This window comes from Manis javanica, chromosome 1, assembly GCF_040802235.1.
Source record: "Manis javanica isolate MJ-LG chromosome 1, MJ_LKY, whole genome shotgun sequence".
NCBI lineage: Eukaryota > Metazoa > Chordata > Mammalia > Pholidota > Manidae > Manis > Manis javanica.
Genome location: NC_133156.1, coordinates 5,494,606 through 5,628,047, shown reverse-complemented (window position 1 = coordinate 5,628,047; position 133,442 = coordinate 5,494,606). Strand labels below are relative to the sequence as shown.

General features: G+C 42.3%; 2 long non-coding RNA genes and 2 pseudogenes across 2 annotated transcripts; 1 reads left to right on the top strand and 3 right to left on the bottom strand.

Annotated features, from left to right (window-relative positions):
• Positions 1 to 17,491: 17,491 nt before the first annotated feature.
• On the bottom strand, positions 17,492 to 87,604 carry LOC140846179 (mRNA export factor GLE1 pseudogene; annotated as a pseudogene).
• LOC118967992 (PC4 and SFRS1-interacting protein pseudogene) lies at positions 42,284 to 52,585 on the bottom strand (annotated as a pseudogene).
• Positions 73,248 to 84,971, top strand: LOC140846203 (uncharacterized). Its single transcript, XR_012125151.1, has 3 exons — positions 73,248 to 77,277; positions 77,371 to 77,524; positions 83,091 to 84,971. It is a non-coding gene; the product is annotated as an uncharacterized lncRNA (long non-coding RNA).
• A 19,547-nt stretch (positions 87,605 to 107,151) lies between the features above and the next one.
• Positions 107,152 to 118,135, bottom strand: LOC140846197 (uncharacterized). Its single transcript, XR_012125140.1, has 4 exons — positions 117,597 to 118,135; positions 109,363 to 109,484; positions 109,152 to 109,290; positions 107,152 to 108,745 (listed from the first exon to the last, which is right to left on the bottom strand). It is a non-coding gene; the product is annotated as an uncharacterized lncRNA (long non-coding RNA).
• Positions 118,136 to 133,442: the final 15,307 nt, after the last annotated feature.

Here is a 133,442-nt window from a genome sequence, read left to right as displayed (position 1 = left end):
ACTAAAATATCAACTGGTTTAGAATAAGCACTCTGTAAATGTTTAATAAAAATGTGAAATATTTGTCAAATATTTTTTAGAAAGTGACTTCCTGATGGCCTAAGTAGGAATCACTACTATACAATGGGTAGCATAAGAAGCTAACTGTCAGCCTTGGTTTTCACTATGATATAAAGAGTTAGTTTTTTTGAATCATTAATTTCAAGGATTTTATTTCTAAAAATTCCATTTGGAAGAGAAAAAAATGGTCTTATTTCTGCTCACATAGCTTCTCATTTGCACTGATACTACATAGTCTTAGTATATGTAGCTTTCAGTGTTTGGACTTCATGCAGTTCTGTGGGTGCATTTAAGCAAACACATGAGAAAGACTTGCTATTTAAATAGCTGAAAAATGACATTTAGAATTAACTTTATCTCCAAACACTTGGTTTCAAAAACCTAGTCATGAAACACTGTCATTGGGGAAAAGAGAAATAGAGTGATTTATTTCCTTAACTAGATTTCATTAAATGTGACTGTTTACTCACCTTTTCCACTTCTAATGGACTGACTTTTTAGTTATCATTAATGGACTCATTTAGATGTTTTCCCCTATAGACCTTGTGCTGCAAATTTCTTTTTATCTCCAATTCATGGTAAAATATTCTTTTTGCAGAGATAAAATGGCTGGAAATGTACTTTATGAAATGAGATGTGAGGTCAAAAGTTAAATGGGAGGTCAAAAGGAACCACTGAATGGACCTGAAAAGAACACACGTACACACACGAATAAATCACATGTGTAGTATAGGCACGTATTGCCAAAAGAGAGAAATGTCTTATGTTGTTGCCATGGTTTATTCTTTCTAAGTACTTTTATACGTTATGGTATTCTGTCTTTATGCAAGCTCTGCAAGGAATGTAAGATGGGTGTTATTATCTCTTTTTTTAAATAGATGAGGAAAATGAGGAAAAAGGTCCAAAGTATGATGAGAGGATGTGGGTAGTTGAATCAAGACAAGTCAGGAATGGGAACAGAGTAACGCACAGATAATGGCGACTGAGGACACTGCATGCTGGGCAGACAAGGCCATTTCCAGGGAGGGCTGACAGCCACTCCACTGCTCTTCCACGGTCACCACAAAGTTGGTCCTCTTAAGGGTGCAGCGGAAACACTAATGACGGTAACTCACATCACATGATGCTGTACAAGCTATGGAATGCTGCTGTATACCTTGTCATGTTAGCTTAGTGATAGTGGAGAAAATGGAGCTTGGAAAGTGATAAGGAAGTTTTCTTCACAAAGCGGATGTGTACGCAAATCCCAAGCTCCTCAGCAAAGACGTATCACGACGTGTATAACTCTGGGGCTCCAGAGGGTGTCACGAGCCAAGGTGAAGCTGGAAGGGGGAGGAAGAGAGGATGCAGATGAAGTTCAAAACCAGAAGATCCCAGGACAGGCAGGACCAGGAGAAATAGGATGATCAGAGCCGAGGGGACTGGAACCTGGCACGTGTCACGGATCAAGATGCAGGCTGAGCTGAGAAGCTGGGATCAGCTGGGCTGGCATTTCCTGAGCCTCGGAGCCCGGGAGACACTAACCAAGTTGGTGGATCAGGTGGCTGACACGGAGGAAATTCTCACTTGAAGCCAATGGAAATGGGCTTGAGGTCAAACAAAACAAAAGATCCACTCCCTTTTTCAAAGAGAAGGGCAAGAAGGAGAGTCCAGCCCAAGCTCGGGGAGAAGTAGAACGTCCCCGTTGGTCTCTAGAGGAAAGGCTCTGGAACAGGAAGAGGGGGGAATACAGGGACATGCCTGGAAGGGCTTCAGCTCTGCTCACCCTGTGCTAAGTGGCCTGAATCTTGAACGTCTCTGTGCTTGAGATGAATGTCTGATTTCTAGTTCCTTCGCTGAAGTTTATGCCCCCAGCAGTTAAATGTTTAGTATGTGGCACCAAGGTGGACTTGACGGCCTTGCTAGAGCTGCACACCCAGTGCTGCCAGTCACAGGGGCTTTCTCAAACCTGATTAAAGTCAGATAAAATAAACTCCAGTTCCTCAGTCACCCTAGCCACATTTCAGGCACTCAATAGCCCCATGAAACCACCTATTGGACTTCCCATACATGGAACATTTTTATCATCACAGAAAATTCCTGTCAGACAGCAGTGCTCTAGGGAAAAAAGACAAACGGAGGCCCTGAATCTAACGTTATCATCCGAGAGGAGAAAATGTCTCCTGAGGATTTCTGGGTGGATTCCCAAGATGACAGAATCCTGCAGAAGCAAAGATCCCTCTCTCTACTCTAGAGCTGCCGCAGTTTGTCTAATGTCCAAGCCCCTCAAGTTCCCCTGTCCTCTTTCCTCTCCTCCCATTTTAATATTCTCTGTTGCAGAAAGCAACGGGACAAACAAAATAAACAGAGTAAGAAACTGTATGGTCGCATTATCAGGGCCCCTTTGAAGATGCATACAACCTCGTTCTTGAAGGTTTGTAAATATGTGCAGATCTTTTCATGCCTCCTTGGGGATCACTAACACTACTTTAAAGAATGTTAGGATTCTCCTAATATATGTCCCCGGTAACCACAAATAGGTCATGCCGTTACACATTCCAGTTTACTCTCCCAGTTATAATAATATAATCAACAGGCTGACTCATCACTTCTTATTGAAAAATGGGTGGGCCAGAGTTGTGGCAGCCGCCAGGATGGAGAAAACCCACACATGCCACGTGCAGGCCATTCTCTGGTGAGGGAAACAGGGACCGGAATAATTACCAGGGAAAAAAATATTTTCACTGACAGTTGAGGGCAGTTAGTTTCCCAGGGAGAATTCCTGGTGGCAAGGGCTTTACACAGGGAGGCCTTTGTCATTTTATGGATGCTCATCCATCAACTGTCTGCATGTTTCAAAGGGACTCAGGCCGTAATGTTTTCCTCTGCACCTTTCCCATCACGGTGGCCCAAATTTCCCTGCCTAACCATCCGTCTTCCTATTTGCCTAGTCTGGTTGCTCACAGTGAGCGGGGATGTAGTGGTGGTTCTGCAGCTGCAAAGAGAAGAAGATGGGCGGTTGTCCAGAGAGGAAGAGCTGGAAGGAGGGGGAGACTCAAAGACTTTGCTTAGCATATCTATGCAAGCACTTCTGCCCAGGGAGATTTTTTGTCTATACCGTTTTTCCTTAGGAAAAAAGGGTTGAGCTAAGTGTGAGGTTGGCAGGACAGAAGTAGGGGATGTAACAAGGTGCAGTAAATCATAACACTCCCCCCCCACACACACATCCCTTAGGGTTCTTAGGGCCCCAAACCAAGACTCACAGTCACCGCAGATGATCAGGTACTACGGTAGTACCTGATCATCTGCAGCGACTATGCATCATGTCACAGTTCTATTTGTCCTGCGGCAGTGTAAATATCATAAACATTTTTGGCAACTAAAATAGCGATAAACTATGAACATCAGTAGGCTCAAATTCTGAATTGTCCATGTTCTTGGTAGACCCTGGGTAAGCCCGTTCAGCTTTCTGAATGCTATAAAACAGGAATTGTACAACTATCTCCATTGTAGTTGTTTGAGGGTCAAATGAGATAATGTGAACATAGAGCCTCTTAAACCTTTGACTTTGTCTTGACCATTCTCCTTGGCAAGATTTTCCCCATGAATCTCATTCTTGCTCACTGTCATTTCTCTGGGACTTGACTTCCAAATTTGCCCATTTTTTCCATTCTCTCCTCATCTTGCATGGCAGGCTGAGCTCACAGCCACCTGCAGGCCTGGCTCTGCAGCCCCAGCAAGCTCTGCAAGCTCTCACGCACAGGATGGGACAGACAACTAGAAAGGCAAAACATTCCTTAGGTTCCTTTATTTCTCCTGGTAATTGTCCACTTATGCCTTTCAGACATTTTTTTAACAGGATGTTTTTCATACTGATTTTTGAGAAATTTTTATATGATCAGCCTATTAGACCTTTATTTGTCTTATGCCTAATTCCCCTTGCCCCCATTTACCTTATAATTTAGGGCCTTTTTACATAAAATTTTAAATTCCAGGCTGCATGTGCCAGTTTTTGTCTTTGCAGTTTCTCCTTCTATTCCATGTTTCTAAAGCCTTCATCATCCTAAGATCTGACAAATATTTCTTTTTTTTTCAACATATGATGTTTAACTGACTGCTATTAAATTTCAGCTTTCTATAATGTGGAATGTGCTACTGTGTGTTTTGGGAAGTCAAAAAGCAAGACACTTCCTTTCCCATTTGCAAGACAGTAAGCTGTGGGTACCAGGCTGCAACTTGGCTAGTTGGCATCTTCCAGCCAGGATCCTGGGGTTAGTAAAGTAAAAAACAGGAACAGCTTCAAGTTCACTTCAGGGGTTGTGACTCTATCTTGGGTCCAGAGCTAGTCAGCTGTGGCATTCAGTATTAAGGGTCAGAGGCCACAGGCCATCAGGTTAGTTCTGTGTGCAGGCTGTAACTAGCCTAGACAGTGCCCTTGCACGAATTAGAGAGAGGCATACCTCCAAGTGGGCAAAGGTCCTGGAGGCACAGCTTGTCAAATAGATGGAGCTTTTGTGTGAAGACATAGGCATCTTTTTCTCTGGGATAATGTTACACACAGCAGGATGCGTGGCTTGGTGAGCAGGAGGTGGGCTGGATTTCAGCCTCTAATCCTCTCAAACAAATGCCTTTGGGCAGGGCACAACCTGCTTAACCATAATAGGTGGCCCTAGATGTTTCCCAAGACAGTTTCAAGGGGTTTTCAGTAATTGTGTCATCTACCTATAAACCTTCCAATAAGTTTCTTTCAGCTTAAACTATAGAGTCAGTTTCCATTTTTAACAACCAAGAACCTGGATTGGTACAATGGTCATCTAGCTGTATGTATGTATATTATTTTTACTTACTCACATATAACAAATTGTTAGCCAGTAGACCTAGCAACATCTAGTTAATATATCTATTTCTCCTAGTAATTTGATATGCCACCTTTATAGCACACTATTTTGTTATATGCTAAGGAATTTTATATGCTTGTAGATTTTCTTCCCGCCCCATTTATCTGTTCATTCTTGTTGCAGCAGGTCCTCCTTCCTCAGCCCACCATGTAGATGCCCACTTCCAGAGCCCATCCCTAAGAAGACTGGAAGGCCAGGAACTGCAGACAGATTCATGCATTGGAGAAAGGAAACCGAGACAGTTCTTGCCTGACAATCTTCTTTTCCATGAGCAATAGGAAGGCAGGTCAAGGAGACCCAGCAACCGGCCTTGAAGCACGAGCAGACCTTTCTGGAAACAGCTTTGGGAGGCACACAGAGGGTGCAGGTTCCTATCTGAATGCAAACCCCTAGAGCACAGGGGTATACCTCTCTTTCTTTACAGTCTGGCATAAAATCTACTGGAGTTTAATACACCAACAAGAGAAATGGTTCCCTATGACAACGTCTGAGTGGTTTGCTGTGATGCTTAAATAAAATAAATTTTGAAATAGAAATATCATTAAGGTTCCTACCAATGTGATTCATATTAAATGTCAGCAGATTTAATGGCAGAAAAGAATTCACAAAAAAGAGTGCATCACATCCCAGGCCCCATTTTCCTTGGCAAGTTGTGGCAATAAGAGAGAGAGAAAAAAGGTGAATAGGAAATGCTGCTACATAGCTCCGTCTAAATCAGTTGACCGTTTCTTGCACCTGCAAGCCTGATGGGCTGATGAGAGCATTTGAGAGCACAGATGCCAGAGAAGACGGCCTAACTCAGTCCTGGCTCCATGACTTCCTGGCTCTGTGACCTTGGACACATCCTAGCTGTGTGTCTTGCTTTTCTCACTTGTAAAGTAAGTTGGTTTTGAAGCTAGGTGAAGCTCTTATAAGAGTGCCTTACACATAATGTGCATAAATGTTAGCCATTGCTCTCTCGTGTGGCCCAGGCAGGGCTATAGATACTGGCAATGCTGTGACCTCTGTTTCTGTGTGCAGGGCCCAGGTGTGTTCTGAGTTCTAGGAGCTCCATGAGGATGGCTGACGATTGTTATGAATATCCTGCTCTGTGATACACTGAGAATGGCAATCTTCCCAGTGTTGAGATGGGACTGGACTCTATCAGCCCGCTTTTAAACCACTGTCATAAGATCCAAATGGATGCCCTAGAGACTACTGCAGGCTGTAAGGATAAGCAGTTTTCATGTGATGGAAAATGGCAGCTTGTGATGACACAATTTCAGCATTCCAAATGAGATATACTCTTAACTGACAGCTAACCTTGTTATCCAGTTGTTGCAGGAAAGAAGGGAGGATTAACCCCTCCAAAATCAAAGTCATTGTTGGCAAACTCATGTCTGCTTCAATCTGATCATCCTTCGTAACAACTCACTTCACTTAGAAGAGTGAGAAAAATTGTCTTGCTTATTTTGTTGAAGGCACAAGAAGTAACACAAAAGTGCAACAGAAATTGCATGTCTCATGAGTGAGTGCTTTACTTAGGTTTTTAATGGTCAAAGTAGAAAGCTCTGTTATGCAAATTAAGATTCTCATCACTCACACTTGGCAGAGGACATCAGCTTCTACGTTATTGTTTCTATGCATTCAGGTAAATTTAAAGAATGACTTCCTTTAAATTGCCCCTGCCTTGGGCCTGTTTTGGGCCTGTCTACTCATCTTCAAGGGGAGATGAGATGGCCTCTAGCCAAGCTGCTTAGCTGTTATTAATTCTATCCCCAGTATAGCAGCTCTGTACTTAATTTACCACATAAAATAACTGCACTTCAAGGACGTGTTAGGAAATAGATTCTCAACCTCACTGTCAATCAATAGCAACTTTAAGTCTCTTGAAGGCCAAAATATTAGTGTTGTTGATTTGACCTCCAAGATATTTCTCAAACCCATTCTCCATTTCCACCTCAACACTGTAATATTAACCATCACAGTCTTTTGCATCACAAGGGCCTTCTGAGTCTTTGCTCCACGTTTATTCCTTTCCTATTCTTTCCGGACTCCAAACCTCATCCTGAGCTATTTAAAAAAAGAATGCAAATCTGCTTGGGCCAACCCCCATTTCAAAGCCATCAATGGCTTTCCGCTCTTCCTTGGCTAAAATCTAAAATCCTCACCCCGTTCTACAAGATGCAGTGTAGTCCAGCCTCTGTCTGTCTCCCCAGTTTTGTCTTAAAACTCAGAAATTTTCTCCTGCCCTCTAGCCACGCTGGCCTCCTCTCTCCCTCAAGTGTGCCCAGATGCTTTCACCTCATGGTCATCATGCCTGTTTGCTCTGCTGATCACTTTTTCTTAAACCCTTCCGCTCCCCTCCCCTGCCTTTGCCCTCTCTTTTCCCCTTAATACCACAGCCTCCACCCAGGACTAGATAAATCCCTCACCTTGTGTCAGGTTGTCACTGACTTTCTAGATGTTTCCATTAGCTTATCATTTATAGTGTTTATAACTATATTTTCATGTTTGAGATTATTTGACAAACCTCTGTCATCTTCCTCCCCAGTTACAGACAGTTGCTAAGACTGAACGGTTCTTTCCCCTCAATTTAACATTGTGCTTGCACATATCTGTGGATGTGAGGAAAGAAAATGGTTGCCACAAGGATATTCAGTTCTTCTAGACATTACAGAATCTATCCTTGGATAAAGTCAGTTAATAAGAATACATATTCCTCGATCCCTAAATCTTACCTCAGCATCCCCATCTCCCATATCATTAACTTACATGTGCCTTGGAATGATTTAATCAGTTTATAATAGGGGATGTTAATAAGGGCTAATCTTATGACACAAGTATTTGCTATAAAGCATACTATGGACATTAACCATTCCATCCACAAGGACCCATGGGACACATGTCTCTGTGAAACAGTCATGCTTCTTTCGAGGGACTGCTTGATTCTTACTTCACAAATACTATGAAAAGCAAAATTAATGGTATCTTTAAACAGACAAACTGGTGGCCCACTTTTCACAAATGTACACAATTTCATGACATACTTTTTACAAGCTAAACTGGTAACATCTTACTTTCCTACCTTTTTTATTTAGCCTTGACTTTCTCACCTCTTGTGAATTTATTCATGTTACCATATACATCTTTATAAGCCATCTTAAATCCTTTCTGGAATGAGGTGGGAGACAAATAAGAAATGTGTAATATATGCTTCACAGAAACACTTCTGTGCATTTCCCTGGAGGTACCAAAACAGTTGTGAAAATAAAGCCACTAAGTTCTTTTCAGCTTCCTCTCTGGTCACAGAGAGTCACTTAGGGCTCCCTGAAGTGTTCCCCAGCTGGAGTCAGGTTGCTTCTTCGGTAATTCCATTCATAAACACACACTGGCTGTCTAGTAGGACACTTGAAATCTTGATAATCAAAAGCTTATTGTATGTTTGAGAAGCTTGAAAAGGAAATTGAAGCTAATACCAAGAGAGAATAGAATAAAGTTTGCTGTTTTCCTTCAAACTCAGCAGGAGGTCATCTAAAGTATAATGTAATGCACAACTTTTTTTTCTACCATGTAAGTTTTTTTGATTAGTAAAGGACATCAAATTTTAACATACATATTCGCAATATCAGATGAGATAAACATATGATTTTGCTTCATTAACCTATTAATGAAATGAATTTCAGGAACAGATTTCATAACAACTGAACCAGCTGCACATTATTCTTTGAATAATACCTCTGGTTATGTTGGATTCTCCCAGAGGAGGACGCTGCCCCAAATCACTCACGAAAGACATCTCTTGATGCAACAAGCAAGAGGAATTTATTCAGGAACCAGCTAGCAGGGGTCCAAGTTAGCCCGACGCAGCGGGTCTCAACGAGGACCCTGAGCAGCTAAAGCCAGAGGTTTTTATAGCATAGCATTTTCAAAAAGACAGTATTTTCTTACACAGTGTTTCAGCAAGATAAGCTTGGTATGCATGACTATCCGACCAAGGTTAGCTGTCTGAAGGCCGCAGCTGCCCACCACCTGGTGTTCATGATGAACTGATTTGAGGTTAGCTAACTGAAGGTCACTACATTTAACACTGGCTGACTAATTTGTTTTTCAAGATTCTAATAATTTTCCTTCTCCTAGGTTAGAGGGTGGTGTTTAAGCTTTTAAGATGGCTGTACTTATGCACTTACGCTAACTTTTGATTTTTCAGATCCTACATTTCCCCACTTCTCTTTAGGGGCATTCCAATCATGGAATGTTTGTGTCTCCTTGTTGGGTGAGTGAGTGATACTGCTGTCTTAGCATTAGCACTTGAACAGCACTCACTTTTTCTCTAACAAAGTTATCAGCCGATTTAATATGCAGGGTCCTAAAGTGAGGAGCAACACAAGGATGAGTAGGGGCCCAGCCAGAGTGTATATCAGGGTTGTAAACCACGGGGATCTAGTGAACCAAGATTCAAATAGCCCTTGGCTGGCTTCTTGTTCTTTCTTTCTCTGGCCTAGCCTTTCCCTAAGCTTTGACATTGAATCTCTTACTATTCCGGAATGGTCTGCATAAAAGCAGCATTCTTCTTTTAAAGCTGCACACAGTCCTCCTTCTTTTAGGAACAACAGATCTAGCCCTCGTCTATTCTGCAAGACTACCTCAGAGAGGGAAGTCAGAGATTCTTCAAGTTTTGTAATGGATTGCTCTATGGTCCTTAGGTCTTCATCAATAGCTGTCCTTAGCCCTTCATAATGTTGGTTCCCTTGGACAATAGCGGCTGCTCCCGTTCCCACTCCGGCTGCGACACCTATCCCTAACAATACAGCTAAGGTCAGCGAGACCGGCTCTCTTCTATATCTACGCCTAGGTTCAAATTCAGCTACGAATGAGAGATCATCATGATACATCAACCTGGGTACCAGCTGGACCATGATACAGAAATCACGGGAAGAGTTGAAGGCAGAAGTAGAGACACATGGGGTCACTCCAGTGTTACAAGCCCACCATCCCTTGGGAGGAGGGATTAAATACCTGTTTTTACCAGGGAAGGCTATGGGTATGGTCTCATTCTTTCTTCTACAGATAGAGACTCTAGCTGCTGCTAGGGAAAAGGGGCGATGACTGCTCTGGCTGCTTCGTGCTGAGCAGGGGGCGCAGTAAAGGGTGCAGCTAGGTCTCCATCACTGGTCAGTTGAGAGGGCTTCAGAAGGCTGGCACTTTTATTCTGGGTTTCATTTTTATTACTATTTGCAGTTTTGTGGCTTCTAGGCAAGATAAAACAAATTGTGTTATTAGGTTATGTAGCAACATCTGGAGTTGGATTTTTTTTATTCTGGAAGGAGGCTGCATTATTGAAACAATACTTCTCTCTAAAATCACTCTCATTTTTACTAGAAGTAACCAGGTTAAGAAAATAATTAACAGCTGGCTTGATTATTTGCACAGGTGCAGCAAGAAGAGCAATTGATTACACAGGCTCTTTTAAATATGCTTTGCTGGAACTTTTTGTAAGGAATTTCAGATTGAACTTTTAAAGGCCTCTTGAGGCCAGACAGCCAAGCTAGACTTGCCATCAGGCTTTGCCTGCAGTACCTGTAGATTTGGATGAATTCTTCTCTTCTCGAGGTCTCTGCACCTGCCAGGAAGTGACCTTCTTTACTCACCTGGTAAGGCTGCTGGGAACTCTGTAAGCAAGGTACCAGGCCAGTTCTTCTAAGGGGCTTTGTTGGCTTTATAAAGTCAATCTTAGTTTCTTAAAGTTGTTCACATCTGAGTCTATGCACATGTCTCTCAGGTATGACATTCCAGTCAAAGCCCTGGTAGTATAACCAGTGTTCTTAAGTAGTCTTCTCACAAGGAAAGCAGATTCTTATTGAACTCGTGCAAATAAACATACTGCCATGGAATACAAAAACAGTCACTGAAAATTTTTAAACTCTGGAGGGATCAAGTAGAGAGAAGGACGTTTCAATTCTGCTTATAAAGATAGTCATTTACTAAACTGTTGTCAGTTTAAGAGAACAAGGTTAAAACACTTTATCAGCAACATTTGAAACAAAAAGACACAAAATCATTTTCTTTAGTTTATGTAAACTTATGTAACTAATACCTGTTCTGCTGAAATCCAGTTCTTTACCAGTTCAGGGATAATACTATAAATGACAAAAGACTTACAAATGACAATGGTTAAAGATCTGATGAGAGCTTACTGTAAAACAGTTGACATAAGGTAATTCAGATATTTCTGTAATACAAAACATTCAGTAACAAAGTTTAGCATCATTCTCTTTGACAGTGCTTTCCTGGTAAATATATATATATCAGATAAATAAGCCAAATTAGTCAAATACTTTCTCTAATGAGAAAAAATTCTTCTGACATGTTCCAGGGGCCCTCTGGAAAATACCAGAGTTAACTAGAGGTAAAAGCACCTTTTTGCATTTAATTTTTTTAGAACTATCATTACACATTTATTGTCTATATACTCAGCACAGTAAACGAGACATCTTAAAAAGGTGGGGCAGCAGGGGAGACTGCTGCTGTCAATTTTTAAAGACAATATACAGAAAGTCAAAATAATTCTAGGTTACTAAGCATTCTTGAGAGAATGGTAGCAGATGGTAGATTCTTCTGCTTTCATCTTCAGGAGGGGAAAAAAGCTATAATAAGAATTCATATTTAGCTGAAAGAACTGTCTAAACTCAAGGCAGAGTATAATATCACCAGGCATACAAAAGACCTGTTAGAGATACATACAAAGAATGAATATGGCTATAGTCAAATTCAACTTAAAAGTTTAAGCAGAATCTCAAATTTAAATGTCCCTTTCTTTCACACAGATATTCAGATCTGACCAGAAATATACTTTGAGATGAAAGAGATCAGGCATTTTACTTCTTCATTTAGGGACTGAGAAATGATGAATTTTGGCTTACAATCAATAGCTTACAAACAGTGAAAATAATAAGAACATAACTCAGCATAAGTGTCTAAGACCAGATACAAAAAAGCAGAGAAAGTGCTTAAGTCTACAGGTCTTCCCTGAAAGCTTCAAGAATGTTTTACTCTTTAATAGTAGATATAAGCTGCTATGCAAATTCTATTAAAAGCTCTAAGATCATTTGCATTAAAAAATATGGAGAGTCCCCCATGTTTTTTTTAAAACATACAGCATATAAATTAAACAAGAAGGCCTGGTGGTTCTCAAAAAATCTATTACAACTTTTCTCAAAAGTGGTCACACGTTCGTCTATCTAAACCTTTACAGTGAAACCTGTTTTTCTGGGAGAAACATAATCTTGTCCAGATTCTACAGTTTAATTTTTAAGAATAAATTTTGGTTTGTTAACTAAGTGCATTTAATCAGCTGAAAAAAAGCTTTGTTACCATTCTGCTTAGGATAAATTAAGAAAACAAATAATCAGTAACAACTTTAATCATTTGTTGGTTAGAGATTTTTCCACTTATAAAAATATATGGAATAATTCAATTTCTCATGCCATGCAATCGTTTTCAATAACAAAATATTTCAAAGGCAAATAAAGGTTACACAGTTGTTAACAAACTTTAGCTTTTAGTCCTTTTTAAAATTACGATTTCATGGCAACTCACTGAGACTTTAAGCATGAGAAACTGCTTTGATCTTTCAACATTAAGAGCAGACTAACAGTTAAAGAAAACTGTTTAACTGGAAACGAGATTCTAATTTTGCTGTGCACTTGATATCAAGACTCACTTGCTTTAATTTCACTAGGCACGACTATATCTGTAAGAATATAGTAATTTATTCTTCATTTGCCCCATGGTCCCAAGCACATAAGCTGGTGAGAATTATGCCTGAGCTTGCCTGCGGCTTGACTGGGTTTATCTCACTTTATCTCTAAACATCCTAACCCTCCCCCCAAAGCAACAGGCTGAGCGGATCTTCCACAATAAAAGGCACCGCTGTTTTCTCTCTTTGTCTCTCTTTAAATAAATAGCTGTACTTTAGAACAAAGTTACTTCTTTTATCACAAAACACATTCTTTAGCATGCAGAAGAGTTTTCATTCTTTATACTTTTTCTTATTAAAACATACATCCTTTAGCATAGAGAAATGTTTTCTTTATTACTTTAAGTGGTTCTAACCAGAACTCAAAACTATTAGAAACTTCAAGCTCCAGTGAACACTGAGAAGCAGGACACTGCAAACTGTCAAACCAACATTTCCTAGACTGACAAACTTACGAACACATTCTACAATTTCTGCAACCGTGAGCTACACAGCACAATCTCCCAGCAAACACAGAGCACATCTTCTCAACTTAACAAAACTCTAAGGCCTTAAGTTACTACAAAGATTCTCAGGCTGCAGGTAGGCATACACACTGCAACACACAATTAAAAAGGTGTTCACTTGCCACACCTATCTAGCTCACCTACCTGCAACAACTATGCTAGCCTACTCACAAGACCCCCACTGAACACTAGACAAAGCCAAGCTTCTAAGCATTCTATTCTTAAAAGATTTAGCAGATAACATGACTTAAATGACCTTAGGTAAACTTAGGCAGCTGATAACTACCAGGACATGCCCGCCTTAGGCAAACTCAAATTAGCATTAATGCTTAACACTTTTTTTATCAGGTTTTCTGGAAGTTTTAGAACACTCAATTTTCACAAGCGCTTGTCTTTAAATCAGTTTCATTAATACCATCCGGAGGTAGAAAGATATATTCATTTACACACTTAGGGGGTTGTCTGAGTCTGTCCCATTGTCAGTATAACAATTATTAGGCACGTGAAAGACACAAAAAACAGAGACACACACAGATTAGACACACAGCGGCCGCTTTTTGTTTTTCTCAGATTTTCAAACAGAAACCGAAAGGAATCAGAGGGTTGATATTCCTGGCGCCCAAAAATCAACCCTATCTCATCAGGTTCACTTTGCCGGAAAAACAGACGAGAGGCCACCAGGCGTCCCTGGCCCTCCAATCTCCCCGAGGCGTCCCCCAGGGTTGCAGCCTGCGGTGCTCCAAGTACGTCTACCGACCGCAGTCTCAACCCCTTTACGGGATCGGGACAGCTGCCAGACAGTGGGTACCCCCTTTCAGAATTCTGACCGGTCTCACTGAAAAACAAAACAGAACACAGACAAACCAAGGCGCCACTAATCTTACCTCTTCCTCCAAGAGCGACTTCGGGAGTGAAGCGGGGTGAGCGCATGATCCCGGACGAGCCCCCAAAATGTTGGATTCTCCCAGAGGAGGACGCCGCCCCAAATCACTCACGAAAGACGTCTCTTGATGCAACAAGCAAGAGGAATTTTTTCAGGAACCAGCTAGCAGGGGTCCAAGTTAGCCCGACGCAGCGGGTCTCAATGAGGACCCTGAGCAGCTAAAGCCAGAGGTTTTTATAGCATAGCATTTTCAAAAAGACAGTATTTTCTTACACAGTGTTTCAGCAAGATAAGCTTGGTATGCATAACTATCCGACCAAGGTTAGCTGTCTGAAGGCCGCAGCTGCCCACCACCTGGTGTTCATGATGAACTGATTTGAGGTTAGCTAACTGAAGGTCACTACATTTAACACTGGCTGACTAATTTGTTTTTCAAGATTCTAATAATTTTCCTTCTCCTAGGTTAGAGGGTGGTGTTTAAGCTTTTAAGATGGCTGTACTTATGCACTTATGCTAACTTTTGATTTTTCAGATCCTACAGTTACAATGCATTATTCTTAATGTGGCACTGATAAATTTAATTTACTTATCTTTTATTTAGAACTTCTGCTCATAAATGAGATTGCATATATCAGAACAAAATGCACATTTTTGTGTGTGTGCTATTGTGTTAGAATTTGACTATCAGGATTATAAAATGAATTGAGACATTCTACATTATTTTCTATGTTCTGTCCTATAAACACATTTCATGGTTTTGTCCAGTAAATCAATGATTCCTCTCATTTTAAACCAACTTATCCAAAGTAGTAGAACAAGAAAATTCTATAGGAAATTCATGTTAAGTTTTCCCTTTTTGATATGAAAATATATTATACATCTGTATTTAAAAGAGGGTGATTCTAGTATAAGAATAAAAACCTGTATTAAGGAAACAGAAAAGAATATTGCACAAGAGCTCCTGGGGTAGTATTGAGTTTGGTAAAAGAGATTTACAAATCAGGAGGGAAAAGCGGTGATAAAACAGTATGAATATTTTTAAATTAAGATCTTTACCTCCCACCAATCATCAAACAAATTTCAGGTGGGTTAAATGAAGAAAAAACTCCAGAATTTCTTTACATCAAAAATGGCATAAACTATGGTTGTACTACATACACCCACACAATAGAGTTCTTTGCAGTTATATAAAGAAATGAGGGAAACTCTACATGTTGCTAAGCAGTTATCTCCAGGATAAATTATGTGTAAAAAAGCAAAGTCTTCTGAACAGATCTCCTTGGGCAAGGGAAACAAAATAATGAACAATTAGGACTATATCACACTAAAAAGCTTCTATACAGCAAAGGATACCATCAGTAGAACAAAAATCCTTTCTACAGTATGGGTGAATTAATCATTCATAAATTACTTCTCTGATAAGGGGTTAACATCTAAAATATATAAAGAACTCACATGCCTCAACACGCAAAAAACAACCTGATTAAAAAATGGGCAGACTATATGCACAGACACTTCTCCAAAGAAATTCAGATGGCCAACAGGCACATGAAAAGAGGCTCCACATCACTTGTCTTCAGGGAAATGCAAATTAAAACTGCAATGAGATATCACCTCACACCAGTTAAGATGGCCAACATCCGAAAGACAAGAAACAATAAATGCTGGCGAGGATGCAGAGAAAGGTTAACACTCCTACACCGTTAGTGGGAATGTAAATTAGTTCTACCATTGTGGAAAGCAATTATCGAGGTTCCTCAAAACACTAAAAATAGAAATAACATTTGATCCAGTCATTCCACTCCTAGGAATTAACCTGAAGAAAACAAGATCCCAGATTCAAAAAGACATATACACCCCTATGTTTATTTCAGTACTATTTACAATAGTCAAGGTATGGAAGCAACCTGAGTGTCCATCAATAGATGAATGGATAAAGAAGATGTGGTACATATACACAATGGGATATTATTCATCCATAAGAAGAAAACAAATCCTACCATTTGCAACAGCATGGATGGAGCTAGAGGGTATTATGCTCAGTGAAATAAGCCAGGCGGAGAAAGACAAGTACCAAATGACTTCACTCATGTGGAGTATAAAAACAAAGAAAAACTGAAGGAACAAAACAGCAGCAGAATCACAGAACCCAAGAAAGGATTAACAGCTACCAAAGGGAAAGGGACTGGGGAGGATGGGTGGGAAGGGAGGGATAAGGGTGGAGAAAAAGAAAGGGGGCATTATGATTAGCACATATAATGTGGGAGGGGGTCACAGGGAGGGCTGTGCAACACAGAGAAGACAAATAGTGATTCTACAGCATCTTAATACACTGATGGACAGTGACTGTAATGGGGTTTGTGGGGGGAACTTGGTGAAGGGAAGAGCCTAGTAAACCTAATGTTCTTCATGTAATTGCAGATTAATGATACCAAAATAATAAAATAAAAAATATGGTATATCAATGACACTTAAATAAAAAATAATATGGGCAGGAGGTGGCAGCCTGAAAGCACTGGGCCAAACTCCTTAAACAACCCCTAAATTGAAAAAAAAAAAAAAAAAGCAAAGTCTAGAATAGTACCTCTAGTAAGCGATCTTCTATCTGGGAAAAGGAAGACACATATAAAGCAAACCAAAAGGTTGAACTCTGTGTCGATGTTATTTTTCTAACCAATTGTTAAAAAATTTTGAAACAATTACCGAAATTTGAACAATGACTAGATATCTGGTCATATTAAGGAAACTTTTTAGTTTTGTAGGTATAAGATTAGTATCTGATTATGTTAACAGAGAGTTTCATCTTTCAGAGGTACATATGAGGGCCATCCTTTTAGAGGTACAAACCTCTCTTAGAGGTACATACCAAAGTATTTTCCAGATAAACCAACATGTTTCTGTGTTTGCCATCTGGGGGAGGGGTGTGGGTGGAAGTATAGATGAAACAAGACTGCCCCGTGTTGAGTCTTGCTGAAGCTGGGGAATGGGTGCATGAGGCCCACTGGGCTGTTCTACTTCTGTATAGGTTTGAAATTTTACAAAATGAAAGGTAAGCAAAAGCCATGGAGAGAATTCAAAGGGAACAACAGGCTATAAAAATAAATTTCTTCCTCAGATATGATAAATGCTTAAAGTTCTTAATTTATAGGTCATATAAGTTGGTTTTTTAAATCATGAACTCTGGTAGACATGTGAACTAAGGGTGAGAACATACAATTTATAGAAGTGTGAATTGGTATAACTTTTGGATGTGAATCAAGAACCTTAAAATTCTTTGACTAATTCACTTCTATGAATTTATCTCAATCAGAAATATGGATAAGACATATAAGCTGCTGTGTTATGTGTGGTAGGGAGAATAAAGAGACTTAAATATTCAACAGGCATTTTTTTCAATAAATTTTAGTATGGCTATATATTTGAAGTATCCAATTTCATCTGTTTATCAAATATTTATTTCATATCTACTATGTGTCAAGGCAATACCTGCATTTCTTAACAGTACCTTAAAAACATCAAAATACTTTTAATGATTACAGTAGTTATGTGCTCAAAAAAAGCATTTCCCCATTTCTGTAAAGTTTCCATTTTTACTGTATTCACAGCAGGTAAATATTACTGAATGAATTAAAGTATTTTGCAATCAGAAGAAATATGTACTTTTTAAGTCACAATATGAAACTCGATCTTGATGAGTCCAGTTTGGGATGGGGAATCTCACAGTCAGGGAAGAAATGGAAAACGTCACAGTGGCTAACTCTAGGTTAGGAGATGACAATTGATGTTTGCCATTCTCTACAAAAAGCATGCACTAGTTTTGAATAAGAAAACAATTTTGTTTTTAAGGTTCTCCATTTCAAAGACTGAAGACAGAGTCCCTCTGAAGTCTCCTCATGTCACAAGTGGCCCGGATGATCCCCGAGATGAGGCCACACAGCTGGTTGCCTCAGATGCGGAAGGCAGAAAGGTCAGCCTTCAGGTCTCTGTGCTGCTCCGAGGCGTCCAGCTGCTGGCTGAGGTGCAGCACCTCCTCCTACAGGGCATAGCATCTCCGCAGGCGGATCGGCTTTTATTCCGCAGCCGCTCCTGTTCCACTTGCTTCAGGTGCTGTTGCTCTACCTCCTGCAGCTTCAGGTTGAGAATCTTTGCTCTGTGGCGATGCTCAGCTTTTAGCTTCTCTTGGTGGGCCAGGCTTCTCTGGAGCTCTTCTCCATCCATTCCCGTAGGTACTGGACCTCTTGATGCTTCAGCTCCATCCACTCATCAAACTGCTTCAGTTCTTCAGAAGCCATCTCAGAGAGGGCTCGCGACTTCTCCTGTGCCTGCTGCCGGTGCCTCAGCCTCTCCACTCCTTTCATTCTGTAAACCAGCTCATACACCCGGATGCAGCCTTCCACTGTGACCCCCGGGGGGACTGAAGTACCATAGATTCTGCATGCTGGGACTCATCTTTGCTCTTGGTTCCATTTGCTGTTGAGGAGGCTGGTGAGAAGCCAGGGCTTGTGACAGGAGATGAGGAAACAAATGGAGGCTGGTCTAGGTCTGAAGTAGATTTAGACGATGTTGAAGTTTTTGAAGGAAGTGGGCTCTCTTGCTGATGGGCTAAGACATGATCTAACACCCATCCACAGTAAGAAGACAGCTTGGGAGGAGACGTAATTTCTTCTAAAGTATCCTTGCCCCACAGCAGCCAGTCGCGGTCATAGCAGAGGCAACCTTTGTTAGAACTGTGCAGTGCCTCCAGGGTCTCCCAACAGCGACCCTGCGACAGCATGGCTAATGCTTCTGCAGGTTTTCCTAGACGCCAGTTGTGACAGCAGAAATGCTCGAATCAGCTGCGTGGAAATTGGCGCTCGCTTCTGCCTCCAGGGCACCCACGCGCAACCCCTCCCCCCTCCTCCACCACCCAGCCAGCCTTCCAGCGCACCTGCGCTCGGGATTTGGCCCTTTAAGACTCGTTTTCCTGCAGGTACTTGAGGCGGGGAGCTTCTGGAGGTTGTAGCCTCCAGATTGCAGAACACTGAGTATGTATTGCTGTGCACGTGGAGAAACTGGATCCTCATACACCACTGGTTGACTCTAAAATGGGGCAGCCCCTGTGGAAGACAGTCATAGATCATGTGACTGGCCATTTGCCTTTGGCATCCCCAGGGAATAATGAAACAGACCCATTGGCCTGGGTGCGCTGGCTAGAAAGAAAGCCTGCCTTTGATGTGTCCCAATGGCTACCACAACTTTTAACTTGATGAACCTTTTTTGCTTTTCTTCTCTTTTTGTTTTGCATTTACAGCAGTAGGGTTACTCTATCATATATAATTAAACTTGCCATCTATAGAAGGAGAAAAAAAATTCCAGGAATTTTACTGGTGTTTATAACAGAACAATAGACATGTTTGACATTGTACATTCCTCATTTGTATTGATATCAGAAATCAAAAAAAATTGAGGACTTAATATAATCATATATATGTCAGTTAATTATCTCTTCCCCAACACACATCTAAGACACAATTGTGAAATGGAAGCAGACTCACAGCAGTCAAAAATGTCCATTTCACAAAAGAGAGAATGGAGAACGTAATAGCCCCTAGCCCATGGCAACTGTGAGGTACCTCTGGGCAAGAATTTTAAGGAGTTTGGATAACTCACCTGCCTCTCCTTCTGGTCCCTGAGAAGTTCTCCTCTGACCTTTGTCCTCCATGTCCCTGGCTCTGCCCTTGAGATTCTTCTCTTCCACTTTCCTCCATGACACATATGAAGTGGGCACTGAAGTTATGCCTTTTGTGGAGGGATTTCACAGTTTTATATCCTGATCCCTGCTGGCACAGGTGTTAGAGCCCAGGGATTATTTTAGAGGCTAGACAGACTTTGGTAGACCAAGTCTGTGGTTTCTTTGGTTGTACAATCCCCTCAGAAATTTAGTAGGTTTCTGATCTGTTTGCCCCCCAATCTGTTCCATGTGTGTGTAACCCTAGCCAAAGATCTGGTCTTGATACAGTTTTTTAAAATAAAAACTCTTGACTTTTACTTTCCTCTGTGATTACTCTTTTCTCTTTCACCTAAAAGTGGCTGCCTTGCAGGTGTCTGAAGACAAGCTCCCTAAATTGATAGGTGCCTTCGGCAAGCTCACCTTGTCTGTCAGAGAACTGTTATGAGCAGGTGCTTGAGAACCATCTTGAGGCAAAATACTAGCTGTGGTGAGGCAGTCTTGCTTCTTACCAATGCATTAAGGATACAAATGTTAGGTTTTCCATCCCTGCAAGACCCCAAATCACCAGGCCATTGGTGATTTGCAGGCCACAAGCCAAAGAATGTTCTTTTCCACTTCTGTTTGCTGATGAGCAAGTTCCATTTGCTATACATCCCTACTAATGCAGAAAAATTTGAGGCACATTATTTTTGGAAATTTGTACCAAAAATAATAGGTACACATAAGTGATTAATAATTTGTGATGTTTTAATATTGGATTCTTTTCTACCACCCCTGCTGCTCTGATGGAGTACTGTGACATATTGCTACAGTACCCCTTCCTCCAGTGGGCATGTGCCTGCTTCCCTGGGCCTCTCTACTTAGACTCCCTGTCTCAGCTGGACACAATCGTGTCACCGCATGGTCCTCAGGACAGGAAGCGATTGATTGGTCTCTGGGCACAGAGATCTATCTGGAAGGCTTTGGTGCATCTGAAGTGGCCCGTCCGTGCTGAAGTTTCAGCCAGTCTGACAGATGCTAAAGGGGACTCAGGTGTACACTTAAGCAGATTGGTAACTTCTTCCCCTGCTGATTGTCACGTGACTTGATCCAAACGGAAAGAGGCTGAAACTGCTTTGTCTGGTGACTAAGTAGCAACCTGGACTTTGTGATCAGGAAGAAACTTTCAACTGATATAGAAAGTGACTGCAAAAACTCAGGTGATGATGGCATTTGAAGCAACTATGACTGACATTAATTAAGAGATGACAATGTGTCAGGTGTATGCATTATCCTGTTCAGCCTTCATACCTACCCTGGGAGACATGGGTATCATTGTTTTTCTCATTTTGCACAAAGATTCTGGGGCTAAACTTATTAAGTGACTTGTACAGTGACACAAGTAGTACAAGGCCAGGGATTGAACCCAGGTCCATCTGTCCCTCAAGCCCATTCTGCTGTCCCTCATGGCACTATTGTTAAACAGCTCCTTGTTAAAGTTACCATTTTCTTTTAATTGTTGTAATAGCTCATGCTTCTAGGGAAGTTCTTGCTCTTTGCCCAGTGTGGGAGTTGAAGTTGGTTGTTCTAGGAATTCAACTGTTTTCCCATATGGTTGTGAGAAAGAAAGGGGAGGCTCAGATATCAGTCTGTGTCTCAAAAGGTCAATCCTCCCTGCAGCTCACTTCATTCACATACGGGTCTCCTTGCTTCCAACCCAGTGCTCCAGCAACATCTGGGAACTCAATATTCCCTGAAGCCTCTCTAGTCTACTGGGAATAAACTATAACTGAAGACCTTAGTTAAAATCCCAGACCTTCAAGGCAATAAGTCTCATTTTTCTTATTAGCTGGGATATCCAGCTAGGTGGCCCTCGCATAGTGTTTGCAATGCAGTAAGTGTACAACTAAAATCAGTTGCAAGAATGAACATCTCTAGTAGGGATGTGATCTTGCAAATAGCATTGTATTTTTCTGGTCTTCAATTTTTCTATCTTTGAATTAGGTAGGTGTAGTCTAGATGTTTTGGGAGACCTTTTCATTTCAAAGTTTGTTTGATTCTAGAGCAGGAATTCTTTTCCTGAGGTGTGAAGATTGGCCAATGTACTTTCTGTAAACACATGCATAATATCCTTTAAATTCGATTTACTTTAGTATAATTTATATATACTAAAACTCACCCCTATTAGGTGAACAGTTCTGTGAGTTTTGACAAATGTATATAGTCATGTAACCATGACTATAGTCAAGATATAGAATATTTTAATTACTCCAGAAACTTCCCTTTGTAGGCAATTCCTGCCCAAACTGCAAACCAGCCAACTGCTGATCTTTTTGCTCTTCTGTTTTGCCTTTGCCACAGTGCCATGAAAATGGAGTCATGGAAATTGTAGCCTTTCCTGTCTGGCTTCTTTCACTTAGCATGATGCTTTTAAGATTCGTTAATGTTGTGTGTATTAATTTGATTCTTTTTATAGATGTGCAAATAGTCTATTGTGTAGATGTACCATGATTTGTTTATCCATTCCAGCTGATGGATATTTAGGTTATATTCAATTTGGAACATTTATGAATGAAGCTGTTATAAATATTCGTATATAAGTTTTTTACTTATATTTCTTAATTTCTCTTGTATAAGTATTGTGGATAGTGGTTCCATGAAGAATTATATGTTTTCAGCCTGGCTTAGTAAAATAGGCATTATATGTTTTCAGCCTGGCTTAGTAAAATAGGCATTGTGCTAGGGTCAATGTGCTGTTCTGCCATAGTCTATCCTTTCACTGTGTGAGATCACCAGTCCTCTTTCCCTTTCCAGGACCTCAGCAAATCTGTCCATTGATTGTGCATTTAATGGCTAAGCTCTGCTTCTCCATCCTGTGTTTCCCAGGCAACATACTGCAAGCTTCCTCCTTGGCCTCCCACCCCTTTTGGAGCTCTGGCTCAGATGCTAACCCCAGACCCTCCAAGGACCCATCATTCAGGCTTGCCCTGCTTCTTTCAGATGCACAAATACAGAGCATGAAGCTTTCTATCCACTTACTCTCATTTCTGCTCATTAATGTGTACCTGGGAGGATGATTGCAAGGAAAGAAGGGTATTTTTCAAGGCATAGCAAACTCAAATGGGGTCCCAGATTTCCCTTCCTGCTATTGCTACTGAAAGCTCACTGAATGCAGGCAGATTACTTCAACTTCCCTTGCTTAAAATCTTGAGTAGCTTTCCAAAGTCACTAGGATAGAGCTCCAAAGCCTTCTTGAGGCCAATAAGGGCATAAGTATGCTGGCCTTTGCCTGGCCCCACAGCCCCACTCCCACCTGGCCTCCCCTGCAGTGACCTCCAGGGACTTTCCCCAAAACCAGTGATTTGGAAGAGCCATGGGGTCTTTGGTTTTGAGGCTTTCCAACATTTAGCTGAGCAAATATGTACCACTAAGTGGAATTCTGAAGAAGCTCCCATGAAAATAATTAAGCCAGAGCAAAAGAACAATAAAGCCCTGCATGCATGGAAAGGATAGAGCAACAGGCCAATCTGCAGGCTGCAACATACTGAGAGAAGCAAGACGGGTGGACTGAAGACCAAAGAGCAGGGATTTCCTGGTTAGTTCCTGCACTTATGTAACTTCTTTCTCCTCAATTATTCAAGTTTCTCCATGACACGTCTGTCCGCGGACAGCCTTGAAATAGAAAAGCTTTCTTCAAATGGCCTCTATTTATTCACTTGGCATTTACTAAAAATGTGGGGTGAATATCCGGAGTCCACTGAGACTTCATATCTTAGTTCCAATGCAGCATTTTTAGTTAGGAGTCAAGATAGCTACCATTTCTCTAGTATCTTCTCTGTGTTCAGTGTCTTGCTCTGAGTTTTACATCCCTTATCTTATGTAATCATTACAACAAACAATACTGTCCATATTTTACAGAGAAGGAAAGCAAGTATTACACTGAGAGAGTTACTTGACAAATGCCTTGAAGCTAGTAGCTCATAGACCTGGACTCCAATCTCAAGTGCCTTTGCTGCCAAAGCCCATCCATGTCACTGCCTGTTACTATGTGGGAAATCAAGTCCATTCTTTAACCTTATTGGGCCTCAGTTTCCTCGTCTAATAAGATAAAACATTACCTTAGCTTACAATGTTTGTAAGAATTGAAAAGCTAGCTTATGTATTTATTTATCATAATACCTAGCATATTGTAAGTCTCAACATAGGCCAGCTGTTATCATCTTTATCACCATTATTGCTTGCCAAAACAGGGGTACATGATGTGGTGGGCGAAATTGGGAGAAGCCACTTTCACAAGAAGACAGTCAAGGGCAGTGTGAGCACAGGTGAATGGCTCATCAAAAATTGAACTTTACCTCAAAAGGATGATGTGTATGTGGGGATTTGGGGCCAAATGGCACTATAATAGAATAAATAAATAGTGTGAGTGAAAGCAAAGAGATAGGAGAACACTAATGATGACTACAGATGAGTAGGCCAGGGTGGCTGACTGATACATATGTTTGTAAAAGCATATGAGAGTGCACAGATGCCTTGAGGTAAGTTTTGAGGAATAAGTTGAGTAAAGGCTTAGTTTTATAGGAAGAGAGGAAATTCTGAATATCTGTGAGCAGGAGAATGACAGAGCAGAGCTATGCCCCAGGAAGATTTGGCCAGCCTCCTACACCCACTATGGCCGGGACACATGTGAGGGAGTTGCCAGTTGTGAGACTGCAGAGGGACCAGTTAATGACAAGTCTGATGCAGCACAATGCTGTGTCCAGTTAGTGAGATCTATTTTGCCTTTGAAAGGGAAAGAAGAATCTGTGTCAGCTTTGTGAAATGCCCAGGAGTTAATAGGTCTTGCAAGGTGCATTTTCAACCAGTCATAGGAATTTAATCACAGTCCCCTACTTGTCTGTATAAATCAAAATTCATGCATGTCTTTAAAGTCCACTGGATTCTCAGAACAACCCTGTGATGAGATGAATAGTCTGACTTGTGAGCTTATTGAAATGCAAGATGGTGTGATTGTGTGTGGTTCTTGATTGCTTAATTTTTGCATGCTCAACTAGTAAGTGAACAAGTGTGTGAATGTGTAAGTGTTTGAGTGAATTTCCACTCAACTCAGGTGACCCAGGTGAGGAGTAGATTGAAATTACCTCAAGGACTCAGGGTTGGTAACATGTAATACTGGGGCTTGAACACTGGGCTTTCCATTTCACTATTTTCACACTTCCCCATTTATACTTCTTTAAAAGGGTGTTCTCCAAAGCATACACAATTTGATTTTTTGAATCCCATCTGTTTTTGTTTGTTTGTTTGTTTGTTTGTTTTCCTCCTAAAAGCAGAGCTCTGCCTTTTCCCTTTCAAGTCAGTCATGGAGGGCACATTGGCTTAGCGCTCCCTGAGAGCTGATTCTCTGGGAGCCGCATGCTCTGCTCTGATTCTTCCGTGGGATAATGGAGCTTAGCCTTAGAGATATGAAACGTACCAACTGTTTTGTTCTCAAAGCATTTGGAGGCAGCTGTCGCTTATTTCTCCTTACAAGGCTTTTTTTCCTTACAGCAAGGAGGGGGAAAGTTGGAAAGTAGGAGGAGGAGTCAGGTTAGTCTATGTCTCAGAGGCCTTGAATAGTTTGGGGAGAAATGAAATAAGACAAAACTATAAGTTCTCACTGTTTTCTATTTCCACCTCTCACTGCCAGTCTGATCAATACTATACATCAAATATGTATGATATTGGTTGTGGAGCAGATCAAAAAATTCTTTTTTCTCCGGGATGTGCAGTTGAGTCCATCTTGAAGGAGGAGAGCATGGCGTCAGAGAAGGCTGTTGTCCTCCTTCCCGTTCCTGTCCTTCCTCTCCCCTTTAGGGGGAGCAAAACGCCTCGACGGCAAAAAGACTCCTTCATCTCAAATTGGTCTCTTTCCATTAGTGTCTTGACTCTCGGGAGCAAAAGGGGAGGAAGCATGTATTCTATAAATAGCATTGTTCAGGGCACTAAATGCTAATTAATAAGATTTTATATTTGTACAGTGCAGTTTACATTGCTTTTATAGATAGAAACTTAGGCTGCTGGTTTTTGAACTAAATTGAGGAGCTATTTTGTGTACATTGTATAAATCATGAGCACTTGTTGAAGAGTGTGCCGAGGACAAGGTGTAACCTCTGCATGGTTTAGAGTCCCCACCTTGGCCAGTCCTAGAGTCAGCCTTGCCAGTTCTTCAGAGATAATTAGGTTCGGGTGCCTGCATCATGGCAACTGAAGCTTGAGCTGCTGCCCTACCCACTGTTCTTGCAGTGGTGTCTGCTCACCAGTCATGTGGTGGGACCCCGAAGTCTTCAGATGGTGCAGCCATTCCTGCTAGGGAAGTCTCTGTGGGGAGCCCTACTCTGATTAGAAATATTTTTGTTTCGGTTTGGTTTTTTATCAACAGAGCATAGTGATTAGTAACATGGGTTCTGAAGTCAGATTTTGTGTATTAGTTAACTGGTGCTGTGTGACAAATCCCAAAACTTAGTGGCTTGTGACAATAATATTTATTGTCTCTTTGGTTCTTTGGGTCTGGGATTCAGACAGAGCACAGCATCTGAGCTCTCAGCTGGAAGACTTGAAAACAGGAGGCTGGAATCCTCTGAAAGCTCATCCCCTCTCACATGGGCTTTGCTGGATCTGTCAGCTGGAGCACCTACACTTGGCCTTTCCACAGGGCCTGCACTTCTCTGCAGCACGGTGTATGGGTTCCAAGGCTCAGCCGGGCTCAAATCACAACACAGACCAGGCCATCATGATGCCTCACGGAAAGTCACATCAACAATAAAAAGTAGAGTGTCAGAATGGGAAAAAAAGAGAAATGGGAATAAAGGAGACCAAGGGGAGCCATGTTTGTCTAACACTGCTTCAGAGAACCAAAAGAGACAGAAGTATAACCTCCTGCCCTTGTCATATCTGTGTATTGTGTAGAAATGAGTATATCAGGAAGTTGTAGTTTAATAACAAATTACCCAGCTGACAGCCTCTCCCTGAATCTGGGTTCGCCGCTACTACCAGACTAGAGTTTCCTGAGCTCAAACCCAAGCACCCCTTTGCCCAAGGAGTTTCGCAACAACCTGAGACGAGGAGCCCAATGGTGTCATTCCTGCTCCCTTTCTTCTAGATCAGAACCATGAGGATACCAACACTTCCCAGTCCCCCCTTTGTAAACCACTGTGAGATGATTCATTTTTAAAGATGAATAGTCATTTTTCATTCCCAGGCATTCACTCAGTTTGGTTTCAGGAGTACTTCCATGGTGGCCTTACCTCGTACTGGTGGCCGTATAACATACAAGAACATCTTTGGGCTGACTGGCTCAGATGTCCTCATCACAGGAACTAAGTTAACTTTTTTCCTCCTGCCGGAAGAACTTGCCTTTGATCTCTCACGTCATTATTCTTACAAAGTCACCCCCAAATAAAAATTTACACAAAATAAGGACAGGTGCTTAAATAGATCTGTATGTCTAACAAGTTGTCACCTCTCCCAAAGAGTAAAACAGAAAGTGTTCCTTTTAAATAGATATAAAATAAATTCTCTCAATTATTTCAGTTTTTATGGTTGTCTTCTTTTTCCTTTACAAGCCTTATTAAGATACAAGTCATATCCTGTACAATTTGCTCAAAGTGTTGAACTCAATGTATATTCATAGATATATATGCCCTTTGTCACAATATGATGTTAGAACATTTCCCGTCCAACAAAAAGAAGCCCTGTACCCAGTAGCTGTCACATTCCATTACCCCTCCACCCTCTCCAATTCTAAGGCAACACTAATCTACATTCTGTCCTATGGATTTGCCTATTCTGAACATTTCATATAAGTGAAATCATATGATATGTGCTCTTCTGTGACTGACTTTTTTTTAGTTAGGCTAATGTTTTCATGATCTATCCATGATGTAGCATGTATCAGTTCTTCATTCCTTTTGTGGCCAACCAATACATGCCAGATTTTGTTTATCCATTCCTCAGTTAATGGGCATTTGGGTTTCCACTTTTTGGCTATTACAACTAACGCTGCTACAAACATTCTTGTATAGGTTGTCATGTGAACACACATTTTCATTTTTCTTAGCTATGTATGTAGTAGTGGAATTGCTGTGTTATGTAGTTACTCTGTGTTTACCTTTTGGGGAATTGACACACCCAATGTGGCTACACTATTTTAAATTCCCACCAACAATATATAAGGGCTTCAATATCTCTACATCCTCACTAACATTTGTTATTGACTTATTTACCTAACTAATGGTGCTGAACAGATTACAGGCTTCTTAGCTATCTGTGTATCTTCTTGGGAGAAATGTCTATGTAAATCCCTTGCTTTTTATTTATTTATTTATTATTTTTTTTGAGAGGGCATCTCATATTTATTGATCAAATGGTTGTTAACAGTTAACAACAATAAAATTCTGTACAGGGGACTCAATGCACAATCATTAATCCACCCCAAGCCTAATTCTCATCAGTCTCCAATCTTCTGAAGCACAACGAACAAGTTCTTACATGGTGAACAAATTCTTACATAGTGAATAAGTTCTTACATGGTGAACAGTACAAGGGCAGTCATCACAGAAACTTTCGGTTTTGAACACGCATTATGAACTATAAACAATCAGGTCAGATATGAATATTCGTTTGATTTTTATACTTGATTTATATGTGAATCCCACATTTCTCCCTTATTATTATTAATATTTTTTGAAATAAAATGCTGACGTGGTAGGTAGATGCAAGATAAAGGTAGAAAACACAGTTTAGTGCTGTAAGAGAGCAAGTGTAGATGATCAGGTCTGTGCCTATAGACTAAGTATTAATCCAAGCTAGACAAGGGCAACAAAACATCCACGGATGCAGAAGATTTCTCTCAAAACGGGGTTGAGGTTTTAAGCCTCACCTCTGTTGATCCCCAATTTCTCACCTGATGGCCCCCTGCAACTGTGCCTGTCTTAGGTTGTTCCTCCCTTGAGGAATCTTACCCGTCTCTGGCTAACCAGTTATCTTCCGGGGCCATACAGGGAAATGTAAATTTGGTAAGTGAGAGAGAAGCAATATTTGAAAAGGTTAACTTTTTACTTCTTTGCAGATTTATGCCCTGTGGGTTTTATGCCCAGCATTTGTCTTGAGGTATCTTTACCACTTGGAAGAATTATGATACTTGGTAAATTCGATACGAGGCACAAATTCTATTTAAGGGTTGTAATTAGGAAGGAAGAAGAAAAGCTATAGAAGTAGCAGACGGAAGAAAACATGGGAAGATTGGTTATTTCTTTGACATATCTTATTGTAGAGTACCTTAAGCATGTATATGTTTTAAACTACTAATTAAATTGTGCACACACATTAACATAATAGGAATACAGTTACATAAACAAAGCAGACCTACAATTACCAGCCATCTCCAGTGAAACCAAGAAAACCAGTTAGGCACCCTAAGCATTTGTGAAATCTTATCTATGATATGATGGATATTGTCTAACTGAATTTGAATAGTTTGAGAAAAATCAGACAATTTAAAACACCACATTCCTGGGAACTATTCACATCCCATATGTTCTTTTAACAGTAGATAGTCTGTAAGTCTCAAGATTTTGGAGCGTTGCAACTTGCACTTCTCCTAATTCTTGGTTGAGTTCCAACAGTATAGATCCAGTCAAATTTGTTATTTTACTTTATGCACAGGCCAGCTTAGATATATCCTTCTTCATTCCAATGGTAATTCCAGGAACCAGTGGGATGAATGCAGCTACAACTGTAACAGTGCCAGGATCTTTGTTGACGTTTTTTGATGATCATCTTCTGGAATGACTCTTCCAGAGTATGTTGATGTTGGAACTTCTTCTTCATATCGTGTCTTAGTTCATTTCCTGGGTAGCCAAATTAGGCTTTGATCCTCTGTATAAACACAAAAAGACCCTTTGCCCACATTTTGATATGCCCTTTATACCATTGTGAAGAACTTATTGTAGGTCACCACACAGGAACTGCTGTTAGTCCATTCTTGGGTTCTGTGATTCTGCTGCTGTTTGGTTCCTTCAGTTTTTCCTTTGTTCTTATACTCCACAGATGAGTGAAATCATTTGGTATTTCTCTTTCTCCGCTTGGCTTATTTCACTGAGCATAATAGCCTCTAGCTCCATCCATGTTGTTGCAAATGGTAGGACTTGTTTTCTTCTTATGGCTGAGTAATATTCCATTGTGTATATGTGCCACATCTTCTTTATCCAATCATCTACTGATGGACACTTAGGTTGCTTCCAATTCTTGGCTATTGTAAATAGTGCTGCGATAAACATAGGGGTGCATCTGTCCTTTTTAAACTTGAGTGCTGTGTTCTTAGGGTAAATTCCTAAGAGTGGAATTCCTGGGTCAAATGGTAAGTTTATTTTGAGCATTTTGAGGAACCTCCATACTGCTTTCCACAGTGGTTGAACAACTTACATTCCCACCAGCAGTGTAGGAGGGTTCCCCTTTCTCCACAGCCTCGCCAACATTTGTTGTTGTTTGTCTTTTGGATGGTAGCCATCCTTACTGGTGTGAGGTGATATCTCATTGTAGTTTTAATTTGCATTTCTCTGATAATTAGCGATGTGGAACATCTTTTCATGTGTCTGTTGGCCATCTGTATTTCTTTTTTAGAGAACTGTCTGTTCAGTTCCTCTGCCCATTTTTTAAGTGGATTGTTTGTTTTTTGTTTCTTGAGGTGGGTGAGCTCTATATATTTTGGACGTCAAGCCTTTATCGGATCTGTCATTTTCAAATATATTCCCCTTGCTTTTTTAAATTGCGTTGTTTATCTTTTTGTTTTTGAATTATCTGAGTTATTTCTTAATCTAGATACAAATCCCTTGCCAGATACATGTTTGCAAACATTTCCTTCCATGCTGTGGCCTTGTCTTTTCAATTTCTTGATGGTGTCATTTGCAACATCGTCTTTAATTCTAATGTTCTTCAGTTGTGTAGCTCATTTATTTGTTTCATTCCATGTTCAATATTTACTTGTGTTTTCACTCATTCCTTCATCCCTTCAGTGCCTATTATGTGTCAGGCACTGTTCTAGGCACTGGGGGTACATCAGTGAACAAGAGAGGACAAGTCCCTGCTCTCATGAAACCAGTTGGGTGAGACAGGTAATAAACAATTAAATGCAACAAATATCTTTAGACAGTGGTGAATATTTCTAAGAAAATAAAGTAGATGCAAGGAGGTAGAAAGTTCTTATGGGGTAAGTGTCAGAGGGTGGGTGCAGTTTTAGGTAGATCAACACAATTGGCACGTGGGGCCAGGGGATTTGATGTGGGGCTGTCGGTGCATCATGAGATATTTAACAGCACCCCAGGACACGACCCACTAGATGCCAATAGCATGCCCTGGCCCAGCCGTGACAATCAAAAATATCTACAAACATTACCAAGTATTCCTTGGGGTCCAAATTGCCCTCAGTTAAGAACCACTGAGGTTGATGGTTGAGGAAGGCATCTCTGAATGGAGACCTAGGGGAGGTGCTAATTTTATGGAAACTATGGGGTAAAAGCGTTCAGGAAGGATGGTAAAATGAATGCAAAAGACTCAAGATGGGGATGTACTTGTATGTTTGAGAAATAGAAACCAGGCCTTTGAGTTAGAAGGTAGTGAATAAGGAGGGGGTTGTTAGGAGATGAAATTTGAGAGGGTGTCAGAGGCCAGACTATGAAGAACCTAATAGACAGTAATACAGAATTTGGGATTTATTCCAAGAATTAGAAGCCAGTAAGTTGGGGATGAATGGGTGCTGTCTTTGTCCACTTCAGATGCTGTAACAAAAATACCATACATTTAACACCAAACACTTATTTCTTATAGTAATGGAAGCTGGGAAGTCCAAAGCACTGGCAGATTCAGCCTGAGCCTGTTCCCTCAGTCACAGACGGCCATGCTATCTGCTTCCTCAGAAGGTGTGAGTGGGGAGGGAGCTCCCCAGAGCCTTGTAAGTAGGAGCCCTGATCTCATACATGAGGGTTCCACTCTCGTGACCTTATCACCTCCACAATGCCCCACCTCCAAATACCATTTCATTAGGGATTAGCTTTCAACATACAATTCAAATGTTTGTGGGGACACAGCATTCAGTCTGTAGCATTACACTTCTGCCCCCACAACCCCAGAATTCATTCCATTCCAACAGCCCCAAAAGTCGTAACTTGTTCCACCATCAACTCAAACGTCTAAAGTCCAGAGTCTCATCTGAATTCATAAATCAGATGCAGCTTCTTCCTCAGGCACATTCCCCTCCACCTGTGAACCTAATAGAATGGTGGGACAGGCACAGGATGGGCATTCCCATCCCAAAATGGAGAGAAAGGAGAGAGGACAGGAGGGACAGTAAATCCAAAACTGAACAGGATACATAACATTAAACCTTAAGGCTCCTGAGTAATCCTCCTGTCTCACCGCTAGACTTCCAGGCCCTCTGGGGTGTCAATGTGTATTGGACATCCAGGAAAAGCCCATGCCAAAGCTCTCTGCAATGGCCCCAACACTGATGCTCTCCACTGGGCACCCAGGCCCTCTGTAACCACTCTACACCCCTACCCGGCCCCAGCACCCAGACCAGTGCTGGGAGTAGTGGCCCTGATTTCTGAACAGCCTTCTCTTCTATTCTCTCATTGTCTTGGAGAATAATAGTTCCTGGCTGCTGTTGAGATGGTTGACCTATACTAATCTCCTTATCAAAGTGATGCTTGGCCCCACCTTCAGTGTTCTCATTTTTTTGTAATATAGATAGACTGAGAATTTTCCAAATCTTTAAGTTCTAGTTTCAATTCCCTCTCATATGTCATTCATCTCCCTTCAGATTTTACTATAAGCTGTCAGGCAGAGCCAAGCTGCGTCCTCACAGTTTGCTTACGAATTGCTTCAGCAAAATACCAGAGTTCTTTGCTTGCAAGTTCTACCTTCCACAAAACACTAGAAGGTAAACAGGGCTAATTTCTTTGCTACTTTATAACAAAATTCCTCCTCCTCCTGCTTCCAGTACATTCCTCATTTCCTCTTTCATCCTGAGACCTCATCAGCATGGCATTCACTGTAACAGCACCCCTGGACACCTACCAACATTCTGTCCAAGATTACTTAGGTATTCTGTAAGAAGATGGAGGCTTTCTCTGCAGCTTCTCTCTTTTCTTTCTGAGATCTTACCAGAATCACTTTAAAAGATCCATTTATGGCTTTCCTAGCATGCACCTCAAACTCTTCCAGCTTCTATCCATTACCCAGTCCCCAAGCCACTGCCATTTTTAGGTATTTGTTATAGGAGTGACCCCACTTCTCAGTACCAATTTCTGTCTTAGTCCCTTTGGGCTGCTATGACAAAAATACCCTAGACTGAATGGCTTCAACACAAAGCACTTGTTTCTCACAGTTCTGCAGGCTGGGCAGTCCCAGATGAAGCACTGGCGGAAGGGGTGTCTCCTGAAAACCCACCTCCTGGGTCACAGATGGCCATCATCCTGCTGTGCCCTCACATGGCAGAAGGGACTTGGGAGCTCTCTGGGGTCTCTTTCATAGGGGTACCAATCCTTAGTACCAATCGTGGCCTCATCACTCCCCCAAAGGCCCTACCTCCTGTACCATCACATTGAGGATAGGTTTCAAGGTAGGAATTTTGGAAGGACAAAAATACTCAGTCTTAGGCAGGTGCTCTGAAAGAAAGGAACTGGGCAGTGGACTTGGGTTCTTGTTCCATGTTTTCTCGCTCAAGGACCCACGGATAGTAGTAGAGCTAGGACTAATGCTCAGGTCTCCTGAGTCCTCACTTAGCACCCTCCTACTACATGAGGGAGACAAAGCAATCCACACCTGTTAACTGGGGATTGCGGGTGACCATTAGTATAACAGAACTTTCCCTCAGTCCACCTTATTTTAAAAGTCCTAATGTGGTTGTTGACATTATGCATAAAATCAAAGAAAAGAGACTAGTCTCTTGCTAAATAAAGTGTGGTTCACAGACGAACAACAGCTCCTGGAAACTTACTAGAAATGCAGAATCTCAGGCTCCACCTCAAACCTACTGAATTAAAATCTGTATTTTAATGAGGTCCCCAGGTTATTTGTATGCATATTAAAGCTTGAGAACTACTGATGTAGTTTATCAAAATATCATCAGAAGAAGCTGAATGATTCAGATAGCTTTTGACAGGCTGTTAACTGAATTAAAAGACTAACAATTACCATTACTAAGCTCTTATCATATCACCATCTTGATTCCTTTCTCTCCTTGGTGTCCTGTAAGTCTTCACTCACAAAGTTCTATGAAGTTTTTCTTAATTACAATGCACATCCTCTCCTTTCCATTTCTACAGGCACCACCTTTGTCTTGGTCCTCACTGTTCTGACCTGGACTATTGTAACTATATCCAATTTTACTCCCCCACACCATCATGCTCTTCCATTTGCCTAAAAGTCCCTCTCAAACCTTTCCTGACTTTTTCTTGCTATTAAGGTAAAATTCATGTCCCAACTCTGGCCTTGAAGACATTTGCATTCAAGCCCCAAAACACTTTTCCCAAAGAATCTGTTGCATGCCTGTTCTTAGGTCCATGCTTGTTCACACCCAGGAACGCCCTTTCCTATCCTCCCCACAGCCTTCAAGGCTCTGCTGAAATCCTACATCCAACATGAATGTCAGATTTACCTGGGTCATTTTTTTACTCCCTTGGTTTGGAGATCCTATGTTACTTGTTACCTGGACTAGTTTTGTTTAATTGCAGTATGATTTTAGGTAAAGTCTTGTGTCTTACAACTAGATTGTAATGCCATGGAAGGCAGGACTCACATTTTACCTCCCTCCCATCTCCAGCATCTGGAAAGGCACTAAGCACATAGTGGGTAACCAGGAAATATTTTGCTTCTCAATTCTGATGAAGTTGTGGAGCAATGCCTAGATTTGCAAGCACATCCTTCCTACTAATTTACTTTTGCTAAGGGTGTATGCTACAGTTCAGCAATTATGTAAATGACATTGTTTATAAAACCAACCATGAATAGGCAGCCTCAGATCAGCTAGCAGAGTGGTAGGTAGGCATTGGAAACAGTACAGAATTTCAGGTCAAATAAAAACTGAATGTTTATTTCAAGAGCCACAGTATTCTGTGGAACCAAGCTCTGTTCTGGGTATCAGAAAAGACAAGCATCCTTCCCTACCTCCCTGCTGTGGCGCTCAAGGCCAGCTGCTTCTGAGCAGCTGTGTCAGGCATGGAGACCCTGTTGGAATGCCCGTGGGGCAGCCCAGATACAAAATGCTGATAACATGGGCCCTAAATCTCTATTTTGCTAACTTTGTGTGTGTTTAGTACTTCCTTCTTGAGGCTGTCAGCAATAAGGCTGCTGGTCACCTGGTTCAGGGTATTATACTGGCATTTTGTGTATGACTTAGTTTTCCTATTCCTGGAATTGGACTGTAAAGATTCCCAAGAATAAGCATTACTACTACATTTTTGTGTAAATATTCACTTCTTTAAACCTCATAAACTTAAGAGAGGGGACGTGTCATCATCTCCTTTTTATAGCTGGGGTAACAGAGGTCCAGAAAGGTGACCTGACTTACCCAAGATGACAAATGATGAGTTTGTCCCAGAGCTCAGACTAGAGATCATGGTTTATGAACCCAAGGTTAATAATCAGTGAACAGTCCCGGTGCAAACTTATTAGCTATTAAAAGCAGACAAGTTGGGATATGAACCCAAATTATCTTTTGTGGGGTCCATGTTCTTACCCAACTATCAACACAGCCTACCAGATAATTCACATTGTTTCATATAAATAAATATATTTGCCATTTCTGTCCTAAGCCAGGTTTGCCAAAATTGGGAGCAGTTTTGAAATACATTGCTTCAAAGGCCTATTTTCTCTTCAAAGCTACCCCTTTAATAATGATTTTCAATTATGATTATATCTGGGAGAGAAATAAGAAACCTATTCAGATGCTAATTGGTTCTAACATCTCAGTGAGTCAACAGGCTCAGGTATGTCCTACAAGGAGCCTCTAGAACATGGATTATATAGTTATCAAAGAGTTTTCCTGAGCCACAAGCTTTTAAGTGGTATTTGAATTTGAAAGCAGTTTTATAGCAACAGACATCTGTGCTAAGGACATTGTCTGGAAGGCGAGGCTTTGGGGGAAGCATTTGTTTTTTGTGCATCATGGTGAAATGCAGGGTGGACGGTTCTTGTGCCCACACTGAAGGAGGGAAATGAAGAGTTAACGAGTGTTCTAGGAAGTTCATGGTAATGATGGCCAACAGCACAAGTGTTGCTATCAGACTGCTCGGGCACAAACCACTGCTCCAAACCTCGCAGCTTTGTGACCATTGGCACCATTTCTGAGGCTCACTTTGCTCATACACACAATGGGGGTCACAGTGGTCCCTAACTCACAAGGCTGACATGATGACTAAAAGAGGGAATGAATGCAAACTACTCAGTCTGATGCCTGGTGCCTAAATGAGGGCTTCCTACTTGAATAATTCCTACTGTCAAAGGTACTTCTCTCTTCTGCCCCAAGTGCTTTTTTAAGGATTCCAAGGCAACCAAAAAAACTACTATTATTATGATTTGTTAATAATTATTATTTTTTAATAATTCCTACTGTTAAATCAAATGAGAAATCCTCCTCATCCTTATTCTAAATATTTATGGAGTGTCCTTCTCCCAGGCTTGAATGAGTAATGCCTTCTAATTTACTAATATCAAGAGTCTGTGTTTGACATGAGTAAAGAAGTGAAGGACGGAGGGGAGAACCAGCCTGCAGCACGAGATGGTTCATCCCAGGGTCTCTCAACCTTGGGACTATTTTTGGATCAGACGACTCTTTGTTGTAGGGAAGTCCTTACCACCGGAGGATGCTCAGCAGCACCTCTGGCCTCTACTTCCTATAAGATGGTACCAGCAAGATCGTTCCCCCATTTGTGACAACCAACGTCTCCAGACATTGCCAAGCATGTCCTGGGGCTTTGTCTGCAGCTGCGATCTGCGCAGTGCATTCTCCCATGTTGGGGTGATGTGTGGCCACCAGATAGCCAGTAATAGCCCAAGGCAGAGGTGGGAATTTTTTTTGTAAAGAATCAGATAGGAAGTATTTTAGCCTTTGTCTCTGTTAAAACCACTTAAGTCTGTCATTGAAGCCTTGGAGCAGCCAAAGATAGTACATAAATGAATACATGGCAATAAAATGTCATTTATGAATATTGAAATTTGTTTCATTTAATTTCTATGTGTCACTAACTGTTCTTTTTCTTTTTATTTTTTCAGCCCTTTTAAATTATTAGAACCATTCTTAGCTCACAGTGTAAGAATAGAAATAGGTTAGCATAAGCATAGTAGCCATCTTAAGGGCCTAGAAGCCATTTTCTGAGTATGTGACTTAGAAAGAAAAAACTGGGCCTGGGTAAGGCCTTGAAAAACAAGTTAATCAATCATGAGCACCGACTGCAGTGACCTTTAGTCAGCCAACCTCAATCAGTTAATCATACATACCAAGCTTATCTTGCTAAACCCCAGGATGTGGCACCAGCCGAAAAGTTATGTGCTTGTGGAAAAACACTGTTATGTGCTTGTGGAAAGATACTTTTTTTCTCTCTCTCTTTCTTCGAACATGCTATATAAACCCCTGGCTTTGAGTGCTCGGGGTCCTTGTTGAGACCCGCTGCGTCGGGCTGACACTTGGACCCCAGCTAGCTGGTTCCTGAATAAATTCCTTTTGCTTGTTGCATCAAGAGACACCTTCCATGAGTCATTTGGGGCGGCGTCCTCCTCTGGGAGAATCCAACAACAGGCCATCCAAAAACAGGTGCTGGGTAGGTTTGTCCCCAGGCCATTGTTGCTGACTTCAGGCCTAAGCAGGATATGGGGCCCTGAAAGCTTGATACTTTCCCTGAGAGCATCAGACTAGCTTAAAATATTGGGAGAAAAAAATTTAATTGAACATTGCTCTATTTTCTAGTGGAACCCAAACCTACCTGAATTTTTAAGGTAAAACATATTTCAAAAAATGTCTTGCTTCCCATGGGCTGTTTGGAGTATGCCTTGCAACCCTGGAGGCCATGCCTGCATCATTTTCCTCTGCTCTTAGGCTACTTTGGTGGAAAAGTTGAGAGGTTTCCATCATAGGTGAGAAACAAATTCATGTAAGAGCCTTTTGGATTTCTCATAACTGATTGTCCTTGGATGGGGTCCAATGAGGTCCCTAGATTCTATCCAGAGAATGGTTGTGTGATATATGGTTGTTTAGTCCAAAGTGGTTGCTCTAAATCCTTTTTGAAATTTTCAAGTGTCTCCTTCCTATACTTGGGGTCTGGAGTCTACTCACTTCTCTTGTCACGTAAGCAGCCTGTGCCCTACTCAGTGTGGTACTTGGCCAGATTAATAAATGACCCAGGCTGCTCCCTCAGGAAGTTCAACATTTTCCGGTAATGTTAGAGCCTAGTTATATGAAATGACCCCCAAAAAATATACCATCAAGAAAAATACAGTGGAGGACAGAGCCCTGGATTGGCCAGCAGGGGGCTTCATTTCCAGCTCCTCCTAAGCCTTTTATCCTGAGTGAAAAAGCGACTTCTCTCTTCTGCCCCAAGTGCTTTTTTAAGAAGGATTCTGAGGCACCATCCAAGCTGAGCTGGGAAGAGAGCCACCATTGATTAATACTGTCTGTCATGGACAGGAAATCACGGAGTGGCTGGCTCCAGTGCCAGGGTGTTCTGTGCTTAGCCTCAACCATCCCTGCAGTCCCTCTTGACTGGGAATGTCTATGGCTATATTACTCCGATGGTTTTGTGTTACTGAGTGGATCCAGAGGAGGAGGGATCACTGGGGGATGCAAAGTTTGGGGGACGATAACATGGCGGAGGTGAGAGTGTGGCCAGGGCTTTGAAGATGTTTGCTCTCCTTCAGAGCTCAGAGCTGGGCTCCAGCAGAGCACTTTCTGTGCTGACTTGGGTTTTGGTTGGCTCGAAGCTGAGTGCTTCCTGTAGCGGTGTTGGCAGGGCATGAGGGAGGTATGCGGGAGATACTCTGCGCCTGGCGTCCTCCCGACTGGGGCTGTGAAAGGGAATGTCCTCCTAATGAGCCCGTCCCAGAGAGTCTGGCCTTTCAGATAAATAAGCATCAGCAGGAGACCGCTCGCAGGACTGGAGAAAATAAGGCCACTTTGAGTGACAGCCCAAATAAAGGAGACCTAAAAGGTCTGTAGATAGCAGCTAATGAGCGTATCTCCTCATCCGTGCTTTCTTGACCAGGACATCTGTTGTTGAGGATGCCAAGAATGTGCGCATTTTATTGATACAGGAAGAGGCCTTTCTGGCATCTGTCCCAGTACTGACTTTTATTTTATTTTTCATGTTGGGGGTGGGGCTCTGTCCAGAGGATATTTGCAAGAGGAGAAGAAATCTAAAGCTAATTTTGATCTAAAGCAGTTTACTTATGTTTCCAATGAATAGGGATAAAAACACAACTCACCTCATAGGATTGTTGGGCAGATCAAATAGGATCATGACCAGAAAGCACCTGGCACTGCACCCCCTGTTCAGTCAGCAGCTGATACTGGGTGTCTGCTGTCAGTATTGGAAGTAATCATATCATCATCTTCATGCACGCACTGCAGAGAGTCTGGAGACATACTAGCTCCAGGTCTTCCATCAGCACCCTTTGAAAATTTAGGCAAACCATCACTGATGTCAACTGAGAGTATCAGACTGGAGTCTTTATGCATTTAGTGAACAAATATACTTCCAAGAGCTACTAAGTACCAGGCTGTGTCCCAGGTCCCAGACACAAAGGCAAGTAAGATGCGCTTTGTGCCCTCATAGCACCCCGGGTGTGGGCGGGAGGTGGACGGATAATGCACATGACAGTGTGGCAGGAGGATGACTACAGCTGTGACGATGAGGGACACATGCCCTGGAGCTCCAGGCAAGGAACCAGCAAAGCTACAGGTCTGTCCCACTGCACCCTGCCACGAGTCTGTGACAGAAGTGTTCCTGAGACGGCACAGTGATCAGAGGAAGAGAAGGCTGCCTAACTGGCAAGTGGCCTAGAATCAGATCCTCTCCTTCTAGGACCAGAGTCCTCACCAAATACCAAGCTGCTTTAAAATAAAAATATTTAAGAAAAAGTGACATGTAGAAAGGTGATATGGTGATAAAAACTTGGGTTTGGGAACAGAAGACTGCAATTTACTTTGCTGGCTTGATGATTTGGGGAAAGTTGTTTAATCCCCTTTGGGCTCAGTTATCCCTTCAGCAGGCAGGGCGTTTCTGTCATCCCCGCTTCACATGTTGCTGTGTAGAGAGATGGAGACTCTTTATTTTAAAGGTAATGACTCTGATAAATTCTAGCTTGTGGTTATTTCTGTCTTATCCTTAGTAATAAAAATAACAAACAAGCTGCTACATTATAAAAAAATGTTCAGTGGCCAGTAATTGAATGTAGGTGTCTAAGGAAGTAGGTCAAGGTTTTTTTCTTTTGACAATGAATATCTCCTTCCAGAGGAATAGGCCACATGTAGGCCTCTTTTTAAATTTAATACAAAGCCATCATAATTTCTCTAGCTTGGGTGTATGTGGAAACAGAAGGGAGGGCAGGAGGGAGAGAGATTATCTACTTCTCCTTCAAGCTAATCAGAGAAATAATTCAAGGTAAGAGTCTTGTGCCCTCATCTCTGATTAATTGAAGTTCCAATATGCTGTGGTGATAGGGATCCCTGAAGTGGGTGATTGATTATGTAATGGTGGAAAGAAAGGGTAAATAGTTATAATCAACAGAAGTGTCTGAGGCAAAGCAAAGGAGAAGCGAAACAGGGAACCTGGATCCTAGCTCTGGGTGGGTGACCTTCAACAGATCCCCCCCTGGTACTTGGCCTCCGTTTCCCTCTCGGTGAAACCTAGGGTTTGGTCTAGGTCCTTCTCCTGCTTTCCAAACTATAAGCTTTCTGCCTGCGGAACACTGAAACATAATTTAAAAACTACACAGAGTGAGAGAGAGGGAATGCACAAACCTAACTGATCCACTGCAAGGAAGCAGACTCATAAAACCCACTGATTCAAATTAAATGGAGAATTCATGTTGATTTAGAGCTGGCGAGCTCAAGCTTCTAAATCACAAGGAGAACTATTTAACCCTGGGATGGTCTCTTGGGGATTATCTTCCTCAACTCAGTAGTGTGACGCATAGGGCTGGCTCCCTTGGAAGTCAAGATGAGACAGAGAGGGAGAGAGTGGTTTTAAAAAAGAATATACCTGAATTACCTGGGTTGAGCTGTGCCCCACCCCCTGCCCCAGGTATAAGTAAAAGGACCATGAAAGCTTCAGCCAGGCCTCAAATATTGGCTGCCCTCCTGATTAACTCTTTATGGCCTGATTTTCTTTCACAGAACTCAAATCCAATGATCTTATGTAGGAAAACACAGAACAACTCACACATTCCCTATTAATGATGCTGCTTACCATTTTTAGTACCTGCAAAGGGTAGGGAATAGACCCAGGATCCAGCATTTCAGACTTAGAAATCTACTCCTTGAGATTCTGGGTACATTTACCCCTTGAAAGTCTCAGCACTAAAGGCTGAGAAAGATCATTGAACTTCAACAATAGGAGAGACCTTAGGTAGCTTCCAAAATCTGCCATGCTCCAAATAAGAAATGGAGGCCTAGGAAGGATGGTGGGTCTTCCCAGAGCCACTGGTGACTCTCAGCAGAACTGGAACTCCAGTACAGAATCATGAAGTTTCCTGTGGCCCCTTCCAGGACCTGGGCCCAGTGACTCCCTGACCTTCCCTGACAGAGGTGTATCTGTTTTCAGTTTTTTTGCAGTGCAGTGTCAGAAGTGAGTTTAGGATTCTCCTGGGCATGAGAGCCACCATCCCACTTAGAATGATGAGAGACAAAGGAATGTTGGATTTGGGAGGCTCTGTGTGACCCTGTGTACCCAAGTGCACACCCCTAGCACTTGGGGGAGAATTATGCTCATTCAGAGGCCCAGCTGCTGTGCCCACTTCAAATCAGAACAACATACTGATTCAGATACAGGGAGATGTGCCATACAGAGAACTTCCCTAGGCATCTGAGAACCTATTTTCTAGTCCTAGTTGCACTACCTGCTTGTCATCTCTCCTTCATACTCCACTTAAATTCTTTGTGCTAGAGTTTTCCCACCTTTAAGATAGGGATAATGGTGACAGTATCTGCTGAGCAGAGTAACTTGAACTAAATGAGAAAAAAACCCCAAGATACATGGAATTAAGTATGAATTTCTAGGGTTTCATTTATTCATATTAGAATTTAGAGTAAAGGGGAAGAAGTGTTAAGTATCCTGAGGAGATTAGAATGCTTCCTGGGAGAGATTAAGAAACAGCTGAGCCTTAAGTAGGTTGAATTTGCCTACTGGGAGAAGAGATGAGAAAAGGGTTCTAGGAAGTGAGAAAGTAGGGCCAATATGCCAAGCAAATGCCCAAAGATAGTTTCCAATTGTTCTATTGCTTTGGACTCTGTACTTCCATTTCAAATAATATTCCGATCCTTGACACCTCCATTGAATGGTACTTTCTACTTTTAATCTCCTGAATTGTTCCCCTGGGGAGGAGTTGGGACTATATAGTGAAACAGATCACATCATAGAAACCTCTTTTGAAATTTTTGTTAAAATGTATTGGTTTATGTTTTTGTTTTTTTTTTTAGTTTTACACAGATAATTCTCCAAGTGAGCAGACTTATCCTTTAATTATATCATGGCCCCTTTCTCCTTTGCCCTCCACTTGCTAAATTGTACTACTAATGATCGTAATCCCTTCTATGTGTTTTGGACTCTACACTTGTTAAAGAGTTTCATTTATGTTACCACCTTTGCCTTTATAGCAATCCCATACAGTAATTTACATTGAACTTTAGAAAACTTGGGTAATAGTTGGCCCATTTACCTGATACATAGTATGCTTTCAATAAATATTTGATGAGTGGATTAAATGGGTGGATGGGTAGGTGGATGGATAGATGGGAGTGATCAGGGATTGGGTGAGTTCATAACTGCTTTCAGTGTCTACCATATTTTTTTCATTTTCCTTCAGTAATAACATTAGGTTCAGCAGAGACCCCAGGGCACAGAAAGCAGGCATGCCCTGTAGCCATTATCTGGGCTGCCCTGGAGCCTGTAAATGGGGAGGGCTCTATACCCAGCTGCTATAATTCTGTGATATATAAAATCTAGTGATATAGAAAATACAGTAAATTTCCTGTGAAACCAGGTCCTCAATCACCATGGCTGTTTGTGCAAGAAATTGTCCTCTTTCTCACTTTATGTGATAGTGAGTTTGGAATTTCTCCCTCATTTGAGAAAGCATCCCTGCCCAGTCCCACCCCAAGGCGTGAAGTTGACAGTGTTGATGCTTGGGTTGTAGGGAAATTGTGTAGAGTAAAGGGAAGGACCAGAAAACTGAAAGCAGAAAACCTGGGTTCCAGAACCAAGTCCGAAGTCTGTAGACCTCATTGGTTCTGTCATTCATTCATTAGACATGGAGTCTCTAGTCTGCAGCAGTCTCCATGGGTCCTTGGGAGTACAGCAGTGAGTAAGAGGCACAGGCACCAGACTTCAGTGGCCTTAGTTCTAATGGGGTAGGACAGAAAGAAATAGATAGATACATACATGCAACAACTAAGACATAAATGCTCTGAAGAAGAAAGGAACATGTCGAGGAGAGTTAACGTGAAGGTATTGTTTAAATAGCATTATCAGTGAAAACCCTCTCTGAGGCCTGGTCTTAAAGGTTGAGAAGATATTAGCTGAACAAAAGAAAATAAATAAATAAATAAATGTGTGTGTGTGTTTATATATATTCTAGTTGGAAAGAACAATTTGGACAATGGTCCTGAGGCAGGAAAAAGCTTAGTGGTGGAATCTGAGAAACTGAGGGGCAACCAGACAGCTGAGCATTTTTAGAAAAGGAAAGAGTGATATAAGAATAGATTGGGAAGACAGGGAAGGGACCAGAGCAGGCAGAGCCTGATGTGCCATGGAAAGTGTAAGGTTAGAGGCACCGGAGGGAAGGGTGAGCACCTCAGACACTGAGGACGTGCCAAAGTCCCCAGCTGCTGCCCCCTCCCAACCTGAAAAATGTGCCTTAGGCTAGCCAATCCTGGCGCCGCTGTAAACCTAAGCTCTGCCTCCCCCTACCTTCTTTAAAAACTCACTGGCTGCCCTGCTGAGCGCAACTTCTCCAGCCTGTATTTATGCAGACTGGTGAACCTCGCCCGGGATTGCGCTCAAATAAACTGCCTGGCCCTTTGTTGCCTCTCGTCGCCTGCTTATTTCAGTTAGAATTTATCTTACAGAAAGAAGTTTGGATTTTACTTTAAGTGCATGAGAAATCACTGGAAGGTTATCAGTAGAAGCGGCATGCGGTATAATCTCTGCTTCAAGAATTTGACTTTGCCCCTGTCATTCAACCTCTCTGTGTCATTTAACTTCTCTGTGTCTCCCTTTCCTCTCTTGAAAATGGGGATATGACTTCTAGTTCCACATCCTTCAAAGAGGTTATTGAATGTCAAATAATGTTAATTTTATATATATTCATATATAGTAAATGAATGATAGATAATATGTTGCTTCAAGTAGTGTTTGATAAATATTTAATTGAATTGGATTGTTCAGTAACAGTAGGAACACACCTTAACTCTAAAGTGTTATGCATGTGTAAGATAATATTAATAATCATCATTTCCCCCAAAGCCCTGCCTCCTTCACAGGAACAGAAAATATAATTGGCCACAAAACACTTTGAAAGCCCCATCCCAATAAAAGGTACTTAATACTTTTGGTCATTTGTTTTTTATAGTTTGGGTTTGGTCTCTTTATTCCATGGCACCCACCACTTATCCTCTACTTTTGGCCCAGGAAACATAAACCAGACTCAACTGGGCTATTTAACCCTAAGAAATGAAATATCCAGAGAGAATATGATGGGCAGGACCGAGAGTCAAGCTGGCCAGCCTTTGCCTGGAACTGGGCACCCCTCACCTCTCCTCCTGCAGTTGGAGGAAGCTTGGCCTCATTAGTCATAGGTCGCATTACCTCTGAAGGAGTTGTGAAGAACAATACTGACGATGGTGATAATAGAATAATAAATGATTAGTGATGCAGATATATATATATATATGTATATACACACACATGTATATATATATAGCCCCTTGCTACTTTTGTTGAAGCATTTTTTTCCCATCTATTGTTCTAATTTAGCTCACACTCACACAGGGAGGGAGAGTGGGAGTGTTCTAACTGGGGAAATGGCCATCAAGTGCTTAAGTGGTTTGCGTCAAGGCCATCCTGCAAGTGATGGAGGAGGTGAAACCAGGCCACCAAGATCCCAAAGCCTGTGCCCACCACCATGTTAAGACACCTCAGCTCCTCTGGGGGCCTTGGGAATGAAAATGGGGATCCTGAATCCAGATTAAGGTAACAGGAATTAGAGCATTTTGAGACTGGAAAAAACACTTGATCCGTGTAGTCTAGCCCTCCTCCCCCATTTTGCACACAAAGAAACTGAGGACCACTAGCAGTAGCCCAGAAGGGCAAGTGCTCTTTGCACCACCTGCTCATCCACCTACTAAAGTTCCTGCTGTCCTGCCTTTCAATCCCAGACAGCAGGGAAAGTCAGGGTATCAGAAGACACAAAAGAAATCAAGGCAGTTCTCAGATTCATTGCCAGAGGGGGTAGAGTAGGAGGTGCAGGGCTCTTCAGTTAATTGAGTTTTCTCTTTGGGCTGGAAAGGAGGTCTCTGTGACCTTGGGGCTGACCTTGGGCCTGTCATGCATTTCCCTAGGTCTCTCTTGCCCTTCCCTCAAGGGTTTGGGCAGCTGAATCTTTGAGTTCTTTTCAACTTTAGCATTCTTTGATTCTGTCATGTGCTCTCTGATGGAAGGTGAAAGTCTTGACTATACCATTCAATTATTTTTAATATAAAACATGAAATTTACATTTTGACTCATGGACTAACTACATTATGTTTTCTTAGTTCCAGACAGAGACACCCTATATAAAAAAGACAAATCTATGATTTTCCCAGCACTGCCTCCTTCTCTCATATCCCTACCTTCACTTCCAGTAACTAAAAAAGTAAGGGAACTTTCTTTCATCTGCCCTGGAACATTATCTCCAGCGTTAAAAAGCTTAAAAATCAACAAAGCAGATGAATATTGACGTTTCCTCATTTAACAGGCATGATGCCACCAGAGATGAGAAGCATGGGACCCAGCACACAGTGTGTAAGCTTTAAATGCTCCTTCTCACTGCTGGCATGAGCATCAGCATCGACAATAACATCATCACATCAGAAGTCATAATTCTCTAGTAAAAAAAGTTGGTTTATGTCATCTACCCTTTGCAGTAACCAATGTAAAAAGTATTGGTTTCTACATTTTACAGATAAGTTCACTTGAACAGAGAAGGTTACCTAACTGGCCTGAGCTCACAGCCAGTCCTTTAATGCAGAAGTGCTTGTCCACAGAACCCGTCTTTAGACAGCTGCACTATTTTCACTGACCTTCTGCACAGCTTGGCAGACAGACACATTACCTTGTCCAATCTGAGCTTACAGAGTGATGTAACTCAGGGGCAGCCACTTCCGGTGGGGTATGCCTGAGTTTGGGGCAGGAAGCTAATGCACAGGTGTGAGCCTTTCGGCCAGGGAAGTGCCTGCCCTGGGGCCAAATTTCTCTGTTAGCTAAAAATACCCACCCAACTTACCTCCTAGTATGGACAGGACCTGCCAGTGGGAAAATGGATGCACATACACTTTGTATTTTGTAATCTTCGACTCAGATGCATAATACTCATCTCATTAATATTACACTCTGGTGCCCATTGCTGAGGGGTCAGCCACAGAGAAGCTAGCTTGGGCTGTGACATCTCACTAGAAGCTGGAACTCGGATTCAGGAGAGGAGGCTGGAGGGGTGAGCCTCCGCTGCCCAGGGCCCTGCTGTCGCCCGTATTCCAAGAGGCTCATTTGCCCCCTGGCAGAGCCCACAGAGTGGTGTCTGACGTTGATGCTGCCAGTGTCAAGACTCGAACAGAGCAGCAGCTGGGATGGAGGGGGGGTTACCAAATAACCCTTTAGAAATAACAAAGACAGTTTATAGATTTCACTGGCAACTGGAGGCTGAGGTAGCAACTCAGGTCCATGTGTGGCAGGCAGACAGCTTCCTACTCTCCCTTCTTTTCCCACTACACATCTGTGAGACACCCTCACTTGTCACTGTAGCACAGTATTGCATTTAGTGACACTGACATTCTGTCCGTATTGACAGCAACGGTGGAAGGATATGAGGCTATTTCCTTCTAGAAAGCCCACCTTGGAAAACCCTAGAAAGTCACTTAAGTAATGTAACTTCCTCTTGAACTGTAAATCAGATCACTTGGTTCTGCTCTGTACAAATCCTCATGGCTTCCCACTATGCTCAGAATAAAATCCAGAGGCCTTCTATGACCTGGATGGTGGGCCTGATATGACTGTTGCTGACCCCTCTGACCTCACCTCCCATAAGGCGCTCACCACGCCTGAGCCACACCAACCCCCTCTCTGTACTCCAAGCACGCCAAGCTTCCTCCTGCTTCAGTGCACCTGGGCTCTTCCTGCCTGCTCTGCCCCCAAACTTCTCACAGTTGGTGGCTTTGCGTCACTAGGTCTCAGCTCACACCTTCAGTTTCTTTAGCCAGCAATTCCCTCAGCTTCTTGTTTGGCTTCCACCCCTACCCGACAGTCTGTCCCCACCACACTGCCAGGTTGTAATATCTTAGCACATATTTACTCCTTTGCCCACTTGTGGCATATTTCTGGTGAGAAGGTTTATAGCTTTTATTAGTACCTCAAAGGTATCCTTGGCTCACCGAAAGCTCTTATCAACATTTCCTTTAAAGTAGTTTAGTTAATTGGGTGTGAAGTTCGCCTAGAACAAGGAGGGATTTTGGTCTCAGCACCACCTGAGGGCCTTTCTCTTTTTTCACTGTCAGCATGACCCTGTTGCTCTGCTGTAGAATATAGGGAAGGCTCCCCTTCTTATCACCAATGCACCTTTTTCCTGAGTTCCTTGTCTTTTTGCTGTAACTCCACTACCTATAGCTGGAATCAATTTACACATAAATCAAAGAATTCCAGAGTTGTAAAGGCACTTAAGTCAGTGTTTATGAACAATGATGTTCACTATGTTTTTTTAAAGTCCCCAGGCCCCAACACTGACTTTTTAATTTGGTAAGATTAGAAGTGATGTGTATTAGTTTCCTAGGGCTGATGTAACTAAGTACACAAACAGGGTGGCCTAAAACCACAAAAATTTGTCATCTCACAGTTCTGGAGGCTGAAAGGCTGAAAGGCTGAAAGCCTGAAATCAAGGTGTCGGTAGGGCAATGCTCCCTCTGAAAACTGTGGGTAAGAAGACTTCTTGCCTCGTCTTAGCCTCAGCTAGTTGCCATCAATCTTTGCCATTTGTTGGTCGGCAGCTGCTGTGCTTGGGTCTCTGTCTCCATCATCCCATACCGTTTTTCCTGTGTGCGTCTGTCTTCACTTCTTGTAAGGACACTGGTCATACTAGACTAAGGGGCCACACTCCTCCAGTGTGACCTCATCCCAACAGTACGTTTGCATGTGAGGTCACACAAAAGGTCCTACCAAATACTGGGGGTTAGGATATGAACCTATGTTTGGGGGAACACAACTCAACCCATGACAAGAAGATGTGAATCTGTATTTTTTAAAAGCTCCATCAGTGATTCTCATTGAGAAACACTGCTCTTACCTACCCCATCAGTGAGCAGATGGGAAACTGAGGCCCAGGGAAGGGTCACACAGAGACTCAGTAATAGTGTCAACTAGGAAGCTGGTATCACAATTCTCCCAACATCCCTCCCAAAATACCACACTGCTTTTTGGTGTCTACACCTGGCAGTCCCCTCCCCAGTCTACAAAGGCCAGCATATAAGTGGGTATTCCCAGTTTCCCATGTCTGACCCAAAGAGCCACCTACTTCTCCAGTGGTATTTAGAGGGACATCTATGGGTCTTCTGGTCCTGTTACATGTCTCCATCCCAAGCAAGAGGCTTTAGAGCAAGTTGGTCTGCCTCAGCCATCACAGACAGGTGTCCCAGTCTCCTCCCAGTTGTGCCCATGTTGGCCCAGATTCCTGTGGTCACTGACTGTTATTGGGATGAGGTGTGAGACGACTTCCTTTCTCATCTATCACTCACTGAGAGCATGACATATGATGTGTGCTAACATGGTCCTCTTACTTGGATTGTCCTGAGGGTGGGTTCCTGGGAAAAAAAGTTAACATCTGGAAAGACATCCCAAGCCTTGCACACAGCATTGGAGATATTACTCATTGGAAATATTGGTTGTCATGCCCAATTTGTGTCGCCTCCCACTGTATTTTCTTGCTGAAAATCTGTGTGATCTGTCCATCCTGTCCTAACCAGTTCCCTTACAGCAGATGCATTTAAAGTCACAGATCCAGAGTAAGCAAATCTGAAGTGTTTAATCTATTATTAATCAGCCAGTTGCCAAAATGATAAATGCTCTCTAGGGGGGCCTGAGGAAGACATCAATATTTATGGCCTTGTTAGTGAGGGCATATTTTTCTGTCTGTTGCCATTCTCACCAACCTCCACCTCTGCCCAACCAGCCTCAGCTCCTCCTTTAATATGAGAACAGAAATATGAAGTTATGTGTTATGCCAGTGTACAGGCAGGAATGTTATGTTCTGGAATGAGATGACTCCAAAGTGGTATTGCTTGTTTGTTTGCAAATACTGGCTGTTATTGCTGTGGTCACCTCTGCCAGGCTGGGTCAGCAAAATCAGTCTGCAGTGTGTGATTACACAGTGAGAGAGCTTTGGGAGCAGAGGGAACTAGGAGACCAGTGTTTACATGGAATCTGCCTTCTCTGATGAGGCAACTGAGGCTCGGAGAGGGAAAGGGGCTTCTTTGGGACTGTTTATTTATCAGTAAACAAACCTTCACTGGATACCTCCTATGTGCCAGATAACATGCAAGCTGCTAAGGACAATGAGATTAAGTACTGACAAATAGGTACCATTTATTGAGCACTTATTGGTGTTACACACATGCTAAGTCCTTTAAATAGTCCCTCCTGCTGAAAAGCCTCCAACAGCTGACTACTCCACTTGGAATAAATGCAGACATTTCACCTGCAAGGCCCCATGTGGCCCTGCCCTGACATGCCTTTCAAACCTCACCTCACTTCATTCTCCCCCTCATGCCCTCTGCCCGAGCCTCAGTGCCTTTCATTAGTATTCTGGAATCTGAACAGGCTACTGCCCCTTTAGGCTTTTGAAATAGCGGTCTACTCTGCCTAGATTAATCTTCTTTTCATCGCTTCTGGATACTCATTTCAGCACAAACCACTTTTTTGAGATTCCTTGACAGTGAATTACCTGACCCTTACCTGCTTCATCATTGCTTTCTTTTTTTTGAGATGTATTTTTTATTACTGTAGATTACATGTTGTTTGGCTGGGAAAACAATACAATAAGCTATTTTGCACGCAAGCTGCATCTGAAACGCTTTACAGAGCAAAATGCTCGGTTTCCATTTGTTCCTCTTGCTTGCGTTTTCTGTCTGCTGCTTTCCCATGTTGGCCTTCAGCATATTCCTCCTAGGAGCAGTCTGAAAATTTCTTCCACTTTTTCTCTTTTTTTCCCCTGCCTGGTCATCTCCTTCCTCTTCAGAAGCAGAGGTTGATGTAAGTCCTGTTTTAGCTAAATTTTTCCTTTTTGATTCATCTTCTTTCTTTGCCTCTTTCTTGTCTGGCTCTCTTCTTGGCTTGTCTTCTTCCTTCTGGCCTCCTCCTCCTTTCTAAGCTGCTTTTAGGCTGTTTTCCTCTTGCCCCTTTTTCTTACTTGTGTCTTCTTCAGTCACCACGACACTCTCTGAAGACCAGGGCTGTTTTACCATTTCGGGTCTGCCTCCCGGTTTGGGAATCTTGACTTCCGCAGCTGCAGGTTGCGCTCTTTTTTGGACTCACTTTTAGGTGAACAGATGCAGCTGCTGTCATCTCTGCTCCTGCCTCCTTGGTTTCTGCTTGTTTTTCTGCCTTTTTCTTCCTTCCCCTTCCGGCGGTGTTTGGAGGGGTTATGTCACTTGCTTTAGTCACATCCTCACTGCCAGCTTTTTATCATGGTCAGTATCTTCCTCTGAAATACTTGTTTCTTTTTCCCCAACTTCAGCATCAGATGAATCATTTGATTGGTTAGTTGATGCCTGTTGACTTGAAAATTTCACTTTTGGATTGTTATCCATCTCCCATAAACCTTCATTAAAGCCTTTTCATTTATTTGGTTTGCCATACTTTTCCTTATTTTCTGAATAAGGAAATATATCCTTTGGGCATAAAAAAGCAGTTTCATGAGTTCCAAAAAAGAAAATGGATAGTTTGTTTGTGGGTGGTTTTACAGCTCCATCTGGAACCTCATCTACTCAAGCTGGCCAGTGAGGATGACCTTTCATCTCAGCGAAGATGGGGTCTCCATGTCTGAAATCATGAGTCCTGTTTGGGGGCCACCCTCATCATTACTTTTTAATCATCCTTAGTGCCATCGTACCCAGTGACATGCTGATAAATGCTTCACACCCTGATACAGTAGAGGGGCAGAGTTGCTGGTAGCGTTTGCCGATTTCCAGAGTGTAAACAACACCACTGTGGCTGAGTCAATGATTCAAGCTATCAACATAAGGTCACTGAATGCAAAGTCGGGAAGAAATATGTGCAGTCCACTCTTGTGAGCCAGTATAAGCTAGCTCTGGCACATTTCTTACTGTCTGAAATGATATTTGTATGCTTGTCATCTTTTTTCCCTCCCATGTAATGTAGCTCCAAAAGAGGAGAAAATTTTCTATTTTGTTTATGATTGCATTCTCAGCACCTCGAACATGGCTCAGAATATGATACCCATTTAGTATATAACTGATGAATGGGTTATGAATGAATGAATGAATGAATGAATGAGAGCCTTCACAATAACTCTGTTGAATATAAATTACTATTATCCTCATGTATCAGATATGGAAACTAAAATGCAGAGAGAGGTTATTTAATTTTCTAAGCCATACAGTCAGTGCATGAAAAAGACAGGATTTGATGAAGTCCCTACTTTCAAAGAGATCACAGCAATAAAAGGAAAAAGACACTTGAGTGTGAAGAAATGGTGTGACCATGACAGCAGTGTGCATAATATACCCTTGAAGGACCTGGTGAATAAGCGCAGACCTAATGCTTCCTGGGAAGAAATGGACTTTCGTGGGGGTCAGGTGAGGCCATGTGACAAGGCATTGCATAATCAATGGCCCCGAGGTGATCAACAGAGTGCCTTTTCCACCATGCCAAGTTGGGGCAATTGATATTATGAAATCTCCATGGATCAGGATTAGGAATCTGGCTTCACCCAAATGTAAAGAAAACCACAGAAGCGTGATGGAGATGGTTTTAGGGTCAACTGGCTATTCCAGCACATGGGAATTCTGATATCCACCTGTGACTCACTTCCACACAGGGACTCAACTTCTGCTTCCCTTGTAACATACTCTCCCGTAAGGGCTTATATTTCTCTAGGCTAAACTCACCCATTTCTGCTTTTGAACCTTTGCCTCATACATCAAAATTTCAGGTGGACGCTGACTCCAATGGTACTGAGTATAAAGGGTACTAGTCTGGGCCATTTGATTTTTCCAGTAACCAGGCTTGTAAACCACAGACCCACCATCGACAGATACCTTAACTTTGGCATTCCTGCCTGCTTTTCCCTCCCCAACCCAAATTAGTCATAGGGTCCTTCCATCAACTCCACATCATACATTTTTCTTCACTGACCCTGCTCTCCTCCTTACCCATGCGTTCATTCATTCACTCACTCACTCACTCACTCACCAGGCACCTGCTCTGCAACAGATGATGGAAACGGCTCTGGGAATACAGCCTAGCAAGAGCCGACACAGAGCCTGCCTTCAAGGAGGATACAACCTAATGGGGGCAAACAGCTGTTCATCCAGTATCGCACAGTAAATGGACAATACTAACTGTGGCAGAGTTTACAAAGGAGAGTGGGCACAGTGCTGGGATGGCCTCTAACTGGGCATTTCACATGAAACAGGAACCCCGGGAAAGACTCCCCAAGTGAAGTTACCAAGTGAAGGATGAGCAGGAGGAGTTAAGGTAGAAAAGGAGGAAAAATAATTTCTGCTGTGTGGAATGACATGTACAATTATTCTTGGGTGGAAGGGAACATACCTCCTTCCAGAAGAGTGGAAGTAGCAAATAGTGAAAGCAGGCCGGTGTGGGTGGGGACCGAGAACAAAGATGGAGGGTGGTGTGGACAGTGCTCAGAAAATACAGAGAAGCTGCACTGGAACAGCGGGAAGGATTTTCACTCCCACGTCCAGACACCAAAGGAATCAATTTTTGTTGATTTGAAGACAGACACCCTCATTCTTCCCTTCTGGTTCGTCCTATGTATCCATTGCCCAATTTCTATTTCCAAAGTCTTGTTCTTGCTTTTTGTTTTTCTTTTTCCTGTGACTCTCCTATTCCCAAAATCATCAGTTGTTCTCCACTTCCTACAGCATAAAGCCAAACCCCACTGGTATCGAGGACATCTGTAACCCAGCAGCAACTAACTTTAAACTATCATCTCCCACTGTTGGGCAATCATACAATGTTTGAGAGCAGGGCCTTTGGAGGCATATCTCCACTATGAATCTTGTTTCTTCCACTTTCTACCTTTTTGACCAAGGACAGATTACTTAATCATGCTGAGCCTGCATTTTTGTACCTTTAAAATTGGATCAGAGTGTAAGGGTTAAATTAGATAAGTATAAAAAGCCCTGAGCCATGGAAAACAGAAAGTGCTGATTTAATAAAAGCCTGTTAGGGCAGAGCCAGGATGGCAGCGTGAGTAGAGCAGTGGAAATCTCCTCCCTAAACCACATGTATCTATGAAAATAAAACAAAGAAAACTCTTCCTAAAATAGAGACCAGAGGACACAGGACAACATCCAGACCACATCCACACCTGCAAGAACCCAGCGTCTCACGAAGGGGGAGAGGAAGGCCACAAACCAACAAGAAGGAAAGCTCTTCCAGCTGTCACTCGTACCAGCTCTGCAAACTATCTCTATCACCATGAAAAGGCAAAACTACAGGCAGACAAAGATCACAGAGACAACACCTGAAAAGGAGACATACCTAACCAGTCTTCCTGAAAAAGAATTCAAAATAAAAATCATGAACATGCTGACAGAGATACAGAGAAAAATGCAAGAGCAATGGGATGAGATGCAGAGAAAAATGCGAGAGCAATGGGATGAAGTCCGGAGGGAGATCACAGATGTCAGGAAGGAGATCACAGAAGTGAAACAAACCCTGGAAGGATTTATAAGCAGAATGGATAAGATGCAAGAGGCCACTGAAGGAATAGAAACCAGAGAACAGGAACGTATAGAAGCTGACATAGAGAGAGATAAAAGGATCTCCAGGAACGAAACAACACTAAGAGAACTATGTGACCAATCCAAAAGGAATAATATTTGTATTATAGGAGTACCAGAAGAAGAAGAGGAAAAGGGATAGAAAGACTCTTTGAAGAAATAATTGCTGAAAACTTCCCCAAACTGGGGGAGGAAATAATCGAACAGACCACAGAAATACAAAGAACCCCCAACAGAAAGGATCCAAGGAGGACAACACCAAGACACATAATAATTAAAATGGCAAGGATCAAGGACAAGGAAAGAGTTTTAAAGGCAGCTAGAGAGAAAAAGGTCACCTATAAAGGAAAACCCATCAGGCTAACATCAGACTTCTCGACAGAAACCCTACAGGCCAGAAGAGAATGGCATGATATATTTAATTCAATGAAACAGAAGGGCCTTGAAACAAGGATACTGTATCCAGCACGACTATCATTTAAATACGATGGCAGGATTAAACAATTCCCAGACAAGCAAAAGCTGAGGGAATTTGCCTCCCACAAACCACCTCTACAGGGCATCTTACAGGGACTGCTCTAGATGGGAGCACTCCTAAAAAGAGCACAGAAAAAAACACACAACATATGAAGAATGGAGGAGGAATAAGAAGGGAGAAAAGAAAAGAATCAGCAGACAGTGTATATAACAGCTCAATAAGTGACCTAAGTTAGGCAGTAAGATACTAAAGAAGCTAACCTTGAACCTTTGGTAAACACGAATCTAAACCCTGCAATGGCAATAAGTACATATCTCTCAATAGTCACCCTAAATGTAAATGGACTTAATGCACCAATCAAAAGATACAGAGTAATAGAATGGATAAAAAAGCAAGACACATCTATATGCTGCTTACAAGAAACTCACCTCAAACCCAAACACATGCACAGACTAAAAGTCAAGGGATGGAAAAACATGTTTCAGGCAAACAACAGTGAGAAGAAAGCAGGGGTTGCACTACTAATGTCAGACAAAATAGACTTCAAAACAAAGAAAGTAAGGAGAGATAAAGAAGGACACTACATAATGATAAAGGGCTCAGTCCAACAAGAGGATATAAGCGTTCTAAACATATATGCACCCAACACAGGAGCACCAGCATTTGTGAAACAAATACTAACAGAACTAAAGAGGAAAATCAAAATAGAGATCAAGGAATATATAGAAACAAATGAAAACAACAACACAAAGCCCCAACTTCTGTGGGATGCAGCGAAAGCAGTCTTAAGAGGAAAGTATATAGCGATCCAGGCACACCTGAAGAAGGAAGAACAATCCCAAATGAATAGTCTAACATCACAACTATCGAAACTGGAAAAAGAAGAACAAATGGGGCCTAAAGTCAGCAGAAGGAGGGACATAATAAAGATCAGAGAAGAAATAAACACAATTGAGAAGAATAAAACAATAGAAAAAAATCAATGAAACCAAGAGCTGGTTCTTTGAGAAAATAAAACAAATAGATAAGCCTCTAGCCAAACTTATTAAGAGAAAAAGAGAATCAACACAAATCAACAGAATCAGAAATGAGAATGGAAAAATCATGACAGACTCCACAGAAATACAAAGAAGTATTAAAGACTACTATGAAAACCTATATGCCAACAAGCTGTAAAACCTAGAAGAAATGGACAACTTCCTAGAAAAATACAACCTCCCAAGACTGACCAAGGAAGAAACACAAAAGTTAAACAAACCAATTACAAGCAAAGAAATTGAAATGGTAATCAAAAATCTACCCAAGAACAAAACCCCGAGGCCAGACGGATTTACCTCGGAATTTTATCAGACACACAGAGAAGATATAATACCCATTCTCCTTAAAGTGTTCCAAAAAATAGAAGGGGAGGAATTACTCCCAAACTCATTCTATGAAGCCAACATCACCTTAATACCAAAACCAGGCAAAGACCCCACCAAAAATGAAAATTACAGACCAATATCCGTGATGAATGTAGATGCAAAAATACTCAATAAAATATTAGCAAAAAGAATTCAACAGTATATCAAAAGGATAATACACCATGACCAACTGGGATTCATCCCAGGGATGCAAGGATGGTACAACATTCGAAAATCCATCAACATCATCCACCACATCAACAAAAAGGAAGACAAAAACCACATGATCATCTCCATAGATGGTGAAAAAGCATTTGAAAAAATTCAACATCCATTCATGATAAAAACTCTCAGCAAAATGGGAATAGAGGGCAAGTACCTCAACATAATAAAGGCCATATATGATAAACCCACAGCCAACATCATACTGAGCAGCAAGAAGCTGAAAGCATTTCCTCTGAGATCGGGAACCAAACAGGGATGCCCACTCTCCCCACTGTTATTTAACATAGTACTGGAGGTCCTAGCCACGGTAATCAGACAAAACAAAGAAATACAAGGAATCCAGATTGGTAAAGAAGAAGTTAAACTGTCACTATTTGCAGATGATATGATACTGTACATAAAAAACCCTAAAGACTCCACTCCAAAACTACTAGAACGGAATACAGCAGAGTAGCAGGATACAAAATTAACACACAGAAATCTGTAGCTTTCCTATACACTAACAATGGACCAATAGAAAGAGAAATCAGGAAAACAATTCCATTCACCATTGCATCAAAAAGAAAAAATACCTAGGAATAAACCTAACCAAAGAAGTGAAAGACTTATACTCTGAAAACTACAAGTCACTCTTAAGAGAAATTAAAGGGGACACTAACAAATGGAAACTCATCCCATGTTCATGGCTAGGAAGAATTAATATCGTCAAAATGGCCATCCTGCCCAAAGCAATATACAGATTTGAGACAATCCCTATCAAATTACCAGCAACATTCTTCAATGAATTGGAACAAATAATTCAAAAATTCATATGGAAACACCAAAGACCCTGCCTGAATAGCCAAAGCAATCCTGAAAAAGAAGAATAAAGTAGGGGGGATCTCACTCCCCAACTTCAAGCTCTACTACAAAGCCATAGTAGTCAAGACAATTTGGTACTGGCACAAGAACAGAGCTACAGACCAGTGGAACAGATTAGAGACACCAGAAATTAACCCAAACATTTATGGTCAATTAATATTTGATAAAGGAGCCATGGACATACAATGGCGAAATGACAGTCTCTTCAACAGATGGTGCTGGCAAAACTGGACATCTACATGTGGGAGAATGAAACTGGATCATTGTCTAACCCCATATACAAAGGTAAACTCAAAATGGATCAAAGACCTGAATGTAAGTCAGAAACCATTAAATTCTTGGAAAAAAACATAGGCAAAAACCTCTTAGACATAAACATAAGTGACCTCTTCTTGAACATATCTCCCCGGGCAAGGAAAACAACAGCAAAAATGAGCAAGTAGGACTACATTAAGCTGAAAAGCTTCTGTACAGCGAAAGACACCATCAATAGAACAAAAAGGAACCCTACAGTAAGGGAGAATATATTTGAAAATGACAGATAAAAGCTTGACATCCAGAATATATAAAGAGCTCACATGCCTCAACAAACAAAAAACAAATGACCCAATTAAAAAATGGGCAGAGGAACTGAACAGACAGTTCTCTAAAAAAGAAATACAGATGGCCAAGAGACACATGAAAAGATGCTCTACATCGCTAATTATCAGAGAAATGCAAATTAAAACTACAATGAGGTATCACCTCACACCAGTAAGGATAGCTGCCAACCAAAAGACAAACAACAACAAATGTTGACGAGGGTGTGGAGAAAGGGGAACCTTCCTACACTGCTGGTGGGAATGTAAATTAGTACAACCATCATGGAAAGCAGTATGGAGGTTCATCAAAATGCTCAAAACAGACCTACCATTTGACCCAGGAATTCCACTCCTAGGAATTTACCCTAAGAATGCAGCAATCAAGTTTGAGAAAGACAGATGCACCCCTTTGTTTATCGCAGCACTATTTACAATAGCCAAGAATTGGAAGCAACCTAAGTGTCCATCAGTAGATGAATTGATAAAGAAGATGTGGTACATATACACAATGGAATACTACTCAGCCATAAGAAGAGGGAAAATCCTACCATTTGCAGCAACATGGATGAACTGGAGAGTATTATGCTCAGTGAAATAAGCCAAGCGGAGAAAGAGAAATACCAAATGATTTCACTCATCTGAGGAGTACAAGAACAAAGGAAAAACCAAAGGAATAAAACAGCAGCGGAATTACAGAACCCAAAAATGGACTAACAGGTACCAAAGGGAAAGGAACTGGGGAGGATGGGTGGGCAGGGAGGGATAAGGTGGGGGAAGAAGAAGGGGGTATTAAGATTAGCATGCATGGGGGGGGAGGGAGAAAGGGGAGGGAGGGCTGTACAACACAGAGAGGACAAGTAGTGATTCTACAACATTTTGCTATGCTAATGGACAGTGACTGTAATGTGGTTTTTAGGGGGGACCTGGTGTAGGGGAGAGCATAGTAAACATAGTATTCTTCATGTAAGTGTAGATTAAAGATTAAAAAAAAAAGAAAGAAAGAAAAGGAGGATTACTCCTTGATAGGATAAAACTATTGGTAAATCAAAGATTAACACATGCTTTAAATATCCTTAATTTCGATCACTTAGAGGGTGTCAGATGATCGACTATGGAGGTACTCTTTTCTGATAATATTCCTTTCTCTTAATAAAAATAAAAATAAAAAAATAAAAAAAGCAGTTTCTGTGTGCTGACCTCCAATGAGTTCTACACAGTGGTATAGAGTGCATGTGAAAGTGTGGGCAAAGGGTCTATTTGTTTTTATGCAGAAGATCAAGGCCTAGCTTGGGTACCCAGAAAATGAACTAAGATACGATATGAGGAGGAGCTTCCAGCATCAGCACTCTCTGGAGGACTCGTGCTGAGGGATGATCATCAAAAAGCCTCCACAGGGATCTGGGCGATGCTGCGGTTGTGGCTGCGTCCACCCCACCATTTCCTGGACTTGCCATTGGAATGAGGTGGGAGATGTCTAGGCTGGCATGTGCATACAGTGAGACAACGAATTTGACTGGATCTGTACTATTGGAACTCAACTAGGAGTTGGGATGGGTGGAAGTTGTAGCGCTTCAAAATCTTACGACTATAGACTATCTATGGTTAAAAGAACATATGGGATGTGAACAGATCCCGAAATGGGTTGCTTTAATTTGTCTGATTTCTCTCAGACTGTTCAAGTACTTTTGGACAATATCCATCATATAGACAAATTTTCACAAATGCCTAGGATGCCTAAATGGTTTTCTTGGCTTCACTGGAGATGGCTGGTAATTATAGATTTGCTTTGTTTATGTCACCGTATTCCTATTATGTTAATATGTGTGCGCAAGTTAGTAGTTTAAAACCTATACATGCTTAAGGTACTCTACAAGAAGATATGTCAAAGAAATAATCAATCCTCCCATGTTTTCTTCCATATGCTACCTCTATAGCTTTTCTCCTTCCTTCCTAATTACAACGCTTAAATAGAATTCGTGCCTCATATCGAATTTACCGAGTATCATAATTCCTCCAGGTGGTAAAGATACCTCGAGACAAGTGCTGGGCATAGAAGCCACAGGGCATAAATCTGCAAAGAAGTAAAAAGCTAACCTTTTCAAACAATATGGCTTCTCTCTCACTTGCCAACTTTACATTTCCCTGTATGGCCCCGGAAGATGACTGGTTAGCCAGAGACGGGTAAGATTCCTCAAGGGAGGAACAACTAAGACAGGCACAGTTTCAGGGGGGCCATCAGGTGAGAAATTGGGGAACAACAGTCGTGAAGCTTAGAACCTCACCCTGCCGCTGTTTTGAGAGAAATCTTCTGCATCCGTGGATGTTTTATTGCCCTTGTCTAGCTTGGATTAGCACATAGTCTACAGGCACACACATGATCATCTACAATTGCTCTCTTACAATACTAAACTATGTTTTCTACCTTTATCTTGCATCTACCTACCACTTCAGCATTTTATTAAAAATATAAATAATAATAATAATAAAGGGAGAAATGTGGGATCCACATATAAATCAAGTATAAAAATCAAACGAATATTCATATTTGACCTGATTGTTTATAGTTCATAATGCGTGATCAAAACCAAAAGGTTCTGTGATGTTCACCATGTAAGAACTTATTCACTATGTAAGAATTCGTTCACCATGTAAGAACTTGTTAGTTATGCTTCAGAAGATTGGAGACTGATGAGAATTAGGCTTGAGATAGATTAATGATTGTGCATTGAGCATTGACCCCTCTATAAAGAATTTTACTGTTGTTAACAACCATTTGATCAATAAATATGAGAGATGCCCTCTCAAAAAAAAAATAAATAAACTGCACCTCTCTCAAAATAACACTGTTTACATCCTAATTATAGTAAATTGCTATTCCTGTACTGAAAACTGATGGACTTTAGGTAAAAAAAAAAAAGATCACCTCTGGAATTTATATCTTTTTTATATCTATTATATGATCATTTTTTGTAACATTTAAAAATAAATTTTAAAAAAAAAGCCTGTTAGACTGTATGGTCTACCCACTGTCTCCCATTTTTACCTGATGACTCCCAGCCAGTTTAAGTGCTGTTTCCTTTGCCTTGAATGGTTTCTTCCACATCTACTCAAAATGTAGAGCCCTTTGATCACCAGATCCTATCTATCTCAGTAATCTCTGCTATCTCTGTCTCTACCCTTCGAGGATGGGTCTTTTATCCAAATTCCTAGAACAGATTTTCAGACATTTTGATTTTAAAAAGTTTAAAACTATCCTTCAGCTTGTGTGTGTGTTTTCCTTTTCATCCTAATTACTAGCTTTTCATGGTCAGATACCATGCCTTTTATTGGCTTTACTACCCTCATAACACCTAGAACAATGCATGCAATATTGTTCTTATACAGATTCCTTGGAAGAAAGGAAAAATAAATTAATTAATGAGAGAAAAGAATGCCAAGTTTTATAGTGGTCTAAGTGAAGAAAGAGGGAGCTAACCAAAGTATCTGGGAAATAACATTCCCTCTCTGAGCTTGTTCATTTATTTATTTATAAGCTTGGGAACATGTTGCCATCATCCATTTAGTCTCATGGGTATGTTTACATGATTAATATGAGGTTTATGAAGTACTTTGTACTGTCTGGGAAAAGATAGTCTAGAACTTTAAAGTAGTACATATAATCCCTACAGGAAGAAAAGAAGAAAAAACATGCCTTTTTTGAAGTGCATCATTCCAAATCACATGAGCAGAGGTTTCCAAAGGAGTTCTCACACCTTTTCAAATGTGAATTAGTGTGTACATTTCAAAACCCCTAATGGATACTTTTCATCTTAATTAAGGGTTTTGAAGAATAAGACTTTAAAAGCTAAATAAAATAGTTCCCATATGTGCTTTTCCAAATCGATAACATTAGACATAAATATAATTACAAAGGATTACATTAGCAACTTCTCAGGCTGTTCAGCCACCCAGCAACTTTTCCTCAGACATTTGAGTGCTCTCATGTATGATGTTTGTTTGTTTAATTTGGTGTTTTTATTTTGATCATCATAAAAAATAAGAAGCACGTCTTTGAATGACCATTTATGACCAAGTACTGCTGCGGGTTCAGAGCCCTGCTGCCACCCCCCAGCACTAACCATCATGTTGGCACAGAAGTGGTGAGTAGTAAACTCCTGCTGGGTGAAGGCTAACTAGCAGTGATGTTCCTCATGGAAAAAGAGGGAAAACAGTGGTGAGAGAACCAGGGCTTCACCTGGTGTGCTGTGGTTTAGGCATGCTGTACTCAGACTCTATGCATAACACAGCACCACAATGGTGTCACAAATGGTATTTTGGAGTCAGCAAATGCCATAGTTTGTCACATTAATAGTGGTAATTCAAAACATATTGATCTTGTAATTGTGTCTCATTTGTAAATTTTCTCATAAGAGAACTATGAGCATAGAGTTGATCTCTGTGGTAATGTGTTCACTTTTAAGTATCATTATAAGAAAAATACTTTGTCAACATTCTGAGTCCAGAATTTTGAAGGAAGAACAGCTTCCTTCAAAAGAGGTCCATCAATTACACAAGTTTAGGTGAACTTTGTTAGTAGATGACAGTAAATGCCTCTAAAAAAGTATTGTATCATGGGCGAGTTCACTATACCAAGTCCCGAAAACATAAAGGGAGGGATCAAAAACGTGGAGGACTTCAAATGTGGAAACTACAGCTTCCCAGATAAGAGAAAATGCTGAGGTTCTAAAGAGGCTTTCAAAGTTGGATGAAATGGAAAAGTTAAGATTGAGAAAAACCTACAATGTCCTGAAAGTGTCACTGATAAACTGCTAAAATAGCCAACTGTAACAAGCTATTGAGAGGTGTGTGAGTGTGTGTATCTTCTTCAGTGATTTGGATATCCCCTCCCTGTTGGACTACTTTCCTATCTGTCCAATGAAAAACTTTCTAGAAATGGTACTAATTTTAAAGAGATTCACTTTACACCTGTATTTTCTCAAAAATATTTACTTTGCCAAAGTCATCGGTGTTGACCTCTTGAAAGTGATTATCTATACCTAGTTACTGTATAAGCAGTGAACCTGAATTTTCCAGTTTCTAAACTTTCTTTTTTTAGCATTCTGTGTCTATAAATGTTTGTTCCCATTAGGGCATGTACAATACTTGATAGAAGGGACACCCTTTCTGTGTGTGTTTTCTTTTCTTATCCTTTCAAAGTTGAGAAGAGTATTTGTGACAGTGTTCAAAGGTATAAATGTTGTCCCTTTGAGATGGGTATTGTGTTAATTGCAACACATCACACATGGGCTGTTACTTTCTGGCTGTTGTTCCCAATGTCGAAAGACTTAGTTTAATCCTGACCCAGTCCTACTTTTCAGGAGTCGTTGAAAGAGGCATGCAATTTGCTTTTCAGAATGAACTTGAAGAGAGCAAAGGTATAAGTAGAGAAGTTGGATGGATCTTTCTTGTTAATGCAGGATCCCCCACAAACCTGTTTAAGCCTAATTTTATATCGGGAAATTTTTCCTGACTTTTTTATTGCCTTTCCTCAAGGCATGATAAAAGTGAGTTTGCTTTGTAAACCACTTGTAATTTTTCAGTACCATTCCAAGGATATCCATTAAGGAAATTACCAATGCTTGATGAGCACTGATTTGTCACTTCACTTTGTGGCAGGCATTCAGAGTATGGCACAACTCACCCTGCCCAAGACCCAGCATCCTGATGAGGTTAGGTTCTCATAATGCCCCTATTCAATGCTAGGTTACACAAATCCAATGATTATTTGTCTTGTGTATGTTGCTCCCACCTGAGTGGGAGCTCCAGGAGGATAGAAGTGGTATCTGTTTTGTGCACTGCTGAATTCCTAGAGTGCATCTTAGTGTCTATCACAATAAAAAGGTATTCAAAAACATGTATGGGCATGAATGAAGAAAGGGAGGAACAGTGATCTCGGAGGCAGTGGAATGAGTCTGGAAGCTTGCTGGTACCTGCGGAAGGAGGGAAGGCATTTACAGTACCTGGGGCTGCCTAAAGGCAGGGGCCTGCCACAGGAGTGCCACACAGGGCAGAAAGTAGGCAAGATCACTAAGTACAAACCAAGAAAGTAGAACAATCTTTTGTGATTGCAACAGGAAAGCAAAGCCCAAATCAGGACGCATCTCACAAGACAGAAAGGGCATTAGGAAAATATGCTTTAAGGGCACAAGGCAGAAAAAGAAATGGGCTGTCCCCTTCACTGCGAGGAAAAGGAAAGCTAATGACTAGCTTAAAGAAGCAAAAACATCCAGTACTTCATTCTTTTGTCCCACCGTAGCCTCTCTTACCCAGAGTAAAGGCATTGATATTATCAAGGGATGTGGCTTTTAGAGGGGCTGGGGAGGAGTCCGGCAGTGGGACATAAAGGCCTGGTGAAAGATGATTCTAGGAACTGGCTCTTTCACAGCCTGAGGCTATACTCCGTGACCTATCCAAGTCATGGCCCGCTGTTTTTTGGAACTCATAGAAGGTGGTAAAGGTCAAAGAGTGTCCCTAAAACTGGAAGATGACTCTGGATTCCACAGAATCCCTGTTCAAGGGCCTGACAGCATGGGTTAATTCTACTACTCCCCCTTCTCCATCCAGAGAGGACAGAGCAGCAGTCTGCCAGTCAGAAGAGGTAAGTCTATCTCAGCTGCACCACACTGCCTTACTTTGTGATTCTGAACTTGCCCCTTTACCTTGTACAGCCTCCATTTCCTCTTCTATAGAGTGGACATGGATGAGGACTCACTCTTCCAGTCACTGGTTGGTAGGATAAGAATGTTTTTCAAATTCATTTTCCCACTGAACAATGCATGCATACAACTTATAAAACCGCATGATAGGGGGCGGAGCCAAGATGGCGGCGTGAGTAGAGCAGTGGAAATCTCCTCCCAAAAACACATAGAGCTATGAAAATATAACAAAGAAAAATCTTCCTAAAATAGAGACCACAGGACACAGGACAACATCCAGACCACATCCACACCTGCAAGAACCCAGCGCCTTGTGAAGGGGGTAAGATACAAGCCCCAGCCCGGCGGGACCCGAGCGCCCCTCCCCCCGGCTCCCGGCGGGTGGAGAGAAACCGGAGCGGTTTTTTTTTTTTTTTTTTTTTTTTTTGGCGAGCGCTTTTTGGAAGCCTTAGAGGGACGGGCCCCCGTTGCTGGGGAGGCAGGGTGGCAGGACCGGTGAGGAGGTGCCTGGGAACGGCGCCGGAGGACAAAGAATGTCCCGCGTTTCTCCCTGCGAGACCTGGGGGCGGGTGCCTGAGACCGGTGCCTGAGGACGGAGGAGGTCGCGCGTTTTTCCCCCTTTTTTTTTTTTTTTCTGTTTTTGGCGAGCGCTTTTTGGAAGCCTTGAAGGGACGGGGACCCCAGTGCTAGGGAGGCACGGTGGCGGGACTGGTGAGCGGGTGGCTGGGACCGGCGCCTGAGGACAAAGAATATCCCCCGTTTTTCCCTGCGGGACCGGTGGGCGGGTGCCTGAGACCGGCACTTGAGGACAGAGGAAATCACGCGTTTTTCCCCTTTTTTTTTTCTCTTTTCTGCGAGTGCTTTTTGGAAGCCTAAAAGGGACAGGGACCCCGGTGCTAGGGAAGAAGGGTGGCGGGACTGGTGAGCGGGTGCCTGGGACCGGCACCTGAGGACAAAGAATATCCCGCATTTTTCCCTGTGGGACCGGTGGGTGGGTGCCTGAGACCAGCACCTGAGGACGGAAGAAATCGCGCGTTTTTCCCCTTTTTTTTCTCTCTTTTTGCCGAGTGCTTTTTGGAAGCCTTGAAGGGACAGGGACCCCGGTGCTAGGGAGGCAGGGCGGCAGGACTGGTGAGCGGGTGCGTGGGACCAGTGCCTGAGGACAAAGAATATTGAGCGTTCCTTCCCTGCGGGACCGGTGGGTGGGTGCTTTTTGGAAGCCTTGAAAGGATAGGGACCCTGGTGCTAGGGAGACAGGGCAGCAGGACCAGTGAGCGGGTGCCTGGGACCGGCACCTGAGGACAAAAAAAAAAAAAAAAAAATCGCTTGTTTTTTCCTTTTTTTTCCTTTTTTTTTTCTCTTTGTTTCTGTTCCCTCTCTCATTGTTGCTGCTGTTGTTTTGGTTTGGAGAGTGCTTTTTGGAAATCTTAAAGGGGCAGGACAGGTCACTTAGACCAGAAGCAGGGAATCTGGGGATCTCTGGGCACTCTAACCCCCTGGGCAGCAGGGAGCACAGAGGCCCCTTACGGAGATAAATAGTCTCCTGGCTGCTCCCCCTCCAACGGGGCTCCACCATTTTGGAGGAACAGCCCCAGCCAGGCCAAGCCCACAGCAACAGCGGAGATAAACCCCAAAGCAACTGGGCAGGAAGCAGAAGCCCTGTCTGCGCACAGCTGCCCAGCACAATCCACTAGAGGTCGCTATTCTCCCAGGAAAAGGCTACAAACCAACAAGAAGGGAAGCTCTTCCAGCGGTCACTTGTACCAGCTCTGCAAACTATCTCTATCACCATGAAAAGGCAAAACTACAGGCAGACAAAGATCACAGAGACAACACCTGAGAAGGAGACAGACCTAACTAGTCTTCCTGAAAAAGAATTCAAAATAAAAATCGTGAACATGCTGACAGAGATGCAGAAAAAAATGCAAGAGCAATGGGATGAGATGCAGAGAAAAATGCAAGAGCAGTGGGATGAAGTCCGGAAGGAGATCACAGATGTCAGGAAAGAGATCACAGAAGTGAAACAATCCCTGGAAGGATTTATAAGCAGAATGGATAAGATGCAAGAGGCCATTGAAGGAATAGAAGCCAGAGAACAGGAACGTATAGAAGCTGACATAGAGAGAGATAAAAGGATCTCCAGGAATGAAACAACACTAAGAGAAATATGTGACCAATACAAAAGGAAAAACATTCGTATTATAGGGATACCAGAAGAGGAAGAAAGAGGAAAAGGGATAGAAAGTGTCTTTGAAGAAATAATTGCTGAAAACTTCCCCAAACTGGGGGAGGAAATAATCGAACAGACCATGGAATTATACAGAACCCCCAACAGAAAGGATCCAAGGAGGACAACACCAAGACACATAATAATTAAAATGGCAAGGATCAAGGACAAGGAAAGAGTTTTAAAGGCAGCTAGAGAGAAAAAGGTCACCTATAAAGGAAAACCAATCAGGCTAACATCAGACTTCTCAACAGAAACCCTACAGGCCAGAAGAGAATGGCATGATATACTTAATGCAATGAAACAGAAGGGCCTTGAACCAAGGATACTGTATCCAGCACGACTATCATTTAAATATGATGGTGGGATCAAACAATTCCCAGACAAGCAAAAGCTGAGGGAATTTGCTTCCCACAAACCACCTCTACAGGGCATCCTACAGGGACTGCTCTAGATGGGAGCACCCCTAAAAAGAGCACAGAACAAAACACACAACATATGAAGAATGGAGGAGGAGGAATAAGAAGGGAGAGAAGAAAAGACTCTCCAGACAGTGTATATAACAGCTCAATAAGCGAGCTAAGTTAGGCAGTAAGATACTAAAGAAGCTAACCTTGAACCTTTGGTAACCACGAATCTAAAGCCTGCAATGGCAATAAGTACATATCTTTCAACAGTCACCCTAAATGTAAATGGACTTAATGCACCAATCAAAAGACATAGAGTAATAGAATGGATAAAAAAGCAAGACCCATCTATATGCTGCTTACAAGAAACTCACCTTAAACCCAAAGATAAGCATAGACTAAAAGTCAAGGGATGGAAAAACATATTTCAGGCAAACAACAGTGAGAAGAAAGCAGGGGTTGCAGTACTAATATCAGACAAAATAGACTTCAAAACAAAGAAAGTAACAAGAGATAAAGAAGGCCACTACATAATGATAAAGGGCTTAGTCCAACAAGAGGATATAACCATTCTAAATATATATGCACCCAATACAGGAGCACCAGCATATGTGAAGCAAATACTAACAGAACTAAAGAGGGAAATAGACTGCAATGCATTCATTGTAGGAGACTTCAACACACCACTCACCCCAAAGGATAGATCCACCGGGCAGAAAATAAGTAAAGACACACAGGCACTGAACAACACACTAGAACAGATGGACCTAATAGACATCTATAGAACTTTACATCCAAAAGCAACAGGATATACATTCTTCTCAAGTGCACATGGAACATTCTCCAGAATAGACCACATACTAGCTCACAAAAAGAGCCTCAGTAAATTCCACAATATTGAAATTCTACCAACCAATTTTTCAGACCACAAAGGTATGAAACTAGAAATAAATTCTACAAAGAAAACAAAAAGGCTCACAAACACATGGAGGCTTAACAACATGCTACTAAATAATCAATGGATCAATGAACAAATCAAAATAGAGATCAAGGAATATATAGAAACAAATGACAACAACAACACTAAGCCCCAACTTCTGTGGGATGCAGCGAAAGCAGTCTTAAGAGGAAAGTATATAGCAATCCAGGCACACTTGAAGAAGGAAGAACAATCCCAAATGAATAGTCTAACATCACAACTATTAAAACTGGAAAAAGAAGAACAAATGAGGCCTAAAGTCAGCAGAAGGAGGGACATAATAAAGATCAGAGAAGAAATAAACAAAATTGAGAAGAATAAAACAATAGCAAAAATCAACGAAACCAAGAGCTGGTTCTTTGAGAAAATAAACAAAATAGATAAGCCTCTAGCCCAACTTATTAAGAGAAAAAGAGAGTCAACACAAATCAACATAATCAGAAATGAGAATGGAAAAATCACGACAGACTCCACAGAAATACAAAGAATTATTAAAGACTACTATGAAAACCTATATGCCAACAAGCTGGAAAACCTAGAAGAAATGGACAACTTCCTAGAAAAATACAACCTCCCAAGACTGACCAAGGAAGAAACACAAAAGTTAAACAAACCAATTACAAGCAAAGAAATTGAAACAGTAATCAAAAAACTACCCAAGAACAAAACCCCGGGGCCGGACGGATTTACCTCGGAATTTTATCAGACACACAGAGAAGACATAATACCCATTCTCCTTAAAGTGTTCCACAAAATAGAAGAAGAGGGAATACTCCCAAACTCATTCTATGAAGCCAACATCACCCTAATACCAAAACCAGGAAAAGACCCCACCAAAAAAGAAAATTACAGACCAATATCCCTGATGAATGTAGATGCAAAAATACTCAATAAAATATTAGCAAACAGAATTCAACAGTATATCAAAAGGATCATACACCATGACCAAGTGGGGTTCATCCCAGGGATGCAAGGATGGTACAACATTCGAAAATCCATCAACATCATCCACCACATCAACAAAAACAAAGACAAAAACCACATGATCATCTCCATAGATGCTGAAAAAGCATTTGACAAAATTCAACATCCATTCATGATAAAAACTCTCAGCAAAATGGGAATAGAGGGCAAGAACCTCAACATAATAAAGGCCATATATGATAAACCCACAGCCAGCATTATACTGAACAGCGAGAAGCTGAAAGCATTTCCACTGAGATCGGGAACCAGACAGGGATGCCCACTCTCCCCACTGTTATTTAACATAGTACTGGAGGTCCTAGCCACGGCAATCAGACAAAACAAAGAAATACAAGGAATCCAGATTGGTAAAGAAGAAGTTAAACTGTCACTATTTGCAGATGATATGATACTGTACATAAAAAAACCCTAAAGACTCCACTCCAAAACTACTAGAACTGATATCGGAATACAGCAAAGTTGCAGGATACAAAATCAACACACAGAAATCTGTAGCTTTCCTATACACTAACAACGAATCAATAGAAAGAGAAATCAGGAAAACAATTCCATTCACCATTGCATCAAAAAGAATAAAATACCTAGGAATAAACCTAACCAAGGAAGTGAAAGACTTATACTCTGAAAACTACAAGTCACTCTTAAGAGAAATTAAAGGGGACACTAATAAATGGAAACTCATCCCATGCTCATGGCTAGGAAGAATTAATATCGTCAAAATGGCCATCCTGCCGAAAGCAATATACAAATTTGATGCAATCCCTCTCAAATTACCAGCAACATTCTTCAATGAATTGGAACAGATAATTCAAAAATTCATATGGAAACACCAAAGACCCCGAATAGCCAAAGCAATTCTGAAAAAGAAGAATAAAGTAGGGGGGATCTCACTCCCCAACTTCAAGCTCTACTACAAAGCCATAGTAATCAAGACAATTTGGTACTGGCACAAGAACAGAGCCACAGACCAGTGGAACAGATTAGAGACCCCAGAAATTAACCCAAACATATATGGTCAATTAATATTTGATAAAGGAGCCATGGACATACAATGGCAAAATGACAGTCTCTTCAACAGATGGTGCTGGCAAAACTGGACAGCTACATGTAGGAAAATGAAACTGGACCATTGTCTAACCCCATATACAAAGGTAAACTCAAAATGGATCAAAGACCTGAATGTAAGTCACGAAACCATTAAACTCTTGGAAAAAAACATAGGCAAAAACCTCTTAGATATAAACATGAGTGATCTCTTCTTGAACATATCTCCCCGGGCAAGGAAAACAACAGCAAAAATGAGCAAGTGGGACTACATTAAGCTGAAAAGCTTCTGTACAGCGAAAGACACCATCAATAGAACAAAAAGGAACCCTACAGTATGGGAGAATATATTTGAAAATGACAGATCTGATAAAGGCTTGACGTCCAGAATATATAAAGAGCTCACACGCCTCAACAAACAAAAAACAAATAACCCAATTAAAAAATGGGCAGAGGAACTGAACAGACAGTTCTCCAAAAAAGAAATACAGATGGCCAAGAGACACATGAAAAGATGCTCCACATCGCTAATTATCAGAGAAATGCAAATTAAAACTACAATGAGGTATCACCTCACACCAGTAAGGATAGCTGCCATCCAAAAGACAAACAACAACAAATGTTGGCGAGGCTGTGGAGAAAGGGGAACCCTCCTACACTGCTGGTGGGAATGTAAATTAGTTCAACCATTGTGGAAAGCAGTATGGAGGTGCATCAAAATGCTCAAAACAGACCTACCATTTGACCCAGGAATTCCACTCCTAGGAATTTACCCTAAGAACGCAGCAATCAAGTTTGAGAAAGACAGATGCACTCCTATGTTTATCGCAGCACTATTTACAATAGCCAAGAATTGGAAGCAACCTAAATGTCCATCTGTAGATGAATGGATAAAGAAGATGTGGTACATATACACAATGGAATATTATTCAGCCATAATAAGAAAACAAATCCTACCATTTGCAACAACATCAATGGAGCTAGAGGGTATTATGCTCAATGAAATAAGCCAGGCAGAGAAAGACAAGTACGAAATTATTTCACTCATATGTGGAGTATAAAAACAATGGAAAACTTAAGGAACAAACCAGCAGCAGAATCGCAGAAACCAAGAATGGACTAACAGTTACCAAGGGAAAGGGACTGGGGAGGAGGGGTGGGAAGTGAGGGATAAGGGCAGGGAAAAAGAAAGGGGTATTACCAAAAATGGACTAACAGGTACCAAAGGGAAAGGAACTGGGGAGGATGGATGGGCAGGGAGGGATAAGTGGGGGGAAGAAGAAGGGGGGTATTAAGATTAGCATGCATGGGGGGAGGGAGAAAGGGGAGGGTGGGCTGTACAACACAGAGAGGACAAGTAGTGATTCTACATTTTGCTAAGCTGATGGACAGTAACCGTAATGTGGTTGTTAGGGGGGACCTGATATAGGGGAGAGCATAGTAAACATAGTATTCTCCATGTAAGTGTAGATTAAAGATTAAAAAAAAAAAGAAAGAAAGAAAGAAAAGGGGGATTACTCCTTGATAGGATAAAACTTGGTAAATCAAAGATCAACACATGCTTTAAATATCCTTAATGTTGATCACTTAAAGGGTGTCAGATGATCAGCTATGGAGGTACTCTTTTCTGATAATATTCCTTTCTTTTAATAAAAAAAAAAAAAGCAGTTCCTGTGTGCTGACCTCCAATGAGTTCTGCACAGTGGTATAGAGGGCATGTCAAAGTGTGGGCAAAGGGTCTGTTTGTTTCTACGCAGAAGATCAAGGCCTAGCTTGGATACCCAGAAAATGAACTAAGATACAATATGAGGAGGAGCTTCCGGCATCAGCACTCTCTGGAGGACTCGTGCCGGGGGATGATCATCAAAAAGCCTCCACAGGGATCCGGACGATGCTGCGGTTGTGGCTGCATCCAGCCCACCGTCTCCTGGACTTGCCATAAGAAGGAGGAGGGAGATGTCTAGGCTGGCATGTGCATACAGTGAGACAACGAATTTGACTGGATCTGTACTGTTGGAACTCAACCAGGAGTTGGGAGGGGTGCAAGTTGTAGCACCCCAAAATCTCATGACTATAGACTATCTATGGTTAAAAGAACATATGGGATGTGAACAGATCCCAGAAATGGGCTGCTTTAATTTGTCTGATGGTTCAAGTACAGTTGGACAATATCCATCATATCATAGATAAATTTTCACAAATGCCTAGGGTGCCTAAATGGTTTTCTTGGCTTCACTGGAGATGGCTGGTAATTATAGATTTGCTTTGTTTATGTCACCGTATTCCTATTATGTTAATATGTGTGTGCAAATTAGTTAGTAGTTTAAAACCTATACATAATTAAGGTACTATACAAGAAGATATGTCAAAGAAATAATCAATCCTCCCAAGTTTCCTTCATATGCTACATCTATAGCTTTTCTTCTTCCTTCCTAATTACAAACCTTAAATAGAATTCGTGCCTCATATCGAATTTACCGAGTATCATAATTCCTCCAGGTGGTAAAGATACCTCGAGACAAGTGCTGGGCATAGAAGCCACAGGGCATAAATCTGCAAAGAAGTAAAAAGCTAACCTTTGCAAACAATATGGCTTCTCTCTCACTTACCAACTTTACATTTCCCTGTATGGCCCCGGAAGATGACTGGTTAGCCAGAGACGGGTAAGATTCCTCAAGGGAGGAACAACCTAAGACAGGTACAGTCGCAGGGGGGCCATCAGGTGAGAATTTGGGGATCAGCAGAGGTGAGGCTCAGAACCTCACCCCCCCTGCTTTGAGAGAGGTCTTCTGCATCCGTGGATGTCTTGCTGCCCTTGTCTGGCCTGGATTGGTACTTGGTCCATAGGCACACACCTGATCATCTGATCATCTATATTTGCCTTCTTACAGCACTAAACTATGTTTTCTACCTTTGTCTTGCATCTACCTACCACTTCAGCATTTTATTAAAAATAAAAATAATAATAATAATAGGAGAAATGTGGGATCAACATATAGGTCAAGTACAGGAATCAAATGAATATTCATATTTGACCTGATGGTTTATAGGTCATATTGCGTGATCAAAGCCGAAAGTTTCTGTGATGAATGCCCTTGTACTGTTCACCATGTAAGAATTTATTCACTCTGTAGGAGTTCGTTCACCATGTAAGAACTTGTTCGTTGTGCTTCGGAAGATTGGAGACTGACGAGAGTTGGGCTTGGGATGGATTGATGATTGTGCATTGAGCATTGACCCCCCTGTGCTGAATTTTATTGTTGTTAACAACCATTTGATCAGTAAATGTGAGAGATGCCCTCTCAAAAAAAAAAAAAAAAAAAAATCAAACGAATATTCATATTTGAACTGATTGTTTATAGTTCATAATGCATGATCAAAACTGAAAGTTTCTGTGAAGACTGCCCTTGTACTGTTCACCATGTAACTTATTCACTATGTAAGAATTTGTTCTCCATGTAAGAACTTGTTCGTTATGCTTCAGAAGATTGGAGACTGACGAAAACTAGGCTTGCGGTGGATTAATGATTGTGCATTCAGCATTGACTCCCCTATACAGAATTTTATTGTTGTTAACAACCATTTGATCAATAAATTGGAGAGATGCCCTCACAAAAAAAAAAGTACACACTTCCAATTGTAAAATAAATAAGTAACCGGGATGTAATGTATAGCATAAGGAATATAGTCAAAATATTGTAACAACTTGGTATGGTGATAGCTGGTACCTAGAATTATCATGTATATAAATGCTGAATCACTGTGTTGTACACCTGAAACTAATGTAATACTGTGTGTCAACTACCCTTCAATAAAAAATAATTATCTAAAAAAAAAAAAAAAACGCATGATACTCCAAGTAATAAAATTCAGCATTCCCTTCTGTCACCCTTTCCCATCCAGATTCCAGCTGTCATGGGAAATCCCTTTAAACTCTTTGAGCTATTTCTCGTGATATTTGGCCTTCATATTTCTTATACCACCATTTCCTGATCTTTCCCATTTTAGGTGTAATTTGTGCATACCCCACTATGACAGATGAGGACTCAGCTCATAGCCATTCATCCTCACTCATGCTGTGCCCACTTTCCCAGCATCACATTTTTGTTAAATCAATATTCAGTGTTTGCACTATTGCAATGAGGTAACAATCACACCTGAGCCTAAAAGTGTACTCTGAGAATTTTTGTTTGCCTGCCTTGTTTGTTTGCTTATGCTCTTTTGTTTGCTTTGTTTATTTTGTTTCATGTATTTAATCAGTGATTTGGATCCAAAGCTTCCGAGCAAACCATAGAACTACTCTTAATTGCAACCATATGCATGGGTAGGTCTCTCAGTGGCACTGTTTTCCTCTGGCTGTCCACCTCCCAGAGCCCCTGTTCTGTGTACTTCAGACCAGAAGTCCCTCTTCTGACATTAAGAAAACTCCAGTTGAGGGATGGGGGTGGCAGGAGAGATGGAGACCCTCCAAATTTCGCTTGTCGCCTACTACATCTCCTGTGTCCTTGCAGTCCCTTCTCAAGTGAAATTTGACATGATGGAATGGGTTACCAGGGTTTTGTCCTCCTTCCCTTCCCAGGAAGAGGACATGCTGCCTCACTGCTCTTTGCCATTCTAACAAGTCATTTAATGAAAAACCACGTGTGGCTTCCACACCTGGTGTTATGCAGGGAAGCCAGTGCTGAAGCTACTCAGCTGTCTCTCAGGCCAGTGGGCCAGGCTAGAGGTGCAGACAGGTCCCTCCTCACCTGACACAGGAGTCCAAGCCTGCCAGGCCCCCTGGGCTCCCCAGGCAGTCTGCACACTGGACTGTCTGCCAGGGAGGGAGCCGAGAGAGCAGGCAGACACCAGCAGGGATGCTCCTTTAAGGCCCTTTGAAGGGGTCACTGTGGGAGAGTGATGGGGTTTTGAAAATTTCAGCTCAGCAGAGCCTTAAGCCCTGTTTTGAAGGGAAGCTTTTGTCAACAGAAATTTGGTCCTTAGAACTCACATTCCCTCTTTTCCTTTGTATGTTTCAACACTTAGTACACTTGGGGACTGCCTGAATACACGTTGTTACTGGGACTTTCACAAGTCAGGATCCTTGGAGGTCTGTGCCATGGATCCTGTACCCCCTTGTGCTATTTTTAAGTCTGTTCTCTCTAGGTGCCTGTGGGAGGTCACCAAATCTCTTTCAATAACTCACTCTGTAGTCAGATTTCCTGGGTCCAAATTCTAGTTTCTGCATTTCATAGGTATGTGGCTTCATACAAGTCACTTAAAGTCTCTAAGCCTCATTTCCTCATATTAAAAGAAGAGCCGTAATAAGAGTTCATATTACAGAGAATCAGTGTGAGTATTCAGTGAAATAATATATGGTGCCTTGCACATAGAAATGTTTTTAAAATGTTAACACTATTATTATCTATTATTAAGCAAATTTTGCTATTTCTAAGTGCCCAAGGAGATTTCAAAAAGAATGAAAGACCACTCCTGCTCTCAGATCACAGTCTAGAAGAAGCTCTTGAGACAAGCCTGTAAACAATCACAAACAGTATAAATAAGATCAAGTATACTACAGCTTTTCTAAGAGGTATAGTCAAACTACTTGATGGAGGCAGAATTCACGGAGAGGGTGATCACAGCCTATTGGAGCTGATACCTTTCTTTTAATTTGATGGTTTTAGAGAGGAGGTAGATGGAACTTAAATTGTGGGTTAAATTTTGTATATACGAGAGGAAAGGAAAAAAAATATAAGCAAGTAAACAGCAGAGGACTAAAAATATATTTTCCGAATAGCAAACAGTTCATTTGAAGGGACAAATATTAAAAGTATGACAGAGAAGACTGGAAAGTAGCTTATTCCTAAAGTATGAAAAGCCTTTAAGGGCAAGCTACAGCGCTGAGGGAATTGCTGAGATCCTAGTACAGTCTTGAGAAGAGATTTTTATAATCTACTATATCTAGCAGCTTCCCTCAAATGCATTTAGATCTGCATTTCCCTCTCAGGAATTCTTCCTTCCTTCCCTACCTTCAGCAAGTATTTACTTTACTCCTGAGTTTATGATGTGGTCCACTGGAAATCATGCAAAGTTGCATGTCCTATATACTTTAATAGAATTAAATGAAGGTCAAGCCATGGTGTTGGGCATTAAATAGGGTAGTTTTAATCAAGGTTCACCAAAGTTCACAACTGATTTTATATGATTCCTTCCTTCAGCCAGAAGCTGACTTGAAGTCCATTGCTAATTCTAGCTTAACACTTTTTGTCACTTCAAGTAGTTTATTCTGACCAGAAAAATTTACTGAATCTACTTGCCTAGGTACTTTAGAAAGTGTAAAGGACAAGTCATAATATTTATCCTAAAAGACCATACTCTTGCTGATGGACAATGTTCATGAAATTATTTGAGAGGAATGCCAGCCTGCCAGTAAGTCTGCCTCCAACTCAGAAAACTAAAGTGATGGGATCTATAGCACAGAGGTGGGATCTGAGAGGTTGGGAAGGGTCCAGATCATACATAGGCAAAATTCCAGAGAAAGCAGAACTTTGAAGTAAGTGAAAGGAGAGAAAGAGGACATGCTAAGTCTGAGAAATAGCATAGGCAAAGGGCTGGAGGCATGCGGTGTCATAGGGGGAAATGAGGAAGGCTGCTGGCTTGACTAGAGCCTGCAGGGAGATGAAGTTGGCTAGGTAAGGTAGGCAGAAGTACGGAGCATCTTGAATGCCCAATAGGACTGGTCACAAGTGCTTTATAGTGTGAGCCATCTCCTCCTGTTTGGAAATGGAAGAATGAAGATTATACAGTCAGGTTTTCAAACAGGAGGAAAAGAGAGATGCCCTCTGGCCCAGAATTTCTGTAGGAAAGAGTATCACGTGTCCACCAGGTTTTTCACCATGAGAGGTCAAAGGAGGCATAGGGGATTTCAGACCATTTATCCGAGGGGCCTGAATTTACAGAAAATGATCATCTCAGAACTTGGAATGAGAAATGAATAAGCTAAGGGAACCAGGAAGAACTTGTCTGTTTCTTGCCAGGCTGAGGGCTGATGGGAAACCAGAAAAGGGAGAAGACAGATGTCTGCCACCTTGGAACCTCACTGACAAAGATCTATTCCAGAGTTTCCTGAGGTCTGACAGCCTGGGAATTTGGGTTTAGGTGAGCTTTGCACAGAGATAACCAACTGACAGACCTAGAAGGTGAAGCCTTCTGTTTATTTCAAGTTTAACTATAGCCTCAACTGTCAGAACGGCATCACGCCCTGGGGTTTCACCTGGCATAGCCTCATCCTGGCCTCCAGGACTTCCTTGTCTCCTGAGGAAGGTGAATCCTGAGCTGATCAGATGCTTGAGGAGGGAGCTGATTCCCCTGGATGTGGTGAGTTCCCCACTGCTGGAAGCTTTCAAGCAGAGGACCGTCTGGCAGGGTATTGTCAAAAGAATTCATTCATCAGCTGGATGATGACAGCAACAATAAGAGCTGACACTGAGCATGACCTGGGTGCCCAGCTCTGCATTTAGCCCTTTACATACTTGCCCCACTTTGTCCCTGTGAGTTAAGGGATGCTGTTGGCCCCATTTTATGGACAAGAAACCTGAGGCCCAGAGAGTTTGGGACCTTGCCATAGATCATATAGCCAACAAGTGCTAGAGTTCAGATTTGAACCCAGCCTGTCTACGCTCCCCTTTTAACTGTTCATTTTCAGAAAAGTTCACTGGAGCCCACACACTTCACAGTGATACCATATTGAAAATGACTGCTATATCTCTTCAAGCTCTGCTATTTCATAATTCCACTGCTAAAGATGACATCATCTTTGGTTCCTGACCTTTCACTGGGACATGAAGAGCTTTGGATTAAGTTTCCTTGACTCTCCTGTTGTGTGTGTGTTTCCTAACATCAGGGCACATGTCTAAGGCAAAGGTGAAAACAAAATTAGAGTTTAAAAATATGAGATAAAGAGCAGAAAGTGCCTCTCCACACAGCACCAGGGGGCTGGGGCTTGAATTGAAGGGCTCACAAGCAAATAAGCACATGGCCAAGGGTCCAGAGAGCAGATCCTAGGCCTGGAATGGCAGGAGGGAGAGCCAGTTTTCCAGCCAGCTGGGCTCCTACCTTGCTCAAAGGGTGAACGCAGGCAATTCCTTAGATGGCTGGCATTTTTAACTAGGAAGGGGCTGTAGAGTGCCCCACTCTAGAATGCTCTAAATTACGCTACAGAAACACAGAACTCACAATTTGTCCTCCAAAACCCTCACTGTGAACTTATTCTGTGATGAGAATTGGTCCAGGAGGTGCCTCTGGGGCTGCTGTAAGGGAGAAGGGGGAAAAATGAGGTGCATGTGCCCTCTCCTCCTCACTGCTTGAGCCATGCCCTCTGCCGTCCAGCTTCTATTGGAATAGAAGTTAAGATCTCTTTTGAAGAGGAGGCTATGAAACTTAAATTTCTCTTAAACAGGAAAGTGATGTGTGGGTACAACCATCATTTATTTCCTGAGAAGCTGTTTCACTCACTTATTCATTCATTCAGAGACTTTTTAAAGAACACCTATTCACGCAACTCCTTTTGCCAGACACTGGGAATTCATCAGTGAAAAAGGCAGACATGTTCCTTCCTCCAGGAGCTTACAAGCAAACAGAGAGGAAGACAGTACATGACTGTGAATCATTTGTGGGTGACACAGTCTGGGAGGGGCTGCGGGATAAAGATAGTATCTTATCCCCAGATATCAAATATCTTCTTTCTCCACTAATAATAATGGTGATGATGGTGACGACAATGATTATTATGGTGGTAATTAATAACATTCATTGAGTGCTTATTTGGGCCAACTATTACTAATAAACATATTATCTTAATTCCCCTTAGTACCCCTTGAGGAGGTAGATAATATCACATTCTTTTTTTATGAATGAGTAGATGAAAGCTCAGAGAGGGAAGGTTATTTGACCAATGTCACATAGCTAATAAGTATAAAGCCAAAATTCACACCTACATTTGTCTGACTACAGAGCCATCTCCATTACACACCGTTAACCTGGCTCTGCAGAAGCATTGTAGGGGTCCACAGGGCCTCTGTTTTGAGAGACAGTAGTTTGGTCTCAGATTTTCTGCTGATGCATCACAAAGATAAGAGCTGTAACTCTGGAGGGCTCTGGCTGGTAGATGTCTGCTTTGACCACAGTCCCAGAGCAGAGAGTAAACCCAGGGTCAGTGCTGGGGCTTGGAGGAGTACAGGACAGCCACACTGGGTAGCTGGACCCTCCAGTGGGCCAGGCCCTTCTCAAGGAAAAAATGGTATAGCTCTCTAACTTCTGCATGGTCCAAGTTCATTTCATGGATCTACTAATGCTATGGAAATATAAATATGCATCTATCCTATCATATATTAAATATGAGCACATATATTAGCATATATGTATATATACACACATATATACACACATATACATACACACAATATATATGATGTTCAAATGATTGAGTACATGAAGTAAGAATTCCCCACCTGTGCAGAGCACTTTTAACTTTCAAAGCATGGCGGCACTCAGCAGCATCTCTGGTCCCCCAGGGAAGCTATGAACATGTAGAACTATAATCCCCAACTGGCAGGTGAGGAAACCGAGGGCTGGAAAGTTCCCAAGGTCACAAAGTGAGCCAAGGGTGGTGTCTGGACAAAAGTCAGTGTTTGTTTATTTCTTTGGCTCCTTGCCTACAGAGATCTCCTCTCTGACCCCCTGTCTCCTTCCCTCCTCTCTACCAGCAGCCCTCCAGAACTGGTTGCCTGAATCCCTCCAAAGTGATTTGTCAGAAGAATGGCCTTGGCTACTTTGAAGCTCATGCATTCCAACAGGGACAGAAAAAGCTGAAAGATAAAAGTGCAGCTCCCTTTAGTGAAAACTTTTCAAAAGCTTCCTTGGTTTCTAACTCTATAATTACACTCTAATCACAAACACTCTGAAGGAGGGGGTCAGTTCCACGTAGCAGCAGGCTAATTATGTGGTGGCATTTCTAAAAATTATCATGTTATAAATTGCGTTATTCCTCTGAAGGGGGAAGAAAAACATACACCACATACTGGCCTATGTTTCTAACTGAATTAATTACTAATTTGAAGCCTAATTATCAACTAATCTATTGGAACATGCCAGTCTTTTGTATTTGGGTGGTATATGCAATTTGCATCCTATTAGCTGGCTGTTGTAAGGATCTGTGAACTCATTAGGCCAGAAGGAGAAGAATGCAGAGCAGAAGAGTACGGAGGCCCCAGGGGCAGGCTAGGGGAGGCTGTGACCAGAGGGTCACCTGGCAACAGATGGAGGCTGGCACTGTAATTACCTTGGGTCATTCAGTGGCTCTGAGGCCTCTGATACTAATTACCCTTCCCCCAGGGAGGTGATGATGCTGCCCCTGCTGTGTTGTGTTTGTTCTCAAGCAGCAGGGTGACCACACAGCCTGTCGGGAGGTGTCCGCGGGTAGCGGAAGAGGCGCTGGATGCTCCTGCTCACCCTCCTGCCAGGCCTCGCTCTGCCCTCACCCACTGTGACACCCTGGCCACACTTGCACTGCCCTGCTGTTCTGTTGCCCTAACAAGCAGCGCGTGAGGCTCAGAGGGAGTTGCCTTCCAGAGTCCCTCCGAGCACTGAGGATCTGGGATTTGAGGCATGTCAAGGGCTTTCCTCACTAGAAGTAAAAATTCCATCCTGGCAAAGGTTTTTTAGGGGTGACACTCTTGGTTCCCTGCAAGTTCTGGACAGCCACCCCCATTTAAAATGCAGATTTCTTTGAGAAGAGAAACACGTTTAGCTATTAGCAGCTGGGTCTAAAAGAACCTCTCTCAGTAAGCCCTTCCTGTTTCCAGGCCTGAGCCTTCCTGTATTGGCACAGCAGAGACAAGGACGTTTTTGGGGGGGAAGAAGGTGTAGGCAGGGATCTGTGTAACAGTGGAGAGCAGGCCAGAAAGAGTGGCAGAATTTAAGGATTAGCAGGATTTGGGGGCCAAATTTTTAGATCTTGCAATTTTGACCTTCATGTATGCCCAGACCTTGTACCATTGTTCCTCAATGACCTGACTCCAAAACTACATTAGAAAATGCCAATCGTTTGTTCAACCAATAATTAATATTAATCATAGAAATAACTCAAAATAACATGGCTAATACCAAAAAGGATATAGTTGTTATAGATAAAAACCCAAAAAGCATAAAATGGAAACACAGAATATCATAAAACAAGCATAAATAATAAGCAAACTTTGTAGAAAAAGCTACCATTACAGAAAACTGATGATTGTTCAAACTGTCACATGGCAAAACTTATTATTGATTAAAATATTTGATGAGAGATGCAGTCACTTTGGAAAACAATTTTGGGGGTCCTCAAAATGTTACACAGTTACCATGTAACTCAGCAATTCCTCTCCTAGGTATATATATACTCAAGACAAAAACTTGTGCACAGATTCCTAATAGAAAGCGGACAGTCCAAACATCCATCAACCACTGAATGGATAAACAAAAGGTGGTATATCCATGTAATGGAATGTTATTTGGTAATAAAAAGGAATGAAGTATTGACACATGCTACAATCTGGATGAACTTTGAAAACAATCTGCTAAGTGAAAGAAGCCAGATACAAAAGGCACGTATTATTTGCAATGTCCAGAATAGGCACATACTTAGAGACATAAAGTAGATTGCTAGGTGTGTAGGGCTGGGGGACTTTGGAGGGAATGGGCAGTGCTTGCTAAAGGGTATGGGGTTTCTTTTCTGGGGGGGTGATGAAAAAGCTTTAAGTTTAGATTGTGATGATGGTCTGAAAATTTTGTGAAAATGGTAACAACGATTGAATTGTACACTTGAAATGTATATAGTGTATGGTATGTGAATTACATTTTAACTCTTTAAAAAATGGGACTAATGGCAAAGTAAAATTACATTTGGCTTTGGAAGAAAACTGCTGGAAGAATCAAACTCATTATAAAAAATGGAGGTGGGCATACATGACCCAGGAAAAATAGAACTGCCAGAAATGATGGCAAAGGTTACTAGGTGAAATTCAATATGAACAAAAAATTGTTTGATGAATCAAGTCTTCATAAAGTGGAAAATAATTGCACCCAATAAAAAGAACTGCAATATATTGAAATCAAAAGTTTTTATATATTTTAAAAAGACAGGTTTATTTATCTACCCTACATAGAAAAATGTGTAAGAACTAAGCTGTCATAATGTTGTTCATGTTGGAAAATTTTGTCTGGTTAAAGATTTGTCAATATTAATATAATTACAGTTTAAATATTTGTATTTATAAATGGTAAAACTCATTGGTGTCTCTATCAGTTCATATATTCATGGTCACTTAGGTTGTTTCCATATCGTGGCTATTGTAAATAATTCAAGATAAACAAAATGTGGCACATATATACAATGGAATATTATTCAGCCATAAAAAGAAAAGAAATCCTGCCATTTGCAACAACACGGATAGAGCTAGAGGGTATCAGGCTCAGTGAAATAAGCCAGGCAGAGAAAGAGAAATATCATATGATTTTGCTTATTTGTGGAATCTAAAATCAAAGCAAAACAGATGGAACAAGACAGCAGTACACTCATAGACACTGAGAAGGGACTAGTGGTTGCCATGGGGATCAAGGGGCACAAAGGCTCAAATATAATTTGGTCACAGGGATAGTACTACAGCATGGAGAATATAGCCAATGATTCTGCAACATTTTTTTAGGCTGACAGATAGTAACCGCACTAGAGGGGGTGAGGATTTAATAGCATGGGTAACTGCTGTACCACTGTGTTGTATATTTGAAACCAGTATGAGACTGTATATGAATGGTACTTGAATTAAAAAAAAATAACAAAAACCTCATTGGTGTAAAATAGAGGGCCAAAAGGAGTAAGGTCAAAATATCTTGTATCCATTCACAGATGTGGGGGCAGAGCCTACTAAAGCTGGAGTTGTGCTGACCGATGATGCCCTGCCCACCAGCACTCTCTTCCAAGGAAGGCCAGAAGTTCACCAAGAATGTGCTGTGGTCTGACAAGCAGGGATGCGGAGGGGAAAAGGTACACAGCATTGCCAGGACTTAGTATTGCTGGTATTGCAGCTCTGAAATGCCCCTTCCACCAACCAGGGACCATGGATGCAAGCAAGCTAGGGCCCCAAATATGGAAAGAGTCACAGGCTGAGCGCCTGCAGTGTACTCTACTCACCAGATTTGCAAGGATGTAGTGGTAGCCGATGCCATTCTTCTCTAGCTTTATAATCCACAAGACACAATGGGAGGGGATCCATCAAGCACACTAGTGATTAAAGCTACAATAGCATAATAATAGCAACTAATGTTAACTGGGTGCTTACTGTGTGCCCTGCTCTGTCTGAGGTACTCAAGCTACAGTATCACAATTGACAAATGATGGTGGCATTGCTGGTATCCTCATTTTACAGATGAGGGATTGAGGCATAGAGAGGTTAAATACGCTTCCTTAAGGTTATGCAGCTATAAAGTGGCAGATGCAAGGTATGAAAATAAGTTTTGTCTATTTTCAGGGGTAGAGTGGTGTTACCTTAACCCGAAGGATCCATCTGAAATGCTTGTTTCACTTCTTCCCTAAAGCTTTCCCTGTATGTGGAGATTGTTCCCTGGCGTGAATCTTATGCTGTGCTGAATCCCCTGTCACTGTTACGCTGATATCTGCTGCTTGGATGGACAGATGGGTAAGTTCTTAACCTTCAACTCTCTGCAAGAATCTTCACATCCAGTCCCAACACACCACCTAACAAGGAACAGCCAAGGCCACAGGACTTCTTCGTTTAGCACTTGCTCAGCCTGCAAGGTAAATTGATCTACTTCTTTTTTTTTTTAATCATCAAATAGCGGTTAGTATACTCTGCTCAGTGCCTCACCCTCTGCACTGATACAAAGAGGCATAAAACATAAGAGAAGCACATGGGCTTTTCTAACTGAATAAATTTTCAAGGTTATTAAAATCCACATTCAGACATCTACTTAATTGGATGTATATGCATAGCAACTCACATATTTTTTTATGTAGGGAATAATTCAATGCAAACACACACAATGAATGCTCTGAAGCACTGGTTAGATTGTGAAATTCCAGACCACAGAGCTCAAACACTATTGGGGTGATAGTTATACTAATAATTCTTCATTAGTTTCTCATCTTTTTGTCCATTGGTTCGCTGCCTTTCAACAGGTGGATACCTTGATCAAAAAACCTATGCAGCTTCTAATAAACACAGAACAGCAAATAAAAGATATTCCAAAACCCACCACATTCAGCAAATGGATAAGAATAGTCTCTTCAAGATGAAATTACAGGTTGGCAAATAGGAAATAGCTGATAATTGATGACATTTAACCAATAAAGATTAGCAATGGCATATGGTTCAACCTCACATCAAACGTCCAGCCTTTCCACCCACCTACCCACCCACTGGCCTGCCTCCCCTCCTCTCCTTCCTTCCTTTCACAAACATTTAGAAGGCGCTTATGCAGCACTATGCCGGGAATACAGTGGAAAGTGAAGTGAGTAGGGTACTTGCCCTCCTGGGGGTCACAGTTGATTGGGAGGAAATACTGCTCGCAGGAGCTCTCTAAAGCAGGCTATTATTATTATTACTATGCCCATTTTATAGATCAGAGACCTGAGATGTAGAAAGATTTAAATACCTAGTCCAAGGTTACACATCTAGTAAATACTAGAGCTGGGCTTTGCATCCGAGCTACTCAGGCTCCATAGTCTCTGCTCTTAACCATTACCCTATACTGTCTCACTGAACTGAACTTCATCCCCCTTGACTCCAGCCCAGAGAGCTCCCACCTCATTTGAAACAATTTTTGCTGGTTTCTCTTGCTGAGAGGGGAAGCCAGATCCCAGATCCACACTTTGTAAAGTAGCACACATCCTTAATGCCTTAAAGAATCCCTGATTTTCCAAATCTCTCCTGTTCTGTTGCTGAGGCCTTGAAATGATTGCTGAACTGGTGCTGAGATACCCTGTGGGAGTCCCAGGGGTCTTGAGGGCCATTAACAAGCTTTGTCATGTTGTCAAGTACCTAAAACTATCATCTTTAATTGTATAGCACTATTCAGAAATGATTGCAAAATCTACTTTCTTGCTAGCTCAGCTGAATACACAAATGTAATTTAAAAAGACAAGTGATTTACAAAAAGGCTGCTACTTCTGTGGGCACGTGCTTTAGTTCTGAGAACTGGAGGCACTGTGGCTTAGAGACCACTGGCTAAAAATTGTAGAATCTGTGGTCAACTGATTTCTTAGATACATGGGTGTGATTAAGGAAGCAGTGGAAAGCGAGGTGTCTGCTGCTTCCTTGGACTCTTAAAATAGGTCAGTGACCCCAAAGGATGAGATGCCAAATGCTGGGTCAGTGAGTGACAGAACTCAGAGCTGATCCTAGGGATCTGGCTCTACAGAATATGTTCCTAGTCTAAAAATGCTTCACAGACTCTAAAATGCAATGTAATTTGCTCTTTAATAACAAAGGCAAACACTGGAGGTTAAGTACGTAGTCAACTGATCTGGCACCCATTGGAAGCCCCATGTCATGGCTCCCCGTGAATGAGAGAAGGAAGGCACAGGCTCTCATTTAGCCGAGTTCTCTCCCGTAACACCCAAGGCAAAGGTCGTGCAGCTCCCTCTTGAATCACCCTCCGTAGCCACACTGAGCCTTTGCTGCACTCATTACCTGGCCCAAGATAGCACTGAGGCGTTCTGATTCGCAGTCCACCACCACTAGCTGCTCCTTTTTCTTCTCCAGGTTCTGAAAGAGCATCCGGTAGCCCTCCTCTGTGGTTGTTAAAATGTTGACTGCTGTCACCTGCCAGTTCTTCTCAGCAGCTGTGTCCAGGACTTTCTGCAGGACGGACAAACCCGGAGGTCGGGTGAGTAGGACAGAGAAGTGGCAGTCAGGAGACACAGGTACCACCCACCTCCATGGGGCATCCATCCCTCCTGTCCCCCCACAAACCCTCTCCTCCACCAAGTTCAGCTCCAGCTTACCCTGACTGTGCAAGTCTGAGCTCACTAAGGGCAGGCACTGAGTCTCTTTGTGTTTTCAGAACACAGAGGCGGTAGAGTTAGTGACTAAAAATATAATCTGAGGTTCAAAACATGATTCTACGATATGCTGGCTAAATGACCTTGTGTAGGCTGACTAGTTTCTCTAAACTTTAGTTTTCTTCAGTGGTAAAATGTGATGGTAATAATGCTGATGGATTAAATGAGAATGCCTGATACATGGCAAGGGCTTTATAAATATTCATTATTATTATTATTGGGCATATAAGTTACTGCTTATTAAATGAGCTAACCTGACATCTAATCAGCTACCTAATAACTGTCAATTACATTTGTGAATCTTCAATATATCTCAGTACCAAATAGTTTGCCAGTCAGTGTGTACTGAGTGAAGCTACTCTGTTCTGATTTGTAGCTGAGTGACAGGGGAGCCCATTACTCACTGCTGCTTTGTTGCATCTTTGAGACATAGATGGTGTATTAGTTTCCTACTGCTGTTGTAAGAAATTACTATAAACTTAGTGGCTTAAAACTATATACATTTATCATCTTATAGTGCTGGAGGTCAGATGTTGGAAATGAACCTCCTTGGGCTGAGATCAAGGCATCAACAGAGCTATACTGCTTTCTGGAGGTTCTAGGGGAGAAAAATTTCTTGCCTTTCCATCTTGTAGAGGATGTCCACTTTCCTTGGTTTTTGACCCCTTCCATCTTCAAAACCAGCAATGACTAGTTTTTCAGATCTTTCTCATACCACACGGACACTGACTTGTCTGCTTCCAACTTGTGCATTTAAGGACCCTTGTGATTACATTAGGCCCAAACAGATAATCCAAGATAATCTTTCTATTTTATGGTCAGTTGATTAGCAATGCATATTCCATCTGTAACCTTACTCCCTTTTGCCATTTAAGGTAACATATTCATAGGTTCCAGAAATTAGAATATGGACATGTTTGGAGGGAAGGTGGAGGCTATTACTCTGCCTATTTCAGCTGCCTATCACTCCTGCACTATTAATCATTTGTACACATGTCATTTCCATGTCCCTGTAACACTGCTAATCTGTCCCGCTGTAACCATTATGGTACCTGTCCTCAGGAATCATCTACAGATGATTTAATCCTGCTATGCTGCCTTTGTTTCTTTTCCAGTACAACTGGTCTGATGTGCTTAATCCTCACATTTACTGATAATTTACTATGTGTCTAGCACTATTCTACTATCTTTCCTGTCTTCTACTCACTTAATCCTTTGAGGTACATACCATGACTATCCCTGTTTCACAAATGTGGAAATTGAGGCTCAGAGAGATCTAGTCATTGGCCCAAGGTCACAGAGTTAGCAAATGGTAGAAATACGTGTTCAGAGTTCTTAGGTAGGTAGAGACCTTTTAAGAGTGGCCAGAGATGGTCCTCTGCAACCCAAGGTATGTTTTTCTGGGATTGCCACTTCCACACCTCAAGCTTCATTATAATGAAAAACTGCCCTGAAATAGCTCTTGGGCAAATGATCCTCACAATGGTTACTGTTTAAGAAGGGAGCTCATCAAAATACCGAGAGGGAAGGGAAAATCAAAGGAAAGAAAGTGCTCCTGGTTTCTCCTGCCGGCTCCATCTAACTGAATGACGCCTGCCTAACTCCTCCTGGAAAGCTACCTCACACGTCACTCTCCTACTCAGAAGTCTTCTCAGGCTTCCTGCCGCAAACTCCTATACAGCCTCCTTTTGCTCAGGGCAAAAGTCATCTGCCTCAGTTTCCAGCCTTTGCAGGATCCATTTTTTTACACCGATAATGGTAAAATTCTTAGAGGACTATATACTATCCAAGGAGAACGTAGGAAAGTACAATACACTTGCCAGAAGAGTTAGAGAAGAGAGTTCCCAGTTAAATATCAGGGAACACAGAAAGTGGTGCTTGAGAAGGCTGAAAAAGTGAGGACTAACCTGCACATGCAGGTTTGAGAAGGGGAGAACATTCCAGAAAACAGAAACAGCATGAGTGAAGATGCAGAGGTGAAAAAATTATAGGAAATATTTGAAAGTGGACTGTAAAATTAAACATTTAGGCAGAGGCAGAATTAAGAAGGCCTGGGAGGGCTGATGCTGGTGATTGTAACAGTTATCATACAGAGGGGACTTTGAGCACCTAGGATACTCTAGGCACTGACCAGCACTTGCTGGCCATTATTGCATTCGATCCTCAAATCCTATGAGGTAGAGATTAGTTTTATCTTAATTATAGAGGTGAGGAAAGGAAGGTATAGATAATTTAATTTCCATTGCATAAGTGGTCAAACTGAGGCAAAGAGAGCTTGCCCATAGTCAAAGTCAAACAGCTTGAGAGAAGAGAGAGAGAATTCAGATCCAGGACTCTGACTCCAGACAACCATATGCTCCTAACAACCATACTGTGAGGCATGATCCATTCAACTGAGGTCCTAGGGCTTTGAGTCTAGACTCAGGAACCATGAAAGCTTGGTAAGCTGTAGAGCAACAATGCGCTTTAAGAGGATAACTCTCTCAAAGGATGGGTTTCCACACTTTAAGTGAAAGATTAGCCACCAAAAAATCAGTCTGTAGAAGTAAAGCATTTCTGGATCATTCCCCTATGCTTTTCAAGGAGGCATCATTCTCCTTCCTGTTGGTAATTTTCTCTCCATCCCTCAATAGTCTCCCTCCCCAAACCCTTGGCTTACCCTGGTCAGTGTCATAGATGTAGACAAATTTCTGCCACTTGTAATCGTCAATGATGCTGATGAGGGCATCCTGCAGCTCAGGACGCAACTGAAGGACAAATTGATTAGAGGTGTCAACAGGAAAGCATGGTGTGATGAAGCAGACATGGAGGGCCCCACAGAAGGAAGTTAGCATGTTGACAGTCCTCCATTCATAGAACCCAAAGATGGCGTAGACTCCTTTGGAGAACTGGGAGCAGACTGGAAGAGGAGAGAAGAATTAATAGACAGAAGATGCTGCAAACAAGCTGTCAGATGGTTCCAAAGTTAATCCCTCCACCAGTCCATCCACCCAACCCATCATCCATCCATCCATCACTAGCCATCTACCCATCCAGCCAAATACCCATTCATCCTTTCAACCCACCAGTGTACCCAACTCTCCATCCGTGTGACCCATCTGTGCATACCCACTTACCCATTCACATGTCAAAACCATGCATCCAGCTGTCTAATGTTTATTAGCTGCTAATTCCATTTCAAATATTGTCATGATTAATTATGAATGTTTATAAAGCATTTTCACATGTTCTCTCACTTTATAATGGCATTAGATATATAAGACAGGAAAAGGATGACTGGGTCATCTTTTAAAGGGAAAAAACCAAGGCTCAGAAAGTCAATAAACATGTCCAAGGTAGCATAGCTGGGACATAGCTGAATTAGGCAGATGTCTTGACCCCAGTCCAGCCATCTTTCCATGATACTGCCCACCACCTCAGGGCAAAGCAAACATGGTGCTTCAGAGGAGGAGGTCTTGCTTGCTGCTAACACATATTTAAGAAAGCAAGTGTTGATTTTCCCAGCCTGTCCTTAGCTTTGGGTGCTCTTCTGGTGTTCATTTTGTGTTTGTACATCCCGCCAGCTGAGTTTTCAGGCGCCTCAGAGTATCAGCCATAGTAATAGCTTAGCTGTGTGAACATCCCTGCAGGAGCCATCTGTAAGATCCCATGGCAGTTACCAATCCTGATTTGTGGTTGGTTACCCTGCTAGTTAGAATATAATGCTAGAAAGACCAAGGTCACGGAGCTAGTAAACTTCTTTTTAATTTGTGATTCAGGATGAGGGTCCACAGTCTTTGCGTCAACCAGGTGAACAACCCCAACACCTAAAATTACCCTCCTAATATGGATGGGGAGGCAGGTGAGTCATCCTCATCACAGTAGCAGTATTTTGGAGGGCTTTGCAGTCCTTTCATTTATAGGAGGGTATTCAGTTATCATAACTCTTTAACTTTGATATTATCATTTTTTATTTAAGATGAAAAAGAAAATTATCTAAGATCCTTTGCTCCCTTTCTCACATCACCGGCTTCCATGATCCCACGATGCCTCTGTATATGGGTTCTCAAATTATGCTGTATGAACATTACCCAACTGTGTTTCATGAAACATTAGTCCCACAAAATGCTCCTTAAAAAAAAGCTTCTTTGGTCAAGTAAATTTTGGAAATGGTACATTCCCTGTCCTCATCTTGGAGGTTCATATTGCATACTAACTACATTATAAAATTATGAGGAATCCTGGTCAACTGTAACTCAGATTTTGCAAAGTTTTACGCCTCCATGATCCTTTGTTGGTGAATACTTTTAACATGTTATTGAAGATCCTCTGGGCCACGCTGTCCTAACGAATGCAATTAACCACTAGTACCCAGTTGCCTATATTAATCTCAGTACTCAGTCTGTCCCTAGAGATAATGGGCAGAAAGATCATCTAATAAAGATCACAAGAGAACTGTACATGTCATTGTACAACTCCCACTGAAAACCAGCATGCCATCCTCAGAAACCTGGCAGTGTTCATGAATGATGCTTGCATACCTGTAGTTACTGGGCACTTACTGCCTCTCAGAGTGTTTGGTCTGCTGACTGACCTCTCTTTGAGACCAAAACCTCATGGGATGCCTGCTCATAACCCATCCCACGGCTCTCATGGTATCCGAAGGCGGTCCTCATGGACTCTAGCTTTATTGCATTTGATTTTCAGCTGTAAATTTATTCACATAGAATACAGAGGGATCCTTTTAATTGAAACAAAACAAAAAATTGTTTCCCTTCCTTGTGCAAACCTCTCAAAGGTTTTGAGGTTTCCCAGTGCATACAGGAAACATCCCCAAACATCTGACCATAACTCAGTTTCAGTTACCTTCCCTTTAGACTCCTCCTACTTTAGACCACTTTCTTCTTTTTAATTGAAGTATAGTTGACATAATGTTATAATAGTTTCAGGTGTACAGCATAATGATTTGACATTTATCTACATTACAAAATGCTCACCATGATAAGTGTAGTTACCATCTGTCACCACATCAAGTTATTACAATATTTTTGACTATATTCCCCATGCTGTATCTTTCATCCCCACAAATGATGTATCTGATCAGTGTTAATATTCAAATATATAAAGAACTCATACAACTCAACACCAAAAAAACAAATAAGCCAATTAAAAAATGAGCAGAGGAACTGAATAGACATTTTTCCAAAGAAGACATACAGATGGTCAACAGACACATGAAAAGATGCTCCACATCACTAATCATCAGGGAAATGCAAATCAAAACCACAATGAGATACTACCTCATATGAGTCAGAGTGGCTAAAATCAATAAGACAAGAAATAACAAGTGTTGGCAAGGACTGGAGAAACAGGAACCCTCCTGCACTGTTGGTGGGAATGTAAACAATGCAGCCACTGTAGAAAACAGTATGGAGATAACTCAAAAAATTAAAAATAGAAATATATATGACACAGTAATTCCACTTCTGGGTATTTACTCAAAGAAGATAAAATCACTTATTTAGAAAGACATATGCAGCTCTGTGTTTACTACTGCATTATTTACAATAGCCAAGATATGGAAGCAACCAAAGTGTCCATAAGTAGATGAATGGGTAAAGAAGATGTGGTACATATACACAATGGAATATTACTCGGCCATAAAAAGGAACGGCAAGTTGTTGTCATTTGCAACAACATAGATGGACGTAGATGGTATTAGGCTAAGTGAAATAAGCCAGACAGAGAAAGACAAATACCGTATAATTTCACTTACATGTGGACTTTAAAAAAATAAAACAATGAACAAACAAACAACAACCCAGAAACATACTCATAAATATAGAGAACAAACTGGCGGTTGCCAGAGGGGAGGTAGGGTAAGGGGATGGGCGGAACAGGTGAAGAGGGTCAAGAGGTGCAAATTTCCAGATGCTTCGCACCTCTCTTCTCCTTGTTCCCTACTCTAGCCACACTGGCCTTTGTGCTGTTGCACAAGGCCCCAGGTTCCTTCTGCACCAGAGACTCTGAAGTACCATTTTTTAATCCTCTGCCTGCAGTTTTCTTCCCTTATCTCTGCAAGAATCAGTCCCTTTCTGCAGTTGTATCTCAGCTCCAGTGTCACCTCTCTGAACAGGCCTTCTTCATCACCTCTTCTAAATATTGGCTTCACACTCCCCTCACCCCCCTCTAGTCTCTATCACATCATTCTGTCTTATTTGTCATACTTTAATTATTATTAATTGAAATCATTTTCTTTTTTTACTGGTTTATATCTGTGGCTTGTTTGGTCAATGCTAATTCCCTGAAACAGGGGTCTCATTTGTGCCCCAAAGTCAGCAGAGTGCCTGGGACATGGTAAGTGCTGAGTAAATATTTTTTGACTGAATGAATGATGAATGCTTGATGAGAGGTCACATGACCTGCATAGGGGGTAAGGAGGCACTAGTCCCAAACAGTGACCATAGGGTCACTCTGGACCTCCTGCTCCCCTGTTCTGGGTGGAGGTCCCTAAAGTAGCCATTTATCCTTCCTTGTTCATCCTATTTTTCTCTTCCACTGTAATGAGGACACTCTACCATTTGCAGCAGACAATAGACACTTTTAAAAATGTCTATTGTAACTGCCAGAATCAAGATTTCCATAAATATGGATTTCTCCACCAGGAAGCATACATTGTATATTATTCTCCCCATGTTAAATATAGATTTGTCAAAAAGCACAATCCATCTTACTGGGTGCAGTGTATAGAGGAGCACATGAACCCCATTAAAATACTATAATACACTCTCTATGGTATTTTTAGGATCTCTTTTCCCTTGCTGCAAAAAAACATTATCCTGTGAGATATAAATCTTATGTTCCAGATCTATTCTATTCCTTACATCACCTGCTTGGTTTTATACCTTTAGTTAGGCCTCTGGGGCTGTCATGGCTGGTGTTTCTTGCTAGAACTTTAGAAGGAAAGGAGGAAAGGATGAAATGGTGGGGGCAGCACAGGGAATGGGAGGAGGTAGACATGATTAAATTGCACACACAAGAGGCCAGGATTTTCCCACCTCAGATGATCTCCCTATTTTTCCCTTTTACAAATATCTCTTCCCTTAAAATGGTGCTTTATCCTCTGAGTCTAAGAAGGTCCACTTACCCACTGTTGCTTAAAGGAGCATGGTTTGGAGGGAGCCTCGCCGGGATTTACCTGAGTGGATGCTGGCCCTAAGAGGTGCTTAGCATGTGACCTTCAAGCGCCTCTTCATTTTGACTAAGCTTGAGCAATAAAGAGAGAGAGAGAGACAGAGACAGAGAGAAAGGACAGAGACAGGCACTCGGTAGGCCCACCCCCTGCGGAGAATGCAGTAATTGATTACATGTGAGAAATACAATTAGTAGTTAGGCCATCTCTCTGAATCTGTCATAATAAACATTCAGTTAGAAGAGGTAACATAGCCTTGTAGAAAAAGTACTAGGCTAGATGCCAGAAGACAGGGAGGATCTTCTTTTCAGTCTCATCACAACACAGAACTCACGTGACCTTGAGCAAATCCTATACACTTTGTGGACCTCATTTTCCCGCCTGTAAATTGATGGTTTGAACTCTACACGTGTAACATCTTTTCAGGCTCCAACATTGTAGATTCTAGTCTAATTAAATTAAAAATGTTTAGTGATTGGCAATACTTCAGTTATTTGCTCGTCAAACTTTTAGCAACCTCCTGTGCACTTGTTCAATCCCCAAAGGCAGGTAAAGCTCTGAGTTCTTGTATTTGATTGTAGCAAAATCCTAGCACTTCATCTAGACGCATTAGGAGTCTGGAGTTTTATTTAAGATACAATTTTAAACCTGCTCATCTTCTCTCTACTAGACAACTAACTTACACAGGAGGTTAAGGGGGCAGGAGGTGGAGACCACATTGTCAGCTCCAGAAAGCAGGAAGGAGGAAATGGGGGCACTGAAGAGCAGCATCGGACCCCGCCAGGCCCTGGCTCTCAGCCTCTGTGATGTGCCACCCTGTCCCTTCCTCGACGGTGTTAGAAAGAAACAGTCTTGGAACATGGCTCAGCTTCAGTTTCTAGAAAATTCTCTCAGTAGCACATTGCCTTCCCTTATGCTGGATGAAGAGGCAGTATTCCATGAGGGCCTATTGATATTAAAAACAAAACATAACTGGATGCCATGCTCTGCATCCCTTTCTTGTCCCTGAGGGTCATGAAGAGCACATATACACACGTCTGTTCTTCTTTTGGTCCAGCCATCTGTCTGTCCAGCCATCCACCCACCACTTAACATCTAGCATCTGCAGCTCACTAGGCAGTGAGGATGCCATGGCAAAAAGGCAAACTTTGATCTCAAGGACTGTTACCTACCTTGACAGCAAGAGAGACCAACAACCAGCCAGGCATTAGCACCTGAGGATTAGTGCTGCTGCAGGGATGCACTCAGGGCCCAGGCAGGGACACCGGGCCCCAGCCTTTGGGGACCTCAAAGGCCTCCAAAAGGACGTGTCAGCTTTGACACTGACAGGTAAGCAGGATCAGCCAGGAGAGGGGGTATGGTGTATGGCATAGCTGCATGTGCATGAAGACTGGTTCTAGGTGGAAGGAACAGTGGCAGCAAAGGCCTAGCAGGGAGAGGAGTCCATGCCGTCGGGGAGCCTGGCCAGGGTGGCAGAGCCTGAGGTCCCTTCCTCCAAGGGATAAGCAGCAGAATGTCTCCAATGATCAGGGCAAGTAAAAACAAGGCCAGGAACTCCTTCCTGGGGAGGCAGGAGGGCAGGGACCGGCTCGGGCAGGAAAATCCACGCGGGCTGTCTGACTCCATCTTTGGTTCATCCTGCCCTCTGGTAATCACTCCTGGGTAACACACCATCCACTTAGTATCAGTACATCTCCCAGGCCTGGGCACTCACTCTGACAGCTCTTCCAGCAAAGGAACTCCTGGTATTAGCAACTCCTTTTATTGTCACTTTATTTAAGGCCTCAAACAATGACATTTCTCCTTGGCTCCTGGCTTCAATCCCTGGAAATGTGGCAGGCTTATTATAAATAGTGGATAATGAGAAGACAGGATGGCTTTATTTGGGGGAGGGAGATAGGAAGTCTGTGTCGGGGGTATGGAGGGAATTTTAGACACTCATTTCTCTCCCCAAACAATTCTATCCTGTTGGTGGGAATGCCATTCTCGATCTGACTCTAAACTTGTGACGTCACATGTGCTTTGTTCCTGTCACTCAGAGGACAGTAAAGTGGCCCTCCTTCCCCTCATACTCTCTTGTATCTGGGATCTAAGACTGACATGCCATGAATTACCATAATCAATGCAAATTGACCCCATATTCTCCAAACAACACCATGATTATTTAGGATTCTGAGACATGCCCGGTGCTACCCTATCATTTAATAGATAAAACCTTATCATTCATTTGCTAAATTCAACAAATATTTATTGAGCACAAGAAGCTAATATTACCAGAAAATTGGGAGGCAGTGATGACACAGACAGACATGTTTTCTGCTTTCAAAAGCTTACACAAGAGTTCAGTAAGGTTTATATCAAGGGGAAGAAACGGTATTTTGAGAGAGTAATGAGGGATTTTATAATTTTGAGAGGTTATAAGTGGTCCATAGGATAAGTGCTGTAGCTATTACTATAGCCAGTGTTTGCTGAGCACTTCATATAGGCCAGGCTCAGTGCTAAGCCCCTGTGTCAATTTCAAGATAGAGGAACCAGTTTATCCAAAAGCAATGAAGTGAGGCATGAGAGGACCTTAGAAAGGCTCCAGAGAGGCCAGAATGACTGGGATAGAGGACATGGCACCAAGTGGGAGGGGAGCAGGGACCAGCTTGCCCAGGGCCTTGCTGGGTCACGTGTCAGGGCTGCATTTCACTTTGGCTTTGGAGTAATCTCAGCCTCCGGGGCCTCTCTTCACCCTGGGCCTGGAGCCTTGTGGGGACACGGCAGCAGGGAGAGATACTGGAGAGGAGCATATTATTCATAATAATTTGCCAGTTATCATGAAGCACAAGTGTTAATTACCTGGCACTGAAAGCCAATGAGATGTGACACTGTACAGAAGGCTAGGCTTTAGGTAAAGGCTGGCTCACTGCTCCTGGAATTAGACTCACCTTGCGAGCTGACATCTGGAAGCAGGGTCAAGGGGGCAGGACAAAGACTGACAGATTGTAGGTTCTGCTAAAACACTCATCAGGAGCCTGCCATGGTTCTGGAGATGTCAATGCCAAGAAGCACATCTGAGACTACGAGCAGCCCCCTTCCTGTCTTTGAGCTGCATTTTCCCCATCTGGACAATGGAGTTGACACTAAATCAGTGTTTCTCAACCCTTTTTCTTTTTGTTGGGACTCTTCTAATAAAACTTTTATACTCACTGGGAATATGTAGTTTTGGAGATAGGAATTTTCTTTCCCTTTCCTCAGTGTTTCTTCTATCTGTCTACTTACTCATCCACCCAGGCAACAAATATCTACTGAGCACATAGTATGTGTCAGGCAGCAAGGTGGTGCCGGGAGCCACAACACTGGATATGAAGACAAGTCCATGACATCACGGAGCTCAGAGTCTAGAGAGGGGCAGAGGTGATGGACACATCAGTAAGATCATCTTGGATACTGTAATTGCTGTGAGGGAAGGAACATGGAGTGATGTGCGAGGGACCGGCAGGGCTGTTTTGGATAAGATGGCCAGGGAGACCCTCTCTGCAGCACTAACATTGGAACTGAGGAATGAGCCATAGGAAGGGGCTGGCCAGACAAAGGCCCAAAGAAAGTTTCAGGCGGAAGAACAGAAAACACCAAGGCTCTGAACAAGGCTCAGGAAAAGAGTGATGCGCCTGAGGAACAGAGAGAGGGCCAGTGTGGGTGTGGCACTGGAGAAAGGAGGAGAGCAGCAGAGACGAGTGTGAAGAACAGCAGACCGAACAAACCCTCTGAGTAAACTTGACGCGCTGAAAGGTTCATGGTGCTTCCGGTGGGGACTGGGTGCCTGCTGAGCCCTAGGACATCACCTTGGTCTGAGAATGTTGTCACCAGACCCTTCAGCTCTAACATCCTACAGTTCAAGCCAGCGGAGGAGGGACACAGTGGAGGAGGGACACAGTGGAGGGGAAGGTTGTTCTGACTCTGGAAAGCGGGGACGGAACATCTGTAACTTCAGTGTAACAGGACTACAAACATGGGATGATCGAGTTTCCTGGGTTCCGGTGTGAATGCTGCTTTTGCTCGGATGTTTGTGGGCTTAATACAGATCCTAGGCCTTCATTCATGCTCTTACTCCAGCCTGCATGGCCCGCTTTCCCCGTTTCCTCTCCACATCCATTCCCTTCTTAAAAGGTTTAGGGCAAATGCTATGTCCTCCATGATGCTCCTATGCTCCACCTTTCCTGGCTATAGTCTGAAGGCCTCTATCTTTCCTTTAAATGCCCACAGATATTTGTGCTGCTTATCAATCTTTTATCTAGCATGCATGCTTTATTAGTTTGAGTTCTTTGCTTGCAAGAACAGAAATCAATGCAGGCTAACGTAAGATAAAAAGAAGTTTGCTGGAAAGGAAAGAAGATAGAAATTGCTGAAGTCTAGGAATCTGGGATTCTAGGGACAGTCTCTTCAAATGTCACCATTGCTCCAGCCATTTGTGGTGACTGTTCCGTACAGCCCAGGACTGGACTTGCTCAGGGCTTGGCTCACCCCTTGGTCCAGGGAAGGCATAGCAACTGGCCAACTGTCTTCTAAAGAAGGTGGCCAAAGGACAATATAGGTGCTGTGAACAGAGAGGGGATGGATGGTGAGCATATCAAAGCAACAGATGTCTACTAAATTTGTTTGCTGATATTTTATAAGTCAAAGTCTAAGACCATGTTGGGAACTCCATAGATGGCACATACATCTAAACACCTAGATTAGGGAAGGAACTGTAACTAATTCAGTCATTGTCTGCCATGGGTTGGACACTGTGGAGTAGAGTGGTAAATAAGACAGATAATACCTCTGCCCTCATAAAGCTTATGTTAATCAAGGGATTATAATTCCTTGAGGGCATCACCCAAGGACTACACAGTATCTTCGGTACATGAGTGAATGAAAGAATGAATAAATGAACATAGGTCTTTTAATCTATATTAATCAATTGATACTATTCTTGACAATTGACTTCATCTTGCCTCCAAGGCTTTTCTTGCATTGGTTGGACTCATTATTTTCCTTTTATATCATCAAGTGGCTTTATATCTTTTCACTCACAATTAAGATGTAAGCTCCCTGGAAGGCAGAGGCCCTCCAACTCTACCATTTTTCTTGGTATCTAAGTACTCTGTACAGGGTTGGGTATGGAATAAACACAACAGCTTTGTGATGCTACTTTTTTCATAGTTTTCTAAATTAGGTTGACCATCTAGCAACCATGAGCTTGGGGGGATTATACAATACCTGTCACCCCCCACCAGACCTGAGCCCACTGAACTTTGGCACTCACTGTTATCTTAGGCCAACAAGGAATGAGAGCTATCCTCTTAGGCTGGCACCTGAAACCAAGCCCGCCTTAATGTAGTTCACCCACAACACCTAGTCTCCTTCGCTGGTGCTACCTAGGCAAGAAGGTTCACACCCCGTTACATAACCCAACCTTTAGGATGCTGAGTGGGTTAAAAATGAGAGCATTTTTACCCTGCACAGAAAACTGCTTAGCATCACTATGCACCGAAGTAGTAATTATGGGAAGAGGCTCTTTGACACACACATATATATGTGTGCTCTCCTCCTGGGCTTGTCACTTAACCCAAGAACAATCACAGGATCATAGATCGTTAGTGCTAAAAAGGTCTTGAGGGCCGATTGGCCTAGTGAAAAGCCTCTGAACAGCTGTCTGGCCAATCCTACTTTAAAGCTATTTAATTTACATGTGCTTGGAATATGCAAAGCCTGGTGCCAAGGTTATCACTAGCCACAGTCAGAGCCCCCTACCTCACCTGTCTTTGGTCTGTCGTAGACTTCCCCCTCCCAACCTATTTTGGGTGGCTGGCACTATTTGGGTAAAATGCTATTCTTATTCTAATTTATTATTATAGTTATGTCTCCTATCAAGTGTTTGCTATGTGCCAAATTCTCTTCTAGGCATTTCACAGGCATTTTATCATTCACTCTGCACAGCAACCCAATATTTTTTTGCTGCTTCATGCATGAGGAAACTTAAGTTCAGGGAGATTAATTAATCTTCCAAAAGTCACTCATATGGTAGTGACAAAGCTGGGATAAGTCCAGGCCTGTCCCACTCTATGGCTATGCCTTGAACTAGCTACTCTGTCCCCTGAAAATCTAGCAACACAAGCCAGAGCTTTCATCCCTGGATAATACTAGTAGCCAACACGGAGCACTTGCTGTGTGCCAGGTACTATGCTAAGTGCTTTCCACAAATTACTCATTTACTACTAATTTGATAGTAAGGAGGAGGGATGCAGTCACTATTCCCCATTAATAGAGAGAAGACTGAAACCACTCAACTTTCCCAAGATCATAAAGCAATTAAGGAGAAGATTCAGAATCTAAACACAGACATTCCACTTCAAAACCATTGCTCTGTCCCTCTCTGACATGTGTCAGCAAACTTTTTCTGCCAAGGGCCAAACAGTAAATATCCTAGGCTCTCAGGGCCACATGGTCTCTCCTGCAACTAGTCAATGCTACTTTTGCAGTGCAAAAGCAGCCAAAAGGCAAGGTAAACGAATGAGTGTGAAATTTTATTTACAGCATAAAACCTTGTTTACAAAAACTGGGGGCTCTAGTTTGCCAGCTCCTTCTCTATGCTCTTCTGCTATTGGATAACAAGTCGGATGAAATGCTGGCATTTTGGGAGAAGTGATGTTCACTTATGGTATTTTATATACTTTTCAATTCTCTCGCATGCATTTTCTCTTGTGAATACCCAGTAAGGTAGGTAGGGCAGGAATGATGGCCCTGGAGTCCATATACAAGTGAGGAACCAAGGATCGTGCGGCTGGGGAATGATGGCAACAGGTGTGAACCCATCTTACTTTTTCACATCTTGTGGTTCTCAGTGGTAACTGGTTATTCACAGTGTGAGGAGGGTGGGGAAAAGAACCCTGAGAGGGTCAAAGTCAATCGATGTCATCCCAGTTTGACAGGCCACTGCTTACTGGCTCCTGTATAAGAGACAGTGGGGCTCAAAGCCCACAGACAGACTCCAACTGAAGTGCTGACACACAGACATCAACACAGCAAGTTGGTGGTGTGGTCTGAGCTCCAGGCTTCCTCTCCTCTGCACGGGGCAGCCTTGGACTCTAGGAAGCTGTCACACTGCCTTGCAGCTAAGGGCCACTCTCATGGGATGCCAAGGGAGACCCCAGCCCTGAGAGAGCAGGTGCTTTCAGAGGTTTGTTTAAAAAGTGGATATGTCAGGGGACTCACAACACTGTGGCTAGACCCTTAAAGGCCAAAGCTCTGCTTAGTCACACAGGGGCTTAGTCAGGATGCTGGGTTTGAGGCTCAGTTTGGGGCTATGGGGAGGGACTTTGTTTGGACAAATCAGGGCCTGAAATTGAGAATGAGGTCAGGGCCATTCTTGAGTTGGGTTCCAGGGTTGAGGTTAAGGCTGTAGTCCAGGGCTGGGGTAAGTGCTCACTCAGCCTTACCTGGGGATAGGAGGTGGGGTTCGCTGAAGAGTTCAGCTAGAGACTACATCTAAATATTTCTGCCTCCATGCAGGCTCTGGGAGCTAGCACACTAACCAGCTGGTGGGAGATGAATATAAGCAAGGCCACTAGCAAGGGGAAGGAGGCTGTCGGAGAGATTAACCTTATCGCTTCCTCTGCCTCCGGCGAGTCATGAGCCCATACTTCCTCTGCCTACATCATAAGGCAACTTCTGGTTCATAAGTGAACCATCACTGCAAGGAATACCAGGTACATCATTTATGAAATGAAGCCAGACTCTCCCTTTGGCTGTCTTGATTCTGTTCCCTGAATGGGAGAAAAAAAAAGATATTTTGTTTCTTTTCTGTTCTTTTCCTATGTAAGTCATACATATAAATGGGTTTTCCTAAGCCAAGAGGCAAGCCTACATTGAAGTGCATACTTGTGAACTTGATTTCCACCTGTCAGTCAAGGCAGTTTTACCAGCACCTGAAGATGGCAACCCATGGGTGCCCTAAGTCTGTGAAACTCATTCTCCAGCAAGGGTGTACCCACTGAAGAGGTGAGGATGACGGTGAAGGCTGAAACTAGGCCACAGAAGACAAGAGGCTCCAGATCTCAAAGCCATACAACTAACTCGGGAACCAAACCCCCCTTTCCTGCTCTCTGAATTTACTCCTAACTCCTTCCCTTGGCTAATTTCTTGAGCTCAACATTAACTGCATGGAGGGGTGGATACAGAAGAAAAGCAGACTTACTTTCTTTTCCCCTCTTCTTATCCATGGTGTCAGCAAAGTATGTTGACAATACTGCATTTAAGACAAAGGAATATAGCCCTAGGTCTTGCCAAGATCACGTGCTTGCCTTTCCTTTCCAGCAAGGAGCCGAAGAGCACTCAGGAGTCCGGTGGGAGCTCCAAGAAAATTGGGCTGCATGTTGCGTGTGCCCCCAGGGCGTGCCTCTGGCCTTGGCTTCATGCTGGTTTCTCTCTTACTCTGCAGGACAGTCCAGACTTTCTTGCCTTGGGGACTTTTCACATGCTGTTCTCCCCTAAAAATGTCCTCCAACCCTCTTTAAGTGGTGGACTCCTTCAGGTTTGTTTCCGTGTTCTCTCTTCAGAGAGGCTTTCTCTAAAGTATACCTCCTGCCCTTTTATTCTCTATACAGTATCTGTTTATTTCCACCTTAGCTGAGCTCTGTCTTAATTATCCTGCTGGGATTTCATTTATTTGTGCAATTTCATTTACACAATAAGGCATGGATGGTGACTATTTTGTCTATTTATGTAGCCCTAGCACCTAGCACAGGGCGGGCTCATGGGGGGCACCAGAACACAGTTGCCAAATGAATGAGTGAATGAATGACTGACAAACAGCTGCTGGTTCTCTGTATGACCTTAGGCTAGTTATTTTCCCTCTTTGGAGTTCATTTCCTCATTTGTCAAAACAAGTGAGATTCACTTAGTGGTAAGTTTCTTCCCACTCTAAAAGTACACGTTTTCTTACCTCTCAGCTTTCCAGATGGGAAAGTTGAGACATAAAAGTATGCTGTTCAGTATAGGGCCTGGAACTCGGGTGTCCCAGACAGTTTCCACCGACTGAGACTGTGCAGCAAAAGCCCAGCTGCTTCCTGCACAGGAACCCTCACCCCCCTACTACCCTGATATTTAGTTTCCTTTGTACCATAATTTGAATTACTTTTTTGGGGATGAAACTATTTGGGCTAAGAAGCAGTACAGGCTCCTTGAATTCTGGAAGAAACTCTGAGAAGGAGAGTGTTCTCACTCTCCAGGGCTGTTCTCTTTGTTACATCCCCTCTAAAATTAAGAGTGCCAGGAGCAGGCTTGTGGGGGAAAGGCTGAGATTCAAACTAATCCTGGGGAAAGCAGTAAGCAAGGAAGTAAGGAGTGGAAGGCACAGGCATAAATATAAGGTGGGACTGGTGAGGGCATGTGAGGAAAGCTCCAGTGGAAAGCTGACGTGCTAACTTTCCTGCTCTGGCATAATGCACCCAGGAGCTCTGTGGGGGTGAGCCTCTCTGGCACCCGTTCACCTTTCCAGCCTCATTTCCTGACAGTCCACTGAACACCAGAAGCCCCGCCACTCTGTTGCGTGAGATAAACCATTTCCTTCCAGGTCTCCATGCCTCTGCACACAGCCCTCAAAAATGCCCCTCCGTACCTGGAAAACTCTCCATCCTTCAAGATGTCCAGCAGATGGGTAGTCTTCCAACCTTTCCAGAAAAAAATTCCTTCCTCTTCTAAGTTTCTCATGTACTTTCTTAGTACTTACCTTGATATTCTGTAATTTAACATTTTTCTGTCTGTCTTCTTTCTCAGACTGTGAGCTTCCTCAGGGCAGGGGCTGGCGCTGATTTGTCCTTTGGATCTCATAGCCTAGCCCTGGTCTTGATATAGTAGATGTGCAATAACTGTTGCATAAGTTTTGGTTTGCTAACCTAGGAAGTGAGGGTACTAATACTTGCCTTACTAGCTGTGAGGGCCCCAGTCCTAAATTCACTAAAGCCCTCATTTTCTTCAAATTGTAAAACCCAAATCTGAGATGGACAGGACAGGATATTGTTTTTCCTTTTATCCAGATGAGCATCCTGTGATTAAGAGGCTTGCTCTGAAGAGCATAGTCAATGTGTATCAAACTAGAAAGAGAAAGCTAAGTTACTTGACTTTTGGTAGGGTTTTTCTCTACCAGATCCCAAATGCCTCTCAAAAATTAGCTGTAAGTTTCATCATGCTGACTGATTGACCAAAAAATCCTGGATATAAGTTCTTCCAAAGATGTCAGAAATACATCTGTTACTCCCACTCGCAGTCCCTGCTGCCCCCAGGCCGAGGGCTCCGTCACTGCTCGTCACATGTGCTTGCTGGGCTTTCCCACTTTCTCCCTCACTCTCTCTGCCTCCACCTTGCCCACCCTCACCCATTCTTCACAGAGCAGCCAAATGTTCTTTTGAAAATGGAAATCAGATCCTATCCTAACACATCCCTGACCCCTCACAGGCTTCTCATCATGCTGGGAAGAGTTTAAACTCCTCTGTGTGACCCAGAAGGGTCTGAATTGTCTGAGCCCTGTGGGGCCAAGGACTCCATTCCTCGTTTCCCATCCTCCATCCCTGGTCACAGCTCCTCCCGCACCAGGACCTCCCCTCGCTCAGCCTCCACCTGGAGCTCCCCTCTCCCAGTTCTGTGTGGTCCTTCCCGCCTCTGAAGGCCCAGCCTAAGCAGGCCATCCTGTGCTCTCTGTCACCGCATTCAGCTTGTGCCCTTCACAATGCTTCACTGAAGTCATGATTACAGTAGGAGCCCTTTTATCTGATGCGACAGGGACTGCAATTAGACTATTTGAAAAAGATGATTAAAATGGAGAACCACAAGAAAATGATTCATAGCAGGTATTTTCTTTTAGCTTAAAACACCTAAGTGCACATGCATTTCTCAAGCTTCTGATGTAGTGGAAATTTGAAGATACAGAAGACAAATGTAAGTGGAAAATTTCTGTGCATTTTCCCCCCAAGCTTTTATAGTTGTCTTGCCTATACCTAACATTACAGTGTTTTCCATGATTCATCTTTGAAGCTTTTGAAAGTATTTAACTTAATTTACAAAGAAATAAAACTGTTTTGCACTCACATTTCAACAGGATACCTATTTTTAAATGTTACATTGCCCAAATATAATAACAACACCAAAGTATAAATAGGCTTGGAAACAAACACGATTGATTGTACTACTCCTACAACAAAGTTGATGTGAGCAGAAATATCTGGGCTCATAAGAGAAGCTTCCTCTGTCCATGAGCTCTCAGCTCCCCAGGGTGTCAGCTGGGGTGTTTACAGAGAGAACGGAGAATGCAGGTCAATGCAAAGGGCTGGCTGAATGGACGATGGTTGTGAGAGACTTGACTGCCTCTAGTCGATTGTTGGCTTGTTGATTCTCTGTCCCTCTTTTAGGCTGTACATTTGTGGGAAAGGCCTCCTTCTGTTTTTTTTTCAGCAGTCTCCCCAGCACCTAGCACATTCCTTGGCTTCGAGAGGTACCATCATTGCCAGGTAGGTGAATAAACAAGGGAGCGGGCTGTTTCCCTCCTTAAGTGAAGACTTCTGTTGGCTCAACTGGACTATACGCAAGTGTGGTCATTTCCAGATCAAAATTCTGTTACCACTAACCACATTACCAGTAACATTTCTATATTTCAAGTTTTGATTTTCTCCATACATTCCACATGCACTTTAGAGCACTGCATTATTGACCACCCTCACACCCACACACCAAACAGCCGCCACCACAGCCACAAGGACACCCACCCTCCTGGCAGCAGCCTGGGGCAGCTAGGAGCCTGTGTAAGATGGACCTCCCACCTGGGGCCATTTGTCAGTTTAGGATTACCCTTTCCCCCCAGGGCCTCCTCCTAGGCAGACATGGGCCATGATGCAAGAGCTGTGGGATCTCTGCTGGATCTGTTTCTTTGGGATGCTGTGCAAGCCTGGGGTGGCTAGGGGCATGCTTAGGAGAAACCTCCATTCTGAAGATATGAGGCGGAAAGCTTGGATCTGCCTTATTTGAGACATAGGGCAAAACTTCTGTCCCCTTCTGTCCCCCAGTTGTGTTGGGTTGGTCTTTTCTGGTCCCCGTAGTGCCAAGATCCAGAGGGACGAGATTAGGCAGGGGCTGCGAGGAAGGAGCTCTCACGGGTTCTCCAGTGCACAGAAGCCCACGCTGGTGGTTTGGTGCAATAACCACATAATAATAAACATTAGGCTTTTTTCCCCTTTAACTTATTCCTTTGCATGTATGCCTCTTACATCTAAGGGATGATTAAGGGCTGCCTGAGCATGGGGATTTGGGTTACCAGCATGGTGACAGGGCAACAAATCACAATGATGATGATGAAGAAGAAAATAGTTATTATATCTAATATCACTGATAGTCGCTTGCATCTATGGAGCCCTTTGATGTTAGGAACTAGACTACATATTTTATATTCATTAACTTTTTAAATCTCTGTAACAGCCCTACAGGATACCACAGTTATAATTATGATGATGATAATGATTTTGTAAAAGGACTGAGGCACAGTTAGGTGGAGGTCATAGAGCCAATAATGGCAGAGCTAGAATTCAAGTGTACATGTGTCTAATTCCACAACGTGAGTTCTTACTATTTAAGTTTCTTTGCAACACATCTGATAGAACAATATTCACTGGGTCATCAACATATTAATTCAACATATTATATGTGATGGGGAAAACAAGAACCAGGGACCTGCCTTTAAGAAGGACATTCCGATGTGGTGAGGGAGACAGGCTCATGAACTAGTAATAAAAACTATAAAGAGAAAATGAAATACATTCCATGGTAGTACAGCAGGCTCTGTATACTCAGAGGAAAGGGAAATTCCTTCTCAAGAGGGAAAGCAGGGCAGACACTGCCATCATCTCCTAGCATGCTTTCCCTGGGGCCCAGGTGCAGCTCCGGAATCCATTCCAACCGGGACACTGCCACAGACCACTGGAGCTGCCGGTGAGAGCGGCAGTGCGCATGCCTGGGTCTCAGGGGTGGCGGAAGGACAGCCTGGAAGCCACCTCGTTTTCATCAGCCTTTCTAGTGCCGATCATCACAGACGTCTCCTAACTGCCTTCGTCTCGCTTCTCTGCAGCCAGGACAGTTTGAAGTGTTTTCAATCTTCTCACCTCACTGGCTGTCATGTGGGCTCTGAGCTGCGAAGGCCCCAAGTCAGTACATGGCGCTGGGAAGGCCTCCTGAGGCTGCCCTGTGGGAGCGGGACATCCAGGAGGCCTGCCACTTCCAGCTTTACCCAAAGCGCAGAGGGAGGGAAGGAACTGCATCTTTGACCTCAGAGAGCCCAAGTGTGCAGAGCAAAGGCAGAAACATCATGGGTGGCCGTTCAGGGCACACCGGCCTGAGTCCCCAAACTTGGGGTCTGGTGCACAGGTCTGCCCTGCCTCCCTCCCTCCCTGCATGAGCTTCCTAAGTCTCTTCCTGTCTCTGGCCTTGATGTCCTCACTGGTGAAACAGAACATCTGGCTGTGGTTCCCTGCAGTGCCAGCATTTTCTGATGACTCTCAGCTGCTGAGGATGAGTAGTAGCGAAGCTGGGCTGTGACCAGACAGGAGTCTATCTGAGGAGCTGACTGCAATAATGGCTCCTGTGCCTTCACTACTGCGTCTGAAAATACTACAGAGAATGCACCCTCCAGGGTAGGACCTTACTGTGTGAAGAAGAAGGCAGAAAAAACCCAATGATTTAGTCTATTGTACAGACAAGAAAACTGAACAGCACAAAACATAGAAAACAAAACTATGATTCAAGATTAGGCAAAGTGTGGGCTGTGCAAGGATCTGAGGAGAGGGGAAAATGAAAATGTGACAAAGGCATAAGCAGATGAATATGCAGGTGCATTTAGTTAATTGTTTACATTATCTACCATCCAACAGTGGCTGGTCAGGCTCAGATGTTACCCAGAGGAGCTAGATAATGTTCACTGCAGTAGTTTAATACAGATAGTAAAAGCCATCATTTACGGAGCATTTACTAAGCATCTACATTCGTAAGTATATGCATTTATTTCATCAATCCCCATGATCCCATGAAGAGGGTACTAGTATCTCCATTCACAGATTAAGATACTGAGGTTAAAGACATGGCAGATCTGAGAATCAAAACTAGGTCGATCTGAACTTCATCTCCATGCTTGGAGCTATCCTGCCTTCAAAAAGGCAAACACAGGCAACCTGATTTGGCTCTTTACACCCACTAACCTCTGATGAGGAGCATTTCACTGGGGCAATTTGCCCTCATTCCAAGTCCTTCAGGACCCCACTCAGACCCCATGGCTCTGCGAGGGCCCAGTCAGAATCGGCCCTTCCCGCTCGGGACTCCCAAACCTCTGAGCTTCTACTTCCATGAACACACTTAGCTTGCACTCCCTCTGCTCTGCACCCAGAACAAGTTGCTTAGACTTTCATTATGGCACCTAACATCTTGCATTAATGCTATCCATGCGTGGATTTGTCTCCTGTCCATCCAGTGAGCCTGTCCTTTATGAACAGGAGCTGTATCTCGGGGATCTTTCTGTGCACCTGGCACTTACTAGTGCTTTGGGAACAGATGCTTTCTAAGTGAGGCTGCTGCATGCAGCTGGACGCTCTGCTCTGTCTGCTCTCTCGCCTGCCATGTACTCCTGGTATGCTTTCCCTGTGCCCATTCCCTGGTAAGGGGCATTGAGCAATGCCAGGAAGGGTCAGGGGCTCAAGTGTGGACTAACTCTCAGATGACTGAGGAGGTGGGGCAACAGCCCTTTTCTTATGCCACTCTTGTTCCTGTGGTCCTCTCTCCTCCAATGCAGGCCTGTCTATTTTCCCGCCATTGGAGTGCACTTTAGGGAGAGAATAGCTTGTGCCGTTCTCTGACTTAGGAGTTTGTGGCTTCTTTCTCTCTGGGAAAGAGAGGCTGTGATCCCTATGAAAAAGTCTTTAGCAATCATTTCTCAGGGGAGAGAGGGAAAGCTGGGACACTTAGGTTCACGTATCTGTGTTCTCTCCTGGCTGGACGTACAAGTGGTTATGAGCACGGGGCTTGAGGGTAGACAAGCTGGGTTCACTTACCTGCTCTGTCCCTTGGGCAAGGTAATTAGTAACTCTTTAATAAGCCTTTGCTTCTTCATCTATATTACAGAAATAATATTAGCACCATCCAGCGGGACTGCTCTGAGAATTCAATGCATTTAATATGTTCTTAGCACATTCCTCACTACATTGTCTGCTGCTATAGTTGCTTACTTGTGGTCTTGTTGTTTTGTAAACAGCATCATCTGGCCATGAAGAAAGACAAGAGCAATGTGTGGCTGAAAATTTTACCTCTGCAGTTAGTAGGAAATGCGAAATCACATGTAGCTTCTAGTGAGAACCTAAGAATAGCTGTACTTAGATTTCTGCTTAAAAATAACTTGCATGTGTTTAGGCTTTCAGAAATGAAGGTGCTTTAGAGAGCATCTTTATCAATTGTGCCATTTTAAAGAAAACCGAAGCTCAAAGAAGCGAAATGATGTCTCCAAAGTCAATCAGCCAAACTGGGGCTCAAAGTCAGGTCTTCTGATCTCAGTCCAGTGTGTCTCCCTTGAGCTACTGCCCTTTTCTTGGATTCAAGCACTGTGAACCCATTATCCTTCCCACCAGTCCCCGTGGTAACCTAAGAATCATCTGAAGATGTTGCTTTACCTGGTCTGGAGAAAATGACGTTGACACGTCTTGCTACACAGACATTGCTGAGATGAGTTGATTTCTTTATGCAGACAAATTTCCACTCCACTTGAACCCTCCCTGGGTGTCACTCATACATGAGGTAATTTTGCTGAAACTAATGTGCCAGGGTCTATGTTAGCACTGAGGGTTAGGGGCCTCGTCCTTGTGTCCAAATGCTACCACTTACCTCAAATGCTGATGAGAATTGTGCTGGCATTCTGGCGTGAGCTCCAGCAGTACAAAACACAAGGAAAATCGGCTCTCCGTGCCATTCTCCACACTGAGAGGGCAGAGTCAGCCCTACCACAGCTGATAAAGATGAAATGAAATGAGATCTTAGGTGGTAAACACCCAAGGTGCAACTGTGGGCAAGAGACCCTCACCCCAGTCTACCAGGGAGCACTTACTCATGGAGCATGCTGGACCATCACTGTGCCCTAAATATGTGCCTAGGTATGCCTTGTACGTCCCCCCTCAGGACTTTTGTTCATGCTGCTTCTTCTGCTCTCTTCAATTATTAAAAATTCTGCAGGGTTTTGTATCACTTAAAAAGTATTTTATACCTACCATTTTGCTGAGTGGTCATAACAACCCAATGAGGCAAGTTATTGCTGTTATTTCACATATAAGAAACTGGCAGGTCCAGGGCATGAAGAGACTTGTGCAGGCTTCAGAGCTCATCTATGGTATCTGGTCTTCTCCACTCTCCATTCTCCAGGTTCAGTGACTTTCCATATGTGAGAGTCTGTGGAGCCTCCAGACTGATGTGGACGTGGGCACCTGATCTCCTAGGTTTGAATCCTGGCATTTGCTACTTGCTTGTGATACGAGTTTAAGCCTGTTACTTATACAGTATATGCCTCAGTTTCTTCATATGCAGAATGGAAATAATCATAGTCTCAATCTCAAAAGACTGAGAGGAGTAGATGAGCTGTTATGCAAAGTGCTTAGAACAATGGCTGGCATAAAATAACTGCTCAGTAAATGTTGATGTAGAAACTGCACTGTGTCCTGTTTGAATTCTCCCTGCCAAGGCTTATCTACAATTCTGGGAAGCATTAGTCTGACTTTTGTAAATAGATGCAATTTCTGCCTCTTTCAGGCCCTATAATCATTTGTACTTAGCTAACAGTGCACAGTGTGCTCTGATGTGCCCTGGTGGTATCTGCAAACTTGTTTTTCTTGTCCTGCTCTCCTCTGTCTGTGAGTGCTGTGGTATGAGAAGGAGAGCTCTGATAGCAGCATCTCCCCTGCAGCGCCCAGTATGGTGCTTGAAGTCAGAGAGGAAGGCAGTTGGCAAATGCTGGTGACACTGAACCCAGTGAGCCAAGAATTTCGGCTCCCATTAATTCCTAGAATATTAGGGCTGGGAAGGCTCCTTCGAGATCATCTCATCCGACATTGATGCTGGGTAATTGGAAAGGAGTCTGCTCCAAAACTGGATACTGTGTCAAGGCAGAAGTTGGCATGGAAACCAGATCTCATCTTTACCAGCAGCCATGGTCTCCACCCAGAGCACTGGGCTATGTGTGTCTCCATGGAGTGGAGGAGAAAATATCCACGTACTGGAAGTAGAGAATGGCTGAGACAAGTGAGATCACAGAGCGAGTTTCAGCACCAGCACTGCTCAAGGAATAGAGAAGTGTGAGGGTTGAATATCAGAAGCCTTCCAGGGGTGACAGGCATAAATAAATTGCACAGCCAGCAAGGGAGTTTCTCTGAATGGACCTGGTATTTCTCGGCTGTATGAATGGATCAGGAGATCTGCAAAGGAGAAGCTTCTGGGTCTTGAATGTATTTAATGCAAACCTTTAAATTGTTCTCTTCTTCTTTCCACTAAACATGTCATCTAAACTGGAGTCCTCATATGCTGAACTCCAGAACAACTTTTTCATGATGGAGTTGGTACACAGAAGATATTAAGATACATGTCCCTGTATATGGAGGCCATTTCTTACCATTTTTGATGTGGTTATCTAATCGGGAAGGGATGAGAAAAGGTAAAGTCCTTATCAGCCTGTGCCCAGAGACTTTTCTCTACAGGCTACTATCAGGTTCTTTTCCCCCTGTTGAGGTTTCAGATAATATTTAAAATTTAAAATGAATCGAGATAATTCTGTACTGGTGAGTGTGACTTGGCCAGAGAAATGTTTTGATTCCTGGCACAGTCAGGTCTTGTCTTCCAAAGGAAGGTCATGCAAACAAGCCTCCAGGTGATAAGCTCCCCCATCATCTCTGATGAAAATGTCTTGGGGGAGCAGGATCAGTGAGAAGCTGGTTTCTGATGCTGAGGGTGGGGCTTTAGAGGAGCTCAATAGCAGGCATGGCTCTGGGCCGGGGGCCTGCTGAGGTGCATGTCCTCATGGCCTGCTTCTTCAGATGATGGCAGCCAAGGCTGCTTTATCCACAAAGTGAGGCTCTGAAAATGGGGGCATGTTGGCTGTTCCAGTCATGTCAGTGAGAGACGATCATTCAGAGCACAGCCTTTCCTGGGAGAAGTGTCCGGATGACAAACAGCTCTGCCGAGGGACTTTGGGGCAGTCATCTCCCTTGGATCTCTATTTCCAATACATGAGTCATTTAAAAAAAGTTCATGTTGAGGATGAAAAGTGCTTGTAACAGCTAAATGTGATGGTGAGACAGGGCGAAGTGAAAAAGTAATGAACTACTGTTGCCTGACTTGATGGTACCTACTTGTTTCCTTTTGATTATTAGGAACTATTTGATATTGTTATGATTATTTCAATCTATACATTGACTTAATAAATATACTGAGGAAATGACATTTAATTAGTATTCAAAGATCTCATCCTCTATCATACTGACTCCATAAACCATGAGGGAAACAGACTGGCACTAACTTACAATCATCTTTGCCGTGAAGAGCTACATTCTTAATCTCCCTATTATCAACTTGCAAACTACTCCACAGATGAAACATTAGGTGTGTTGAATGTATACTTTTGGGTGGAATTTCTAAATTTAAGTTTCCCCTGGGCATGATGGAGCTGATTTGACACATATGGATCCCATTACTTGCAAACAATGCCATTTTCTGTGGCATTGATGGCACTCTCCATGTTGAAGGAAGTAACAGAGGTAAATAATGAAAACTCATCTACCCTACAAATTTTGAAGTTTAGGAGGTTAATAAGATTGATTATTTATTGTGGTTTATCAGTTATATGTAATCAATATCTTCACATTTTGAAGAGAACTTTATTCCCTTTCTCACTGAATGCTCCATCAGCTCATAACATCCTGAGCTGTCACTTACTACATCCTAATAACATATAATCTAAGTGACTTGAAGTCAGACACAATCTTACACAAATGTGAAACAGCTCTGCAGGTCTGTTGCTCTGTGTTCTAAGTCCTGGAGGCAGCACTCTGTAGTGCAGGGTCAGCAAATGCATGGCACATATACTTTCCTATTCTGTACCCAAGGCAGACATCACTAACTGATCATGGCATCCTTTCCAATTTAGCCCACTTGAGGCCTCAGAGTCCATATCATTAGCATTCCTGGAAGCCACTACCAATTTATCAGAATTGACAGGCTTGATAAACACTATTTTCTGCCCTAGACTTTGGGGCTAAAAGCAAGGCCTTCAGAATGGGACTGACCTGAACTCAAATCCTAACACTACCCCTTACTTGCTGTGGGACCTGGAATACAGAATACAAGTTCCCTACATCCAGTTTTGCCCCCCTTTAAAATGACCAGTTCCTCTCACCCTTCATATTTCTAAATGTAGGCATTTCCTTCTCTGAGAAAACTTTATTTACATTAGGCCTCTGAAAATACCCTGAACTTGATCTATAGCCCTTCTCACTGAAACAGTAATAGGCTTGTTTCTTCTGATTTTTCCTCATTGCTGTGTGAGCTTCTTGAGGGCAGTTATATATTCAGAGCCCAGGAAAGGAGTTGGTATAGTGAATAGCTAAAAATAGCACCATTAATACATAAAAACCATTTACAACAGCACTAAGAATATGATAAATGTTCAGTAACCATTAGTCATTTTCATATTTGTTGTTCCCTAACTTCAAGGTTCAGAGAAGAAAGCTTACCACAGAGGTGATTTTTACATATGTATGGTTTAATTTTGCATTACTCTAACTCTTTGGCTGACAAGGGTACCAAAGGTATGTACACTTTCTGAATCTCGGGAGAGTTATATTTCTGGAAAGAAGGCCATATATTCTTTTTCAAACCAGTAAAACCTAACATGGGCATTATACAAAACAGGCCTATTTGAGCATATTTTGGGCCACACCTACCATGGCCGTTAAGACTGGTATCTACCAGTCCAACCTTTGCTGACACCAGTCTTTCAGGGATTAGACTAGATACTACTCTCCCTTGTTACTGGAGTTCTGCCATTCTCTTTGAGGCACATGTAAGTGGGTTGAAGGCAGATTGAACTCAAGGTCTCAGTAAGGCACATGCAGAAGGAAACTGGGGTCAAGGCTTCACAGTAAACAAGAAGCCTCGTCCTGGACATCTGGGAAAATTTAGCCAGAGAAACAAGTGAGTTGTCTGATCTCATCTCAGCCCTAGCGACAGGCCTTAGCAACAACTCCCAGCCGCTTGCATGTATTTACTCAGTTTTTGTGCTCATAAACCCTAGACATTGCAGCCCTAAAGGCATTCTCCCCTGGAGCACCTGCTGATTAGCGAGAGTCTCTTTCTTTCCTTTTCATGCCTTTTTAAAAGTTTTGCTGGTTGCTCTGTACTCTTGTCTGCTGGCTTCATTCTACATCGCCTCCGAGACATGATCTTGGGAAGAACAGTAGTAGCTCCTCCACCAGTAACATCTGAGTACCCGTGGCCGCAGGTTAGCCTAGGAGGTCTGACCTGGGATAATCACTTATGGCTCAGAATTCCCTTGTTAAAGGGCAGATTTTGGGGCCAATCCCAAACATTTCTGACCAAGTAAGGGGTCTGGCTTGAGAATTTGCATTTCTAACATATTCTCAGATGATGCTCATGCTGCTGGTCCTGAACCATTCTTTTAGAGCCACTGACCAATGGGATAAAGGAGCACTGTTGCCTAGAGTAGTAACAGTAAGTTCTATTTATCAGTTTACAGGCTGGTGATGCTTTCTGAATCCTGTAAGCTGTATTTGCAACCATTCCTCATTAAAACCAAGGAAATTTAATGTAAGTGTTAACTACAGGTACTGAAGGATGAAAAAACAACGCTTCTAAATTTTGCTGATGGAGTTTGCAATTTGCTCTTTTTCTCAGTTGACAACTAGTAAAACGACTTGATATATTAATATCTCACTGCTAATATCATACTTTTGAAGGATACTTTATATTCTTCTAGAGTGCTTTCATCCATATTATCACATTTGATTCATATAATAACACAGGCAGGAATTAGCTTCTGGTTTTTGAATGACAAGACAGAGTAAATGAGGACTTAGAATCTTCCATTCTCTTTCCATGACACCACAGTTTTGGACAGAAATGTCAGTTGTGCCTCTGAACTCTCTTCATGTACAAAACCTTAATTTACCTCAGACTGATACAGATACTTTGAGCTAGAAAGTATCATAAAGAGATTTACAAATCAGAAGTTTCTTAGGGACACAGTTTGGGGATACAGTTTCCACTGAGTGGCTCAGGAAAGTTTCGGACTCTTTTCTAAAACAATATAGGTGTATAAATATATGACACAATTTATACAAGGTTTCAGGTTGTGCACAGACCTTTCAAAGTACTGTGCTGTAAAGGGCTGTAGAACATAGATAAGACAAGTAGTGATTGTACAGTGTCTTACTATGCTCATGGACAGTGACGGCAATGGGGTATCTGGGGGCATCTTCGTGATGGGGGAGTTTAGTAAACATAATGTTACTCATGTGATTGTATATTAACGACACAAAGACAGATAAGACAGAATGAAAGAAAGATAGATAGATAGATAGACGGACAGAAAGATAGATAGATGAATGAATGAATGCATGAATGAATAAATAAATACATGAAGAAAGGGGAAGGAAGGAAGGAAGGAAGGGAGGGAGGGAGGGAGGGAGGGAGGAAGGGAGGGAAGAAAGCAGCCCAGTTTAAAAAAGACAAGTGCACCCCTATGTTTATCACAGCATTATTCACAATAACCAATCTACAATTATATGAGCTTCATTATGGTTACTACATGCCCCAGATCAAGTCCCCCCCACAGACCCCATTACAGTCACCATCCATCAGGATATTAAGATGCTATAGAATCACTACTTGAACTCTCTGTACTATACTGACTTCCCGGTGGGACCTCCCCACACATGTGAGCTAATTGTAATGCCCCCTTTCCACCGTTCTTCCTCCCTTGCCAAGCAGACTCCTAGTCCCTTACCCTTTGGTAAACTGGTGATGGGGGGAGTCTACTAAACATGATGTTACTCATGTAGCTGTAGACTAATGATAAATAAATAAAGAATAAATAAGTAAGAAAATAAATGAATACATACATACATAAAAAATAACTAAGAGAATGCAGCAGACCAGTTTATAAAAGACACGTGCAATCCTATGTTTAACACAGCACTATTTACAAAAGCCAAGCTAAGTGTCCATCAGAAGATGAGCAGTGGAACATTATTCGGCCATTTGAAGAAAAGAAATCCTACCATTTCCAACAACATGGATGGAGCTAGAGGGTATTATGCTCAGTGAAATAAACCAAGTGGAAAAAGACAAGTATCAAATAATTTCACTAAACTCTGGAGAAGGAGAACCAAGAGAAACTGAATGAACAAAACAGGACCAGATTCACAGAACCCAAGAATGGACTAACAGTTACCAAAGGGAAAGGGACTGGGGTGGATAGTTGGGAATGGAGGGATAAGGGGACAGAGAAATAAAGTGTGCATTACAATTAGCATGTACAATGTGGGAGGGGGTCACACAGAGGGCTGTACAACACATAGAAGACAAGTAGGGATTCTAAAGTATCTTACTATGCTCATGGACAGTGAGAGCAATGGGGAATATGTGGGCATCTTGTTGATGGGGGGAGTCTAGTAAACATAATGTTACTCATGTAGTTATAAAATAATGATAAAAAATAAATAACAAATAAGTAAGAAAATACATACATACATACATACATACATACAGAAATAAATAAAAGAATGCAGCAGCCCAGTTTTAAAAAGACATGTGCACCCCTATGCTTATCACAGCACTATTCACAATAGCCAAGCTAAGTGTCCATCAGAAGATGAACAGTGCATTATTCAGCCATAACCAAAGGAAAAATCCTACCATTTACAACAACATGGACGGAGCTAGAGGGTAATATGCATAGTGAAATAAGCCAGGCAGAGAAAGACAAATATCAAATGATTTCACTAACCTCTGGAGAAGGAGAACCAGGAGAAACTGACTGAGCAAAACAGCACCAGATTCACAGAAACCAAGAATGGATTAACAGTTACCAAAGGGAAAGGGAATGGGGTGGATAGTTGGGACTGGGAGGGATAAGTGGGGGAGGGAAGAATGTGTGCATTACAATTAGCATGTATTATGTGGAAGGGGGCACAAGGATGGCTGTACAACAGAGATGTTGTACAAATCAACTGGTAACATGGACTAAAAGTTACCAGTAGGGATTCTACACTGTCTTACTATGCTCATGGACAGTGAATGTAATGGGGTATCTGGGGGCATCTTGTTGATGGGGGGAGTTTAGTAAACTACATGTTACTCATGTAGTTGTAGACTAATGATAAATAAATAAATAACAAATAAATAAGTAACTAAGTAAAAACATATATATATATATATATATATACACACAGAAATAAATAATAGAATACAGCAGCCAAGTTGAAAAAACACAGGTGCACCCCTATGTTTATCACAGCACTATTCACAATAGCCAAGGTAAGTGTCCATCAGAAGATGAACAGTGGAATATTATTCAGCCAGATGAAGAAAACAAATCCTACCATTTACAACAAGATGGATGGAGCTAGAGGGTATTGTCTTCAGTGAAATAAGCCACACAGAGAAAGAAAAGTGTCAAATGATTTCACTTACCTGTGGAATATCAGAAAAAAGAAAAAGAGTGAAGGAACAAGACAGTAGTAGCCTCACCGAACCCAAGCATGGACTCACGGTTACAAAACGGAATGTGACTGAGGAGGATGGGTTGGAAGGGAGGGAAGAGAGGGAAAATGGGGGCATTACGAGTGGCACACATAATGTGGGTGGGTGGCAGGCATGGGCAAGGCAGTATAACACAGTGAAGATCAGTAGCGCTTCTACAGCATGTTCCTGGGCTGATGGACATTGACTCCTACGGCCTATGAGGTGGGGACTTAGTAATGGGGGTAGTCTAGTAACCATCATGTTGCTCATGGAACTGTTTAGTACTGACACCAAAACAAAAAGAAACACAACAGTACCTTGGCTCTGGATTCCATTTTCCCTGATGCTGTCAAGTTGTTCAGTGTCCACCTCACCAGAATCCCAGCTGCTCCTCTAAGCATACCCATTCTTTCTCTAGGACAGAGGCACCACTGTGACATCATGGAATTTCCAGGCAACAGTGCTGCTCTTGCAAACTCCACCCCCATGGCGGGCACTGCCCAGCCGTGGGGAGCTGCATCACAAGATGAACAGTGGAATATTATTCACCATATATATAATGATTTCACTCATCATTGGAGTATCAGAACAAGGAAAAAACTGAAGGAGAAAACAGCAGCAGTCTCACAAAACCCAAGAATGGACTAAAAGTTACCAAAGGGAAATAGACTGGGGTGGATGGGTGGGAATGGAGGGATCAGGGTGGGGGGAAATCAATGGGCACATTAAAATTAGCAAATATAATGTGGGAGGGGGGCATGGGGAGGGCTGTCCAACACAGAGAAGACAAGTAGTGATTCTACAGAATCTTACTATGCTCATGAACAGTGAGTGCTCACATGATCTGGATAAGCTTTAGATAAATACCCCCAGAACTGTGGCGCTGATCCAACAGGAGTTGGAACTCCCAACTCTTGAGGTTTGCCCAGCACTAAGTAATTATCCTGGGAAATATTTACTGTTTATCTTCCTTCAAATTTTAATGACAGAGATTCCACTGCACCCATTGTGATTCAAGGCACAGGCAGAAGCTCCCCTAGACTCTCCCTAATAAACCTAATACTGCACAGAGTAGTGCTTAGATTTTGGTAAGTCTGAAAAGTCATTTCCTCATGTTCACCCCATCACCTGCATTCCAGCTTTTGTGTGAAGAACAAGAAGTGCTTCTGAATCTGTTCTTTAAAAAAATAAACAAAAATTACTGTTCTATGTGGTTACAGGTTCTATGAATTACCTTTGTTTTAAGACCTTTTATTTTGGTCTTTGCTCTTCTAGGAATGCAGTCTGTTCTCTTCAAGAGATATGTTCACCTGCAGCACACACTCCCTAGGTCCCAGGAGTACTGTGTAGTATTTATATATCCATGATGCCAAATCAAAGCCAAACTGTCTCTTCAAGATCACCCTAAAGACTATGACCTCGGGGTGGGAGAGGAGAAAGTATGACAGTCAAGAGATGTCTCTGGGCCTCAGTTTCCCTATGAGTAAAGGATTGGGGTTGGGCTACACAAACCCAAATGTTTCTTGCCTCTCTAACAGTCTCTGGACCAGCCTGTGTCAAACATCCACTAACTGTTTCCATGAGAGAACCAGTTCACTATTTCAGCAGCAGCAGAAGGTGCTGGTGGTCAGGAAGGGTATGCTTCTGGAGCACTGTCTGTTTACCTCTCCATCAAGGACACCCAGCAGTGACGGGCTAACCAAGAGGCAGGCAGGCTACATCTCCCATGGAAAACTCAGCCCAAGGAAAGGCTATACTTGTCTCTTCCTGTGAAATTGCACAATGAAATCCTCCTCCTCTCCCTGCTCCCGGACAGCCCAGGATGTCAGCTGATTGGCACTGGGCACTTTTTTTCAGCTGCTCCATCCAGACCTTCACAGGCAAGTAGAGCAGGGTAAGGATTTGACTGTCCCAAGAATCTGACATCCACTCATGGGCAGGGCTGAAGCACCCACCTCTTGAGTGGGGCGTTAGGGACCTTTGGAGAGTCACTCCTCTGCCAATACTTGTCCATACTTACTGTCACATCATTGCTTTTCTTTTGTTAATTTATAAGTAGACTCAAAATAAATGCTTGATAGATTTGCTATGAAACAACACTGTTGCTTAGATTTTAGCGTCTGAAGTTTATGAAAAACATCTTCCCCTCTAGGATGTAGCTGCTTGCTCCCTAATGAGACAGGGACCATGGGCTTACACAGAGTAGGGTGAGGTCCTCTGGGAAAAGCAGGGCGGAATATTTACAGTCAGAGCAATGTAACAACGGGCAAAGAAGTCCCCATTGAAACTCTGTGCTAAGCATTATGCAAAGTCAAGGCCACACTAATTCTCTAGGGTAAAGATACAGACATCTTCAGTGAGACCAGTTAAAGGTCAAAAGGCCAGGAACAACTTGGCCTGGAATGTTTGAGTGTTCTGCAAGGGTATCAGCATAACCCGTGACCCCATTGTCAGCTTGGCAATCAGAATATGACCCAGGCCACCTTGAGGACAGGGCAGGTGATTCAAGTCCATACCCCTAAGTTTTTCATGTTCTCAAAAAATCCTCAACTGCCTATAAAACCCCCTAGACAACGCACCACTACGGGCTCTCTTGTCCCCTCCTGGCATGAGCCGTAAGCTCTATTCTCTCACTTTATTTCTAAATAAAAGCCTGTACCTTGCTCTCCTACCGTGAGTGTTTGTGAAGCTCATTCTTCGGCTTTGTGAACAAGAACTCTGGCATCACTAAGGCATATAATGCCAAAACCAAGCTTCCCAGGAAGTGAATCATTCCACACATAACACTCTTGGCCTAAAATCAGGATCCTGAGATTATTCTGGTCCAAGCATTGTCTCATCAACATGCTGTATAGCCTTGAATATAACTCTTCACCTTTCTGAACTCCAGCAGAATCATCTATCAAATCGTTATGACTCAACTACTAACATTCATGGAGTGTCTACTTAAAAGACACTAATATGCATGATGAAGTTACAGAAAGAAGATCATAGCATGACCTTTGCCTTCAACTGAGGGTAAGACAAATATTGGTGATGGTGGCACAAAATCCAATGAGAAAAGTGCCACAAGAAATTACAGTTTGGGTCAGTGTGGAAAATGAGAGGGTGTCTTGAGGAAGTTAGTATGTAAGCATGGATGAAAGGTGACAGAGTTTTGGAACAGACATGAAGAGTGAAATGAATATTTCAGGGAAAAGAAATAAACAAAGATCTGAAACACAAGATGGCAGCTGGCTGACATGGGTGGTTTGTCTTGGATAGAGGAGGGAGTGCTAGGAGAGGAAGAATGAAAGTTGAAGACTGGAGAGGGAGCATTGAAGCCTTACTCTAGAAAGCATTTATTTTATCAAAGGTGCTGATAACTCATTCTGGCAATGGGGAGCCAGTAGATGCTTTGGAGTAAGGGAGTGACCTGATCAAAGCTGTGCTTTAGCGATCTGAATCTGGCAACTGTGGAGGATATGAATGAAGGGTGGAGAAAGGCTAGAGGCAAGAACCAGGCAGGAGGCCACTGCATTACCTCTCCAGGCTGCTAAAACAAGGCACTGATTTAAGGCAGTACACAGCTCACATGCTTGTGAGAAAAGAGAAAAGAAAGAAAATAGGTGGAAGAGCAATTTAAATTCTTTACTTGGATAAGATCAGGCTGTGGAGAACTGGGAAGGATATGAGATCTTGTAAGATCACAGTTTGGCCTGCTGTAATTTCACAGATGCTGACAGAGGACATGGACTCCTGGGTCTGAGACAAAGGACTCAAAGCATAGCAGGCAGCATGGGCTTCATGCTTGCCTCGGTTCCCTTTGCCCTGCAAGTCTTATAGGGCAATGCAGAGGGGTGCCCAGGGAGATGCAACCAGCACAGTGTGTTTGTGATACAGAAAAGGAGCCCCAAACTTAGGAAACCTCCAGAGCATTGTAAGGGGGTACTAGCAAACCTGCCCAATCTTTGCCCCAGAGTGAGATGTTATCTTCATTTTCCTGGTCAGGCAAGAAATCTTCCCTCTGCCCCAGAGGGGGATGCTACTGCTGTCTTCCAAGGCTATCGGCTACATAAACATCCTTGAAAAGACAGTCCTGAACAAAGCTGTCAAGTCTCTTACTCCAAAGACAGGCAGAAAGGCGAGAGACCCATAGAGACCTGTACCCTGATGGGCCACCTGGTGGAAACGAGTGCTTGACTGGAGAGCTTCCATGTGAAAACAACCAGGTAGTAGACTTTAACAGGGCCACTTCAGTGCCTTTTTAAAAAAGAAGGCTGTGTCTCCTTTGGTTTACTGTGAACCACCAAGAAACAAATATTTCTTCTGTTGATGAAGATTAAAGTCAGGTTTACAAGTTACCCACCCCAGGAACCATCCAGTGGGCAGGCCCTCTGTCTCAATGCTTCCATCCCAGCTTGATTGTTATTACTGTGCATACTTTTATCCTCCCATAAGGTCAGAGTGCTGAAGAAGATGGTTTTGCATGGCTGTGTAAACATCATTTCTGCTTCCCAGAATGACAGAGAAGGGGAAAACTCATAACAGCATTAACATTTTCACTTACTGAGCACGTTTAACCTGAAGAACCCAATTAATGCTTTGCCTAGGATCTATGCATTTATACTCCATGACACCCCTGAGAGATAAGGTAAGTATTATGAAATTCACTGAGCAGTTCCACATTGGGAGTTATAAAATTCAATGTCAGGTCAAATAAGAAGGGTTCAGAATGATTCTAGCAAAGCTGAACCAAATATTGGGTTCTCCTCTCAGGTGTTACCCAATCTTTCACTCCTTTAATGAAAAAGAATTCCAACAACTGAAAACTAAAGACAACACCCTCTACTGCATCTATTTTATCCAGGTATTAGCCTAAAAATTTTAACTTACTGTTCCTATTTGTTTTCCATATACTTCTCTATCTCCACTCAAGTCAATCTAATCTATAAGTGGAGTTTATGCTGCTTGTAGAAATTTTTTCCCATTGCCCACCCTGTATTTCCACATCATGCCCATCTCCTAAGACCAATGTTATCTCCTCCCTGGAATCCCTCCTCTAGCCTTTGATCTATATGTCTTTTATTATATGCATAAACACTGACAATGCAAAGCAAAAACTGACATGTATTAGCTCCTTCCAAGAGTGAAACTTTCTTGAAGGCACAATAAATGATGTTATATATAAAAAACCATAAAGATTCCAATAAAAACCTATTAGAACTAATAAAAATTTTCAGTAAAGTTGCAGAAGACAAAATCAACATTTAATTTCAGTTGCATTTCTATACACTAACAAGCAATTGAAAAGGAAAGTAGGAAAGCAATCACATTTACAAAAGTACCAAAAAGAATTAAATACTTAGGAATAAATTTAAGTGAAAGTCTTGTTACTGCAAACTACAGAGCATCAATGAAACAAACTAAAGACACAAACAAATGGAAAGACTTATGCTCATAGATTGGAAGACTTAATATTGTTAAAATGTCCATACTATTCAAAGCAATCTACAGATTCAACACAATCCTTATCAAAATTATAATGGCATTTTTTACAGAAATATAAAAAAATTCTAAAATCCATATGGAACCACAAAAAACACAAATAGTGAAATGAATTTTGAGAAAGAATAATAAAGCTTGAGGTACCACATTTCCTGGTTTCAAAACACACTACAGATCTACAATGATTAAAACAGTATGGTACTGACATACACCAATGGACCAGAACAGCAGCCCAAAAATAAACCCATACATACACTGCCAACTGATGTTTGAAAAAAGTGCCAGTAGTACACAGTGAATAAAGGATAGTCTTTTCAACAAATGGCACTGGGACTATTGGATATCCACATGCAAAAAAAAAGAAAGAAAAAGAAAAAGATACTGGACACTTATCTTTCATCACACATGAAAATCAACTCAAAAGGTGTTAAAGAGTTAAAACATAAGACATGAATCTTGAAACTCCTAGAAGAAAACATAGAGGAAACTCTTCATGACATTTGTCTTTGTAGTGATTTCATGAATATGCACCAAAAGCATAAAAACAAAAATTAAAAAATAGGACCACATCAACTCACACCTATTGGGATGGCTATTATCAAGAATAAACAAAAGACAACTAGGTAAGGGTATGGAGAAACTGGAACACTCTCACACAGTTGGTAGGAATGCAAAATTGTGCAGCTTCTGGGGAAAACAACATGGAGGTTCCTTAAAAAATAAAATAAATAAAAAATAGAACTGCCAAATAATCCAGGAATTCCACTACTGAGTATTTATCCAAAAGAGTTGAAATCAGGATCTTGAAAAGATATTAGCACTCCTATATTCACTGTAGCACTGCTCACAATAGCCAAGGGGTGAAAACAACCTGAATATCCATTGATAGGCAAATAGATAAAGAAAATGTGGTATGGTCATACAATGGAATACTATATACTTTTAAAAAGGACATTGTGCAATATGTAGCAACACGCATGAACCTTGAGAACATAATGCTTAATGAAATAAAGTGGGCACAGAAAGACAAATACTGCATGATTCCACTTATATGAGGTATCCAAAACAGTAAAATTTATATAATCAAAGAGTGGAATTGTGGTTATCAGGGGCTCGTCATAGGGAGAAATGGAGAGTTCATAATCAGTAGGCATAAAGTTTCAGTCAAGCAAGATCAATAAGCTCTAGAGATCTGCAGTCCAACATTGTAATTATAGTCAATAATATATTGTACACTTAAAAATTATACATAAACATGAGTGACTTCTTCATGAACATATCTCTCTGGGCAAGGGAAACAATAGCAAAAATGAACAAGTGGGACTTAATCAAGCTGAAAAATTTCTGTACATCAAAGGACACCATTAATAGAACAGAAAGGTACCCTACAGTATGGGAGAATATATTCATAAATGACAGATCCGATAACGGGTTGACATCCAAAATATATAAAGAGCTCACACACCTCAACAAACAAAAAGCAAATAATCCAATTAAAAAATGGGCAGAGGAGCTGAACAGACAGTTGTCCAAAGAAGAAATTCAGATGGCCAACAGACACATGAAAAGATGCTCCACATCGCTAGTTATCAGAGAAATGCAAATTAAAACCACAATGAGATATCACCTCACACCAGTAAGGATGGCTACCATCCAAAAGACAAACAACAACAAATGTTGGCGAGGTTGTGGAGAAAGGGGAACCCTCCTACACTGCTGGTGGGAAGGTAAATTAGTTCAACCATTGTGGAAAGCAGTATGGAAGTTCCTCAAAAAGCTCAAAATAGACATAGGAATTTACCCTAAGAATGTAGCAGCCGAGTTTGAAAAAGACAGATGCACCCATTTGTCTCAGCACTATTTACAATAGCCAAGAAATGGAAGCAACCTAAATGTTCATCAGTAGATGAATGGATAAAGAAGATGTGGTACATATACACAATGGAATATTATTCAGCCATAATAAGAAAACAAATCCTACCATTTGCAACAACATCAATGGAGCTAGAGGGTATTATGCTCAATGAAATAAGCCAGGCAGAGAAAGACAAGTACGAAATTATTTCACTCATATGTGGAGTATAAAAACAAAGGAAAACTTAAGGAACAAACCAGCAGCAGAATCGCAGAAACCAAGAATGGACTAACAGTTACCAAGGGAAAGGGACTGGGGAGGAGGGGTGGGAAGTGAGGGATAAGGGCAGGGAAAAAGAAAGGGGTATTACCAAAAATGGACTAACAGGTACCAAAGGGAAAGGAACTGGGGAGGATGGATGGGCAGGGAGGGATAAGTGGGGGGAAGAAGAAGGGGGGTATTAAGATTAGCATGCATGGGGGGGAGGGAGAAAGGGGAGGGTGGGCTGTACAACACAGAGAGGACAAGTAGTGATTCTACATTTTGCTAAGCTGATGGACAGTAACCGTAATGTGGTTGTTAGGGGGGACCTGATATAGGGGAGAGCATAGTAAACATAGTATTCTCCATGTAAGTGTAGATTAAAGATTAAAAAAAAAAAGAAAGAAAGAAAGAAAAGGGGGATTACTCCTTGATAGGATAAAACTTGGTAAATCAAAGATCAACACATGCTTTAAATATCCTTAATGTTGATCACTTAAAGGGTGTCAGATGATCAGCTATGGAGGTACTCTTTTCTGATAATATTCCTTTCTTTTAATAAAAAAAAAAAAAGCAGTTCCTGTGTGCTGACCTCCAATGAGTTCTGCACAGTGGTATAGAGGGCATGTCAAAGTGTGGGCAAAGGGTCTGTTTGTTTCTACGCAGAAGATCAAGGCCTAGCTTGGATACCCAGAAAATGAACTAAGATACGATATGAGGAGGAGCTTCCGGCATCAGCACTCTCTGGAGGACTTGTGCCAGGGGGATGATCATCAAAAAGCCTCCACAGGGATCTGGGCGATGCTGCGGTTGTGGCTGCATCCACCCCACTGTTTCCTGGATTTGCCATTAGAATGGGGAGGGAGATGTCTAGGCTGGCATGTGCATACAGTGAGACAACGAATTTGACCAGATCTGTACTGTTGGAACTCAACCAGGAGTTGGGAGGGGTGCAAGTTGTAGCACTCCAAAATCTTATGACTATAGACTATCTACGGTTAAAAGAACATATGGGATGTGAACAGATCCCAGAAATGGGCTGCTTTAATTTGTCTGATTTCTCTCAGACTGTTCAAGTACAGTTGGACAATATCTATCATATCATAGACAAATTTTCACAAATGCCTAGGGTGCCTAAATGGTTTTCTTGGCTCCACTGGAGATGGATGGTAATTATAGATTTGCTTTGTTTATGTCACCGTATTCCTATTATGTTAATATGTGAGCACAAATTAGTTGGTAGTTTAAAACCTATACATGCTTAAGGTACTCTACAAGAAGATATGTCAAAGAAATAATCAATCCTCCCATGTTTTCTTCCATATGCTACCTCTATAGCTTTCGTTCTTCCTTCCTAATTACAATCCTTAAATAGAATTCATGCCTCATATCAAATTTACCGAGTATCGTAATTCCTCCAGGTGGTAAAGATACCTCGAGACAAGTGCTGGGCATAGAAGCCACAGGGCATAAATCTGCAAAGAAGTAAAAAGCTAACCTTCTCAAACAATATGGCTTCTCTCTCACTTACCAACTTTACATCTCCCTGTATGGCCCCGGAAGATGACTGGTTAGCCAGAGACGGGTAAGATTCCTCAAGGGAGGAACAACCTAAGACAGGCACAGTCGCAGGGGGGCCATCAGGTGAGAAATAGGGGATCAACAGAGGTGAGGCTCAGAACCTCACACCCCCTGTTTTGAGAGAAATCTTCTGCATCCGTGGATGTTTTGCTGCCCTTGGATTAATACTTAGTCCATAGGCACACACCTGATCATCTGATCATCTACATTTGCCCTCTTACAGCACTAAACTGTGTTTTCTACCTTTATCTTGCATCTACCTACCACTTCAGCATTTTATTAAAAATAAAAATAGTAATAATAATAAAGGGAGAAATGTGGGATCAACATATAAATCAAGTATAAAAATCAAACAAATATTCATATTTGACCTGATTGTTTATAGTTCATAATGCGTGATCAAAACCGAAAGTTTCTGTGATGACTGCCCTTGCACTGTTCACCATGTAAGAATTTATTCACTATGTCAGAATTCGTTCACCATGTAAGAACTTGTTCGTTATGCTTCAGAAGATTGGAGACTGACGAGAATTAGGCTTGAGATGGATTAATGATTGTACATTGAGCATTGACTCCCCTATACAGAATTTTATTGTTGTTAACAACCATTTGATCAATAAATATGAGAGATGCCCTCTCAAAAAAAAAAAAAAAGAAAGGGGTATTACGATTAGCATGTATAATGGGGGGCGCATGGGGAGGGCTGCACAACACTGAGAAGACAAGTAGTAATTCTACAGCATCTTACTATGCTGATGGACAGTGACTATAATGGGGTTTGTGGGGGGGACTTGGTGAAGAGGGGATCCCAGTAAACATAATGTTCTTCATGTAATTGTAGATTAATGATAACAAAATTAAAAAAGTAAAAAAATAAAAAAATAAAAAATAAGTAGCCAAAAAAAAATTTGTTAAGAGGATAGATCTTATGTTAAGTGGAAGTGTTAAATAACACTACTGTGGTAATTATTTTGAAATATATGTTTATGAAATCATCATGTTGTATGCTTTAAGCCTATACAATGTTATATGTCAATTTTATCTCAATAAATCCAGAAAAAATATTTAAAATAAAAATTAGATAGAGTGAATAAGAACCCCAAGAAAAGGGTGGGAAATGGGTAAGTTTATGAAATGGTTGGAATAAAGGCTGTTTGGGAAGCATGCATTCCATCTGTGAGGTTAGAGATGGGACAGAGACCAACCATCAGTGACCTCGCCTAACAAATAAGAGGTTGAAAATGCATCCTGGTAGATTAAAGCTATGGGGAGGGGTTGAAAGACTTAAACAGGGAGAAGCATAAGTATCTTTTAATATTAGATTTATCACTGTGTTTGAGGGTGGCAAAGACAAAATATACTTTGAAATAAAGAGATCCTTGAAGAGGTTTCTACACGATTTAAACCTAGGGATTAAGCACCTGAATGACATTCAGAATAAGGTATTAAATCACAAGACATCAAGGAAGCCAGAACTAAGGAATTCAGTGAGTAACTGTATCAGGGAAGGACATATGAGACAGAGCTTCTAAAATGACTTACACATATGGCTGGGTACCTGGTTGAACAATGATGCATGCAGGGGAACAAAAAAGTCCAAGGAAAGAAGGATGAGTTTATTTTGAATATGGAACTGGAATTAGTTGTGGGACATCTAAGAGGAGTTGGTCCAGCAGGAAAACAAATACAAGGGCATGGCATTCAGCACTAAGGTGGGATTTGGAGTTTTGCTTTCAGAGCCATCAGATTATAATTGATAATTCCTCCCATAGGCTTAGAAAAGGGCACCCAGGGAGATGTTTAGGATTAGAAAAATAAAGGGATCAGAGTGAAGAGAGAAGCCAAAAAAAAGCAGAGATGATGCCACTCTTTTCTAGGCATGGGAAAAATTAAAGTCAAGTGCCCTAAGGCATCCATTGTATGTACAAGTTCTCTTCTGCACCTCTGGAATGGTATTAATTATACTTTCCACAGGAGATTGAGTAAATAGTCCCTAAAGCCATATTCTGTGTTCTGTGGCTCAGGTGAACATCCCTGGTTAAGAAAGACTCCTGGGCAGACTGGAGGAAAATATGGAGACAAATAGTGCCACAGAGACCGAAGGAGATGGTCAACGGCAAACGCCACAGCGAGGCTGAAAAAGAAAATGGCAGGCGGTACCTAGAGGACCTGGATACTCAGAGGTTATCACCCGCTAGCAGGAACAATTTCAGTGTGTAGGGGAGGAGAGGGCATCACATTGGTAGAGGAGTAAATGGGTTCTGATAAACTGACTCATAAAAAATGCTGAAAACCAGAGTCTACTTTTGAAGAAAACTGACCATAAGGGAAGGCAAGAAATCCGACTGTAGCTCCTGGGGAATGCGGGATTGATTATGTTTATACACTGAAGAGAAAGAACAAGTATTATGAAGAGGCAATTAAAGAAAGACCACAAAGTGGGTGACTGGTAGACGAGGTTCACGAGGGACTGATGGGGGGGTGGGGAAGGGACTGACAGACAGGCAAAGATATTACCCTTGACTGGGAGAAAGAATTTCTCTTTCCCTGAGATAGGAGGAAGGAGCAAAGTTATATGGAGATAAGCTTGTAGATATCTAGAGAGGCAATTGATGGAGGTACAATAATGGAATCCATCTTCTCTGTGAAGTATTTAAGGTCATCCACTGAGTGTAGAAACATGACAGAACTGGCACTTTCAGGAAGAAATAAAACTGTGTCAGATCCACAGAGGGAGACCAGAGAAGGGATGTGATTTAGAACCTGCGGAAGAATACCCAAGTTGCACAGAGGATCCAACTGATATTGAAAACCCCAGAAACAGCTAATGCCTCATATTCTGATTGTTACCATTTGCTTGAACGGAGCACATGCGATCACTGCTGCTCTCCCAGCCCATCCTTTGGCATCAAATACACGCACGTACAAGAGAACCGGTCAGGTTTAAGGCAACCATGCTTGGCTACAAAAGAAGTGTTCCAAAGAAATGTTTAATGAAAACTAAACCCTCTAACTTGGCTTCATCAGCACAGTTCTCTATCCTCCTCAGCTAACATGTTCAGAATAACTGGTTCCTCTCCAGCTAATATTTTCAAATGCCTAGTACTTAGGAATGTTAGCTCTTCACTAGCCAGCCACAAAAAACCAAATGTACTGGCATATTATTTATATTGCTACCAAATGTAATAGGACTTTTTGATTATAAAAGATGTAGTAGCTATTCGACCACATACATACATCTCTTTAACTTGGCTCTTAATCTGTTTTAAGATGAAGCTGATATTCTATGTCAAGGACTAAAATACAGTGGGAAGTTTTTTCTCTGATCTCTGGTATTGGTCTGTGAACTTCTTCCTCAAATTCATAGTAGTCGGTACATTGTGACTTAAATGAGGAGGTTTGGTATTTAAAAAATCAGTGTGCTGATTCAATCAGTTTGTCATGTACTACATCCCAAGCACTATGCCAGGAGCTTGAGATACACCCATGGATCAACCAGACACAGTCCCTGCTGTTATGAACCTTACAGTCAAGTGTAAGAAAGTCCATCTTAATGATGATAAGGTCATCAATGAAGTGGTCAATAAGAAAGAGGGTCTCCATTGTAAAGCTAACATGACAAGGAAACATATACTTGAACTGGGATTGTGAGCTGGAGTTGCTAGTCTAAAATCCCTTCATCCCACTTTTCTGATGGTGTAAGTGGTGGTGTCAGAGGGCTCGCTGGTCATCACTTTTTGCCCTCCCCTCTCTGCACTGAGCTTGAGGAGGAAGTCTGTCTAATCCATGGTTTGGATAATGTCTCCTTGTATAAGTATAGTGAGAATAGTATATAGGAAACAAAAATAACATAAACTCCTTTATTTAGAAAGGATTTTAGAGGCCAGTTTGATTCCCTTTTGGTGCTTGAATCTCCCATATACCATGCTCACCAACTAGCCTCTGACTGAATACTTCCATTAATGGGGAACTCACTCACCAAGAACCACCTATTTTTTCTTAAAAATTACTTCTTTATATTTGAATGGAATTCTGTCTTCCTGTGGCTTCCACCCACTTAATCCCTAAGCTTAAAAGACAAAGTTTTAGCTGTATAAGAAAAGCTCACAGGCTTTGTGTTTTTTACTAAAGATTTTACTAAAATCATTAACCCAGCTCCTCATCTTGGACTTACACGCATTTCCAGGAGAAGCCAAGATCGTACACTCCAGCTGCTACTACTGCGGGAGCAAGAGCATGCCAGGCGTGGGTATGCTAAAATCACTTATGGAGGGAAGTCTGGAATGTGAGGCAGTCCAACAGAAAGCTAGAGGTTCTCATCAGCCTGACAAGGCAACAGACTTCATCTGTGTTAACCCCAGCTCTCTCCATGTCTGCCTCTCTCTCCTTTCCTATATTTAGTCCCTCACTCAACCAATCACTGTGTACTCTGGCTCAGTGTGCTAGCATTCTGCATTGGGGTAAAATGATGCCTGTTTTCCATTTAGCAAAGTCCCCTACAACCATAATTCCCTTGGGGGCCATGGGAAGTGAAGAATATGATTTACAATGCAATGTAGACTTTGCTGTGTCCCCTAAGCAAATTCTATATGACAGTATTTCAAATTCTATGTTCTCCCTTAACCAAATCCTTTCTTATTGGAAAGCAGAGTAATTCTGAGTCCAGTACAATATCTCAGACTCCAATTTTTCCTCAGCCCAGCTTTTTTCAGGTTTATGTCTACAGGGTAAATAAACACAGGAAGAACTGTCACTAAAAACTCCATAAGCTATTGGGAGGCAAAGACATACACATCCCAGCAGGGAGCTAAAGGAAAAGGGGTACACTTGGCCCCAGAGCTCCGCACATGAGCGGCCCTTGAGACCCTAGTGCATTCAGCACACTGGCAGAAGAATCAGGAACTGACAGAGTGACAACGGATTCCCGTGGCCCCTGTGAGGTCTCATGGGGTATGATGGAGGCAGTGACACCCGAGAGCTCCCTGGGAGGCCCTATGGGTCTGAGGAAATGTCAGGGCCTGGCAGGAGGCTACTTGCGTCTGGGCACTGGGGGAAACTGGTGAAGCAATATCCATCCCCTCACGAATGAACACAGCAGAGCATAGCTATGAGCATCACAGAGGGCGTCCGGGAGAGGGAAATGGCAGGTGCCAGATAATACTGACAAGATTGACTTGTTAGCACATGTGGGCCTCTCCCTGGGGACCCCCTGGAGTAGCGTGAGGGGCCTTGCTGGGGGCCAGAGACCATGAATCAGCAGGCCCAGAAGTGAGGCGCTGTGACAGGGGCTTTCTCCAACAGGCTTCATTCTAGAGAGAGTGAGGGGGCTGGGGTAACCAAGATGGCAAATGCAACAGAATCATGGAATGTGGGGGCTGGATGGGAACACAGAGATCACCAAATATGAAATCTCTCTTGTTTAAATGGGCAAATTGGAACCCAAATGTGCAGGGACAGATGCAAGGTGACAGTGCTGAGGAAGTAACAGAACAAGGATGAAGGTTCTTACCTGGCGCATGCCCCTCCCTGTCCCAGCACGGGTCCCACATCTCCAATTAGACTGTGACCTGTATTGCTCTTGGTGGTTAAGTATCCAGGGCCTTGAACTTGTAGGTATTACTACTATATGTGGGTTGATTCAGTGAAGCTGACTGTTTCTGTGTCTGCATTTTTAGCAGACTTTTGGAGGAAAGGGAGAGCAAGTGCCAATGCCAGGGAGAGGCTGAGCTGTAAGGGGAATGCTGAAATACAAGCTGTCTTTATGTCCTGCCAGGGTCTGCTCCTCTGTCCTCTACGTGGGGAAGCCCTAGAGGCACAGAGGTGGGTCACAGGGTCACATGCATGTGTGTAGTGTGTGTCATGAGTTTTCTGTGCAGCCACTGATGTCTGTATGTTTCTGATAGACCAGGAAGGGAGGGAGGCTTTGGCAAAGGTACAAGCTCAGCAGAGAGAATGTCAGAGATGCAGGTAATAAAAAGGCGAGTGATAATGCTTCCGCGAACAGCCACTAGCAAGCCTGTGCCGCCACTAGCATAAAACACTAGCTCCTGCCACAACCCATGACCAGCTTGACATGACCCACCGGCCCAGCCTGCCTCTGCATCACTTTGCACCATGCTGCTGCGGAGGTGTCACGGTCTGCCTGGAGACCGCTGCCTGGAGACCCTTGCCTGGTCCCAAACCAGAACTTGATTACCCTCTGCCGCCTCCTCCCCACCACCAAGGGGGGAGAGCACCTGCTGAGGTGGGAGGAGAGAGTAAAACTGCCATGACCTGTCACCTTTACAAGGCTCCCAGGACAACACCATGCAGATGGTGACATGAATTCCCTACCATCTGTCTCCCAGGGTACCCTCCATTCAGGCCCCCTCCCAGGCCCAGGCCTCTGCTTCTCTAGGTCTGCTCCCCAGGAGGCCTGCACCCAGGTGTTCCCATGTCCGTTGCCAACAGCAAGCCACAGCACCTGAGAACTCTCACGCTATTAGCTTTTGCTTGACATCTACAATGGTCCATGCAGTCTGCTGAAGGCTTAACTGGCACTGCCTTATTTAATTCTCACAACACATTTATGACATAGATACTACTGTTAAGATACTTACTTTGCAAACCAGAAAAACACAGCCTGAATGTCCCACAGCTAAAAAGGGTATAACCCAAAGGTAGGGCCAGGGCCCAAGTTCTTAAACACACTGGTAAAGGCCTGCATTTTAACTGGACTTCCATCATGAGCTAGCAGGGACATATTGCCTTTTCTAGCCTACGAAATCAGCTGCTTGAATTATCTACTCCACTTCGAGTCAAGGCCATCCTCCCTGTTATCTACAAGGAGCTCGGCCAGGGCCCAATTCCTCCCACAGAAACACCCACTCCACTTGGTGGTGGCCTGGCTGGTGCTGTGTGACGCTTGCTACTTTTTGTGTATTCTCCCACTCAACCCTCAAACTGACCCTGAGAAGTGAATGGACTAAGAAGTAGTCTA